At 54.3% G+C, this 135,114-nt stretch overlaps 12 protein-coding genes and 2 non-coding genes across 22 annotated transcripts in view; 8 read left to right on the top strand and 6 right to left on the bottom strand.

The window, feature by feature from the left end:
• PHF12 (PHD finger protein 12) overlaps positions 1-11,614 on the top strand; it is a 32,880-nt gene extending 21,266 nt beyond the window's left edge. Inside the window, exons 9-15 of one of the 2 annotated variants that reach the window (XM_050908835.1) lie at positions 643-1,459; positions 3,549-3,671; positions 5,033-5,176; positions 7,220-7,318; positions 7,872-7,954; positions 9,637-9,775; positions 10,455-11,614. In XM_050908835.1, coding sequence (XP_050764792.1) covers positions 643-1,459; positions 3,549-3,671; positions 5,033-5,176; positions 7,220-7,318; positions 7,872-7,954; positions 9,637-9,775; positions 10,455-10,789 — 1,740 coding nt within the window. In that variant the 3' untranslated portion in view covers positions 10,790-11,614. The remainder of the gene's footprint in view (positions 1-642; positions 1,460-3,548; positions 3,672-5,032; positions 5,177-7,219; positions 7,319-7,871; positions 7,955-9,636; positions 9,776-10,454) is intronic. The other variant, XM_050908836.1, reaches the window with a different exon arrangement.
• A 696-nt stretch (positions 11,615-12,310) lies between these two features.
• Positions 12,311-14,633, top strand: DHRS13 (dehydrogenase/reductase 13). Its single transcript, XM_050909203.1, is given in 6 exon segments — positions 12,311-12,437; positions 12,530-12,648; positions 13,168-13,291; positions 13,370-13,489; positions 13,492-13,680; positions 14,329-14,633. Coding segments are annotated over 6 exon segments (984 nt in total).
• A 766-nt stretch (positions 14,634-15,399) lies between these two features.
• Positions 15,400-36,909, top strand: FLOT2 (flotillin 2). 5 transcript variants are annotated; one of them, XM_050908907.1, is made up of 11 exons: positions 15,400-15,448; positions 24,280-24,361; positions 29,135-29,225; positions 33,720-33,843; positions 34,280-34,398; positions 34,844-34,957; positions 35,050-35,169; positions 35,601-35,815; positions 36,022-36,205; positions 36,380-36,529; positions 36,709-36,909. In XM_050908907.1, exons 1-11 carry the CDS (start codon positions 15,400-15,402, stop codon positions 36,745-36,747), a joined length of 1,287 nt encoding a protein of 428 aa, XP_050764864.1. In that variant the 3' UTR covers positions 36,748-36,909. The 5 variants fall into 5 exon arrangements, with proteins under 5 accessions (XP_050764864.1, XP_050764865.1, XP_050764870.1 ...); XM_050908908.1 differs by lacking the exon at positions 29,135-29,225 and adding an exon at positions 27,180-27,270; XM_050908913.1 differs by lacking the exon at positions 15,400-15,448 and adding an exon at positions 19,048-19,064.
• Positions 36,910-42,665: 5,756 nt separating this feature from the next.
• ERAL1 (Era like 12S mitochondrial rRNA chaperone 1) lies at positions 42,666-47,419 on the top strand. The gene is made up of 11 exons (XM_050909020.1): positions 42,666-42,753; positions 43,068-43,220; positions 43,323-43,450; positions 43,538-43,615; positions 43,784-43,830; positions 44,198-44,259; positions 44,715-44,827; positions 45,336-45,731; positions 46,255-46,404; positions 46,694-46,774; positions 47,101-47,419. Exons 1-11 carry the CDS (start codon positions 42,666-42,668, stop codon positions 47,221-47,223), a joined length of 1,419 nt encoding a protein of 472 aa, XP_050764977.1. The 3' UTR covers positions 47,224-47,419.
• Positions 47,420-50,161: 2,742 nt separating this feature from the next.
• Positions 50,162-88,132, top strand: FAM222B (family with sequence similarity 222 member B). Of its 2 annotated transcripts, XM_050909048.1 has the most exons (3): positions 50,177-50,219; positions 77,164-77,291; positions 84,070-88,132. In XM_050909048.1, the coding sequence occupies exons 2-3, from the start codon at positions 77,210-77,212 to the stop codon at positions 85,653-85,655; spliced, it is 1,668 nt and encodes a 555-aa protein (XP_050765005.1). In that variant the 5' UTR covers positions 50,177-50,219; positions 77,164-77,209; the 3' UTR covers positions 85,656-88,132. The 2 variants fall into 2 exon arrangements, with proteins under 2 accessions (XP_050765007.1, XP_050765005.1); XM_050909050.1 differs by lacking the exon at positions 77,164-77,291 and having other exon boundaries at positions 50,162-50,219.
• A 9,628-nt stretch (positions 88,133-97,760) lies between these two features.
• Positions 97,761-103,472, bottom strand: TRAF4 (TNF receptor associated factor 4). Its single transcript, XM_050909046.1, has 7 exons — positions 103,330-103,472; positions 100,496-100,547; positions 100,059-100,163; positions 99,813-99,974; positions 99,061-99,222; positions 98,833-98,988; positions 97,761-98,393 (listed from the first exon to the last, which is right to left on the bottom strand). The coding sequence occupies exons 1-7, from the start codon at positions 103,470-103,472 to the stop codon at positions 97,761-97,763; spliced, it is 1,413 nt and encodes a 470-aa protein (XP_050765003.1).
• A 4,984-nt stretch (positions 103,473-108,456) lies between these two features.
• Positions 108,457-119,467, bottom strand: NEK8 (NIMA related kinase 8). The gene is made up of 15 exons (XM_050909029.1): positions 119,421-119,467; positions 118,804-119,009; positions 117,520-117,752; positions 116,636-116,767; positions 116,235-116,443; positions 115,730-115,809; positions 115,000-115,181; positions 114,613-114,763; positions 113,507-113,583; positions 112,216-112,333; positions 111,769-111,919; positions 111,374-111,537; positions 110,987-111,145; positions 110,654-110,812; positions 108,457-108,990 (listed from the first exon to the last, which is right to left on the bottom strand). The coding sequence occupies exons 1-15, from the start codon at positions 119,465-119,467 to the stop codon at positions 108,962-108,964; spliced, it is 2,097 nt and encodes a 698-aa protein (XP_050764986.1). The 3' UTR covers positions 108,457-108,961.
• A 1,563-nt stretch (positions 119,468-121,030) lies between these two features.
• Positions 121,031-123,167, top strand: TLCD1 (TLC domain containing 1). Its single transcript, XM_050909078.1, is given in 5 exon segments — positions 121,031-121,227; positions 121,443-121,525; positions 121,854-121,936; positions 122,413-122,697; positions 122,699-123,167. Coding segments are annotated over 5 exon segments (759 nt in total). The 3' UTR covers positions 122,810-123,167.
• A 3,628-nt stretch (positions 123,168-126,795) lies between these two features.
• RPL23A (ribosomal protein L23a) lies at positions 126,796-129,330 on the bottom strand. Its single transcript, XM_050908965.1, has 5 exons — positions 129,295-129,330; positions 128,606-128,786; positions 128,074-128,250; positions 127,630-127,699; positions 126,796-126,861 (listed from the first exon to the last, which is right to left on the bottom strand). Exons 1-5 carry the CDS (start codon positions 129,317-129,319, stop codon positions 126,847-126,849), a joined length of 468 nt encoding a protein of 155 aa, XP_050764922.1. The 5' UTR covers positions 129,320-129,330; the 3' UTR covers positions 126,796-126,846.
• On the bottom strand, positions 127,775-127,841 carry LOC127024623 (small nucleolar RNA SNORD42). Its single transcript, XR_007767572.1, has one exon. It is a non-coding gene; the product is annotated as a small nucleolar RNA SNORD42 (small nucleolar RNA).
• Positions 128,351-128,423, bottom strand: LOC127024625 (small nucleolar RNA Z17). Its single transcript, XR_007767573.1, has one exon. It is a non-coding gene; the product is annotated as a small nucleolar RNA Z17 (small nucleolar RNA).
• A 1,110-nt stretch (positions 129,331-130,440) lies between the features above and the next one.
• Positions 130,441-132,797, top strand: RAB34 (RAB34, member RAS oncogene family). 3 transcript variants are annotated; one of them, XM_050908936.1, is made up of 10 exons: positions 130,441-130,552; positions 130,647-130,738; positions 131,123-131,188; positions 131,405-131,506; positions 131,584-131,648; positions 131,729-131,780; positions 131,955-132,012; positions 132,131-132,221; positions 132,308-132,415; positions 132,494-132,797. In XM_050908936.1, exons 1-10 carry the CDS (start codon positions 130,499-130,501, stop codon positions 132,559-132,561), a joined length of 756 nt encoding a protein of 251 aa, XP_050764893.1. In that variant the 5' UTR covers positions 130,441-130,498; the 3' UTR covers positions 132,562-132,797. The 3 variants fall into 3 exon arrangements, with proteins under 3 accessions (XP_050764893.1, XP_050764892.1, XP_050764894.1); XM_050908935.1 differs by having other exon boundaries at positions 131,955-132,036; XM_050908937.1 differs by lacking the exon at positions 131,123-131,188 and having other exon boundaries at positions 131,955-132,036.
• Positions 132,798-133,059: 262 nt separating this feature from the next.
• On the bottom strand, positions 133,060-134,082 carry LOC127024613 (adenine phosphoribosyltransferase-like). The gene is made up of 5 exons (XM_050909219.1): positions 133,957-134,082; positions 133,702-133,795; positions 133,477-133,623; positions 133,296-133,391; positions 133,060-133,187 (listed from the first exon to the last, which is right to left on the bottom strand). The coding sequence occupies exons 1-5, from the start codon at positions 134,077-134,079 to the stop codon at positions 133,060-133,062; spliced, it is 588 nt and encodes a 195-aa protein (XP_050765176.1). The 5' UTR covers positions 134,080-134,082.
• A 476-nt stretch (positions 134,083-134,558) lies between these two features.
• Positions 134,559-135,114, top strand: part of PROCA1 (protein interacting with cyclin A1) — a 2,579-nt gene continuing 2,023 nt past the window's right edge. The window contains exon 1 of the mRNA XM_050909201.1: positions 134,559-134,586. Within this exon, the coding sequence (XP_050765158.1) occupies positions 134,559-134,586 (28 nt within the window). The remainder of the gene's footprint in view (positions 134,587-135,114) is intronic.

Here is a 135,114-nt window from a genome sequence, read left to right as displayed (position 1 = left end):
CATACAACGCGAAGGCATGTTGCTTTGCAATCAGTGGTGTAGTCAAGTCCTTCTGTTAGCTCAGGCGGGGTTCTTCTATGTGGCAGGTGCACGTTCACCATGGAGCTTAAAACTTTGAATACATCTTTTGGTCTTCCTCTGCCTTGTGTAAAAGGAAAGGTGCTCTCCACCCCAACTTCGGCAGGTGACTCCCTGTAGCGTGAGGTAGATCAGCATTTCTTTCCAGCATGCTACAAAGTTGGAGGATTGTGTTTGGATAGAAGCCCATATTAGCGAAAGATGTGTTTGTAACTAACTGAAGAGTTGCAACACGTACCAAGTGAAGAGAAGGAAGAGTTTGGGGGTGAGGAAGTGCATCTGCTGCCTTCTCCCTCCTTTGATCTCAGCTCCTCTGTGTACTGTCCCCGGCGTGGAGATAAACAGTATGTAATTTTGGTTGCGCTTTTGTACCTCTGGACAAAATTTTCTCCTGATTCTAGATGAGCATCAGAGCAGATGCTGTAGTTCCAGGCTGCATCTGAGCGGTCAGCAGCACAGTGAGGCAGCTGAATTTCTTCGAGCTGGGTGAACGATGGAGTAACTGTTGAGGTTGGGAGAACTGTCTGCCTGTGGAGCTAACCTGCACTTTTTTCTTCCTCCCAGTGGCTCTGTAGTGTTGTTGCGCTCCAGTGCAGCATATTGAAACATTTATCTGCTAAGCAGATGACTTCGCTTTGGGACTCTGAACAAACAGAGAAGGCTGATATTAAGCCTGTTATTGTGGCAGACGGCTCACTCGCCAACCCTTACCAGGCAGCTGACAAGGCACCCACACCTTCCCTCTATTCCATGTCATCCTGCACCTCAGGGATTACCACCCAGAATTCCTTGAGCTCCTCACAATCCCAGCAGACTTTGTCACAGGAAGATGTCAACTGCAGCTCTTGTATAGATAAATCCAAGAAGGTGTCTTCTTGCGGGACTTCAAATGGGCCGACAGCCTCTGACATTAAAGTAAACGGTCCTCATTTCTATGGCGTTTCATCCGAATCTTCAGCACAGTTGACTGACTCCCAGAGGCTAATCGGATCTGGTAACACAATACCTGTTTTGTCTCATCGGCAAACGTGGCCTCGGCCCCTCACGCCCCCAGCGACTTGTGGACTTCTGAATCACACCATTGGAACCATTGTCAAAACAGAGAACGTAGCAGGACCCGTTTCTTGTGCACAAAGGGGTTCTGTGCCGGTCACAACTATGCCTACGTCCATATCGAGCTCCTGTGCCAGCCTGGAGACCACCAGCACTTTGCAAAGAAAGAATGTGCAGACACAGATAGGACCACCGCTGACGGCAGACCTGCGATCTATGGGCTCCCCTCTGACCGCCACGAGGGCTCTCACCCCGCCGCAGGCTGCAGGAGATGGGATCTCTGCTGTTGGGTCCACAAACAGATTCTGTTCACCAGCACCACCTTCAGGTACGTGCCAAACAGCTGATCTTGGCCCCCGGGGGCTGAGAAAGCGTTCAGGCTAAATGTTATTCTGAACCTCAAGACTCTAGCAGTATGCCCTCATTTAACTGGGAATTGGGCTTTCTGTGGAGAGCCGGGAGAAGTTTCTCAAGTCTCCTCTGTCTTAGGTCCCTTCATGGGAGCCACGGGATGTGTTTTTGCTGGCTGCATATACCTGAGAGGGGAACTCTGTCCTGAGAAGCAGGATAGTAGATCAGTTTAATTCTGGAAGGCAACAGTAGTTTTAAATCAGTTGGCTGCTGTCTCCCTGTTTCAACTGGCCGCTCCGATGATGCTTTAAAACTACTGATTTGTTTTAAAGCACTAGTTTGATTGCAAGGTAGTCCTTCTCACAAGAGCAGCTGTCTGGCATCTGATCCTATGATCTCTGTACACGGTAACTGTTCTGGCGATGGTTGTGTCCCCTAGTACAGATGTGTTTGAAGTCTTCACCTGCACAGCCTTGACGTTAGATAAATGCGGACTTGGGAAGCTGTAGTCTGTTTAGTATCTGCTAGTCTGTTAATACAGGGTAGTTATGGACTTGGATATACCATCTCTGTCCTGAGTTGTACCCAAAAACCTTGCTGTTAAAGTGTATATACCCATTCTTCAGTATAAAAACATCAAGTCAAAGATGTTGATAGATGTCGAAGTCAGAGTAACTGCCCATAACTCAAATTTTGCTAGAATAAGCTTTCACTTAAAGCATTCTCCTTCTTTTCTCTTCCCCCACACCAGCTCAACACTCAAACTAGTAAACTCTTGGTGCACGTTGGGTTGAAGCAGTCGCTGAAAAGCATGCGACAAGAGCTGTCTGACACTTCTCTTGCAGTTCCTAGCTGCTCAGTGGCAGGCTTGCAGGGAGTGGCTCAGATCTGGGGATTGCAAGCAACAGAGGCAACATCTTTTTCTTATTCTTTTTAAAATTCCTTAATGAGTAACTTCTGAACTTTACATCGTGTTTGGAAGCAGTCCCCAGAGTACTTGGCCTCCTTGCTTACAGCTAAACGAACTTGGTTACTCTGAGGCTGCTAGTTTGACTGTGCCCTGCTTAGAAATGTAAGGCTGGGAGAAGTTTTGGTAGAGGAAATGAGACCATACTATAGAAAACTTCTTGCTTGGGGTTTGAAGAGCACTGCAAACCCTACATAATTTTGCAGTTACTTAAGATGTTAAATAATTGGTTTTGGTGCAAAGTTTGCGTTCTACAAAACGCACATTAAAACATCATTTTGGTGCAGTGTCTCTTGGGAAAAGTGTAAATATTTAGATTTTCCATCTGACACGATGCATATAGATATATATTTATAACAGATCTTAAATTATGGTACGCAAATTTTGTTGCTGAGTACAAAAATACAAATCATTCATGACCTTTTTTTTGCCATAAATTTCAGGCATATAGTAGTTCTACTTCGAAGCAAATCAACTCAAGAAGATCTGGTATCAAGAACGCGTTAAAGGGATTTTGTTTCCTGGCATTTGCCATTGCCTCTTTCAGCTTGCATGGTCACTGCCAAACCAGTAGGATTTTATTTTGTAAATAATAAAATCTGCTTATGACTGTCACATTCTTACTGGACAGTGAAGTACACCCCAGACTTGTGCAGAAATAAAAATGTGGCAATTGGACTTTTTATGCATGTGCAGACCTGGACAAGGTATTTGGCAAATGTCTCTAGGTTTACCAAGCTCTTCAGGCTCCTGGGGACTTGGTGCTCATCTTTCCAGTGTCTATAGGACATGACTTACAGTCTGTCACTGCTGCTGCTTCGAACAGGGAGTAGGAGCTTAAATGTATAGGTCCAGAATTCCTCCGAGAACTGGAGGTGAGAGGCAGAAGCTGGCAGTTGGCTCTGTGTTGGAGGCACACACTAGTCCTTCTGTGAGGAGAAGAAAGCTAATGGCTCTAATTCAGGCCTTTTTCAAAGCATGACTATGAGCAAAATTAGTCATTCTGAGCAGCTTGGAAGCGAAGTGCAGCCTGAGGGCTGGGTGCATGTCTCACGAACGTCACAGTGACATATCTTCTCTGCACCATCTTTCTCTGTAGATGGTAAGGTCAGTCCCAGCACCTTATCCATAGGAAGCGCTTTAACTCTACCCTCATCACTCACTTCAAGCTCTGCAGCTATGTTGGACCTCACCAGTTCCCTGAAAGCATTTATGGATGGCGGTGAGTATTTAGTTCATTATCAGTCTCTGCTAGCCGTGTGTGTTCGCTTCCCATTCTGTCTCTGCTTAAGGAAAACTTCCAGAGATAAAGGGTTGCAGTCAGGTGAGGGTGGGGCTGGGTATACATTACCTTAAATATGTCACATGCTTCCCTACTTGTAGTGTTGCCAAGGCAGCAAGGCCAATGAAGTGTTTCAGCCTGAAGCTTTTCTGGGGAACGATCACAAAGCTATTGCACAGGCTGCTTTCCAGGTGGAATTCACATGCAGAAACCTGCAGCCCTGCCATGTTGTGGTGCTAGCTGCAATCCAGAGCTGTTCCCGCCGGGCATAAAGTCCAGCAACAATAGATCTTGTAGTCGAGCAGTCACCTGAGTGGTGATGCTCTAATGGGTTAGTTAATTTTCTGATTTATTTCTGCTTCTGTCAGTCTTCTCCTAGACTGGCCCATTTTTTTATTTTCCTTTTGTTGCACTTGGCAAGAAATGCCACACCTTAGTGGAGTGACTTCAGGAGGAGGAGATTGCTGAACAGCAATCATCAGTAGCATAGCGAGGCTGTGGCCAGAGACTACTTCTGCATCTGAAGAACGGCCTTTCTGGCGTTGCCAGTGTGACCCTCTTTTTCTTGGGTGAACCCCGACTGCTCAGCCTGCCCAGACTACCTCTCTGCTATCGGGAAAGGCTGTTACAGCTCTGCTTCTTCTGCTTGCCGTTTTAACTGTCATCGATGTGGAGACAGCTCTTGGAAGAAGAGGTTAGCCAGCCTGCTTGCTGCCAGAAAGCAGACCTCTGTAGGGCTTTACAAATATAAATACTTCAAAGCTATCAGCAACAGATCTGCTTTAAAGCTTGTTAATAATATTGTCTGAATTGCCCTGTTTGGTTTAATTGACCCTGCTACAAAAGCGCATGACTCAAGAATGAGCCTGTAGCAGCTTCAAAGGTGTTCACAGCTTTCCTCTGTAATGCAGGGTTAGACTTTCTAACTAGATAATGGAGCTTCACAAGAAGGACCCAACCTGCTGCCCAGAGGGGCGCGATGTCCACCTCTGCAGACCTGTTGATTCTGAGCCAAAACAGCAGATTTTCAACTTTTATCAGTCCTTGTTCCCCTAGACTTCTGCTTGCTGCCTCAGTTGTAGCTCTCTGGCCATCACGGGCACCCTCCTCGCACGCTGCTCACAGGAGATGATATGAAGTAATAGATCAGCTATATGTAAGATTCTTGATATTGCAAAATTTGTCAAGTCTTTGCTGTTGAAGCAAATGGCAAGTTTGGAAGTGGGACAGTTAAATCCACTGCAGCTCAGATTGCACACTTTCCATGAATAACTTACTAATTGCTTTTTGTTTATTAACAGAGATTGAGATAAATATGCTGGATGAGCAGCTGATCAAGTTTCTGGCCTTGCAGAGAATACATCAGCTCTTTCCTTCCAAAGCTCAGTCTCTAGCGAGCAGTGTCAGTTCCCATCAGCAATCTCCTGTGGGAAACCACATTGAAGGTAAGAGCAGCCCTAGAATAGTTGGTTTATGTTGAGCCATAGCTTTTTGGCACTCCCTTGCCTATTCATTGAAGGAGATCACCCTCTTCTTCTGGTATCTGTCTGATGCTACCTTTCACATTTCTTTCCTCTCATCCCCCTGCTCTGGATATCCACTGGCCAGAAACTCCTTCAGGTCCCTCTACTTAATTATTTACAAATGATGGCAATGAAAACACCTTCAGTAACTTCTGATTTTCTGCTGGAAACCTTTAGTGAAGTTGTGTTTTATTCATCCTAGAATTAGCAAGAGATGGGAAGGTTCAGCTGCTTTTGTTTTTTCCCTCACCTTTGAGATGGGCAAGAGAAATATGTGAATTCCTGCTCTCTCTTTCTGGAGAAGTTGCTTGCGAGACAAGCGCACCAACAGGAGGAACTGGGGCACAGAATATACATGTGACGTTGTTGTTGCCCGTTCAGAATAATGTCACTGTCGAGCTGAAACACTGAATGCAAATAATGGAAAACAACTTGTGCTTCTGTTGGAAATCTCCGGATTTCTGAGTTCAGCATTGTCTTTGTTTATGCTCACTGGTATCGGCATGCTAACACCTAAAGCTGCAGGGGGAGCATGGCTTCCTGTTCCTCCGCGTGCAGCCAGTCCATTTAAACTGCTTTCAAGCACTAACTGGGTAGCCTTGTTGTGGGAGCAGTTGTCTGCTCCCCCTCTGCTAGGCCTGGGGGTAAATATCCAAGATAAGATCTTTAGAAGTCTGCTAGCTGTCAGTAACCTTCTTCTGAAACTCTGTGCTTGCCTGCTCGCTTTCTGCTGTAGCATCACGGCATTCTCTAAACGCTTTGTCAATCTTCTTTTGAACACTGCTGTAGGCCACAGCACCAGGCTGTGATACGAGCTGCATTCCTGTGCTGCTCATAACAGTCAAGTTCTGGAAATTCTTCAGCAGTCTGCCTTTCAAAAGGCAGATTGATGCTCTCTTAACCCATCACCCTTTTTGGGCAGGAACGATGCGTCCAGCTGACTGTTTAGCGTTGCTGATAAAATATTAGAGCCAAAGCCTTTAGTGAGCCCCACTGAGCCAGCAGAGCCAGAAGGGACTTGTGCAGGGCAGCTGGGCAGAGGTGGGAACCTGCACGTTTCAGCTGTGTTGAGTGCTGCACGTCCAGTGACGCCATTCACTGTGGCCAGTGTTCTTGATGTAGGTGACTGTGCAAGCAATCTCTCGTAATCCTCATGATCTGTTCTTTGATTTCACACTCTTGGTGTAAAACTGTCATGCAGATGTGGTATCAGGAGGGGCCTAAACTCCACATGTAACTGGCTTATCTCTGAAAGACAGCTGCAGAAATCCCGGCTAGGCCTGTGTGGTCCAGAGTTTGATATCTGTTCCACAGGAGATGATTTTCTGTCCAGTTAATGTGGGTGTGTGAGCATGTGTGATTTGGATTTGGCTGCCAGGGAGCTGCTCTGGAGGCTCAGCCCTGGAGCAGCCGTTGTCCAGCGTGCCATAGGGACCGACCTGAGGGTAAAGGAGTCCACTCGGTAAATCATCCTGTCCTGGGAGCTGGGTCTGTCCCTGGAGAAGCCCTGTTCAACCCGTGTGTTTTTCCTGCAGCTTCACTAGAAGTGACATTGCAGCTGTTAAGTTGGTGACATTCACCAGCACCAATTTTTTTTTTAAGTGGCACTTTGACAGCAAGACTCAGCTCTTTGATTACCCAAAGTGGAAGAGATTAAGAAAGAAGCTAGTGGTAGGAGGCTTGTGTTTTCCTCAGTGTGGCTCCATTGTGCACACTCAGTCTTAACGTTTCCCCAGTTGCATGGCTTGTGTGGGTTACTGGAGAGAGCAATCTCCTCTGATGACTGGCAAAAAGAAGTTTAATGCACAAACATTCCTAGAGGGTCGGGAATTGGAGTTTAGGCCAAAGCTGACTGCATCCTCCTTAGGATCTGTCCTTTCTGGAGAGTCTAGCGCTGGGGACACTGGGGTGAAGCAGCCTTCGTAGCTGATAACATTGTTCAAGTAATTTCTTTTTATCTTGCAGCGCAAAGAAAGGAAGTGCAAGCCCGGGCGGTGTTCTATCCTCTGATGGGCTTAGGGGGTGCAGTCAATATGTGCTATCGAACCCTCTACATTGGGACAGGTGAGTGGCTTTTTCCTGCCCTGACCTTTCAGAATCAGGGTGGTTCTCCCTGACCCTCCCTAAGTGTTTGCCAAGTGGGTGTGGAAGAAAACAGACCCATTGTGGCCGCTTGTACTGGGATTCTTCGCTACCAAGAAACATGGAAATTCCCCGTCCGCTTGAATCTTTCTGGGGTTGCACCTTTGTAACCTGGCTGGTGTCAAAATTAGCAGAACGGCTCTCCTGGAGATTAATGCCTGACTGATGGAGAGAAGAGTTACGGTTTCCTTGCAGGTTTCATTTCTTTCTGTTTAGATTCTTGTGGTGCTCCAGATAGACCCAGTAACTGTGAAATGCTCTTCAACCTTCATGGAGCTGCTAGGCTTCCCTTCCCCCACTGAAACTTTGTTCGGTGGCTTATCGCAGCATTATTCATGCAGTCCTGGGAGCGGGGACAAAGGCAGTTGCTCCCCTGTTGTTTTGCTAATTGAAGTTTAATTCTGTCTGTTGTTCTCCGCTGCCTGACAGTTTTTTCTGAAACGAACTGAGCCTGTTTTGTCCTCCCCATTGGCAGGAGCTGATATGGATGTGTGCCTTACAAGCTATGGTCACTGTAACTATGTGTCTGGCAAACATGCCTGCATATTCTATGATGAGGTGAGTGCCTGAGTGGTGGGGATATTTTTTTTTATTTTTTATTATTTGGCATGCATGGCAGCGGGAGCTGGAGATGCAGGCAGCAGGTTGTCTTTGTGTGGTGCTCCTTTGTGGACTACAAAGTAAGAGCCAGGGCTGTGAATGGTTTCACTCCAGTCAAGGCTGCGTCAGCGTTTTCTGTCAAACCCTTTTCTGAAGCACAGAGCTTTGCCAGCATGATTTCTCTGAGCTAACTGCTTGTGGACAAAGACTGACCACAAGTAAGCACTGTCACTGCTGGTGTCTAGGGAAAGAAAAAGTCATAGAAACGGTTCGATACTTTTTGATCCAGCTGCGTTGTTAATAAAAGCTAAACTTTACGTGTCGACATCGAACCTCAGCTGGAACAAAACAGGGAACTGCTCCGAGTCTCTCGCTTTCAGGTGTGATGGTGGTGCAAAGTGTTCATGCCATCTGCAGTACTCTGTATGAATTATTTAATTAACATTTCAGTTAAGCTCTCAGCATAAACCGAGGTCTACGGTTGCTCCTTAACTACAGTCCAGAGATTAGTTTGTTCTTGAAGTAAATAGACTGGCGGGTCTGCCAATAAAAGCGCCGCTGGAGATGTCTCTTAGCATGGAAACAGTCTTTGAAGCAAGATAGAGTCTTTTATATCGCCATTTGTCAAACAGCTACTGAGCAGGATCCAGGATTAACCCAGAGCCGGCTTTAGCCATTCCTCCAGTGCACTACAAGCTACGGAACACACTCGGTAATGGGATCCAGACCTTAAATCTGTGTTGAAGCATCTCCTCACAGTGGTCAATCCTAAATCAGGCTCTAGGCACTGAACTTCTTCCACACTCCAGCAGGCCTCCTATGGCTGTGGTTGCTCTACAAGGAGAATTCCCTCCTTGGCTCTGCCTGCTGTTTCTGCTTCTGGCCATTGGCAGCTCGTGCTTGGCCTTGGTCTCTGCAGTCTAGTAGGTTACTTGAAAACTTACTCCCCTGTGCACGGGGAGTTTTTGTAACTTGATTAAAGCTCTGTAGTTCCTGGGGGACAAGGTCTTCAGCCCTCAGATGATTCCTGTGAGCTAACCTGAAATCCTCTCCGCTCTGTCAACATCCTCTGCAAAGCTCAGTTGAGTGTGACGCTGCTTGTGTAATGCTGCGTGTCACGGTAGTGTCTCCCAGCATTTCAGCGTCTGCAAAAGGCCTGTAAGTCCCAGACTGTCTCTGTCTTGTGGCTGCTGCAGCACGCTGGCATCCTTCTTGCCATCTTGTGTCTGCTTTCCAAAGCACATCTCTTCCCTGCTAGGCGCAGGTCTTGGGCCAAGTTTGCATCTAGCGTGCCTGTTAAAACGGTGCACTCGCTTTGTGAGAATGGGCTTGAATCCCTGTTTCCAAAAGATCTGTCGGTCCAAGTGCAGTAGGTAAAACCCACTTCTCCTCAAAGCTGCTTTGGCCCTCCTTCACTGCTGGGAAGCAGCTCTTGCTGGAGAGCCGGCTGTTCTGTGAGCGTGAGCCATGCACGAGGGTCGGGTTGGTGGTCTCTGAAGCTGGAGGATATTTAACTGCTCTTGTTTAACCATCAAGAGCAGTAGGGAGAGAGGGGTTGCGTTTCAGTGCTCCAAAGGGGTATACGGGCAGAAGCCCTTCTGACTTGATGTCTCTATTCCGTCCTCTTCCCTTTTTTTCAGAATACGAAACATTACGAGCTGTTGAACTACAGTGAGCATGGGACGACGGTGGACAACGTTCTGTATTCGTGTGACTTCTCGGAGAAGATGATGCCCACTCCTCCCAGCAGTATTGTTGCCAAAGTGCAGAGTGTGATAAGTGAGTGTTGAGACAGCGCCGGCCCCACGTCACACCACAGGGAGCTATTGGGGGGGACAGGAGCGGGTGCAAATCGATTCCTTGTTGGTGCCCCTTGTCCTGCAGCGGCCGATGCACCTCTTGCAAAAGGGGAGCCTCTCCGCGGGCCTCGGCCTGGCTTACACAAGACCTTCCTCTGAGGGCCTGGGGCCTGGGGAGTGCCTCAGCCTGCGCAGCGCTCTGCCGTTAACCCCGCTCCTGCCTCCGGTGCTGGAGTTAACGAAGCTCCCAGTCCCTGCCTGACATCAGCTCTGGCTGATGAACTCCGGTTCAGAGCTGGACTGAGGGGTTTCCCCAGGCACGTCCTCCCCTCCCAGACCGTGAGTAAGCGATTTGGACTGTGCTACAGGCATCCCATCCCCGCATGGCTTACTCCTGCTCTCCACCTGATCGGCTTCCTTTTTTGTTTGGATTTTTTTTTTTTTGGCTGCCGAAATAGATGTGGAAATGCCTCTGCCTCTCCGGGGCTGTGGGGAGATTCCTGTTTCCCTTTTATCGGCCGCTCACTGCAGACGACTGAAATGCCTCCTGGCTGGAGGATCTTACCCCTGAGGCACCTCAGCAGTAGCCCCTGTTGATGAAAACAAGCTGCCGCTGGCCTGCCCGAATCTTACATGGTTTTTTTTTTTTTCTTTTCCAGAACGACATAAAAACAGAAAACAAGAAGAGGAGCCGCATGAAGAAGCCGCTGTGATGAATTCGCAGGCACAAGGGCAGCATCGGAAACCCTGTAACTGCAAAGCCAGCAGCTCCAGCTTAATAGGGGGCAGCGGGGCTGGCTGGGAGGGGACAGCCCTGCTCCACCACGGCAGTTACATCAAGCTGGGCTGCCTGCAGTTTGTTTTCAGCATTACCGAATTTGCGACCAAACAGCCCAAGGGGGACACTGCCTTAGTACAAGACATGGACTTGGAGGAGAAGCTTTCTCTGAAAACCCACCAGGTGCCCGTGCTGCGGTCCAACTCCGTTCCCTAGGAATTTTAGGAAGAGAGCTTTGGTGTAAGGAAAACGCCCTCAGACTCTTGCAATGCAAAAATGTACAAACCGAGGTGGGATTTTCTGTGTCGGCCCAGAGACTGTTCACGCCGTTTGCATGAAATGAAGAACGTTTAACTTTTTTTAATTTTTCTTTTTTGCTCAAGTTTTAGGGGCATTTGCACATATATTTGTACTATACATTTCATTTTAAAAGGAAAACTGCAGTGAGAGCAGGACGCGTCAGAGCGAGGGGCGACCGCTGTCTGACTCGAGGACTCTCTCTGACAGATAGTTCCCATGCAGTTGTAAAATAATCAGAAACTTGTTCTATTTTGTGCCAGTGACAATAGTTTTATATTAAAAGAGAAATACAGTTTTCATACAGCAAATCTATACAATATCATTGTTTTATTTAATGTAAAGAAGCGCTCTTCTTCCCACAGTTATTCTTCCCATCCCTCCCTGCTATGGTTGCACTACAAGTAGCTACTGTGTATTATGGGCAGTGAGAAATGAGTTCTTTTCCTGGTGTCCATCCTATTTTTATTTCAAATAAGGAAAAGTGTTGGATTCTGTGTAAATACATCAGTGATGGCATTTTTCAATGTTTTAAAGCTGTGTACAGTGCTACATGTGGTATGACGTTCCTCAAATTGTCTATTGTAGCAGATCGTTTGTCGTAACCTGTCTGTCTCTTTTGTTTATATGCCACCTCCCCGCAGCAGAACAGCTAGTTCCACTGTACATAGTAATTGTAACGTTTTAGACTTTACAGAAACTTTCCTGTATTCTGTATATAAAAAAAAAATACTTCACATTCTGTTTTCTGACTGTCTGTCTTAACTCTTGTCACCACAACCTGGAGCTTCCCCAGAGTGTCTGACCGCAGAAGAAGGAGCCCCAGCTGCGGGAAGGGGCTGTGCCCGGGTGGAGGCAGCCTGGTGTCCTGCGTGGGGATGTGGGAGGATGCTGGTGGTCCAGGACGGGGACTGGAAGGTGTAGAGTGGTTTGGGTTGGAAGGGACATTTGAAGGTCATCTAGTCCAACCCACCCGCCCCCCTGCAAGGAGCAGGGATGTCTTCAACTCGATCATCCCTTGAATGTTCCCAGGGATGGGGCATCTACTGCCTCTCTGGGCAAGAGAGGTGGGGTCTGGGTTTAGGGGTGATGGGGTGCACCCCTCGCCCTTAGGGCATCGTGCTACCTCCCTTGGTGCTGGGGTTTGTAGCAAAGGAGGCGGCTTGCAGGTTGGCGGGGGGCCGACCCGCGCCGCCTCCTCCTCCTCTCCTTCCTCCCTCCGCTCCCACCCGGGACCGCGAATTCATCTTCTCTGTCCGCCAAGGCCTTCGCTTTGCGCTCCCCGCCGATCACCCTCAACGCTTCGGTTGCGAAAGAAGCGGCGGGGCCCCTTTGTCCCCGTCCTTCCTCCCGCCCCGGGGAGGCGGGGGAAGACCGGCTGCCGGGGCGGGGCGGGACACGGCGCGGCGGCGGCGGCGGCGGTGCCGGTACGGCGGCGGGATGGGGTGGGCGCTGCTGGGTGCCGGGCTGCTGCTGGCTCTCTACACGTTGCTCCGCCACGGGCTGCGCCGCGTCCCGCCGCCCCGCACCCGCCCCACGCTCCGCGGCCGCACCGCCATCGTCACCGGTGAGCGCCGGGCACGGCCCCGGTAACGGCGCCGGTAACGGCCCGGCCCCGCGCTCAACCGCTGCGTTCTCTTGCTCTGCTCCTCTCCGCAGGGGGAAGCGGCGGCATCGGGGCGGCCACGGCGCTGGAGCTGGCCCGCTGCGGGGCCCGCGTCGTCCTGGCGTCCCGCAGCGTCCCGCGGGGGGAGGCCGCCGCCCGCCGCATCCGCACGGTGAGCGCCGCGGCACCGGCACCCCCCCGGGACACCCCCGTGGGACGTTCCCGGGCACCCTCGGGGGACCCCCAGGACACCCCCAGGCACTCCCATGGGACATCCCTGGGCATCACATGGGCACCCCCATGACACCCCCGTGGGTACCCTCGGGGGAACCCCAGGACACCCCCGGTCACCCCCGGGAGACCCCCATGACACATGGCACGCCCCAGGGAGAACCCTTGGCACACCCCCGTGGGACACCCCCCAAGCACCCCAAGCACCCCGAGGCACGGGCACCCTGTACCACGGGTGGGCTGCATGGGCACCCCCAGCCCTGGCACGGGGCACCCCCACTCACCCACCCACCCCCCAGCACATTGCAGCCCCAGGGCACCCTGCAGCCCCCCCCTCACCCTGAGCCAGATCCAGCCCCCAGAGCATCCCCCAGCTGGATCCAGCCCCCCCCCCCCCCCCCAGGCAGGGTGCCCACCCCCACCCCGGGCCACCCTGCTCCAGGCCACGCTGTGCCCGCAGGAGACGGGGAACGCGGAGGTGCAGTTCATGCAGCTGGACCTGGCCAGCCTGCGCTCGGTGCGAGCCTTCGCCAGCGCCTTCCTGCGCCAGGAGCCCCACCTGCACCTCCTCATCAACAACGCGGGTGAGCGCCGGCACCCCCAGTCCCCCCTTCACCCCCCCCCGGGGCACCCACCCTGGGCTGCCATTGCCTCCTTTGCAGGGGTGAGCGCCGGGGGCACGACGGAGGACGGCTTCAGCCTCCCCTTCCAGGTGAACCACCTCGGCCATTTCTTGCTCACCCAGCTGCTGCTGGAGCGGCTGCAGAGCTGCGCGCCCAGCCGGTGGTCATCGTCGCCTCCCGCGCCCACTGCGCCGGCCGCCTGCACCCCGAAACCTTGGGCCGCCCACCCCCCGGCCCGTTGTCGACCTTCCAGGACTACTGCGACAGCAAGCTGGCCAACGTGCTGCACGCCCGTGAGCTGGCCACGCGCCTGCAGGGCACCCAGGTGACGTGCTACGCCGTGCACCCAGGTAGGGACCCGGCTCTGTGGCCCGGAGCCAGGGATGGTGGGACAGGGTGGGCTCACCGTCAGCATTTCTGTGGGATGTTCTTTGCACGGGGTGTCCCTTTGGGTGGGGTGTCCTCTGCACGGTGCATGCTTTGCAGGGAGCAGCCCTGCGCACAGGGCTGCCTTTGCATGGTGCGCTTTTTGCACGGTGCAGCCTTTGCACAGAGAATTCCTTCACATGGAAGCATCCCCTTGCACGGAGCGTCTGTTTGCATGGTGCAACCTTTGCACAGCGTCCCTTTGCACGATGCAACCTTTGCACAGCGTCCCTTTGCACGGTGCACTTTTTGCACAGTGCACCCTTTGCACGAAACATCCCTTCGCACAGTACGGCCCTTTGCAGGAGCATCCCTTTGCACAGCGCACCCTTGCACAGACCGTACTTTTTGCACGGAACACCGTGCACACCATCGAGCCACGTGCCACGGCCACATCGCAAGGCCAGACGGTGCGCTGGCAGCGCTCCCGGGGAAGGCCACAGCGGAGCTGCCCGTGCAAAGGCCGCCCTGGCGCGGCCACTTCCATTTCTTGCAGCGGAGCAACCGGCTCCTGCGTGGGCCCTTCCCTGCCGGGAGCCGGGATGCGACACGGCCGCTTCCCTTCGCCCCAGGGTTCGTCAACACGGAGCTCTTCCGCCACACGCCGCTCTGGCTGAAGCCGTTCTTCCTGCCGCTGGCCTGGCTCTTCTTCCGCGACGCGGCCGAGGGCGCCCAGACCTCCCTGCACTGCGCCACGCAGGAGGGCCTCGAGCGCTTCAGCGGCCGCTACTTCGCCGACTGCTGTCTGCAGGAGCCGTGGCCGCCGGCCCGCGATGACCGGCTTGCCCGGGTGCTCTGGGAGACCAGTGAGAAGCTGGTGGGGCTGGGGGGGGCCGGGGGGAGCCCCTCGCCAGCCCCCGCTGCTGTCCCACAATAAAAGTGACGCTGGTGAAAGGGAAGGAGCCGCCTGTCAGCTCCTGCGCCGGCGCTGCCTCAGGTCGGGTGCGAAATGGAGCCATCCCGGGAGGAAGAGGACGGCCCGCGCGCCGGCAGCCCCAGCCCTGGATTTTGGGGGGCCGCGGCCGCGTTTGTGGGGCAGGCTCGGCTTCCTGCTCTTGCGCTGCAGCCGGGCCCTGCGGGCTGCAGCACCCTGAGCTGCCCCCGCGCAGCGGGCGTGCGTGCACGCTATACGGTGCGGTGCACCATCGCTTGCACGCACGCACACATGCATAAGCGACGCAGCGCACCCCACCTCGCACTTGCAGCAAAGCTGCCGCCCTGCCTTGCACAGACACGCCTCCGCTGCACTGCAGCACGCCCTGCCTTGCGCGTGCATGCACGCACACCCACACCCCCCCCCCCCACGCGCGGCAGTTCACGCGCACGCGCCCCGCCTTGCACACGCAGGCACACGCCGCAGCGCACGCACAGCCCGCCGCCTTGCACGCCCACGCGGCGCAGTGCGCAGGCGCCTGCCCCATGTTGCCGCGCGCGCAGACACGCGGCACCCAACATGGCGGCGGCGCGGGATGCTCAGCCCCACCTCCGGGGTGCGGCGCGGCGCTGACCTTCCCAACATGGCTGCGCCCGCGGGTCGCGCCGGCGACGTGAGACGCGCGGGGGCGGGGCGGGGCGGCGCGGGGGGTTGTGGGAGCGGGCGGTGAGGCGGTGGCGGGCGCGGGGCGGGCGGCGCCGTGGGCACCATGGGCAACTGCCACACGGTGGGGCCCAACGAGGCGCTGGTGGTGTCAGGTACGGCCGGAGCCTCGGAGGGGCTGGGGGGGGGTCCCTGTCGTGGGGAGACCCTGAGGGAATTAAGGGGGTGGGGGTGTCTCTGTAATGGGGTCTGCTAGGAGGGGGCCCCGGTGGGAATCGGGGGGGGTCCTGGCTGTGAGGGGACTCTCAGGGGTTCGAGGGGTCCCTATCATGGGATCTGGTGTTGGGGGGGGTGTCCCTGTCCTGAGGGGCTTTAGGGCACTGAGGGGGGACCCTGTGCCTGGGGGGCGGCCATGGGTGGTGCTCTGGAGGGGTGTCCCTGTCATGGAGGGCTCTGGGGCACTGGGGAGGGTGTGTGCCTTGGGGGGACCCTGGGAGATGGTGGGGAATGGGAAGCCCTGCCTGGGGGGGGAGTGTGGGATCTGGGGTGTGTGTTTGGGGGTGCCTGCTGCAGGGTGCTGTGTGATTTGGGTGGGGGGATCCCCTGAAGGAGCACTGGGATGTTGTGGGGAGAGGCCCTTCCTTGAGGGGTCACTGGAGGGGGGTCCCTGTCATGAGGGGACCTTGCGGCGTTTGAGGGGTGTCACGCTGTGGGTGGGCACTGGGGTGCTGGGGGTGTCCCTGCCAAGCAGGCAGCTCCCTGCCGCGTGGGCCCCGGGGCTCCGGGGTGGGGTCCCTGCAGCGCAGAGAGTGGTGGGCGAGGTCGCGGTGCCAGCGGCACACCCCGGTGCTGCTGCTGATGCTTTCGGATGATGTCAGGCAGCGGCACCGGCAAGGCTGCCGGGCTCTGGGCCAACAGCCCTTAGCTTGGATTACCAAGAAGCCGTCCTGTTCCTGGGGGCAGGTGGGGGGCAGGTTGGCTTTCCTGGGGAGGGAGAGCTGGGTGTGAGCATCTTGCTGGGGCAGAGAGGGCAGCTCGGGGCAAGGCACCACGGGCCTGTCCCTGGGGTGCCTTTCTCATCCTTCGTATCCTACTGCTGCTTCGTTACTAGCACGTCACCTGGCCTCTCGGTGGTGCTGACACTGGGTGCAGTTGATGCCCACCAGATATGTAGTTTTCTCTTCAGGTGAGCTGGTTGCTTAGGTTAGGGTTAAATAAACCAGCAGTGAAATCCCCTGTGTCTGATTCAACCTGTAGCTGCTCCAATACTCTGCCAAAGCTCCAGACTGCACTTTGGCATAAACCAGGCTGCGTGCGGACAGGACTTAATTACCGTTAGGTGATGCAACGGCTTGCTGTAAGGGCTGGATACTCCGCTCTTGTGTGACAGGCTGGGGCCGAGTGCAAGGTAATAACCAGGTTAGATACAGATGTTGGTCACTTCGTGTGTCTTCAATCATGTTACATCCTTTCTGTCAACACTGGACTAGTTTTGTGGCAAGCGCTGTGATGCTCAGACCTAAACTCACCTGGGAGAAAATGCGTGTGAACGTCAAGGATGTGCTACGATCACAGCTCTGTCGTGCATGCGAAACTATGTTGTTACGTTTTTGGAGCCAAATCCTCCAGTGGGCTGTGGCACTTGCTTCTGGCTGGTCTGTTATCGGTTCATCTCTCTTGGATAACAGACCTGTTACGGGAATTACTGAGGAGATGCCAGAAGCAGGCTGCAGTTTTGGAAACAAATATGCCCGCTGTGGCGGCTGCTTCTAAGGAGTTACAAACCGCACCCACCAGCTGCCTGGAGCAGCAGTATTTCTTGCAGTTTTCCTGGTCTTCTGCACATCTCTGCAGTTCCCAGCTGGGATCTAGAGCTGATGCTGCACTTCCCTCTAAAGAGACCCCCATCAAAATCGGCGCCGCTTGGTGAAATGCCACGTCTGGTGGGAGGAATCGGGAAGCCGTGCTCCAGGTGTGCCAGGATGCCCTTCAGTCTCAAAAGCTTGGTTTCGCTTCTGTTCAGCTCTGAAGTTTACAAAACACAGCTTGCAGGATGAGCCAGCAGGAATTTGTGGCATCTGCTTGCAGTTCCAAGCGTTACGCTTTCCCACAGCCGGGACCAGCAAGCTGAGGACACTCCTCGATGTACAGCCGCGTTCTGGGAAGGGAGCGTAAATCATGCCGGGCTCTGCGAGTCAGAATTCGGTTCGGTGCTGCTACCAGATGTGGTTTTCCTCTGCTGCTGTCCAACATGGTCTGCAAACACTTGCTGTCTCCTGAGAGCACCGGCTGTGAGCTTCAGGGGCAGCCCAAGAGGTTGTGGGAGCTTTGCAGAACCCCGCAGCTCCTCTGCGTTTACGTGCAGAGTGAATGCTAGAGCATTAGTGGGAGGCATGTAACTACAAGCAGTTCCAGGAACTTGAGCCGTGTCTCTCCGGGGAAAAGCAGAGAGGACCTTGGGGGCCAGCATTTATTTGCATGATATTAGGTTGGATTTGGGGAGAGAGGGGGAAGGGAAGAATAAACCAACAGCAAATAATATTAAAAGCAGGCTTTTGGCTTGCGGTCTTGAATTGTCATACAATTGTTATTTGAAAGGCTTCACTTTGTGGGAAGGCACCTCCAAATCATGAAGCTGATTGGAAAGTCTTCTTTATTGTAAATTTAGCCCGTGCCTCTTGAAGGAGGTTTGGTCACATGCCTCCCCTGGCATGTGGGTTTTTTCTGAGGAGTGGTGTTCTTTCTTTTCACTTTCTTGTGAGACACTTGAGTTCTTCCACTGCTCAAGGAGCAGCCGGCCGTGCCTTGGGAATGTCTGTGTGTGCAGGAGCTTCGTAGCCTTATTTGGGAAGCTGCTTCCCGGGCACGGGTCAGCACTCCTGCTGGCACTCGCGTTCTTCCCATGTTGAGCAACACCGATCTCCTTCTAAGAAATTACACTCGGTTAGCCAATCCGTCTGTGAAATGTAGAGCCTGGGCTTTGTAAGAATGCTCCACAAAGCCCTATGGAGGCAATGGTGGTCTCTGCAGAATGTGGATCTAACTTTGCTGGAGGGTCATGGTACTGGGAGCCTCCCGGTGAGGTTTGGTACAAGCTCTGAGGAGGCTTTGGCAGGCGCCTGGCCCATCACTGAGTCCTCTCCAAGTGCAGCTGGAGCCAGTCGAGTTTTCAGGGAGATACACAACGTACCTGTTCATCCTGATATCTGAATGTTCCCACCAGCTAGATAGGTTGTCTCAGGTGTGTAATGCTGGTTTTGGGTTACGGTCTGGTTGAATGCAGCTTTCGTGGCTAAGGATCGATCTGCTAATTTTGAAATACAACACTATAATATTTCTGCAGAGTCTCATCATAAGGAGATGTAATTTATAATAGCCGCATTCATCTTACAGTTACCGTAAGTAAATAGTGTTGCCTGAATCTCTGCAATTGGGGCATTTTTCTTCTGGCTGTTGAGGGCAGCAGGGTGGCACCACGCAGCAGTGGTCCAGCAGCCAGAGGAGCTTCGAGGTGAGCACCTGGAGCTAGGTGACAGGGGAGGGTTGGCACAGCCCACCGTGTTTCTGGGTCAGAACAAACTGCTGTTTCATCAAAAGTCCAGGGTGTGAAAGGAAGAAAAAAAGTCAGGGGACTTGCAGCCCAGTTAACCTAGCTTTATTTCCTAGGAGAATACTGAAACAAATACATTGCTCGTAAACGCCTAGAAGAAAGCAACTTACACGTATTTGCTGAGTATGAGCCGTGCCCAGCTAATCTGACTTCCTTCTCAGGTGAGTTAGCACTCTAGGGGATGAGGAGAAGCAGCAGATATTGTACACCTTGCCTTTACTTAGACTTGTTACATTCTTAGGATTTCTCAGAAGTCAGCTTAAAAAATATGGTCCAGCCCAGTTTCTCAAACTTTACGTTAGTGCAGCACCCTTTGGGGCCCCTTGATCTCTGTCAAAGTAAAAGAAGAGCTAGCAGTTAATTCCAGTTTTCTGTAAACATTTCCTGCTGCACCCCAGCAGTCAGGGGTAGTTAACCCTTCCGGAGCTGCTCTAAGCTCTCACATCCTGTTACTGCATCCTTCTTTTTGCTGCAGGAGGAACTGGTCATGGTTTTGAGCTAGTGTGACTGTGTGGTTTTTATGGTACTTCCCTAAGTTTTGAAAGCCTGAAATAAAGGCTTCTTGAGGCTTTGCAGGCCCTTCCTGCAAGAGGCCTACAGTCCACAGTGCAAGGAGGAACTGGTTTCCCAGATACTATAAAATTAATATGAAACTGCTGGAAAACCATTGCCTGGGAACTTGACAGTGGCTCACTGTTCAGCTGAAAGGATTTATCGAGTAAGTGCCTTGTTTTGGCTTGGATAATGGAATCGAGAATGTGCTTATTGAATTTGCAGACAGTACTGAGCTGGGAATGGATTTGAGAGCTTTGAAGAGCCGGATTAGAATCAAAGCGAACTTGACAGATTGACCAAATGGTCTGAAAGAAATACGATGCGGTTCAATAAGGAGAAATGCAGAGCGCTACACTTAGGTGAGAACAGTCGATTGCATGAAAATGGAACGGGAGGAGATGGTCCGGGCCGTGTCCTGCAGAAAGACATGGTGAGCAGCAAGAGCTGTCTGAGACCTAACGCTCGTGGTGGGGCTGATGGCATCGGAGTCATCCCTCCGCTTCCAGCTACAGGCCTATGTGAGCTGGCTAGTTGTGATCCAGTTCTTCAGCCTCAAAAGCAATATGAGTTTGTGGGAAGGAGTAGGCAGCTTCAGCTGGGTCTCACGTGAGGTTTTGCCCTTGTCTGAATTCGTGCCTTTGGAGCTGGAGTTCAGAAACGTTCCCCAGGGTTGAGATCGAGGTATTCTACCCCTCGCACTGGGCAAGCCATGCAGAAAACTTCCAGTGGCACTGATTGTCGTCTGCCAGGTTTAACTGAGTGCTCCCGCAGGGTTAGGTTCTTCATTTTGGCTAGTCAAAAATCTTTCCCCGTGGTCGGTTTCATGCTGCTTGTGATGCTCGGTGGTTGCTGTTCAGAGTGCAGCGTCGCAGCTTGTCTCAAGTCTAGCATGAGATTGCCGGTGCTCAATACAGCTGTTCACCACTTGCACAAAAGGCAACTTATGCAGCTCCTCTGTGATGTTTCCTTCTCAGGAGGTAGTTCTTCAGCTTTTTGCAGGTGGCGGGGCTCAAGGTTTCCCTTGTCAGATGCTTGTTAAATTTCCAAGACTTGCAAATTACTCTTCAGAAAGCATGGCAGGAGAAAGAGGTGGACAGAATAGCCTCAGGGCTTTCCTTTTGGTTTCCAAGAGGAATTCCAGGGTAGTGTCTCTGTAGTTTTGTTGTGTAACTTCATTGTGGTTTGTCTTTGAGTTTTTGTTTACAAGATGAGTTAAACTAAACGTGTGTTTTTCAACTCGCTCTGTAGCATTTAAGCTCATAGCTTAAAACAAGTCATTTTGATATAATTACATCCAAAACAAGCTAGCCAGCATAATCTGCTTTCATCTGCTGTAGTGACCGTCAAAGGGTTTTATGGATTCAGCTCAGAACCCTGCATCTTCTTAAATTAATTTTTGTTAACCTTGTGCCATTTCTACATGTGGACAAAGCCTAATTTATATGCACAGCAGGGCCTAAGAACCAGACACTGACTTTAGTCTAGACCCTGCTTTATTACATGAGTTTCTTTATGTATGCCTTTGCCTTTTTCTCTCCTCTCCATTATGTCTTTTGTCAGTAACTGTTTTCAATTACCAAGTTTTTCCTTGTCTTTCTGCACTCGCTTGTTAGCACCCCATGACATTTCCCAGCACAGGGCCGTTTCTCTAACAAACCCGGCTTCTGTCCGACTGGACCGAGCTGTTTATTCCCAACTTTGGCGGTGGGTCCTCCCGGAGGAGGAGACTCCAGCACCAGATTGCCCTGAACCGAGGCGTAAAGATGGCAGCTCTCTCTGTGCAGGTGAAGGCAGTGGTGTCTGCTCCGTTCTTGTCTTCAGCCTGCGACAGTCTCTGAGAAGGAATACAGTTATCAAGTTATCGTAGCAGCCTGTTTACCATGGCCTGATTTCTGAACGCTCACCGCTTCCTGCCAGAATACAAGCTCATTGCCTTGAGTTACCTTGGGAGAGCAAACAACACAGAGCTTGTTCACAACCTCAAATTGTCCCAGCTTTGATGTTTTGAGCCCTGTGTCCCCGTAACTGTTGGGGCTCCTGTTCTTTCTTGCGTGCCGTCCATCAGGGCAACAGCTTCCTGCATCTGCTGAGAGCTCCATTTATCTACAAACTCCCAAGCGATTAATCTCATTTCATTAAAAAAAAAAAACAACAAAACAAAACAACAGACAACATGCTTTCTCCTGGCTCTGGGAATTCTTGCTTGAACATGGGACCCCTTTGTTTGGGAGGAGGCCAAGCTGGATGGCCACTTCCCGGCTATGAATCCTCCGTTTGTAGTGCGCCTGGCCGCCGTACACTGCCCCGGAAGGGGCACGGTGGATGTTTGTGGAAGTGATGGCCAAGCGACTGTGAGACCCGGGCTGTTAGAACAGTGGGTGTATTATAGCTGGAAAAGGCAATTTCTCTGCCAAATCTCATTGTGCAAGAGGGTTTATTCTTTAGCCTTGCAAAGATTTTGCTTTGTTGGTTCCTTTTTCACTTGCTTTCTGAGACTTGGGAAAGAGGCTGCAGGACTGCAATGGAAAATGAGTGTTCAGCTCATCTGACTTGCGTTACCAGGACGGAGCTCTGCTGCGCTCAGACGTCCAGCTTGCATGAAAGCAACCAGCTGGCATCCCGCTCCTGTTTAATGTGTTAGTTTTCCCTGTTTTTCTTATGGTTTGAACACTTATTGACATGTAATCTAGCGTAGTAAACTGTGCTGTGCAGCAATGTTGTGTAGCACTGGGAAGCGAACATGGGGCTCGCTTTGGGTGTGATACTAAATGAGGTATTTCCTTGCATTTCCTGCAGAAGAAAAGAAACATCTGTATGGAGAGGCACATTCTTGTAACAACGGTGGGTTTAGGGTGCAGAGTTTTCTCAGAACATTGTTATGAAATGATTACCAGAGGTTCAGTGAAGACCATACAGACGCTGTGAAATAAAATACCTTTCCGTGTGGAGCTGCTTTTCCTGACTGCCAGGAACACCTCCCTTCCTGTTCTTGGAAAACAAGGGCCTGGCTAAAAGGCTGAGCTAACTGGGCTGACGTCCTCCAAGAAATGTTAAACGGCGTTGTGGTTAATATGCTGCAGGATATTGTATCATCAGCTTCTGTAACTCCTTGCCTGGCTGAAATAGCCTTCCAGCTACAGAGGCCGTCTCAGAGGTGACGGGAGAATATTCCTCTAGGCTGTGGAGCACAGGAGACCTGAAAAAGTGTGTAAATCTGTCTCCCATTTGTGTTTACTTCCTACTGAAATCGGAGGCTGAAAAATTTTAGATGGGGCCCATCTGCTGGTTTATCAACCATTACATGGAAGCCAGTGAAGCAGGCGGTATCTTTAGCTGATAGCGGAAGATGGCCAGATGCTTGAGGATGGGGAGGACAGAGTCCCCTCCTGCGGTCCAGAGAGCCCTGCCAGCATGCTGGCCTGGATGTGTGCTGCCTTTGCTTCTTCATTTTGACCTATTGCAGCAAACTTAATAATCGTCATCTCTCTTGAAAGGGCTGTCTTCTGTGGCTGCCGTCTACTGGTTTCATAGTTCTCCCTTTCTCCTCCCACAATGCGAAGCTCCCACAGCGCTGCAGCCACGCTGTTTTCCCTGCCTGCCTGCTCTTCCTCTGCGCTGGCTCTATCTTGCCTGCGTAGATACGTCCCACGGGGCTGAAACTGTCTGTTGCTCTGTTGGTACAGCGCTTGCCTTGCTGAGGCTCTCGGGTGCTGCCGTAATAAGTGTGATTATGGATAACAGACTAGGGAGGGACTGCTGGCTTGATCTGCCTGAGAGACAGCAGCTCGCAGCCCTGGTCTGAGCCAGGGAGCTGCAGAGCTCCTCCCTTGCCAGGCAGGAAACCTAGGGCTGGTTGCTGGCAGGGTGCTCTTTTGAAAGGTAGCAGGCGTCTTATTCCTTGAATCAAAGATATGAAAATCCAGACAGCATCTTCCAGCTTCGCTGGGGTCAAATCTTAACTGTGTCAGAGGAGTTCTGGAGGCTGCCCCAACTCTGGGCACAGCCAGCTCTGTGATGGACCATCAAAGCAGCAGGCACTGTCGTAGTTGCACGAGCCAGAACTAGATGTTTTGGGCGAGCTCAAGGGTTCTTCCCTCCTCCAATGCTAACCTGCTAGCTTTTTGGTGGGTTTAAGGGTGGTTTTCAGTGTGGGGTGGGGGAAAGGAGGTGGATTTCTTACATGGCTTTCCATAACAGAGCTGGTGCATCACAATTAAAGATACCGAAGCATGTACTTAGAGCGATTCTGGTTGCTAAAAGTGCTTAAACTGCTTAACAGAACTAAAATAAAATCCTTGTTTGAAATACAGTCGCTTTCTGTGTGTTCTTGTTCCTCATACTGAATTATTACAGATACTATTTTCCAATTTTATAAGACAATTCTAAAAAAAGGTTGTCTTTGGAAAATTGCCGTGTGAAGCCCATGGAGGTGAGGAAGAGCATTGGGTTCCCCAGTGGCCAGCTGTGTTATGGCTCACCGAAGGGTGTTCCAGGGCTGCTGTGGATCTTGGAAAGAGTTTTCGGTGTTCATTATTTATCAGACACTGCAGGCATGCTTGGATTCTTCTGGGTCATGCTGCAGAGCTTGGCTTGGTAGCACTGGTTGCTGTAACGTGGCTGAGCTGAGGTGCTTCCCCTGCTCCGAGGGGCTGGGGGACCGATGACCCCCCAGGATGCCCTTTTCTCAGCACCCAGAGGCTGGGCGGGCTTGTTGTGAAGTTGTTCTGCTCGTGACTCAGCCTGGGTGCAGGTTTTTCCCTGGCTGAGAGCAATGCACGTGTGTGTAATCCCTACATCTCTGTGCTTTCTGCTGTGCTGCAGGTGGCTGTTGTGGCTCTGATGTAAAGCAGTATGTATACGGAGGCTGGGCCTGGGCTTGGTGGTGCATTACTGACACCCAAAGGTAAGGAGACCCCCGTTATTTGTGGTTTTGGAGTAGGAGTTAGGCAAAGCCATCCCAGTGGGGCTGTCAGCAGTATCTTTAGGAACACGGGGCTGGGCACTGCATGTGAAACCGTGGATGAGCATCAGCCCAGCCCGCTGCCTTTGGCTGTGACCAGCTCCTGGTCCTTCGAAGGAAGGCTGCCTCGAATACAGCACTGTAAGTAGCTGGAAGGAGCAATATATGCCCTGTGTAGTGCCTCGAAGAGTGGGGAATGTAGGATTACTCACAACCGCACAGCTTCTGGCCGTCCTCTGCTTTGAGTGGTGGGGGCTGAGGTTGTCCAGGGCCCTGCAGGAGGTAATCCTCTCATTTCGGGCTTACCTGACAGTAAACGATGATGTGCAAAATAAAATTGCAGGATGGGGGAGTTCTGTGCTGACTATTTGCATGGGGACAGCTGGGTATCACAGTGCAAAAGACAAAAAAGAAAAGAAATCCCATGCTTCCAGCTGAAGTACTTTTCAAATGGCCTCTCTGTCCACACCTCTCCTCAAACCCAAGGCAATCAGATCTTTTTTTAATTTTTTTTCCTTTTTGCTTGTTTTTTATTTCCATAAAACCCACCAAGCTGAGAGGGCCGTAGCCTGGCTGGTCAGTGTGTTTCTTCCTGTGCTGGTGCAGTGAGTGCTGAGGAAGGCAGGAGCCCTGCTCTCTGCCACTGCCTTTGCAGCGCTCTGCAGCTATGAGGCTCTCGCAGAGGTGCTGGGCAGCGGGGCCGCTGGGCTGGCTCATCCATGAGTTCACAAGCGGAGCTGAGTTCTGCCCAGTATGGCCCAAACCTTCACCCAGTAACAAACACATTTGTGGCATGCAGTGGGCCAGTGCTCCCCCCTGCTACTCAAGTCTCTTTTTCTAAAGATGTGCTGACTGCTGTCACCCTAGGAGCAGACTGTGTTCCTATATAAAACCACGGGACTTCCTTTCTCTCCCTTTCCTCAGTTGTGGATTTTGCTTGCTGCTTCTTACTGCGCTGGTTTCTGAACTAAAATGCTGTGATAGTGCTGCTGTCCTGCTAACGTAGCTCTTCGTCTTTAGGATCTGTGGGAATGTTACTCTCTCCTAACACCTCCCTCATGCTCACCAATGCAGGTTTCCTCCATCTGTGTAAAAAATAATAGGGAAAAAGGATAAAGACATGACTTTGGGGTTTTTGCACTGAGTGATGGCCAGAGGTTGTAGTTAACCCTTACTGCCTGATCTTGCCACCTCTTTTCCCTGTTCATGTGTTGCCACCAGCAGACAAAGTGAGCATGTTGCTGCCCTCGCTCTGTGGATGATACGCTACCGTAGCTGCTGCTCACCTGGGGGTCAGGCAGCTTGCCTTCTTCAAAGGGGTCCTGGCTGCTGCTGGCAACTGACTCACGACAGCTCTCAGGTCCTCTCCCAGGCAGCTGGTACTCGGGATTGGTACGAGAGCCTACTGTAGTGCTCCGGCTGCATGAAGAGGTCTCAGCCAACACCTGCTGCTTTAGCCCGGGCTCTCCAGCGATGCTCGTACGAGGTCGGAGGGGAAAGAAAGGCCTGGTTTGTGGGCTCAGTGCTTAAGAACTGTGTTTGATCCAGACAAGCTTCATTCCCAAATTTTTGTGAGGCATCTCGTTGGGAGAACTGTTGATTTGAACAAACGATTTCTGCTCCTCCTCTTGTGTGAGAAGCCCAGAGAACAGCACAGGACCTTGACCTGCCACGTGCAGGAGATAACAGATATATTCGGGAGGCTGACCTATAAGTTAAGCAAAAGCTGAGTCCAGGGCCAAGAACTGCTTGCCAGGAGTGAGCTGTCATATGACAGAGGTCTGTGCGTTATTTAGCAAACAGGACTCGACAAGAATGCCAGCACCCAAACAAATCTTTTACTTTAAAATCTATACCCCCGGTTCATGCCATGGGATATGGGGCTTAATTCTCCTTTTGAAAACAGAGCCTTTCCCAAATGCCATAAGCCATGCCACAGATGGAGCCTGCTGCATTAACGTGAAGAGTGAGGCAGATTTCCTCCTCTGAAATTAGGACATCTTTTCTGGAACTGCCAGTGCTGAGAGCAAGAGAGACAGCAGCAATTGTGTTGCTGTCAGCGGCATCCCGCCAGGTAGCACTAACCCGGGAACAAAAGGAACGGTTAGAGCTGGCAGGGTGCTGGGCTCTTATTCTGGTGCAACCTTGAGGACTGAAAAAAAAAAAAAGAAAAAAAAAATCCTGTCCCTGTTTAAGGGTCAGAAATAAAAGCAGTGAGAGAGGCAGCATGGTCTTACATGCCTCTGGGGGAACCAAATGGGAACCATTTCATCTTCTCAGAACAGCACTTGGAAGCACCTTCTATCACAAATGCCTTAGCCAGGGGTGGGTAGTCAGGTCCCTGGCATTTTCATTTTTCTGGTCCCTCTTAAATGTTAGCGTAGAAGCATCTAAATTATTACAAAAAGGAATTTTCTGTGTGTGAAGATTACTCCAATAGAGAATTCCAGCTGATTCCAGGGTGGCCGTCCATGGCTCAGCTTCATCTGGGGTGACTTACAGGATGCAGGGTGGAGATGAGCCCCCAGCCGGTTTATCCCCATTAAAAGAAGCAGCTAGATGCTGTAAACTCCCCGCCATGACCAGGGAAGCTGCTCTGGCCCAGCGTTAGGCAGTCCTGGGAGCAGGCAGTGGGAGAAAGGCAAACTGAACAGGGAAAAGCTAAAACCTGAAAGTCTCGTCTGTCCTTTGCAATGAGTGTCTTACTCTCTGATAACTGCTTTGTATATTTGCTGTCCTACCCTTATTCCTCGCTGCTCAGACTGTCTTTGGAGGTTATGACCATCCTCTGTCGCTGTGAGAATATTGAGACGTCGGAGGGGGTCCCACTGTACGTAACAGGGGTTGCACAGGTAATAATCCACCAGCTTCCTAACATCGTGTCTAACTGTTTATCCCTCTGTTTTGAGCAGCAGCAACAGCAGCAGCAGCAGCAGGATAACATAAAAACTAATGGTTTTCTAATGGGACAGTTGAAATCTCAATACCCTCCTCTCCTTCCCCTTCTCAGGCACTTGCCCTGGGGTGCACTCCACAGTTTATAGGTAATGCAGACAGATGCATTCTTGGCGAATTCCAAATTCAACATTGCTGTACTGGCTCCTTCTGATAACGCTGCAGACATTTGCTCCAGCTGTAACCCTTTCCTCAACAGCACTGGTTCCATTTTGTGCTTGGTGGAGAGCAGAAGGGCATCTGCTTTTGTGTGGAGCCACAAGCAGGCCAGATTGGGTTCTGTACAGGATTTGGGGCAGGTGGGAAGGCAGGTTCTGTGCCGTTTCAAAAGGAAACCTGTACACATGTGGGGAAATTGCAACTGTACCTGGCTCTGCAGTTTTGGATATGGGTTTCCACTCAGCCCTTCTTCCTCTGCATGGAGACAGTGCCCCTTTTGGATGTTGTCACGTTTGAAAGTACAGCATAGAGACCTCGGATGAATTGCAACATACAGGACTAGCATTTGTACTGTGAGCAGTTATGAACCAGTGTAACAGTAATTACCAAACATCCCTGTGACTTGCCAGCTAAGAAGCAGCACAGTATTGAAATGAAATTCCAAGTATAGATTAGGTCTTCAGAAGGCTAAAATCCTGCACTAGCTGATTAAAGCTGTGAATGCACGTGGCAGAAAAATGCCTGTCCGCGTCCTGGACAGTGGGTTCAGTTTTATCAGCTCCCGCTTTGCTTGCCAGTTTAATTAGGACAGTGGCCAAGGCAGGCATGAGCTTGCAGAGATAGGTTTCAGCACTTCCAGCCAATCCTGCGGCGACTGGGCATGCACGCAGCAGCCCAGTGCAGCCCCTTCATGGTTCAGATGTTTGACCTAACGTTCACTGACACAAGCTCTCTGCCCTGTGGCTCCCTGTCCTGACTCCCAACGCCTTCCCGGCTTGTTATGGCTGACACAAGAGCCAGGCTTTGCTTCCTGAAGCAGAACCTGCCACAGCCAAGCATGTCTCTTGTTTTACCAAATCATGACCTGCAGATTGCCAGGTCTGGCCAAAGTACCTCAAGCCCACCTTAGGTGACTGAGAAAGCTCTGGAGCTGCAGGATCTGTTCCTGGGTGCCTGATACTCTACAGGCATGGCCCTGAAGAGCTGGAAACTCACTTCTATCTGCCTTTGGGTCACGGGACACGGGAAAAATAGAGGGAGAGGTGAACCAGATCAAGGGGTAGGTCTGTGTTAATGCTAACCCAGCGAGGGCAAAGGCAGGGCTGCTTCTTGCAGCATCAGCGCCAGGTTTTGCCAAGCACCAGGGCTCCTGAGGGGGTGGCAGCGCGGGGCAGGCGGGAGCATCCCGGGTCCATGCTGTGCTTTTAAACCAGTGACACCAGCCAGTGAGAGCACACGCTGTCCCGGCGTTGGGCAGCGTGGCACAGTGAGCCTCTGACCAAGGGCCCTTTCGGGTCCCAAAGCTGCTAGCTTCTGGCCACCTTGCTAGCCCAGCAGAAGGGAAAGGGTCACGGTATCATTTCCAGTTTGGCTCCCAGCCTTTCTCTGCTGATAAATTGCCTTTAAGCGTTATCTGAAAATGTATTTCTTGGCCAAAGTGACTTGTCTGTCTCCAGTCACAGATGTAGTCCCTCAGCTGCATTCTGCGCCTGTCTTACATTACCTGTAATGAGCGTGGCAGGTAGCCCCGGGCAGGAGGTGCAAAGGGAAGAGCTGAGTGTGTTACCTGGAAACGTGCAAATATTTTACGTTTTTTGGCAGGATTTCCCTAGAGATAATGACGTTACAGCCCAGGTGTGAGGACGTAGAGACGGCGGAGGGGGTAGCTTTAACTGTCACAGGTGTGGCACAGGTACAGTAACTCCAAAACATCATTTCAGGAATGCATGTCTCTAACTTACGTCTGGTTTTCCCCCTTAAGAGGTTACTGTTGTCCAGGAGCAGAAGCCAACTGCTCTGAAACAAGTTCTTGTACAAACCCACGCTGTCCTTGTTGGTTCAAACACACTACAGCATGTCCCATGTTGTGAAGGGGGTTGTGACCTCTCCTCCCCTCCCCGAAATCATTCCTCTCTTTCTGGTGTCTCATTTGTCCATGTGGCAAATGAGGTGTGTGTGGGTGACTTGATCTGTTTGTGAAACGCTGATGTACCGCGGTGCCCTTGGAGCTGTGTGTGACCCTGCAGGACTGCGCCATTCACTCCTGAGACGGTATCGAGCATTATGGTCCTTTGGATTGTTATTATTAGCGCGTGGACCTTGTAATTCTTCATGGTGAGTTAAAGCTTAAAGAAAGAACTTAGTCCCTCCAGGCACTAAAATTTGTGTGTAAAATTTCTGGCTTGAATTGAATTTTGATTCTCTCAAGCCTTCTTCATAGGTGAAAACCAGCTCTTGCTGCTTGTGATAGTACACTTAAACACCTGCATTTCTTAGACTCCGAGGTCTCCTGCCCTGATACAGAGTTTGTTCTTGTGACCAGGTCCTGCCTTGGGGAGGATGCTGGGAGGAAAACGTTGTTAGCTTTCGACAGAATTTGATTCCCCGAATAGGCAGCTGGATGCTTTGGTCGAAAATTGCTCCTGACAGCTCATTCTGGGTGTATAAAACCAAGATAGTGGTTCTCAGTGCACACAAGGCTGTGGTCACCGTGTGTCCAAGGCACGTCCAGGTCTGTTGTTGCAGGAGAGGTGACTGCCACATTCCCTGCAGTGAGCGGTGGAGCTGAGGGGAGCTGCTGAGTGACACAGTGGTGTGACCAAAATCCAACGTGCATCAAAAGGCTCCCCCCAGGGAAGAGCACTGTGGCTGCTGCAGCCCTTTTAAGACCAAGCGCTTGACAGATTTCACCCAGTGCTTTCCAGAGCAGCAGATTCCTCCCTGGGTTCACCGGTTTGCTCTGAACTGACGTTGCAGAGGAGCTGCATGCTGTGTCTGCACGTAAGTGAGGATATAAATTCAGCCAGGAGCGGTTTCTGGATTGTCACACATGGCAGAAGGGCCGGGCATGACTGTGACTCAACAGCAGATAATCCATCGCCCTGCTACTGTTGGGGAACGTGGCTACGTGCAAGAGCACCAGCACGGGAGCCAGCGTCTTGGGCTCGTCCTGGCTCTAATGATGCGAACCAGCATCCTTGTTTTCAATTTTTCAGTTCTTTATATCCATTTAGCTGCTAATGTGTCACATAACCACAGCAGTCTTTGCATGGCTGGCAAAATGCGTGCACCCATGTCTTCCCTCACGCCCATTTCATAAATCTGTAGGCTTTTCCTTCTGTATTTGGCAAAGGTATTTGTGTGAAGCCAGCATTCCTTTTTGACCTAGTTTTGGGACATCCTTCCGTTGCCTGCAGAATGGTCTAGGCTGGGCAGCGCGTGCTAGCGGAAGGCTGGATCACCAAGTGCCTTGATTTAAAAATGTAGCTCCCAATTAATCTCATTCATGTTATTCTCTCTTCTCACTGTTCGTTTTTTTCACTTTCAATTAATTTTAAAGGTTTAGGCTTGTGAGATGCAAGGAATTGCCATGCAGAAAGCAGGCTTGAGGCAGCTGTGGACGTGCGTGGCAGAGGTTACCTTAATTTTGCAGAAGTACTTTTGAGGCAATCATTTTTCTTCTAAGGGGTTGTGCAAAAAAGGAAAAAAGCAAACAAATTATTACTAGAGAAACACCATTTAAAATGTTTGCTGTAGTAATAGAAGTGCTTAATGTGCATAAGGATGCTGTTCTTTTTTTGAAGAGGGATGCAATGAGTACTCACCGGTAGCCTCCTTCCTGTGTTGGCTGGGTGCTTGGGGTGCACTGGGATGCTGCTGCCTTAGGCCACGCTGGGCTTCGTATCCTTCCGTACCATTTTTCTGAGCCTCAAGCTAATTGGATTGTCTCTGCTCACCCCTCGCTGTGATTGCGGCTGGCTGGAGCTGGGTGCGGCGGTATCGATCCTCCAGATGGGATTGTTTTGTGGAGGCGCTCTGATTTCCTGCCAGCTAAACTCTCTCTCTGATGTAAATGACATTTGAAGAAGCACCAAGTGTCGCAGTGCCCTGTCTGAAATACTGGAAACAAGCTGAGGGCAAATTGCTCAACTATGTTTGGTTTTGTGCAACCTTTGCTTTGTAGGTTGGCATCTGTATTCAGTGGATAGCCAGGCTCGTTCGGGCTGTCCAGGGTTTACTGGCGCAGGCGGGCTGCTGGCTGGCTTTATTCACAGATGCTGAATCGTTCCTTGCTCCTGTTAAGTATTGCAGGGACTCTCTTAACAAACATCCCGCTCCGTGCTCTGACTATCCTCTCTATAGCTCCCGAAGGGTGGGGATTGTTTAAAGAGGTGGAATTGCTGGCAGATGCACACCATAAATGCTGCTGCTGAGTCTAACTGGTTTTGGTATTTGCAAAAAACTCCTGTCTGAGAAGCAGGTGAAGTTGGCTGCGAGACGAGCCTTGTGCAGGGCCCACGATCCGGGGTGCAGCTCCGTAAGCAGCTCTCCCAACTCCCCCTTGTGTAGAAAGCGCACACTGCTGGCTGGCCCGGGGTGCAGGGACAAGAAACCGCTGTGGCCTGGCCCCGTAAGGAGCCCGGAGGTCTTGGGGAGAAAGCAGAAGAGGGTTGCCACGCTTGCCCGAGATTCAGTTTGGCATTTTGACTGGGAGACCCAGCCTCAGAAGCCAAGGTAGGAAATAGGCCCAGCCCAGGTCGGTGTTTCTTCACGTTACTAGGGGTAGGGTTGTGGCAGCTGAGTCTTGGTCAGCTCGCCGCGTCTGACATGGTCCACCTCTGGTCCCCTTAGAAGGTGGTGGCCAGTCCCAGTTGTCCTGCTCTCTGGCAGTGCCAGGGCCGGGTGCTGCTGTTCGGCTCCGGAGGTCAGGCCGTGGGATCGTTTCAGGCTCACGGGCTATCAGGCCAGGCTTTCTCAAGAAATAGTTGTGTTGCTTTTGCCAGCAGTTAGACCCTGAAAAGCGGTTTTGTAGGTGTCAGGATGAGGTCTATAGGCTGTGAACCCATCAAGAGCATGCGTTGGGACCCTCGGAGGGCCCATGTGCAGCGCCTGAAGCTTCGGAGGTCTCTGAGCCAGGACCATGCTGGCATCGGAGGTAGCAGCAGGTCCAGCCAGGGACCTTGGGGCAGGATGCTGGGTACCACCAGCATCTCATGGGACAGGAGGCACTGCCCAGCCCAGATGTCTCCATGAGAGGGTGCTGTGGGACCCGCTCAGCGCCCAGAGATCCCAGCAGAGCTGTGTGGCTGGTATGGCCCTGCTTCCTTCTCTGGTGCTGCCAGACACAGAGACGTCCCTGTGTCCAGGCTTTGCCTGAGCCCTCACACTGGACCTGGCCACCAGGAGCTGTCACCTTGGTGGGCTGTAGCTCCTTGTAGCTGGGTCCTATAGAGCTCCATGAGCACACATCTCCACTGCCTAACATACCCCATAGGGATTTTTAACCCACTTTACCATTAAAAAGCAGCCCTGTGACCAGCAGGACCATCTTAAGACCCTGGCTTGTCTGGACCTGGGAATGCTTTTACATCTGGCCCTGACTGTGGGAGGTAAAGGCAGCGCTGGGGTGGCTGTGTCCCACTGCTGGGGATCGTTACCAGACTGACCGTGCGGAGCGGGGCAACTGGGTCCTGGCAGCGGCACATTGGGGTCACCGCAAAGGGTGGCTGGGAGCTTCCAGCCACGAGCAGGACAAACCAGTGTGCTACGGCCATCTTGTTTCGTCTCTCCTTGCAGGGAACGCCGAATGGAGCCCCTGTTCCCAAGCTGCTCCTTGGGCATGTCAGACTCTTCCTTGTTCTCTGCCTTTCCTGTGTCAGAAAAAATTAATTCTAGTGAAGGAGGAGGAAGAGAAAGGTAACAAAATGGCTTTTGGCCAGGGGTAGTAATAGAAGGCCCTCTCCTCCTAGGTCTGGTTTTGGTGCAGTGGCTGAACTGGTAGTTCAGGGCTCTTTGGTAGCGTTTTCATCAGGTGGGACTGGCAGGGCCAGGCTCTGTCCCCACATCACTCAGTGGCCGCTGCTGCGGGATAGATGGCTGCAGGGAGCACCTCTCCACGCTGAGCTGCGGTCGGGGTTTGGAGAGGCGTCTGCCCCGGACGCTGGCGCCGCTGCGTGTGCCTGCAGCAGGGCTTTCCCCAGCAGCAGTGAGCAGGGGCTCGCTGGCTGGTCCGGTGGCCTGGCTCAGCATGGTGACAGTTCAGCATGGTCCCTTGGAGCATCGGTAGCACGGGGGCCTGGCAGCCTGGTGGTGGTACTGCTGCTTCTGCTGCTGCTGCTGCTGTTGGGTGCCTGTCCCTCTTCGGATGGGCGCCTTCAGTCCCTTTGGTTTTATCTCCTGTCTCTAGGTGAAGATAATGACCGAGAAGGAGCTCCTGGCTGTGGCCTGTGAGCAGTTCTTGGGGAAGAACGTGCAGGATGTGAAGAACGTGGTCCTTCAGACGCTGGAGGGGCATCTGCGCTCCATCCTAGGTGCGGAGGGAGGGGCTCATGCTCTTGAAGGCATCTTGAGTAGCTTTCTCCCTTCTCTGCTGGCTGGTCCCAGCAGTATTGCTGCCACTGCAGCAGCTACAACGGGTGCTTCCTCTGCTGACTGCAAAGGTGGCATCTTAGGTTGTTCCTCCCCTACAGCAGCTCCTGCTGTGTGGCTGGGTGTTGTGATAAACGAGTTTTCAGTGCCTGCAGTAAGAGATGTCTGAGTCCCCATGGGTAACAGGTAGCACGTGTGCATGGTGGTTGCGCTGGTGAGACAGATGTTGGTGCACACTGCAGGGCCTGGGCAGAGGATTACGCCCTTGTGCCCAGACCTGAAGAGATTAGGGGCAATGAGGATGTTGCTGAGCTTCGACCCACGCCGTTGTGTGCTACCTGTTCCAGATAAAGTGCTTCACCTTCCTTCCCTCTGCAGGTACCCTGACAGTGGAACAGATCTACCAGGACAGGGATCAGTTTGCCAAGCTGGTGCGGGAGGTGGCAGCTCCCGACGTGGGTCGCATGGGTATCGAGATCCTGAGCTTCACCATCAAGGTACGCCCAGACGTAGGTTGCTGTGCTGTGGGGCACCCGGCAGTGCTGTAGGAGCAGCAAAACAGAGCCTGGCCCTGGCTTCTCTGCTGCAGCTGGCTGAAAGGCTCGGGCTGACAGCCTGCCCCAGCCCTCCGGGAGTTTCCATGACAGCCGCCGCAGCATGTCCTGTGTCCAGGCAGCTGGGCAAAGAGCACCCGCTTAGCTGCCTCTGTAAACACAGCTCGTGGAGAGAGCTCGCTGATAACCGAGCCTCCGGGGAGTCGGAGGGAAGATGTCAGGAGAGCCCGCCTCTCCCTGTAACGCCTGTTTCAGTTTGGCAGCAGGCTGACATGGCTCGTTCTGACCCTGGCCTAACCGCACAAGTGGTTGCTCTGAGCTTGAACGGGAAGGGAACAAGATGGAGTTGCTCGTTTGAAGTGGTTGTGACTTATCTTCCCCTCTCCAGGATGTCTATGATAAAGTGGATTACCTGAGCTCCCTGGGAAAGACTCAGACTGCGGCTGTCCGAAGGGATGCGGACATCGGTGTGGCAGAAGCCGAGCGAGATGCTGGCATTCGGGTGAGTCCAGAGACGTGCTGGGCTTCCCCAGAGCAGCCTGGTTTGCTCCAGCTGCACACCCTGGAGCTCGGCTCTCTGTTTCCTCTCTGCAGGAGGCAGAGTGCAAGAAAGAAATGCTGGATGTCAAGTTCATGGCAGATACCAAAATAGCAGATTCCAGACGGGCTTTTGAATTGCAGAAAGCTGCCTTCAGTGAGGAGGTCAACATTAAGGTGAGAGGTATCCGACAGCCCACCGCTGTTCGCTGGCTGGTTCGTGATGGTATCGGTAGCTCTGGGCCTTGCCAGCTTCCTCCTCCTGCATGCGTTAGGAGAGCTGGAGGTGGAGAACCCAGGTTTCTATGTCACAGTGTGAGCTCCTTGCAGCAGATTCCTCTCCTGTTTGCAACAGTTAGGTGGGACTAGGAGGAGAGGAAGGGTGGGGAGGGTCATCCAAGCTGAACCTGGAGCTGGTTGGGCTCAAGTGCTGTGGGAAGAGAGTACAGGGAAGGACAGCAAGTGCAGCTCTAAGGATTGGGATGTCACCCCCGGGTAGAGGTTTGGGAGCAGGAGCCACGCCTGGTTTCAGGGCCTGCCAAGGGTCTTTGTGTCTGCGCACAGGAGATCGTGGCCAAGACACCTCTTCTCATCTCTCCTGTGTGCAGACTGCGGAGGCCCAGCTGGCCTACGAGCTCCAGAGCGCCCGGGAGCAGCAGAAGATCCGCCAGGAGGAAATTGAAATCGAGGTGGTGCAGCGCAAGAAGCAGATCGATGTCGAAGAGAAAGAGATCATCCGGATGGAGAAGGAGCTGATAGCCACTGTGAAGCGGCCGGCCGAGGCCGAAGCCTACCGCATCCAGCAGATTGCCGAGGGCGAGAAGTGAGTGAGCCCGTGACCTGGTCCAGCCCTGAGCCTGGCTGCGCGCTGGGCTGGGGTGAGGTGGGAGCAAAGTGGAGTGGGTGCTGTGCTGACACCCAGCTCGTGGGCTCTCTGCAGGGCAGGCACGTGGCTGATGGAGGGAGGGAAGCGGTGCTGGGTACGCTGTGGGGATCTGGGCTGCTGAAGGGCTGGGTTTCCCTTTCCAGGGTGAAGCAAGTCCTCATTGCTCAGGCAGAGGCAGATAAGATCCGCAAGATTGGAGAAGCAGAGGCTTTTGTGATTGAGGCCATCGGGATGGCGGAGGCCGAGAGGATGAAGCTGAAAGCTGAAGCGCTCCAGCAGTATGGAGAAGCTGCCCAGCTGGCTCTAGTGCTGGATGCGCTGCCTGAGGTGAGGAGGGAGCAGCTTTCCCCTGCTCCGGGCAAGTGGTGGGGAGTTCCCAGGCTGGGCCAGGTCTTCTGGGGGCACAGCGAGGCCCCACGTGGTATGTAGGGACCTTGCCCAGCAGGCTGGTGAGCAGCTCCGTGACTCTGCTCATCCCACCCTCCTTCTCTGCTTCCCCAGATCGCTGCCAAAGTGGCTGCTCCCCTCTCCAAAGTGGATGAGATCGTTATTCTCAGCGGAGAGAGCAGCAACACAACATCCGAGGTGAACCGTCTGCTGGCTGAGATCCCCGCCTCCGTGCGCGCCATCACTGGCGTGGATCTCACAAAGGTGAGCTGGGCACCGGCAGCTGCCAATTCCTGCGGCTCTTAGGACACAGGGACTTGCCCGAAAACTTTCAGACTCCTAGGGAGCCTCTCCTTCCCCAGCCCTGCCCAGCCACAGAGTGCAGGCAGCTCCCTGCCTCCCTCTCCTCCAGCCCTAACAGCTTCTCTCTTCCACTCCTACAGATTCCCCTGATCCAGAAAGCCACCGGGGCCCAGGCATGAGGCTGGCCAACCCAAAGCTAGTGAAGATCACTCCCTGTTATGCACTCAGACATCAACTGCCTTCAACACGTGGGAATTCCTTTTATATCAAAGACAATTGGAGTTTCATTTTTAAGCTCTGGTGCCTTATTTTGTAGGGCCAGAAAGATGCATGTCCAATCAGCTGCTCTTTTTATTACAAAGGGTGGGAGGGGATTTATTTTGTAATTAACTGTATATTGTGTCAGGCCGGGGTTTGGATCCGATCCCCAGTTATGACTGGCAGTTTGTGTGGTGTTGCAATCCCGGTGCCTTGCTGTTCTCTGTCCTCGGGTGGTCGCCCAGAGCTCGGAGCAGAGGCTCGGTGGGACGCGGAGCATGGAGCGTGGAGCTGTAGGAAGAGAACAGCCAGGACCCACCTCCCCTGGGCTCCCTACCCTCCCGCCCCGACCCTCCTGGGCACTGCCCGACCCCTGCCTCTGCCCACAAGCTGTTTTTGTGGCTGGCTTTCCCCCTCTTGAGTGTCTCGCCCACGGGGCCCCCGCAGTGCTAGCAGTCCTGCCCAGGCTGGGCTTCCCGGCGGTGGCAGTCACCCCCCCTGCGAGGGTGACAGTCGGGCACTGCCAGTGGGTGCTGCCTGCTCCCATGCTGCCTTCCCTCAGAGAAGTTTCCTCCTGGGATCTGGAGGGGGGAGAGCTTGCGGGGGCTGATGGAGCCTTAGTGGAGGGAGCCCCAAGCCAGGTCGCGCTGGCGAGGTCCCACCACCAGGAATGCCAAAAAGTAGCGCTGTGCCAAAGCCACCCTGTCCTCCGAGAGGGAGGTGAAACCACCGAGGCTGCTGTCCCCGCGTGCCATGGTACATCTCGACACCCACAACTACTGAAGCTGGGGGTCAGGGGGAGGCAGGGGACCGGGCAGGGCGCTGCGGTGGGGACCGGCTCCGCCAGCACCATGGCCTGTACAGCTGGCCGGGGACCGGCGCTCCTGGGGCTGGTGCCGGGGCCCCGAGTGCTGGCCGGGGGATGCCCCGGCAGGCGGTGCAGAAGCCCCTACCTCGCTCGGTCCCCCTGCCTCTTATGGCCAGTGGCTTTGCTGCCCTGAGTGACAGTGTGAAAGGGGTTGTCCCCTGTGTGCGTCCCATACTCCCTGCAGTGCCACCGGGGCCCTGCGCTGGCCCGTGCCCCTTCCCTGCCTGTCTCGATGCCTGCGCTCAGTGTGGCTGGAGCAGCCAAACCCATGTGTGAAGTCAGCCTGGCGCTGCTGTGGGGTGCTGGCCTGTGCAGGCACCGCGGGGTGCTGGGGATCCCTCCGCCGGCTCCTTCACCCACAGCTTGATGCCACCCTTGCCATAGGGTGGGTGCAGGGACCCGGGTCCCCCTCCGCCCTCCTGGCAGTGCCCCCAGTACTGGCCAGTCCCTTTGCCAGGAGTGACCTGCTGCGGGGTGGATGGGTGCTGTGGAGCTGACGGCACCCTGTCCCCCTCCCTGCTGCCGGGGTGGGGAGGACCGGCGTTATCGGCCCCCGGCTTGTGCTCGTGCCACGGGGCCGCCGGCGCAGATCTGGCGCTTGCTGGCGGGCGTGCCGGGCGAGGCGCCCTATCTGCATGTGCGTGTGCATGCCTGCGTCCCTGCGACCGTCACTACTGTACGATAATAAAGCCTTGCCACCACGTGCCTTGGCTCTCGTCTTGTGCCTCCTGCGCCCATCTCCCCTGCTGCGGCACCCCCGGGGCAGTGCCAGAGCCGGTACTTGACCGGCCGTGGCATGGGGTGGCCAGGGACTGCTGGCCCCGGCGCGGGCACGTGTTCCCACTGGGATTAGGGGATCAGGGGGTGCATGGAAGTGAGGTCCCGGCTCACACTGCTCCTGCAAAGCTCCTGGGAGCTTGTGGCCTCCCTGTGGTCACCGTTTCCCTGTGGGCTCCTTCCCCCATCCCCAGGGCTGCTCCCGGCCAGCCCTCGGTGGGCGCTGAGCCTTGTCCTGCTCCCACACGGGTGAGTATGGAGCCGGGAGCCACCCCGGGTGGCTGGTGAGCTCCAGCTGCATCGCCCTCATTAACCTGGAGAGCTGATCACTGGGGGGGCACCCAACGAGTGGCACCCCAGGGTTCAGAGCAGGGCTGGCGTGGGCCGAAGGCTCTGTCTGTCCCAGCAGCCAGGCTGGTGGCAGCAGCTCATGCTACCGCCATCTCCCCCTGCTCTGCTGCCGTGCCCTTGCCCTGCCACCGGAGCCCCGTCCCAGCCCCGCGCACCCTTCCCTGCACGGGGGGGACAGCAGGGTGGCTCTGGGGGTACCTGTCCTTCTCGGGGTCAGCCTGCGAGCGGGAGCAGTGACAGCCAGCAACGGGGCTCACATGGCGGGGCTTTGCTGCGCTGCCCTCCCCGGGGCAAAGGCAGTTCCCTCGTGCCCTCAAGACCCTCCGTGTCCCCCCACCCCGGGCTGGGCAGGGGCACGGGCAGGACAAAGAGCCCTGTCCCACGCACCCTGCAGCAGGGTGGCCCTGCAGATACGCCGGGTGGGGACGGCTCGGCAGCCCCCAGCAGCTCCTTATCTGCAGCCAGACACGCTGCCCCGGAGCAGCATGGCTGACAGGAGGGCTGTAGCACCCAAGGGTCTGCTGCAGCACCCAAGGGTCCCCACACCAGCTCCATGGTGCTGGCCTGGGGGACACTCGGGCCCCATCTGCCCCATGGGGTGCAGGGCCACAGGGCAGGGCTGCCCTCAGGTGCCGTGGGTGCTGAGCAGGCAGCGGGGCTGGCAGGCACCAGCTGGGATGGGGATAATCCCATGGGCTTCACCCCGGGGCTGGCAGGACTTGGGCGACTTTTGGGGACACTTTGCCTATGTCCCTGCTCTAGCTGCTGGGCTGCCTGTGCCACAGTTTGGGGTGCACTACAGGCCCCCCCCAGGACACTTCTGGGTCACAGCAGGGCCAAAGACAGGAGGGGACGGTTCCTTGCAGCCCCCAAGTCCCAGGCATCTTCGTGCATGGGGACAGGCTGGTGCCGGGGCTTGACCCTGTGCCACCTCCTGCCAGGATCTGGCCAGGCTGGGGGGAGTGTGGGTGATGCTGCCCCTGTTCCTGTCACCCAGAGGTGACAGCGGGCCTGAGGACACCTCACGTGGCAGGGCAGGGTCCCCGATAGCTGGACACTGCCGCTTATCGGGGCCCCCACGCAGACGAGTCCCGGCGGGGGATTATCACCTCCCTGCAGGCGGCTTCCAGGAACGCTGGCGTGTCCTGGCGCAAACAACCGGGTGCGATGGCATGGCTCGTTGCAGGATGTGGCCCTGTGGGGACAGACAGGGCTGGGGACATGCATGGTTGGGAGACACGTATGACCAAGGGTCATGCACAGGCAGGTGACACTCATGGCCAGGGGCTGCAGCCATTTGGGGACACACGTGGCCAGGGGACAAGTATGAGCAGGGTCATGTGTAATGAGTTGACACAGCCTTCTTGGGGACACACAGAGCCAGAGGGGCATGTCCTTTGGGGACACACAGCTGGGGGATACATCCCTCCAGGGGACACATCCCCCTGGGGGGGGGGCACACGCAGGCAGGGGACAGGTACTCCCAGGGGACATGTCCTTGCAGGCCTTTTTTGGGGGGGACATACTGCTAGGGGACATGTCCCTCAGGGGAGCATATATGGCCAGGGGACACAGTGTTTGGAGGCCACCCACCCCAGGGGGACACAGGCTCCCTACACCCACATGCATGTACCTCATTTGGGGGTGCCTGTGCAAGGTGACCCCCTGCACCCCCATGTCCCACCACCACCCTGGGCCCCATCCCCATGGGGCTGCCACCCTGCCATGTCCAAAGCCCCTGTCCAGCAACTGGGAACCAGTTTGCAATGGGTAGCTCCCACTTTGGGGTCCCCCCACCTATGGGGAGGGATCATCCTGGTGACCACAAGGGTCAAGGCAGGAGGATGGGGGGCTTGGCATGGGGGTGGCCCCCCGCAAACCCCCCCATCCCCAAGCCCCCCATTTGGGCTATGCCAGGCTGGGGGGAGCTGCTTGGGGCTGTGCCCCCCCCGGGCATGAAGGGGTTAAGGGGCCCCGTCCAGCTGTGCAGTGCAGATGTGAGATATGCAGATGAGGCAGAGCAGGTTTTATAAGGCGGGTGCAGACCCAGCACCCCGCAAAGCCCCAGTGCCACCCCCATAGGTAGGTGCCACCTCCTGGGGAGCTGCTGTCCTGCTCCGGGGTGGTGGGACTGGGGGGGGGACAAAGATGGAGTCGGGGGGATTTTGGGGTCAGGGAGCTATTGGGAGCCTCCGTCCTGCTCCGGGGTGGTGGGATTATGGGGGGATAAGGAGAGGTTAGGGGGGTGCTGGGGTGGGGAGGCCTTCGGGAGCCTCCGTCCTGCTCCGGGGCAGTGGGACCAGGGGGACCGGGATGGGGTAGGGGTGATGCCGGGGTGGGGAGGCGGTGGCCCCGGTGCTGTGCTCCCTAACGGTGCTCTCCCCCCGTGCAGGCGCTGCTCTCCGTTCGCCCCGCGGCACGCTGCCCGCCGCCCTGGGCAGGATATCATCGTATACTGTAAGTTCGCTATGAGACACTACAGTATAGATGATGTACTCCCCCGGGCTGCACCGGCCGACGGGCCCAGAGTGGAGGCTGCGACGTGGGACCACAGCGCGGGGCACGGAGGGATGGGGGGACATGGGGTTGGGACGTGGAACACGGGACCAGGGGACAGGCTCGGGGGGCGTATGGGGTGGGGAGGTTGGGGGGACAGGGACACCCCGAGGTGCGGGCAGCTCCGGGCGCAGCCAGGGACCCGCGGCCGGCGGGGAAACCGTTACCATTACTGAGTTTAGTAATGGTAACGGTTCTGCTGACGGTTGGGCACGCGGCGTGGCACGGCACAGCACGGCACGGCACGGCACGGCACGGACACAGCGATGGAGCCCGGGGATCAGGCACAGGGCAATAAAGGGGGCTACGGCACCACGGCTCCGGCTCTCCTTCCTCACCGCGTCCCCTGGGGGCTCCGGGCCCAGCTGCGGGGCTGGGTCACTGGGTGTACTGGGGTGCTGGGGGGCTCAGGGGGTGCACTGGGGTGCAGAGCGGGACAGGGAACCTTGGGGTACATTTGAGTGTAGGGGGGTAGGGGTACTTTGGGGTGCAGGGAGGCACAGGGGTGTGGGCAGGGCACTGGGGTGCAGGGGGCACTGGAGTGCAGTGGGGTGTATTGCAGGCACTGGGGAGAACTGGGAAGCACTGGGGTGTGTTGTGGGGGGGACTGGGGAGACTTGGGGAGCATTGGGGTATATTGCAGGGGGTGCACTGGGATGCCCAGGGTTGCATTGGAGAGGAGAACTGGGAGCACTGGGGCTCACTGGGGAGCACGGAGGAGTAGTCGGATGCATGGGGTGTGTTGCGGGGGGCACTGGGACACACTGGGCGCACTGGGGTGTGTTGCGAAGGGCACTGGGACACACTGGGCGCACTGGGGTGTGTTGTGGGGGGCACTGGGCATCCTGGGGTGCACTGGGATGGACTGGGGAGTGTTGTAGGGAGCACTAGGACACGCTGGGGTGTGTTGTGGGAGGCACCGGAACACACTGGGCGCACTGAGGTGTGTTGCAGAGGGCACCGGGGCTGACTGGGCTGTGTGGTGGGGGCGGTGGGGGCACTGGGAGCACTGGGAGCACTGGGCTGTGTGGCAGGGTGTCGCCGCCTTGCACCGCGCGCTGGGGCCCGCAGGGGGCGCTCCCGCGTCCCCGCCCATCGCCCCGCCCACTCCCAGCCCCTGCCCCGCCCACGCCAGCCCGCCCCGCCCACCGCCCTCTTCCTCCCCACAGCCCCCTGCGGCGGAGAGCGGCGCGCTGGGCCCGCCCGCCTCCTCTCTATGCTCCCCCGCTTTGCGCCAATGAGGGCGGGCGCCACTCGTGCTCCCACCCTGCCCCGCGGCGGGGCAACATGGCGGCACACGTCGCCGTGGCGGCGGCCCGGGCCGTGCGCTGGGCCTTGAGGGCCGCCGCGGCGGGGCCGCTCCTGCCGGGCCCAGGTGAGGCGGGCGCGGCCGGGGCCGAGGCCTTGCTCCGGGGGCGGCCGGGGCCGTGAGGCGGCGGGCGTGAGGCCGGGGCCGCCGCGGAGGCGCGTTTTTGAGGCGAGCTTGGTGGTGGGGTCGTTGGAGAGCGGGGCCGTGAGGCCGGGGCAGGCCGGGGTCGGCGGTCCGGGGCTGGCCCGGAGGCCTTGGGTGAGGGGGAAGCGCTGCCCGGGCGCTGCAGGGTGGGGAGGAAGGAGACAACACGATTTGGGGGCGTTTCGGTACGTGCCGGTTGTCGGTATATGCAGTGTTTGCTGTTGCTCTCTTTCCAGCCCGTCTCCTGGAGAGCTGCGCCCCGCGGGCCACCGCGCTCCCCGCCCGCTGGAGCGGGAGCAGCTCTGCGCTGGGCAGCATCCTGGGCATCCCCGCCGAGAAGCCGAGCGACGCCCTGGGCCAGCACCCGCCGCCCGTTGCCACCAGCAAAGGTGAGTGGTACCGGCTGCCACCCCAGTCCCAGCACTGGGATGGACGATCCCGACCCACTGTGGGTTTTTAGCAGCGTTCAAGCTCCTTCTTTCCCCTGGTAGAGGAACAAGACCGCCTGTTACAGGATCGGCCTGACCAGCCGCAGAACCCCAAGGTTTTACGAATTGCCATCATCGGCGCGCCCAACGCTGGGAAGTCCACGCTCTCTAATCAGCTCTTGGGCAGAAAGGTAAAGCTGGGATGGAGCAACAAGTTCAGGCTACTAAATTGCTTTTTTGACATATCCTGGCTGTGTAACGTGTTTAATTTCTTACAGGTTTTCCCCGTCTCTAAGAAAGTGCACACAACCCGCTGCAAAGCCCGGGGTGTCGTCACGTACGAGGACACACAACTGGTAAGCTTTCAGATCTGCTCCTGCCTGGGGCAGCAGGGACTGTTAGCCGGAAAGTGCAGGGTTTTCTCATTTGTATCCCATGGGGTCGCTTCTAGTCGCACAAATAGAATTTTTAGCTTGGCCACTAACTGCAGGCAAACTTACAAGATCTGTCTTTCCTCTTTCTAGATCATTCTGGACACACCTGGCCTCACGAGTCCCTTGAAAGCCAAAAGGTATCACTGCTGTTGTGGGGAGAGCGGGGGGAGTCCTGTGCGTCGAGGTTTGATAAAACCAGAGAGTGATTTCCACTGTGCAAAGCTTGTAAAATAGGAGTGACAGGAATGTATATTTTTAGCCTTATTTTGGTCTCTGAGGTTTTTTTATTGTTGCAGTTTCAGTAGTACACAGAGCGTGTGGCATCCCTGGAGCCCTCTTATGTTTGATTCTGCATAGGTGCCTGTAACAAGGGATGTCACAGCCCATAAGGCAGCCTTGTGTCAGCTGGGATGATGGAAAACACTGGTTTTCCCCCCCTTTGAGGGGAAGGAAGACGATTGTGATCAAGTGTGTCTGGCTTACTCATTTGCATTTGTCTTTCAGACATAAATTAGATGAAGCCATGCTGACAGACCCATGGGACAGCATGAAACATGCGGATTTAGGTCGGTACTCAAGTCCTTTTGGATCAAGCCAAACCCTTTATCTGCCACAGAAGTTTATATCCATATGGCTGTGGTATCTGGGTGTTTACTGGGCAGCAAAGGCAGCCCTGGGAATGTGAACCAGGAGGGAGCAGGGAAGGGCGGTGAAAAGATTTGAAATATTGAGCTGAGGAGGGGATAAGAATTGCCTGGTGCTGAGGGGAGACAGGTTGGGTTAATAATTGGGCTTGGATGTTAAGTTTTAGCATGTGTGATGTCATTAGGGTGACAGGTATAAACTGCATTTTATTTGTTTTATCAATTAAAATGCTCCTTTTTGGTTCCATCCATGTGCTCTCCTGTAGAAGACAGAGAAATAGCAGCAGGAGGGAAGTGACCATAGACTGTAGGGAAGCTGAAAATGAACATTTTGGAAAATGCAGGTTCACCATATTTCCCTCACTCTTTTCTGGCAGTTCTGGTTTTGGTGGACGTGTCGGATCACTGGATGCGAAACTGTCTGAGCAAGGAGGTGCTGAAGTGTCTTTCTCAGTTTCCCCAGATCCCCAGTGTCCTGGTTCTGAACAAGGTAAACGAGGACCTTGTTCTTTCTGCCTTCTGTGGTATGTTACACTTCTTCAGACAGTACCTGGCATCAGCAGCGATGTGTTTTTCAGGTCATTGAGTCCAGGTGTGTTAAAGGACACCAGTTTCCTCCTCTTCTGCAGAATATTTAAGCGTGTATGTATGTATACATGTTGCTTGCGCAAGCATCCCTGAAGCTGTATGCTGCAGACTGGGGTTTAAATCAGCCTGGGAAGAGGAGCTGGCACCACAGTGGGATTGGCCAGTGAGAATCTAGCAGAACTGACAGAGAAGGTGTTGCTGTCAGGTTGACAATGTTTGGACAAACTGTGCTGGAACTGCTGACACCCTCTGGTTCGCCTCTGGTCGGAAAACTGTCCGGTTCTGTTGCAGACGCCTTGTCCTGCAGCAGCTGCCTCCCCTGGGTGGTTTCTTCTGGCTCCTTCGGATCAAGGGCCCAGCTGCCAACCTCATTTACGACAAATTCCTGACACCTCTCTCTCTCGCTTTAGGTGGATCTGCTAAAGAAGAAGTTTATCCTGCTGGAACTAGTAGCTGAGCTAACAGAGGGAATTGTAAACGGAAAGAAATTAGAAGTGAAATCTGCATTTAAACATAATTCCAGTTCTTCGGCAATGTCTCCTCTTCAAATCACTTGGGCTTCTCCATCTGAAAACAGGGCCCGTGAGTCTCACTGTCTGCAGGAAACAGATCAAGCCCAGGAAGGCTCTAGCTTGGGCAACAGCGGTGATGATATGAGGGCTTCCGAGTCCAGTCTTGTCACAGAAGAAGCACAAGGGCCAAAGTGCTCTGGACCCCGAGATCTGAAAAATATGAAAGGCTGGCCGTGCTTCCAGGAGATCTTCATGCTGGCAGCTCGCCGTGGGGAGGAGGTGGATACGCTCAAGGTAACTGGAGTCTGAACTTCTGTAACACTCTGAGACCGGTGTGCTCTTACCCTTGTGGGACCCTGGTATTTCATACTGAGCTTCATCTCCTGTGAGGAAGTCGCAGAGCTGCTGTTCTTGGCCTGGGGTGTGGGGGGGAGGTGTCGTCTGTCAACATGGAGTATGTTTGTACTGTATCTCCAGAGTTTTCTGTACAGAACTCTTATTTGGGGCTCTCCAAACAGCAGCTTTTTCATAATGATGAAGCCACCCAACACGTTATCTTTCAACTACCAGGGATACTGTGGGCTTTTGTAACTCGTACAAATGGCTCTAGGGAGGTGCGACCCTTTGGCAGGGTTTCAGAAGCTTCCCTTTCTCCTTGCCCTGCCAAAGATACTAAACTACTGGCCTGATGCCTGACTAGCAGCAGCGTCCTCACAGCGACTCGCCGCAAGATGAGCGCGGGGCTTGGTGGCACCGCGAGAGTGGTACGTGACAGCTGATGGGTGTGCTGGGTGTGATGTGTGTTTTGTGCTGACAGCGGTACCTCCTGATGCAAGCCAAGCCAGGCCCTTGGGAGTTTCACAGTGGGGTCTTGACCAGCCAGTCACCTCAAGAGATCTGTGATAATATCATCAGGGAGAAGATACTGGAGTACCTGCCACTGGAAGTGCCTTACGGCGTGATTCAGGTGGGAAGCATGTGCAAGCAGACTTGCCTTTGAGCTGTTTTCTTGGAAATATCAGACTAAGGGATGAGAATCCCTTTGTCTGAATCTGTGAAATCTGCCAGACTCTTTACAGGCCCCGTGGGGTGACTTGGGACTTGCACGTTGGGTGCTGTGAGATCCTTTGTGTGTTTGAACGGGGGCCACCCCTGCGTGCTCGTGTCGGGGAGCTGAGCTGGCGTCTCTGAGGGAGTGGCGTTTGCGGTTCCTGAGGCACTCCGCAGAATTGCTGAGTGCGCGCTTGCTGTTGCAGGTGACGGAGATGTGGGAGGAAGGACAGAGTGGGGAGCTCCTCATCGTGCAGAGCCTCTTGGTCCCAAGGAAGTCTCATATGGTGAGTAACAGAAGAGAGATGGGGCGCTGGGGAGCGTGAAAGGAGGTTCCCTGGGTCCAGCCATGTGCATCCTTGCTGGGATCCCCTCTCCCTCAGCTGTGGGGTCTCTGTTGGGAAGAGCCAGGTGCCCGACACAGTCACAGGCTGTTCCGTAACAGCTTACACCTTTCTGAAGTTGCCCATGGTTTGATCTTGGGATTTCTCTAACTGCTATATCCCCTTTAATTGCTTCTGTCGCTGCACTGTTGTTTTCTTGGGTGATTCCTCCCCGCATTTAAGCAGTGTAAGGATGAGTATGATGGTCTTCTCTCTGGGTTTTAATACAGACGATGTTGATTGGAAGAGGAGGTAAGGTTATCAGCAGGATTGCTCAGGAAGCTGGCCAGGACCTGATGAACGTTTTCCTGTGCGATGTCCGCTTGAAGCTCAAGGTGGAGATGAAGAGTTGAGCTCTTTGCGTATGTTTTAACAGCCCTTGAGCTCTCTGGTCATGCGGAGAAACCGGTCCCGTTTTCCCCTGCGGGTATCTTGGCACCTTTGTTCAATCCAGAAACAGAGGATGATGGAATCAATGCAGCAGGCTGAAGCAGAATATATTATTCTTTGGGGGAATGGCCCAAACTGAAATAAAATCTTCAGACCTTCCACGGCACCTTATCTTGTGGAAGCTGGGGACGGACATCGGAGAACCAGCTGCACGCACGATTGTAGTACCGCGTTTACAGAGCTGTCATCCACTTCTGGGCTATGTCCCGCGCCCTTGCTGTCAAGTGTTTGTGCCTGGAAGTTCAAGAGCATCTCCTGTCTCTCAGCAGGCAAAGCGTTGCAGTGAAGGATTATCAGCACACGTTTATCATCTCTTCTGAATGCTGAATCACTCCAGCAGTGGTCATGCAGGAGGAAGGGGCTCCCCCCGCCCACACAGGGTTCTCATGTCCGCTTTGGTCCCTGCCCTGTGGAAGTTCATGGGTGTGAGTGTAGGACTGTGTAGGGAGTCAGTTTTGCCCAGGCAGCCTGAGCGGAGGGGTTTGGTGGCTAGCAGAAACGCTCCGTAGTGACTGGGTGCGACAAAGGGGGAGCTCTTAAGTTCTCTGTAGATCCTAAAGGCCAGTGGTTTCCAACTCGTGTGTGGGAGCCCTTCCCACAGGCTTGTGTGCGCCATCCTCTTAGATGACTGCCAGCCGCTGCTTTCATTTCGACCTCTTCTGTGCGGTAGTTTGTAAAAACGCTTGTTCCTTCTCTGTCCCCTGTCATCCTTTCCTCCAACTTCCTAAGCAGTTCACTGCTCCTGGCATGTGGTACTTGCTCCAGAGGGCTGGGTCTGGTCACAGACTCATCCGAGTGGATTCCTGGCGAAGCAAGAAATGGAACCGTGATCCGTTCTTGGTGTGTATACTGCTGCCTTCCCTGACCGCCGGTGAGAGGAGCAGGGAGGTCAGAGAATGGCTCGCTGGGCTTGCGAGCGTTTGCTGGAGCATATTAATCAGAAAGGGAAACAGAGCAGGGAATCGGTGTCTTTCTGCCTCTACACATCTTGTTTCTGGTGCCCGGTGGGGTCCTGCCTGTCCACCCCTCTGGATGTTTGGCTAGTGAATGAATGTTGAGTGGTTTGGTCTGAAGATGCCGCTAGCAGCATCTCATAGATGCTTACTTCTTCAGAATGGCTTGTTTGTCTTGCAAAACCAGAGTGGACCCCCTTTCTTAGGAATTCAAATAGTTTATTGCACCAAAGTTACTTCAAAGTCATTACTCTTTGCACCAAGGTTGCGGATACAAACGTCGAGGCCGTCGCAGCTAAAGAAAAGCCCAAAGTGGGAACAGCAGCGGGTTCTGCAGCTCGGGTTTAGCGGGGTGTCGGGGACGGAGAGCAACTGGCACAGGTCAGGGTGCGAGCAAGGCTTGGAGGCTGGAGGAGCAGGGCTGTACGGAGGGCCGGGGCACCGCGTGCCGCTCTGCGGAGCCCTCGGCACGGGGCACGGTGGAGCCTGGCACCATGTGTGCGTGCCCAGGCCCCTGCCCTCCCTGCCAGTCCACACGTGGACCTGGTGTTTGGGGGCTTGAGTTTCGTCTCCCCACGTGGCTGTGCTCAGGTGTTTGGAGCACTGGGTAGCTTCCTGCCAGAAATCCAGGTAAATCCCTGTGTGCTGTTATAAATAACATCCCTGAGCGAGGACCCAGGCTGCTGCCCCAACAGTTAAGTGAAGAGATCTGGTAGGGTCTGCTGGGGAGACTCTGCTCCTGCCTGGAGCCCAAACCTTTGAGCAAATCCTGTGTCCGCCGTCCCTCTCTGGCGCAACGTCAAGGAGATGCTTTACCAGCACTGGCAAAAGCCTTCGTCTGAGCTGATGAAGGGTTCTACCATCAGGAATGCCAGATCAGCTGAAAGCCGGGTTGAGAAGCCTCCAGCGAGCGGCCTGCCTTGTTTCCCCCGAGCAGGGGACACTGTGGTTCCTTGAATGCTGCTGTCCGACTCCTGTATTTTCCTTGCAATAAAATGAGGTCCCAGCACAAGCGATTGTTCTCATCTCCTTTCTTCCTCCCCGTCAGCCAGACCCCGCAGCCGCCACCTTCCACTCGTTTTATTCCAGCTAAAACCAGGACGCTTTTATGTCTTTCCTCCTTTCTTCCCAGCCGAGCTTAGATCCTGTTTCCTGAGCCGTGGCTTCTGAAGGTTACACCTTGTGGGGGGGGGGAAAAAGCCGGGTAAGCGTGCTTTGAGGGGTCGGAGGCCTTTCACCGGGCGGGGGTACAAGGGGGAGGCCGTTCCCTTTCTGCGGCCGTGGCTCGCGGAGGTCAGGGTCGCACCGTGCCGCCCCAAGGCCTGGTCCCAGGCTTCTTCCAGGCGGGAGAAGGGATGGAGCTGAGTGCCCGGAGCGATGGCTGGTCCTTGGGGGGGGGGGGGGGGGGGGGGGGGGATGGAAATGCTGCAGGTATGGGAAGGGGTGAAGTCTCTCAACTTCCTGACCCGCGGCTCGTTAATGAGGTTTGATAATTAGGTTAATTAGCCCGTTGCAAGCCAATCGCATCGGTGGAAACGGCCACTTCCCTGCAGCCGGGAGGTGTTCAGGAAGGCGGGGGGGGGGTGGTGTGTGTGTTCGTCGAGGCCTCCTTGGTGCAGGCATCCCGGGAGCCGGGCTGGGGCCGCAGTGTGAAGGCGGGACCCGCTCCCGCCGCCCCGGTGCTCGGCGCTGTACGCGCTACCGGGCACCGCCAGGGGGCGGGGCGGCGCGGCGTTCCCCGCCCCTCCCCCACCCATTCCTCCGGAGGCAGCCGCGCATGCGCGGGTGGGCGGGGCGGCGGGGCCGTTGGCGGGCAGGGCGCGTGCGCGGGAGCGGCTGGCGCAGCCACCACCACGGCGAGAGCGGGCGGCGACGGCGGCTGAGCGGTGGGGCCGGCACGGGCACAGCGGCGGCGGCGCCATGAGGCCCGGGCAGGGGCACCGAGAGTAAGTACGGGCGGACGGGTTGAGGGAGCGGCCGCCGCCTCACAGGGCGGTGGGACCGGCGCGGCCCACCCCCCCCCCCCCCCCCCCCCCCATTGTCCTTCCCGGGTGTCCCCTCCCCCCATCCTCTGAGGCAGCGTGAGGTATCCCCGCTGTCGCGACCCTCCTTCTGTCGCGACAGCGCTGCGGGGCCGCTCCCGGGAGGCGGCTGAGGGACGGGACGCGGGGACGGCTCTGCCGTCCCCGCGTCCCGTCCCTCAGCCGCCTCCCGGGAGCGGCCCCGGCCCACCCGCCTCCCCGGGGGCCTCCTCCCCTCAGTCCGGAGCTCCCCGGCTCGTCCTTGTGAGGAGACGGAGGGGAGCTGGCAGCCCGCCTAGGCCCCTCTGCAACCCCGGCACCTGGAGCTTTAAATACCTTTTTCCCTTGATACCAGATACACAGCGGGAATCGCGATAATACGTCAGCCGTCGCGACAGAGCAATGCCTTCAGGAAAAAGGGGGGATTGCGGTTGCGATGTGTGCAAATCCTTTGTGCAATTCTTTCCCAGGAAAAGTGTCTTTTCGCAAGAGGTATCGTGAATAAATTAATCGTCGTTTTTATCTCCTACCAACCATTTTCCAAGCGTCTTAACACAAGCACGGAGAAAACTGCAGCGCTTGACTTATCTGTTTTCAGTCCACTCGTGCAAGCAAAGTACTTAAATGCTTCTGGTTATGCAGCATATGATCTTCCCAGAGCAGCACCTGCAAGGACTTACGGATGTGTCTTATCCTCCTCTTGGTATTGCCTCTAATTGCTAGGTACAAGTTTTAGGATTAATTGCAGATGCAGGTTAGCTAGTTCAGTAATAATTCATTGTACTCACTTCTTGCCATAGTCCTTAATTTTTCGTTCTTTAATCGCATCTAACATCTCAAGAAAACATACGTTTATTTGGAAAACTTTTTACAACAATACTTTTACCTCTTTATTGCACAAACCCTGTTCTTTGTTGCGCTAGTAGCTGCAGGAGAGCACGCTCTCAGTAGATGAGGTTGGGTTCCCGAGTGATGTCATTTGTGCTGGAGCAACAGTGATGACACTGTGATTGAATAAATCCTCCTGGACGTGTCGGGCTTCGTGATTTTGTGTGTGTGCGCTGTAGAAACTTCGTCTGATTCAGCAGCCGACTGAGAAAATTCTGTGATCGGTGCTACGTAGGCAGTAAGGGAAGATAGTGATGATAGTTGCTTTTTCCTTTCAGCGCTGTGTTTCTGATCAGGTCTTTTTTCACCTAAAGAATTTGAACTTGTTAGAGTCCATTCATTTAAGTAAATACATAAAGCAGTGGGGAGAGACACTGTTGAAGTGTATTACAGATGTCAGAGGTGGAGAGAGCAGGCTCACACAGCCAGCAGCCTGGGGAGTGAAGGGTGCAGCGAGAGCGTTCAGGTGGGTCTGGTGCCCTGTAAAGCCAGTCCAGAGGGTCCAAAAACTCTGGAGGAAAAAAAAGCAGCGACAGCAGAAAGCAAGCAGCGGTGAATTAACTGATCAATAATTTTTAGTAGAGGAAGGTCTGGATCAAAAGCAAGTGAGAGTCAGAACAAACAGAGGGTAAGATTTGCAATAAATACAGGCTCTAAGCTTTCGGGGAAAAATACTTCTATAAAAGAAAGGCTATTTATTTTTTAAATGATACTTACACTGTGCAGTTGGGTGGAATTTCTGAGGTGAAGAAATCAGAGATTGACCTTTTTCTGGGGGATTCGCGGGTCGAGCTGGAGCTAGAAGATGGGTTGATGAATAGGCTGTAATTTACAAGCATCGCTTCAAGTATTTTCAATATTTCTCAACTATTTTAAGAAGCCATATTGAGTTCAAGCCCAACCAGCCTGATAGTCTAGAGAGAGGAAGGGTGCGTATTGCTGGAACAAGAATTAAGCAAAAATAGATAAATCTGACATAATGGATGACAAGGGAAAGATGATTGCTGAAAGATGCTGGCATGCTCTCTGTTCCTTCATGCTTGGCGTATATTTTGTTATGTTACATGGCTTTTGAAGTGTAAAAAAAGCAAAAAAAAAAAAATCTCATTTTGTGCTGAGATAAAAGAAAAGGCAGGTGCTTAAATTCTGTTAAGGATCAGCTTTGATACTGACATTAAGTAGTGACCTTACTTATGGTTATCCCTCTGTCATTTTGTGAATTTCTCAGTAGAATAAAAAATGCGCTTAGCACCAAATAAATACCATTTAATAAGATGGTATTTTTGATCCCCCTTTCACTTCACATTGCAAACAAATTCTCACTTTTTCTGCTTGAGCACAGCCTGGGGTGCTATTTCTGTTAATAACATTAAAAAATATGTTGGAGAATGTCCACATAGTATTGTTTTTTCTCCAAATGTAAAATTAAGGAACCCTTATGTTCTCTGTAACTTGGATATTTGCCTTCATTTAAGTCTTATTTGTATTTGTTTCAAGTTGTCCTCTGATAGATAAGCTTTTGTATCTGCGTTAGCTTCTGGGAACTGTTACCAGATCAAGAGGCAACGTAAGGGTTTTTGTCAAGGACTGAAGTATCTGTATTTCCCAGAAATGCAGACTACTGTACGATGTACAGGAGCCTTAGCTTGTATCCTCACCTGCACTCGCTGAAATGCCTGGACATGGGATAGAAACTTCTATAGGTGTTTCCTCCCCAGTGCAGTACTTTTCTTTTTCACCTTGGTTTGTCCATTCATCTTTCTTGTTCTTCATTTTTGACCTTGACTCATTACTGGCCGGCACGCAGAGATGGGGAGAGGAGGAGGTAGAGGTGGTTGCCCTGACTGTCCCCACCCCAAAGCCTCCATCACTGAAACATTTTGTATCCTGTCTGTTGCTGGCTTGCTCATCTTCAGTGAGGTAATAGTGAGGGGAGTTACTGATTTATGAAGATGGGAGATGAAGTAATGTCCATTCTGTATTTCTCTAAAGCTTGGTAACTTCCAGGATTCTGGGATTTATGGAATTGTTAAATACACCACCGAGAACATAACCACAACCTGACTTCCTTGATTTATTTAACAGATGATCAGAACTTTTAAATAGTTGCTTTAAGAACATGTAGTTCACTGAAGTACTACACCCAACAGTTGAGTAACAGGTCACTCTGTCGCGTTGTAGACTGTAACCGGGGCCTACTGACTCCTCGAAGGCTGTTTATGGGGTAAGATGCTCCTGAAGATGAGTAAAGGTTTCACAGGTTTCTGCATCTGTAATGGAGTGTATCACCCCACTGTTTTCAATTTTCAGCATTTTAAATGTTTTCAAACTGGGAAGTTCAGTGAATAATTTAAATTTTTATTCCTTGTGTGGTATGCCATATTCCCATTTTCCCATTGTATTTTGTGACTTGTATTGAAATCTTAAGCGTAACAGTCTTTGAGCAATTTTTCTTTTAATTGCAGATCGTTAGTTTGAATATGAATGCTAAAATGAGTTTGTCACACTATTCATCTTTTTTCTTTCCAAAAAAAATTGCTTTCCAAGTACTGATTCAGCTGCTGAGGAACAGAGCTCCTGAAAAGGCATTCTGCTGACTGGCATCCAGAAAAGTTGTTTTTAACTTTGCCCAAAGATATTTTTCCAATGGGTTGTATTCCTCAAAAGCTAAGCTCACTATCTGAAATAGGCATAGCTTGGCCTCGGTCTTGCTTATACCTGGAGCTGACAGAGACTGGTCTGTTCATCAGCTGCTGGTTTCCATGTTTTTGGTAATTTGATTTAAATGGGCACTTAAAAAAACGACGACGACTGTGGCCCTTGGCTGATCTGGCTTCATAGACCCTATAGACCCCTTTTTCTTAATTCGGTACTTTCTGGGTGTCTCTTCATGCCTCCCTGCTCATTTTGTATTTGGTATGTTGTTGCTATAGTTATTCTCCCATTGTGCTCAGGAATTATGCATAGTTTACATATTCCCATTGCTTAACTTGTTTATACTGTGTTTGAAGATTAGTCTAAGTTTCCAGGGTTTGTGAAGAAGAATGTGATATTTTGTTATTGGAATAATTTCACAAGAATGTAGTTTGGCTGCAGTCTGGCTTTGGTATGGAATAGCGGGTGTAGTACTTGGGGTGTGCTGGGATGAAGTCCCAGCGGCGATTCTGGTCTGCTGGACGGTCTTGTGCTGGGAATGCGTGGAGCAGTTGAGTTCAACGTCTGGGTTATTGATGTGTTTAGAGAGAGCACAACTGCTCCAGGCTTTTAAATAGATGCATTGATGGGTGTACTATAGGGAAATGTGTTAGAAAACAGGTTTTCTATAAATGCAACGCATCTGAGACAAACCTTTAAGTGAAATTGTGTTGAATTAGGTGACAGATCCTGCCTCCAGTGGAAGTGGGCTCTGTAGTATCTTCGGTGTGCAATGAGTGAGAAGGTTTTTTAATTTCTTACGATGTCTGTTGTGATGTGATGCAGAAAAGGTGAACCATGAAAGTGAAGCTATTTTTAGTATTAAAAAAAAAAATTAAAAAATGATCTACCAAGTGATACGTTGCTGACGTCTGTAGTGCAGCCAACCCAATTAAGGTGTCGTATATTGTTTCCAGCAGGATTCTGATTGTTTCTAATTTGGGAACCACGTGAGAGCAAGTGGAAATAGGTGAAACAGCATGCTTTGCTGTTCGGAGTGGATCTAGCATCCAGTTGTTTTCTGTAATTCCACTTCTCGTACTTGGGCAATCTCCCTGTCCTGTGCTTTGCAGCTAAAATGGTAGCCATGCGCAGCCTTCCCAGGTGATTTCTTCCTATACGGTGGGCGTGGGGTTCCTGGCAGAGAAAAATGATTTGCTGCTATAGGGAGAGCACAGGGCAGTGGAAGAGAAAAAAAATTTGTGCGTGTTTTTACTTGGTAAAATATTGCATAAGTCAGTGTTCAGTGCTGTGGATTTTTTTTTTTTTTTTTTTCATTTCCTGACCCCAGCGTATCCTTTGCTGTATCCTGCTATCCCTCTTCTTGCCTTCATGTTGTTAAACTTCGAGCGTGCATTTTGTCGCAGTCCTGCCCTTTCCTGTGGCTATTGCCTTGCCACTCATTTTGTTCCTCTCTATAGGCAGTTTCTGCATGCAGAACGCTTTGAAAAATGTTGTACGATTACTGTCTTAAGCCGATACCATGTATATATATATTTTAAATTCTGTTGTTTGGAAATAACATTGTATGAGCCTTTTTAAAAAAAAATTACACAGATGCTCCCACTCTCCAAAGTAAACTGCCTCCTCTGCTAATTTTTTTTAAATTTGGAATGGAAAAAGCATACATTTTTAACATCTGGAAAGGGGAGCCCTTCATGCCTACTTTATTATTCTTCTATCCAGCCTTGCTCTTCATTCATCCTTCTATTCTGTCACTGTTCTTCGTAATTTTTTGTCTTCTAAGCTAGAGGAGTGTCACGTGCTTTGGCTTCATTGTGGACAGGGAAAGTTAGGTATTTGCTTGCCCTTCTCTTCCAGCTTATCAGTCTATTCTGATTCTGGGTTGTTTTTTTTTTCTTCAGCTACAGAAAAGCCCTCAGCTTTTGCCTAGAATGGGTAACGTGTTCCTAGAGGTGGTAATTCATGCATCCTTTGACTTTAAATTGTTCACAGCTATGCTGAGCATTTGTGAATGAGCGTGGAGGAAAATCAATATGTGAAGAGGCCAGAGCAGGCAAGGGAAAACAGCTCTTCCAGCGCCTTTCTCCTGGTCACACCACTGCCTGATTTTTAGTTTTCCTGTCTGTGAACTCTTCAGTGTTTAAATTTAGAAATGGCTTGTTTTGGAACAAGTCACTTTTAAGATTGTTTCCAGAAGATTTGTGTGTAATTTAATCCCATTCAGGTTTGCTGCTCCGCTGCTCTGATCTGTGTTTAGCTTGTTCTGCGAGACTTCAGGTTGCTCTTTCTCCCCATACCTCTCCCAGTATTGTCTAGAAATTTGGGGGGTTTAACAGTTAAAACTGCAACAGCATTTATGAAGCGTTTTATACCTTTTCTATTCCTTGTTTCTATTCATTGACAAGGTGGTATTTTTAGAATTGTTATTTTGTTAAAATAGGCTGAATGTTTAAAAAAATGTAACTTCAATTTCTCTGAAGGATCTCGTTAGTGATTATTATTTAAATACTCTAGAAATGGAATGCATGTACTTTAGAAATTAGCTGGAATAATACATTTAATATTTCTGATGTATATTCTCTTGTATTTACTCCATTTTCAACACAGCTTAGTTTAATATTTCAGGGCGTCTTCTTACTTACAGATTATCAATGAGTGAAGCTGCCGATGAAGAACCAAAAAAAGGCTTCTCAAAATGTGACAGTACGACATAACATTTCAACCACTTAAATTTAAGTCGAGGCAGGAAGGAATTAAGATTTTTACATGCTTCCATCTAGTGTGCATGAGGGAAATTGCATCCACAGTTAAAATCCCAACCATTCTCCTGGCAGTTCCAGTTGGGCAAGGATCATCTCATCTGTTGGTCTTTGTTAAGCAGTTACAGCTGATAAACTGTGTAGCATTCCAGGCCTGACAGATTTTAGCTCTAAGTATTTATGTGGCGGTAGCTTTGCAATGTCCATAAAATGGCGACGCACGAAGTTTAAGAAAAATCACCTTTCACCGTGTGGCGTTCATACTCTCCTTTAGTGTGTTCTGCTCTATTTACTTGTCATTCTGTGCTAGAATTTCAGCTGCTTGATTTATGAATTATTGCTATTGAAATAAAATTAAAGTGGCTGTTCAGTTATTTAAGAGCCAATTAAATCTGATTTTATTCTGATGTAACATTTCCAATGAAAGTGCATAAAAAGCAGTCTGGAGGAAAGTTAGATCTAAAAATGTTTAGTGTTTATTTTTTATAATCTGTGCTTTAGATGGCTTGACTTGCCAAATAAGATCCATTGCAGTCTCACAGCAGTGAGTTCAGATGTTAGAAGTTACTCTATATAAGAAAATAAAAGAGTTTTGGTGTTTTCAGTGATCCTATATGAACCTTTAGCCATGGCTGCTGGTTGGAGAATGTATTCAGCGAGAAGTGAATTTCTCTTGTTTGCAACACTTTTGGAGAATATAATTTATTTACTAGCCTTTGGTGACTTTCTAAGGTAGAAACAGTGGGTCTTTCAGGACGAACGTTTCTCAAATCATGGGCTGTACTGTCTTGAGGGATCAGCGTTTATATTAGTTGAGTTTCCAGTATCAGAATGTGCTAATTACTATGAGGTCCCCTGCTCACAGGGGATGCTCAGGACGAGATGCTTTGAGAAATGCAGCCCAAGAACCTCGAGCGGTTTGTGCAGGACAGACAGAGGTGCGTCATTTGTTGCGTGGTGTTGGGGAGCCGAGTTCACTCTTAACGAGCTAGTGGGGTGTGGACACGCCGAAAAGCTAACGGTACCAGAAAATACCCTACCGAGCCTTACAGTCCTGTATTTTGTTAGCAATAAATACAGCAAGTGGAGAATGAGCAGGTACTTTTCATTATGTGTGGCGATTAAAATGTATCTCCTGATTGTGGCATTTCTTATTAGGGGAAATGACAATGCCAATCCCAGGTTTATTTTGACAATTTAACACCATATGTTATGTCTTATATGGGCTGGGAGGGTGCTGGCTGAGACTGTTCTGTTATTAAGGGTCTGGTTTGCCTTATTTTTTATTAAAAATAAATCATATTGATGCAGATATAATTTTATGTCTAACTAGACAAGCCTGCACTAGCCAGCTCTCAGGTTTGTGGCGTCTGTCTCCGACAAGATCACAGATAGGGAGAAAATGATTTATTTTCGTTTCCAATGCTTAGATAAAACTCTGTTTTTGTGCAGATGGCACTGAAAGGATAACACATAGCTCAGACAAATTTGTATAAAGCACCGTATATTTGTACCAGAATCCAAATCTTCAGTACATCAGTAATATTGAGATTTATACTACTATCGTATTAGCCTGGGGTTTTTCACCAGATAGAATTAATTGGTACGTGTAGAGGTCGGTGGGGTTGGTGTGCTCCGATCTGGCTGCTCCGTGCAGCTTGGTGGGGTGCTTCCAGCTGCCCAGCCTGGTACCCCGAAGAGCTGTTGGGAATCGTCTGGTTGATATTGGAGAATGCTTTGGGGTTTTTGGATGGAAAACGTTCAGAGCTATGCAGAGCCAGGAGTGTGAGGGTGCCTGGCTTTTTGGAGAGGGTTGGAGATGGTACAAGTGTTTGTCGGGGTACCTGCTCCTCCGTCAAAGGCTTTTCTAAAACGTTTTAGTAGAATGTGATAAAGAATATTCTGATAGTTATACTAATTCTAAATAAATGTTTACTAAACAACATTAATGGATTTAAAATGTTTTTAGGAATATTTATTAGTCCTTCAGTCTTGTATAGTGAAGAGAGTTTTGTCTCGATGGGGGGCTGCCATTTTAATGCTTCCTGGCAGGAGGCCTATTTTGATCATGCAAATTAGGTTGGAAAAAGTAGGCTAAGCCATTAAAAAGTAGGAGACATCATGAAATTTTAAATTTTTAAGGTGACTGTTTTTCTAATTATTAACATTTTTGTTATCATCATTTACGTATGTCACTTCATTTTCCTTAATTCTCACGTCCTCATCCGTTAATGCTGATAACCTTAATGCTGGTTGCTCTTGCATCCACTGCTCAAAATGGAAGCCATAGTCCATTGGCTGTTTTATTCCCAGCAAGGTGCTTGGAAATATTGCCACGTGGTGCGTTTTGTTGTGTAATTAGAAATGCAGATACAGACTTTTTTGTTGCACCATGGTTAATTTTTTCTATTCTGTTAACATTAATAGGGACTGAAGGTTAAACTTGGCTTATGTAAACTCTGGGTATTTGCAGGATGCTTATTGGCAAGGGGATTAATTTTGGCAGTGAGAAAGGGGCACGTGTGCAAATGGGCGAGGATCAGAGCTAGTGCCCAGAAGACTGGATCTTCAGTGAGAAGACGCTGGGGTTTTCACCAGGATGATCTCTATGGGCTCCACTTTCCCCATCGGTTTCTGGCTGGGGGGACGAGCCGCTCGCTAGCAGAGTGGCACAGCACTGCTGGAGCACGGGGCCCCGCTGGGGATGTGGGGAAGAGCCCCCCGCTACCCCTCCTGGCCGGCACGTGGACCCCGTGGTCACCATCCTGCAGAAACACTGCAGCCCGTCCTTCGCATCCCACTCCTCCGGGCAACGCGTGCGTCAGCAAAATACCTGTCTTGGTGCCTGCTGGCTTGCGAGCTTCATTTAATCCTATTAATTTTTTAATAGAAAATTAATATTAAGCTAGCATACTTCTAACATGGCTTTGCCTGTGCGCAGAAAGACCCCTGGTTTGTGTTTGCTTTGGAGGAGAAGAGTGTTGGATCCTGCAGGAGCAAGACCCTCGTGGCAGAGCCGGCAGCTGGAGCAGCGTGGGGCTTTTTGCTGGGGGACGCGTCTTTGTAGGGCTGTCACCTTCAGGAAATACAGTAGTAGTGCCCTGTTCCGCTTCAGCGATCACAAATGTTGGTTGGATTTCAAATGCATATCTCTAAAAGTAGCGCTCTGCGGCGGGGTGCTGTTTGTATGCCGTGCTGCTTGGATAAACTGAGGGGAATTGGGGATTTCCAGCTAAATGTGTGCAACAAGTGTATTGTGTGTCAATTAGCACGGAGCTGACCTGACTGGTATCTAGTGGAAAATGCCAAGAGTTGAATACCAATTTTATGAGGACTTCAGTAAATATTAATTTAAGCGATTTAAGGTTTCTACTGGTGGAAAAAAAAAAAGCATATTTTTAATTGCTGTTTTCACTAGGAGCTAATAAAGGAGAGTTGTGCTGGAGATGGAGAGTTTGTACGCAGCCACCCAACTGTGGCTTTGCTGCAGTTGATGTTCTGCAGCCTCCAGAACAGTAAACTTGAAACAGGAAGGTCTGCTCTGTGAGTTGATGGTATCTTTCTCGTTAAGATAGATTCTGGGAAAGTAAGCTGCATTCCTTAGCTCTTGCAAACCTTTTTAATTGTTTTTTCTCACAACCTTAGCCCGATCTTATCATGTTAGTAATTGTTGCATCGTATTTGCTTTATTCTCTCTACTGGGAAGTCAGGTAATTGCTTTATACTTTTTAATGGGAAGTGTTTGGGAAGCCTGTTACCTCTGAGATGTAGATGAGCAGTGCAGTGACTATTACAACACTTGCATTTCTCCCAGCTTTTCTGGAGCTCGACGGGCAGCGAGCAGGAGAAGGGAGGCATGGATGGCTGGCACCTTCTCTTGGATTGAGTAGGAGCCATAAAGTTACTCAGTGTTTTAGACTCCATCATAAAAGTAAAGCTACCAGCTCTGATGTGCCTTGTATTTAGGTATATCTCATCTGCGGGAATATTCAGCCAGACTTCCCTTATGAAATAGTATTATAGGGTATTAATTATTCATAGTCAGTTTAATTCTTCTTTCTTGCATATTTAATTGTAATAGCATGCTGTATGTCACAGTGATTTCCCAGAAGAACTGTACACCAAAGGAAAACCATTCAGGTATATAGTCTTAAATATGTCCGTGCTAATCTTTGTTGTTTAATTTTGGAGCAGAACGGGATATTACCAGATGTTTCTCGCAGGGAAACAATTACGCAAAATCATGATTTCACTTAATCTATTCAGCTAAATTCTTCAAGCTGAAATAGCTGGTTTGATTTTTCACTGATGACGTTTACGTTGTCTTGCTTATTTTATGAGGAAAAAATGCTTAGTGGGAGGGAGGACGTGACTTTTGTTTTCTTCTCTGAGGGGGGAACCTCTGTCAAAGACTTGGAAGTGCCAATCGATTCCTTCCAGAAGATGAAGGAAGGGAATAAGATTTTTATTGAGTTTTTTTCAGTGATCAGAATAGCAATGCCAAATGCTTGTGTGATTTAAGGTTGGGGGTTTTTTAACGACTAGGATGGGCTCTTAGTGCTTGATGTGAGAAAATATTGGAGGCACAGGAACTGCAAATGCATTCGCAATTTGATTTGCATTATTCTCGTTCTAGAGCTGTTTCACGCTTGTAAGGCACTTGGTGAAACCGAATCCCTCGTGTTTGGAGAGCAGGATTGTTCTCTGAGATTTACCGTAGGAGTTTAAACTTCTGAAAAATCTGTTTACAATGTGTCTGAACTGGAGGATAGAGGACACAGTAGAGACTGTTATCTGTTTACTGCTCAGATAAGGAGGTGGAATAGATTGCTGGCCTGTTTCTGAACTCTGCTTAATGAATGGTTGCTAGGCAAATTGCATCTCAATCAGCTTAATCCTCAAGATGTCATTTACAGGTCTGCTCTTTGTGAGGGCCAGAACCGTGTGCTTTCGAACTGTACAGGCCAGAAATTGCTAGCAAAGCAGCTTAGAATAGCTTGTTCAAAAATTCAGCGTAGATGTGTTGCTGAGCTGCCCAATTTAAAGTGCCTGTTGTCGCAGGGCCATCATTGCATGGCCATGCACTAGATTAGATGTTTGGTGATAGACAGGAGGCAGCAGCATCATTAGCACCATTTCTGGATCAGCACAGCATACATCATAACGTTTTGGCACTGGATTAATGTGAAAGAAAACGTTTCTAAATGGGGACTGCACTGCTGGTGTGATGAAAGGTATTTCTGTTTTGACTGAGTTTGCTCAGAGCCGGGTGTGATTTTGGGGTGTATAGGTGGGACATGACTAACTTTGGCAAACAGTTGAAAGTGGGAGGTGATGTTACCTGGCACGGGGCAGGGAGCTGGGGCTGGCCTTGGTGAGAGATGTCTAATCGGGAGAGGGCATGGGCTGGTCATATAAAGGCTTCAACCTGCCTCTGAAACAGTGGACTTTCTCCCGCAGCATCAGGAGAGAGCCAATTAATTGCATATGCTGGTATGTGTGTTGCCCACATACGTTAGGCTCATGATTTAGTCCAAAGGAAAAAGTTTCCTAACATAGTTAAGCTTTAACAGTCTCTTTGTAAAGAAAGATAACAAGATACTTATTTTTATTGGTTTCCCATGACAGTGATTAATCTTATTGCAGGCAGAGCATTGTTCTTTGCATGGCTACACCTTCCTTTCCTTTGAAATATGTCCTCTGTGAGTGCTGTATGTCATGACACCAAACACTGTAAATGCAAACTGGAAAAGACTGGACTTGTTGAATGCTAAAGACATTTTAGAACTGTTTATGGTCACCGTGTGCTGATATAAAATGTCCTTCGCATGGCACGATTATTAAAAGTGCAGGTGAAAGCATAGTATGTGAAATTTGCAGTGCTTACGTAGTTTGGATGTGTGCAGCTTTTGTGTTATTCAAAAATACTGTTAGAATTTTAGGAAAAGATTATATTAAAATGTTGAGAGGCTCTCCAAATAAAGCATAAATAAAATATTCCACCTTAGTCACCAGCAAAATGACGGTGGTACTTGCATGTTTACACTGTAGATGGGAAGAGGACTGTTGAACAGAAGACTTTGTGATCAGAGAGTGCTTTTCATGCAAATGAAGATTTTATTACACGCTGCTGAATCAGGGGCTTGTGTAGCGAGAACAGCACAGAAGTGATAAGATCACTTTGTCATAGCTTGAAATTTTGCCCAGCGTGTCTTTCAGATCGCTGAAACGGGCAAGAAACACTCTTGTTAAGGGCACAGCAGTAACTGATATAATGTTTTGGGGGCAGGGCTTTTTCTTCATGGTACAGTCTGTCTGCAGTGATCTGCCATGTGTCCACAGCCCTGATTTCAAAGCAATGAGGAACTGCAACGTGTAGGTGACCCTGCATAGCAGCAAAGTCGTAAAAGCTCCCGGTCCTGATGGGATCCTGGTTCTGCTCTTGCCCAAATGGGTACAGAGTCTCCTCTCTGCTGCAACCTAGGAGCCGTTAGCATTGGGTAGAGCAGAGTTGTCCATCCTTTTGGCTGGGATAGCCTGTGTTGCCTGTTCCCGAGTTGTGCAGGGGCTCTGCACACGCTGTGGGGCTGTGTTTTGCTGCAGAGGGCACCCATCCAGGACTGGCTCTGTTGGTATTCCTTTTGTATTTGTTAGCTAATATCATCTTCCCGATGTCCTTCTTTCGTGGTTAGAACCAGTTTGGTTTAATGAGGACTGTTGTTGCCAACAAGCGAATGGATATCTGTAGTGGAATAGGCATCTAAATCTTCCCCTGCAGATGGGTAGTGTTCAGCATCCTGGTGTGACCTTGGTAAAAGTTCTCCGGCGTGTTACTTTCCCTCTTTATTTATCTCTCTTGCTGTGTAGCAGCTTTCCTTACAGAGGAGCATCTGAGCTATTGGAAATCTGTCCTCTCTTCTCTTCCTCTCTCCAGAGACATTGTCAGCATAACACCCAAGCTACTTAGATTGACGCCTGAATATTCTGCTTTTGCACAATCAGGAGGCATTCAATGAAGTAGCAAGATGAGAAGAAGTTCAAGATTTAGGACTGACATTTTTAGACGCTTTTCAATCCATAATTTTGAATAGTCTTGGTGAGGAAGGTCAAAAGCTTCCTTCACATGGGATGCTCCCGTATGTGTGTGTTGATCATCCATCAAAGCGTATGGCAGAGGGGAGAAACATGCCTAACAGCCTTCAGACTGCAGCGTGGGGCTGTTCATATTTCACATTCTCATCTGAAGAGTCTAGGAACAAAATCTAACCCTGCACGTTCCTGAAGAGTTTCAGAGCGGCAGGAGGAAACCTCTTTTCCCATTTTTCTCATGCAAATTATGGTAAGGATTATTTAGTGTTTAAAATCTGGTTTATACTGGCTTCTGAATTTCATTTAAAATAAACATCTGGAGAGCTTTTTGATCTCCTGTGCAAGACTGTTGTCTGCCGCACTCGTTAAAATGACTTCTGCTTAATTTTTAGTGAAAGGCAAAGACCTGGATCATTTCGGCCCAGAGGCGGTCTAAATGGTTCGCCTACTGCAGTTAGAAATTTCCGCGAGCACACAGCCTATCTGGCAGATATTTAAAATCCTTTCTCTTAGGGAGCGTGGCAGCAATAGCTATCTGTTTCTTTGTTGCAGCTCTTTGGGATCTGCAAGGCTGCTACTGTAGTGCGATTTGTACTTCTGCAAAGCCTCATTCTCCTGGTGCTGAGCGCGTATCGGAGCGGATGCTCCGTTCAAGGAGAATTACAGTCTTGTCCCTTTGCAGCTTGCAGTACAAAGCCCTCCTCCGGAAGATTGCCATGGTTTGCTGGTATCCCGCAGTCAGATCGGTGCAACAGTGTCGCACAGGGAGTAATCAGTTATTTATTCAAATAGCCATTACATTTGGAGTATGTTTTCTCTGATTTGACAGGAGCTTGCTCCTCTGCTCTTCACTGGAGACTGAAAATGTGTGCCCCTGGTGAGAGTGCTGGGTACGTGCTTCCTCTGTCTTCTGGCTTTGAAATGGGTTCCTGTTGCTCTTTGGCAGACCCTGAAGCAGCGATCTGTGGAAGCAGCGTATTCAGAGCAAGAGTGACTTTACTTCTTTGTTTTCTCTCTTTATTTATGTCTGTATGGGATCAGCTGGTCCCACATTATGTATGAAGTAGTTAAATTTTAGCCTGCATCTGTAGGATGTGATTTCTCCCCCTCCCCTCCAGTCGCTTTGATCAAATCAAATAACGCAACGCTTTCATTTCTAGTTTTGTAGTTTCAAAGACAATCTCTTGACATGCTCTAGCAGTCTGGACCTGAGTCCTTTTTTTTTTCCTTAGTCCAAAGGCGCACTGTGTCTTGCGCCTTTCTCTCTATCAGCAGTTGCAATCTGCATTGGCTTTTATCTGCATCAGCAGACAAATGGAAGAGAGCAAGACACTGCAGGAATGGGAAACAGACTTACGTGGAATGGGAAGCAGACCTACGTGTGCAATGGAAGTATGTAATCCTTATGTTCAGTCTGTCACATGGAGTACAGACCAGTTTCTGTATTGGAAATATGTAGCCTATACTCTCAGAAATGGGAGTTTAGATTTTAGGCTTTGAAGGTTGATTAATCCCCCCAGCAGTTAATACCAACATAAAATTTTCTGTGATATCAAGCCTTTCCTTCTAAATGCTTTTTTTTTTTGCATATGTCAGCTATACAAAGCAACACCCAATTTGAGAAATTAGCATTCAAACACTCTGTAAGCACTTTATTTTTGTCCGCTTTGTGAGCAGCTGAACACATGTCCAGGCTGAAATACGCTGAGCTGCCGGTTCCCGGCGAGTGTGCCAGTGCCGCTCGGCATGAGGAGTGGTGAGAAGGCTCCTGACCCCGCAGGTGCGGGAGAATTTGGAACTTTGTGCGGTGTCCTGAAAAGGCACTCCTGACCTCCCTCCTGGCAAAGCACATCTGGAAATCTCCTACTCGACTGCATCCCGGGGGAGTGGATCCCAGCTAAGCCATACTAAATTATACCCAGTTTCTCAGGGAGATGAGCACTCTGGTTGCTGTCATCCTGATCAAAATCCGAACCGTGTCTGATGGCATTCGTAATGTTGTGGTACGCATTACTTTTTCAGAGTAGTAGTGCTTAAAGCAAAGTGTGTTTCTCTCTGCGTTAAGAAGTCAGATTCAGCTATTCAAAGCAAGTTGATAAATTGCTTTTCATTAAGTGTCTGAGCGCCAAGGGGTTCAGTATGTGTTCCAAGGAAAAAATACATTAATTACAGCTGCTGTAGAGCGTTTATCAATCACATAGTTACAAACAGTACTAATGCAGTTAATTGAAGGTAGAAAAATTTACCTTTTGAATTTGTTGACTGTAGCAATTCCGTGGTTGGAAAGACAAATTGTCTGGAAATTAAAATCAAGCAATACTTTCAGGATTGCCTGAGTAACTGTCTCGAGTATACGCTTGACCAGACTGTTGCACAGTGTTCAGAGGGGGTGTGCTGCCGTTTAGCACGAGATGCACCATGGAGGTCAGGGCTGCCTGTGGCTGTTAAAGCCCAGGTTATCGGGAGCTCAGCGTTTGTGCAGGCCGGTTTGTGCTGTGTTTGCTGTTGAGGTACGGTCGTACAGGCTGCGGTAGCAGTATTTGTTCTCTTCTCGCCCATGCAGCCAGGTTGTGTTTACCATGCAAAGGGATGTCTCACTGACTGTAGTACAGTTACAACTGCCTCTGTGTCCTGTCTGTACAATTTATTTATTGCTCTGTGTGTGTTGGGTTTTTTTAAAAGAAAAAGGCAAGTGCAGAGGAGGAAGGATGCACAAAAGCAAACAAAAATTTCCTGCTCACTTGTAGTCAGTAAAACTTATCATGAAAAAGATCTTTTGTGAAAGTAAACTTTGAATAAAGACGATGTGTTGGTTGCTGCTGCTGAAGGAATCGGGTGAGGTTGCGCTGACGTGTTTTATCAGGGCTGCAGACAAAAATCTCTGGTGCTCTGGGTGTGCAAATGTTTTGAAAATATCTTGCACGCTCGTGTTGCTTTCCCTGTGGCTGTTTTGAACTGCCAGCCATGCAACTGGCCGGTTTTCATGCTTCTCAGGAAAGCACTGAGAATAGCAGAGAGTTTTTACAGTAGCTCACAGTTAATGTATTTCTTGTCCTTTCTTCTGTCAAGTTGTTATGAGATGGCCTTTGAGTTTCTTGGAAGATTGGTAAGGACACTAGGTCTGTGTCAGGACAAGCCAGCAGGGCACCAGCACCTCATTCTGAAGGCTGACGGGAAAACGCCGTCCCAGTGTCTGGTCCAGCTCTTTGGTATTCACCTGAAGGCTTGTATTTTCTGCTGGTGAGTGTTTTGTACTTGTGTTGCAGCTTCTGTTTGAGGTTCTTAGAATGCTTTTCATCTTTACAGTAGGCTGCACAATATTTCCAGCTACAGAAGAAGGTCTTATCTTGCCCTTACAAATGGTAAAATGTGTATCTAAGAGCCGATGTGTTCATGGTCCGCCAGGAAGCTCTGGCACTGTGCGCAGTTAGACAGAGATCTCCAATTTTGTATCTTGAATAAAAATCTGCCATATATTTCTCCACTTGCTTTGTAAATGGGCTGTTAAAATTTTGCCATAGGTGGGACCTTAATTAAGTATCCAAAGAGCTAAATACTAAACCGAACAACTGTCAGTGCAATTGTACAGGTCAAAATGGTACACATGCATAACCAGTGCAAACTGAAAGCCATCCCCCCTGTGAGCCTGCCTGCCTCTGTTCACACACCACCGGCACACCTGGTCCGCAAGTGAGTCACTTTTTACTTTTTTTCTTGATATGCGAGTTCAGTTTTTTGTTTTGTATGAAGTTTAATTCATTCTACCTCATATTATTTGCAAATATTTTTCATTTTCAAGTGAATCTATTTTTAAAACAGGACTCAAAGCATATTTTTCAATATCTAACAAATGTCTGGTTTGTTGTTTGTGTGTTGCATAGAGGTAAAATTTGTTCAAAGTTAGCTCTGAAAAAATGGGGTTTTTTGAAATAATCAGCTTGTAATAAACAGAGGAAGATAGCTACTTTTGTATTCGGGGAACTGTCATAATCTGTAACTTCTAACGGTATTTTAGAAGGAAAAACTGTCATCTTTCTGTCATGTGCAGCCACAAGGATTTCTGTAAGTCATGATTAAGACTTTAATTCTGGGCTTTTATAGAGTAAGTGTGGAATGAGAGAAGATAATGATAATGGTGATCTGTGCGAAGCAGCCCCTAGAGAAGGAACTATTTCATGTTTCCTTTCCCCTTTGCCTAGGCAGCTGTTTGCTGTACTTAAGAAAAGCTTCCTTTTCAGATCTGGGAAGGCAAGAAAGTTGAGAGGGAGGAATTCTGGCCGAGAGTGCATGAGGAAGCTCACAGCTCTTGCATGTCCTTTGTGGTAAAATAAACCCCAGAATTACAACCTCCTGCTTCTCCCAGACATTGAACACGTAGGAAAGCTGCACATAACACCGATGCAGTGCACGTTCTTGCTGATGATGTTGAGGTTATAACTGCAGACTCTCTGCTATGGGAAAGAGGTCAATGTGTATTTTGGTTTCTTATCACTTGAAGGCAGAAGGAAGTTGCGTACGAGGATGCAGAATGTCTGTTGGTGGGAATGCGTGGTGCCTCCATTGGGGTATGTGTTAGCAGCATCCTGTAGTTTGGTAGTCACTGGGCTGATCTGGGTTTGCTTTGGATGGAAGTCATCTCAGCTAACCTTAATACCATCTTGTTCACATGAAAACATGCACACTCGTACCTGTAAGTGTGTTCCGTATTTTATAGTAGCTGCTCTGATATTATAGATGCTGCTCTAGCCTGTAGGAGAAAGGTGGGTTTAGTTTGCCCTGAGGATAATGGATGCTTTGGAGGAAGGCATGTTTGTTTCTGCCTCTCAGTATCTTGTTGAAGAAAATGGTATCTTCTGTGAATGTTACAGTAACGGGTAGGGAGTCTGTTTTGCATTTTGAAAATACAAATGTAAACCTAATATCCTGGGCAAGTTATGATTTTGACGGCAACACTGTATTTACCTAGCCTCTGCTCTTAACTGCTGCAGTTCAACTGTAGCATGCTTTGCTCCCTCTCCTAAATGACCGTGCAGATTATGCACTATGAAACATAACTAAGATCCATCCCAGACTGTTTCTTCATCCCTGTTTCCCACCAGCACAGCATTAAAAAGTTGGAGTTGGAAGTTAGCATATAAAAGGAGAAAGAAAATTAATTAAAGGTCAGAGTGCTTTAGTGTAGTGAAAACTCAGAGGAGGCAGATACAAAGTTATTCAAATCACTTTTCACTTCAGGCAGGTCGATCTTCCTATTTCTTGCCTATGTTCCCATGGTAAAAGTAGTATCTCATCTGTCTCATAACTGACCACTAGCATATGTGTTTCAAGCACAGCCAGAAATACTCCTTTGAAGCTTTGGCCAGGCCCTACAATCGTCCCGACTTGTCTTTTCTGCATCTTTCCTTTGCCTTAGAAGCAGCCTGGAACACCTGGCAAGACCTACTTACGCCTGTGTTGTCTGTCAGCTCCTGCCACGTTGCTGAATACGGAGTTAAATCTAAAAATAGGCTTAAAAAGAGGTGAGGGCTTTGAGCAAAGTAAAATAAGCCACTGATTTGGGTCATGAAAGGGAATTGATGTCACTGGTTCTCCGTTGCAGCTTTCTTGAGCTAACAAGTTCTGTTCTGAGCCGTGAAAATGCAGAGGATTGGTGGTGAGCAAATGGTGCTCAGGAGAGGGAAGGGTCGTCTGCTTCCAGTTCTCCCCAGGAGACTGCCTGGACCACAACCTTGTAAGCCTAACGTGAGAAGTCAAGGTGGTATTGAATGCTCCGCAGTTTCATTTATCTTAACGGTCTTCTTCAGTGGTAGAAAACTGTCACCCACTGCTGCCCTTTTGACAAGGAGCAACCACGGCATCAGGCGATTAAATGCTTCATCCAAAATTACGTCAGGAGCCCATGGTGAGCCGGATACTTCCCTTGATCTCTTCTGTCATAGGCTAGCCCGTAAGCAAGAGACCAGTCTTCTAACATAAATCTGGTCAAAAAACCTTAAGCCACTGTAAAAGGACTTCTGTGCAGTTTTTGCCTGTTTCAGAGTGGTTATGTGGCTTCAGTAATGTTTGTTAAGTGCTTTGATATGCTTTGGTGAAGGGCAGAGTGTTAATAATTAAAACTGGAAGGAAGTTCTAAAGTAGTATGGGGGATGACGACCGCTTTCTGGTCTGTTAGTTAACAAAAATGCAAAATATAAATGGACGAATCAGCAGGAATTTAGTTTAACGCTCCCTTCCCCCAGCCACCTGCATGGGCTGAGCACAAAAAGCAGCTAATTGTCTGCTCCGCTGCAGAGATGAAAGAAGCTGGTCCTACAACACGAAAGGCTATTGAACTGCATGAAGGTGGTAAATTATCAGCACTGAAAACCTTTTCAGTTGGTATCTTTACGTGCTCAAAAAGTACATTATTTGTACTGGTATTTACAGCGTTCGAGGGCTGATGAAACCAGCATCTCGTGACATGAATCTTATGTTTCAGTGCATGTAATTAAGAGGTCAGTAAAACTGAAACTTGTTTTTGAAACTCTACGCCTTTGCCGTGTTTGGGTATTGTCGAAGGGTGTGTTTGGTGAGGACGGGCCCTCTTAATGGCTTTATCTTGGCCCAGCTAACGAGCTGTTTGCAGAATTGCACTGTGATTTGCAGTGGGCAGACTGTAAAAGCAGCCTCGTGTTTGTCCATTTTACTGCTCGCAGTTTCATTTGCAAAGTGCAGGCAGGAGCAGGCTTCTTGCCAGCAACAGCTTCATTCAGATTAGGGCTTTAGTTCAATTATGTCCAATTAACTTTTATTGCAGATAGCAGTGATAATTACTTGCAAGTCAATTTTTTGGCTGTGGTTATCCCAAGGCTAAAGTCTGAGCTTGATGGATTTTAATAACTGAAGTGACGTATAGCTTTTCCTCTTTTTTTCTTCTTTAGGCCTCAATTAGATGAAAGGTCAGAAGCTATGTAAAAATCCATCTTACAATTAAAGCCAACTGTTCTACTCTTCAGCAGATGCGTAGTACTGTGTTTTAAAATAATCTCTTGGGACCGACCTAAAAAAAGGCTTTTTAAACTCTAAGATCATAACCTTGAGCTTGCTGCTGCTTTATCCGAAGAGTGAATTTGATGGAGCTGATGTCACATGTGGCAGTACCTGCCTGCCTGGAGCCGAGGGCTGGCGCCTTGGCTTTTTTTAGTGCACTACATGCTGTTCAAAATTGCTCACCTAGAAGCCTTTAGTGGTAGCCCTTGGGCATGAGGAGTGCGATACGAACAATATTCCATTTAAGTGCTGTTACCCCAAAGCTTCTTCATTTTCTTCCTTGTTGAGTGTTGCCATCCCAGCTCGGGGAGAGGAGCAGAGCTGTGCTGCAGCAGGTGCCTCCCCTCTCCCGAAGCACCCCACATACATTTAAATTCTCTCTGCCTTTCCCTCCAAACTATTTAATTTTGTTGCCTGAGTAGCATTATAAATGGAGGTCAGCCTAAAAGGTGAAATGGTTTACAAGCAAAATCATAGTTAATTAAACTGCAAGAAGCAAAAATTGATTTTGATCGAAGCTGTTGCAGGGCTCTACAAAAGGTCCACCTGAATGCAGAAAGCCAAAAGGTCCTGTGCTGGCAGATGCTGACGGTGCACTCCGCTTGTTACAAAAGGCGACTTTCTATTGTTCAGTCTTCCTATTTATTTATCCCCAAGTACGCTCGATGCTATTGTGATTTATTGCCATTTCAAAAGACTACCTCTCTGCGCGTTATTTTGCAGTTTTCCATTTATAAAACATTAAGAGGATGTGATACCGGCTGGCAATGAATACAGTGCTAGTTTGGTAATTTTGTTCCAGGAAACGGTAAGATTTATCTCTGGCTCTTCAGCAGTCCTGGGAAAGGGCCATTCTGGTAAGTGCCCAAGAATAAAGGGGAGTTTTAGGGCTGGAGAAAGGCAGGAAGCCTGCAGGATCAGTCTAGACACTGTCAAGTGAGGCATGGCTGGCTGGAAGGAATCGTATTGAACACTGAGGTTGGCGGGGAGGTTCAGCATCTGTAGTTGACATGAACAAATTTTTGAAACCCCTAGATTTTAGGTTACTTTGGGAGAGGGAAAAGGAATGAGTCTCATTTGGTCTGGAGCAGCCTGTGGGGGGGTAAATGAGACACTGAGTTTCCCTTGGAGCATGAAAATTGGCCTGGATTCAATTATGTTTCCTGGCAAGCTCTTACAGACATTTGTACCAAAGAAACTTCACAACCCAAGTTAGTTTTTGTTTTTGTTTGCAGCAATTGTATATGCTCAACTTGGAATGTGCCGCGTGCGCTTGGGGGTTGCCGTAAATCCCGCCAGCGGTTATGGAACTTCAGGGGGCTGCCTTGTGAATAACGAGGAGAAGCGAAGCGTATCAGCCAGCCACAAGTGCTTAACAACCCTCGCACGGCTTACGGGACCCCAGGGTGCTGGAAAATTGGAATAGTTTGGAGCTTTTCTTTTGTGTGGGGGTGGATGCTCCTGCTTCCTCCTGGCCCCAGGCTTTGTGAACAAGCCCGCAGTTAATCGTGGAATTTCAAACATGCGTGTTTACTTTCAGGAACCTAACTTTAAGACCTCACCAGCTTGCTTTCGTCTAAACCAGCTCAGTTTCCCATATTTCACTAGCTGGGGATGGTTTGTGGGGAGTGTTTCCTTTGTGTGCTTACCCTGTAAGGCCTCTTGGGAGCTTCAGAGACTGGCGTATTTAAAAACTTGGCAATAACTCTGCATATGTGGTCTGTTTATATAATGATAAAGCTGTGTTAGAGTATTAGAAATTTCCTAGTAGTACCAAGTTGCTTTACACCTAGGTTTTACTCTAGCTTGTAGAAGTACCCCCTGGTCTGAGGAGCACTGGGTCTGGCAGAGGCAATACTAAACTTTGAGTATCAGCCAGAAAATAATATACCTTTTTAGTCTAGAAAGGCAACATCATGGTAAGTTTTACTGGGTCTGATTCTTAGCTCTACAGGGAGGGTGTCCCTGGGCAATGGGTAGAGGTGAGTTCTTCCGTCCTACCTGGTGAGCCTTGGTGGTGGCAGGACTTACTCTGAAAATCAGTGCAGGGGACACTGTGCTGCCTGGACCAAAACACACCCTGATGTGCAGGTAAGGCTGAACGTAACAGTCGTTGTGGGGATGTGACAATTACCCCCAAATCCCAAGCACTGCAAATCCCTCTTAAGCTTAACATGCTTTGATTTAATTATTAATAAATCTTAGGAGAAAAAAAACTGTTCATGTGTCTAAATCTGCTATTTCATAGAGCGTCCTGCAGTATGTGTGCTGTTAAGATTATATCCTGCAGCCAGATTAGATTAAAATCACTTCAAAGAGGGGTATTTATTTACTTATTCCAATCTAAAGATTGTTTTCCTCTAGGAATGTACTTTATCTTTTTATATATATTTTCAAGACAAAGCTCGTTATGCTGTGTTTGGCAGTATACAGAATCAGTTTAAAATACAATTTGAAAACTTTAAAGGTAAGGGTTTTACAGCTGCCCTCCATTGCTGGGTGCCAAAGCCTACTGGCCAACTTGCTCTCCAATTTGCCGCTGACTGGTTTAGATGACAATGTTACTGAACCTGGTACAGTGCAAAAACCCCTTGGTTCCTGATTCACTGTGTCCGTTCCAGTTCCCCCCAGTAACACACTGCCCATCCTCACAGGGGCTGGGGCAGCAGCCCCACGGGGAGCTTTGCAGGTGCTGGTGCCCACACAAGTTGCTGCCGTGGAGCCAAGTCTGCTGGTGAGAAGTCTTGACATGCCAAGTTCAGTTTATCTCCCGCTCTGGACTAATTAGAAGCAATAAAGCCAAGTGCAGGAGGGGATGATGGGCCCAGCTGCCTTTGTGTCAGGACCCTGCACTGCCGACCTGAGACCGTGCGTAACAACAGTTTGAGACGGCCATTAATGGTCACCCCAATCCCGAATACAGCCCACGCGGGGGGATTTCGGTTCATTTTAGCTGGGTGCTATGTTGGAGTTGTCTGTGCTAGCTCATGCTGAAGAAGAGTCAGGTCAGAAAGTAGTAGTCAGGTGCTGAGTATCTCAAAGGGAATAAGTGTTAATTAATTTCTAACAAAAAAATGAAAGGGCTTGTTTGTAAAAATATTTCAAATGCATTTGTTTTCAAATACTGAGATCTTGATTTTGAAAAACTATATTAATTTCACAGAGAACAAAAATTGGAGCAGGATTTTAATTACAATATGAAATTTGGCAATGGAGTTATGGTCAGCACTTCTATATAAGTCTGAATTTCTTTTTTTAATGCTCAGCAGTGACCTAGAGGGCATCAATTTGGTTATTGCAAATCAAGCTAAAAGAATGACTTTATGCTTCTACTTAAAATGATTTTTGTAACTCCAGTATTTCCTTTAAAATGATTATTACCACCCCAGTCTTTTATGAACCTTTGGCATTGCCTAAAATGATTATCCGCCTGCGGGAACAACTTGCCTTTATAGTCCTCTCTAAAACATTACTCTCTGTATTGGAGCTAAAGCTTCTGTAAATACATGTTTTGACCTTCAAGGAAATACTGCTGTCTTACTGCAGTAGCCTAGCTATTCTGAGTTGAATGCTGTGACCGCTCTTAATCACTTGTTCTCTCTCCTAATGTGCCATTATCCTGTTTATTGCTATGTGCGTGGCGCTGAGCCTCTCTGTGGCACTTCAGCAAGACGCTTAGTCAAAGAGTCACAGTGTTCGGGCTGTAATGAGCGATAATGACGGAGCAGGTGAGCAAACCCTCCGCATATCTTGCTGTCAGAAATGCTACTTGTTCAGTCAAAGAGCACGTTGAGTGCAGCGCAGTGCTGTGCTGCAGCGCGCTTTTCTCTCTTTTGGGGCTGCACACAAACTTGCCATCGGTTAAGTAATGTTTTAGACACGGAGCTCCTTTGGTTGTGTAGGGATGGGAAGTAATCCTGGGCTGGCGTCAGACGTTACTGGAGTAAAAGGTAGATGGTTAGGTGAATATGGGAATGATGTGATCTGATGGTTTTCTGACTACGGTGAAGGCTCTGAATTTTGTTTGTCTGCTTTTCACTGAGAAATAGGTCTTGTATCTGAGAGTCTTCTGAAGTTGATGAAATGAGGAAAAAAGGAAAATACAATTATTATTTTTTCTTGCTGACTGTGAGTGTTTCTGTTGCTTACTCAGGTAAAGCTCTGGCAACTCAGTGGTTTTGTCTTCTGATTAAAAGGAGCTGGATTCTTGTTTTGTCTTTTTGATCTTGCTGGGCATGATTTGGGACAAGAAACTGCTGCCCACAGGCTGCTTGCAAAGTTTCACTGAACATTGCATACTTATAGTCGTGAATGAATCTCATCTATAAAGGTCGAGGAACTTTTCAGTTCCTAAAGCAATTCCTTTAAGTTGTGGATGTGACAGGTCTTCAGTCATTGTTTCTGAATACCTTCTGAAAGACTCCAAGAACTCCACCTCCTACAGAGGGGGAAGAAAATCTGCGTTTAGATTTATTTTACGAGGTTTTACAACCCGTATCTTGGAGTTCTGGTAGTGCAGATCGTTACTGTCTCCTAGGGATGAAGTGGAGAATGATGTAAACTTGTTCTGTTGGTGGTTGCACTGTTGGCCCTGCAGCTTGGTGAGGTTGTGTGTTTGTTTCTCACGGCACTAAGTCGCTGTTACTCTGAGTGGGTAAGGTGAATGGGCAATAGCATAGAGTTGTCAAGCTGATGACATTCAGTGCCCAAAACTATTTTTAATTATTAGTCACAGTGGCACCCAGCAGGCTCGCTCAGCAACACTTGGTCAGCTTTTGAGAGCACTTGCATAGTGAAGATGCAGAAGTTTTCGTAAATTAATATTTGTATGAGATTTATTGGCCAATTGGTTTAATCAGCCTTTGTGTGTTGAACCATGGATATGCATATAAACATGGAGCTAATGAATTCTACACAGGGAGTAATTGCTGTGCTACGGGAAAGCTTTAAGTCCACGCTGTTCGCTGTGCAAGTATTCCTTGGGCAGTCTGACTTGTGATGGTGGTCTGAGGTTAGGTTTCAAATTAAAGTCTTTAAAACGTTCCTGCAGAGAAATCGGCTTTTGGAGCTTTCTGGAGCATGAAGGCGGTGGTGCTATCCAGGACGCAGCACTGACGTTGCCACATCGGGTGTCATCCAAAGGTTTCATTCACATCGCTTATGGAGTCCTCGGCAGTACGACTCTTTCAGAAGTGGCCTCTGCGGGGTTTCTGCAGCCGTGGCTTCTCGTGTCGGTCTCGAGCTTTCTGCTTCACTTCTTTTGATCTTTGAATGCCTCCCCAGTTGTTTTAATTGGGGTTTGTGAAACAATGACTGAAATTAAATCAGCCTATAACTGTTGAAGCCTTCAACTCTTTCCATGTTTTGGGGGTCATATAACAAGCCCCAAGGGCTTTCTAGCTTCTCCTTAGGTGTTTTGACAAAAGCACTCCCTGTATAGCAGCACTGATGCTTGCGGAGATCTGGGCAAGGAGGAGAAGTCAACTGATGTCTCCAGCTTGGCTCAGCCACCCTGTTTCCCAGAGCTTTCTAAAGTGCTCGTGGCTGGCTGTGGCTTGCCCCAGTAGCTGCGGCAGGGGGGATTTGAGCAGGGGCTTGGACCAGGTGGCTTCTAGAGACCTTGTTCCAAGTTAAATTTCTCTCCAGAATTCTAGTAACGTTGGGAGACTTTGAGCCTGAGTTAGCTTTGTTGCTGGGAACCCCCACTTCGTACACCGATGATGGGATTTGAGGGTGCAGTGTTTATATATAAAGAGCTTTAGTGCTCCATGCATTTATTTCAAGGTTTGATTTCCTAAATGCTGAACCTCTGCAGTAGAGGATGGTGGCACCTCTGCAGCTCCTTAGTGCAGAAGGCACGTCTTGCCGTTTGTCTAACCCAGAGCCGCGCAGGTTAGTGAGTCTCCTATGAAATGAAGGAAGTTGTAGCCATTCATCTTTCAGCCTAATGGACCACAGAAATTACGAGCTGTAGCATGCAGCTTAATCTTGCCACGAGGCAGAGTGCTGCATACTTTGCCTTCAATTTATGCATGCCGTGCCTTTTTATTAAATGTAAAAGAGCAGTTGACAGGATTTCTCCAGAGGACTTGCCTTGGCTATACTTGGCTGGTAGATAGCCAGCGCATTTCAATATATAGTAAAATGAATGATGGTGGTTTCTTTACCATTCATAACAACCACCTTTGAAATTTGAGGACAGAGTTATGGATTATTCTCTGTGTGTCAAGCAGCAGAGGAGAGCGAGACGGCTATTTTAGTTTTAACTCTGCAGATGACCCACTTCTTGAAGTATTTCCATTGCCGTTCCAAGATGCAGTAAGGGTCGGAGCAGCGGTTGTGCATCTGTGCTTGGTCAGGCCTTCACCCAGGGATGGCTCTTTGCCGCTTTCTTTTCTCTGTTCCTCCTTGTATTATAACTTTGAATTGTCTCTCTGTTGTTGCAGTGTGCAGAGGAGTGAATGCCCCATGTTGTGTTAGTGCCTGTCTGCCATGCTGGCCTGTCTGCCAGGACCAGGTGACCTCTCCTTTCAGCTTCTTTCTTACACGCAGATGAACACTGGACTTCAGAAATGTGAGTGACGTTTTGTCTGCAGGATGTGGTTAACTGTTAAATCTGGCTCTGGTACAGCTGTGACATAAACATTTAGGATACAGTGGAAAAACTATTTAATGTTAGAGTCTTTCTTTTGTTATGCCTTCAAGGCATCCATCAATAATGGCTCTGAGAAATCGCTGTGGAGGTTCACGTGTGTGCAGCAAGCTCTCCCCCCTTCCTGGCTTTATAAAGGTTAATTTTAACCACAGCAAGATGAAATGCAAGTGAGGTTTCTGTGAGGTTCGTGCCTCTTTGCTGAAAACATTTTGTGCTAAAAGTGTGCCAGCTGACTTGCTTCTTAACACAACTTTTTCCTGACTCTTTTTCACTTCCATTCATTTAATTACTCGTAGACACCAATAAAAGTTGGATCAGGCTAATGCAGATCTTTTGAGGTCAGCAGCTCTGTTGTTCTACATACCTGGGGCATATACTGCAAATATTAGTGATCTAGTCCAAATTATTAAAGTTCAAAGTTTCCATCTTCTTTCTGTGGTCTCTTTGGTGCCTCTGAAAATACGTCTGCAGAGTACTCTGGTAATTCTTTTTTGATAACTTCAGACATTTTTTTGATAGTTGGACTAGTATTTTTAAGAACAACTTAGGCTTGGGAATGCAAGTTTACTGGCTAGAGATTTTTTAAAAAATCTTACTCTGTCTCTCCTCTTTATCGCTGAAGTTACACATTGATTGTTCAGCTGAAATTTCAGAAATACCAAGGTTTCTACATAAGATCTGTGTACTTGGTTCTTCAGGCTGTGACCTGTCTCTTGTATTTGAAGTGTGCATTGGGAGATCTCTGTACCCTCAGTTTGCTGATGGACTCGTTGCTCTTTAACGCCAAGTAATTTACAGTCCAGTTGTAGCTAAATTGTTAATATATTAAGGCTTGTGATGCTACTGAAAATAGGTAAGATAATTTTGTAATTAAGGGTGACGTGCTCAAAGTCCTGGTCCTGCCAGAAGTGAATGACACTGTTCACGTACACACGTATGCTCCCCCACAGCACTTGCATAGCATTTATGCCAACTCCGTGGGCTTGGTAATTGTAATGACACTTCGGGCAATAGTAAAAATCTTTACTCACAAAAGGACTTCCTTAGATGGCATGAAACTGGGCATTCCCCTCCTTTCTCTTTTCCATTTCCAGTTCGAGCTTCGCTGACCGAAACATGCTTATTCAAAAGGTAGGCTGTTGTGGTGAGAACGTGCCTAGGTCCTTGCATTACGTGAAGTTTCTTTGGTGGATCGGAAAGCTTAGCTGTGAAAGCAAATTGTTGAGGTTCATGTGAGGGTAGCTGTGCGTAAATCAGGTATTTGCTAATTACACATTTACGAGGCAACACGCTGGTATGCGGGCAGTTTCTTAACCTGATGGTACCTGATGCTGTTTCTGAGAACTGCTTATCCCCATGCTGAAAGCATTGCTGTATCCTGCTTAGTGAAGAGCTTCGGGTACTGCATTTAAAAGAATTTAGGACATAAAGTAGCTGGCAGGCACTGGCTGGCAGTGGTAATGCTCAGCTGTTCCAATTTGTTCTGATTTATATGGAAAATGAAACTGCTCATACAGACCTCACTCACCCCTGCTGCAGATGTGTGTAAGATTAATTGGTGCATTTTTCTCCATACTGTATATGCACAAGTAGTCTAGCCCCTGGCCAAAGGAAAGCTGAGTTAATGAGCATTTTTAATGAACGGTGACTTGTGACTTTTGATGGGGGGTTGGAAGCGTGCTATTGCTTTTATAAAAGGCACAGAACTCCACATAATGGCCTTTATTCAGACTTACAGTGTTTGTATTAATAATTTTTTAAGTATAGTTTTCTGGATCAGACTTTTTATTAACGCTTAAAAATCCACATTAGCTCAATTATCTTTTTTTTTTAATTCACTTTCACATAAGAGGCTTTTTTCTTAAAGGTGGTCTGTGCAGTAGTTTTGTAGATTAATATGCACATATTTTTTCCTTTAGAAACTGGTCACTACAGGACTTCCAATTTCAGTATTTTTCTTTAAATTCCAGCCTGCATCACAGGAAAGGCTAACCCTCATCCACGCAGGGGATTTCTCACTGACTCTGTATTGATATTCTCTCCTTCCTCCCAGTGACTCGAGTATAAACTGACCAGTCAATCGGGATACTTGAGGCAAGACTGTTCAGGCAGTGTCCGCCGCCGCTGTTGGACGTAGCGGCAGTGCCGCAAAGCCTGGAGAAAAAGGATGATTTTTCTTGACACTGGTGCAAAGTCAAGGTGAAAGGTGCTTCTTGGAGAGCTTGGGGGAGACACACAAAAGAGAAGAGCAGATTGGGACTGAATATGGGGTCATCAGCTAAATCGAGTCCTTTCTAGGGGTGAGGCCTCTTTCTGTAAAGCCTGTAGAGAAACTGCTGTAATTGAGATTTTTATGCAGAAGATGGGCACAGCTGTTTTACGCTTGTCCCGATGCGGATGCTCTCATTAGGGTAGGAATCCTGAAGGCCTGTTTGTGTTTTGTTTAATGTTAATGAAATTTAACCGTAGGCAGTTTTAAAAGCAGTGGGTTTTAAAGCCTTAATGTGAAATGCACTTAAAAGATGTTACATTAGTGCTGAGGTGAGGCAGAGAAATATATCTAATTTCATGATAAAAATAGCTCCAGCGGTGAGACGCGCACAGGAATGTGACCAGATGAATTAGTTGCCACGGGATTAGCGGGAGTGTGAACTTGCAGCTCACCAATTTATTGGGGTAATTGCTCATATGCACAGCTTTACCTTACAGTAAACATGAAGTAATTACTTTTCGACAAAAGTATTCTGCCTTGCATTTACCATTAGGTAGCTTTGTGGAGCTCATCCCATTGTTTTCTTAATGTAGCTTGTTCATCTGCCATCCGCCTCATCATTTTATGGCCTGATCCAGAATTCTTGCACTTGCACACGAATGATGAGCGTATTCTAATACCAGCATTTTCTTTTGGTCTATTCTAGCTGGTTTTCCATTCATTTTGTCACCAGACCTAATTGTTCTTTACTGGTTTGTAGGATATTTGTATGGGATGTTCAGACTGTTGCTTGCCCCGTAATGCCTTTCTCCTTTCTCCTAATTTTTTGCTGCCTTAATTATTACAGTCATCGAATCTTGCCTATGGAACTACTAGCAAAGCGCATTTTGAGCAGCACATTGGGGCACTCAGAAATACATCACCTTCAGGCCTGAGTAGAATGGCTGAGTTAGTCCACAGTAAAAGGAGCATCATCTTAGCTGTATGCAAAACAGGCGCTGTTTGAAGTGGTGGTTGGTTTCAGAAGATCCTGTCCAAGGGATTTAAAAGATGGTTTGCCATTTGGTAGGATGGCAAACTTGATGTTGGTGCGTCATTTAAGTTAACTGAGGGGTTATTTTCTCTCGTCAGAGGAAGGAGTTCTTCCAGATTCGGGATTACAGATGTGTTGTAACTGATAGCTGCAGCCTGTTCAAACATTGATGTTTTAGCTGCTTTCTAAAAGCTTCCATCACAGTTCCTGTATAACAGAAAAATAGATGCTTGGGTAAAAGAATATTTAGTGTATCTGTTCAGTGTTTATATTTACCACCTAATTTGCTGATATGTCTATAGAAATGTAAACTAGGCTGGGAAATTTTGATGATAGAGGTGTCTTAAAGTATCTACTTAATTTTTCATCTGAAAATAAAAGCTGTATGTCACAATGGCTGTAAGCATAACATAAACATAAATACAGACAGGCGTGGGTTCCTTTGTCCATTGTTGATGGTTCTTCTCTGATTCATGGTGAGTTGCAAGGGTCATCTTTTGGGGAAGAAACAGAACTTAATGAGCGTGCAATGCTAAAAATAAAGGTTGGGAGTTCATGAAGGCCTTGGCTGTTGAGGCAAGGTAGTGCTGGCAAATGCCATTCGGAGGCTCTTCTCTCCATTAGGAGCCTAGCAGCTCGCTCAAAAGGACAGATATAAACCACCTGCCTGCAGCGGCAGGTACAGGATATGAACAGAGAGGATGTTCGGGTTAATATCAAATGAGCGTTTCCTTTGATTAAGAGAAAGGGTGGTATGTGCCAGTGGTTGGACCGCACAGGGAGTAAGAGTATAACTGGCACTGTGGTACGTGCTGTGCTAGAGATGCAAGACAACCTGCTTGCAAAGCTTCTTATTTCACAAAAGATATTTTTAATATTTCTATAATTATCCTTTCTTTTGGTATCCATCCTATTTTTCATTTTCTGACCCTTACTTTCTGAAAGTGAGTGCTCTTAGAGCAGTGCTGCTCTCCCTCACCTGTGAAGACTGGAAGCTGCAGGATGCAAAGAGAGAGAGATGGCTGGTACTCACATATTCAGGCATCTTTCAGAGGCAATTTGCTTAAAAGAATCAGAGGTGGATTTTCAAGAGGAAGGGCTGTTTGCCTGGGAGCATCAAGCTCTTTGCTGGAGCATTAGATTTCCTTGGGTCAGAGGGCCAGATGTGGGGCTGGGGTGCTCTTGGGCTCTAGAGGAGCTGGCTGCCAGGTTTCCCATTCTTTCAGTACAGCAGCAGATGGCATGGGGATGCTGAAAATTTTAGCAAAAAGGATGGGTGTTTTTTTCTAGTAAACTGGGCGGGGCGGAAATCAAGCAAAAGCAAAATCAGATTGTCAAAGCTGCGAGCCATTATGTGAAGATTATAAAATCAACTTCTAAAGAAGTAGTCCCATAGGAGTTAAGCAGCAGAGCTGTGGTAGGGGAACGGCCCAACACTCTGCTTGGAATACAATTATGGTGAGAGAGGCACAAGCATTTCCCTAGATTTCTGAAGTTCTTTCCAGAAGCAGTTCGAGCCTGTGGGCAAGGTAGATATCTGGTAAATCGGAGTAAGTGAAACCACACCCCTGTCTCCAGAAGTCTTTTGTCTGTGTCTGGGGTGTAGCATATTTTTAATCTTGTGAGGTAATCACGTAATTTTGCTGTGTGGTATGAGGATGCTGTCCTTACCAAGGTGCCACACTGAAAATTCAGCTGAAGAAATAATCGCAAGCCATAATAATGCATGTGTAGCCTCCTTCCATTTGCTGAACTTGGACTGACAAGGGCTTTCTAATGGACAAAAAGACACTCAAAGTGCTTTCAGATGTCAGCGTGTAGAAAAGAACTCAGATGTAAATGGAGGCTTGAGCTGAAGTGCTTCGTATGTGTATTGGGTTTGCGTGGCCAGGTTTTGGTAGCAGCGGGGCTACAGGGGTGGCTTCTGTGAGAAGCTGCCAGAAGCTTCCCCTGTGTCCAATAAAGCCAATGCCAGCCGGCTCCAGGACGGACCCGCCACTGGCCAAGGACGAGCCCATCAGCGATGGTGGTAGTGCCTCTGTGACAATGTACTTAAGAAGGGGCGAAAAAAGTTACTGCGCAGCAGCAATTGCAGCCAGAGAGAGGAGTGAGAATATGTGAGAGAAAGAACTTGCAGACACCCAGGTCAGTGAAGAAGGAGGGCGAGGAGGTGCTCCAGGCGCTGGAGCAGAGATTCCCCTGCAGCCCATGGTGAAGACCATGGTGAGGCAGGCTGTCCCCCTGCAGCCCATGGAGGTCCACGGTGGAGCAGATATCCACCTGCAGCCCGTGGACAACTCCACGCCGGAGCAGGGGGATGCCCGAAGGAGGCTGTGACCGCGTGGGAAGCCTGTGCTGGAGCAGGCTCCTGGCAGGACCTGTGGCCCCGTGGAGAGAGGAGCCCAGGCTGGAGCAGGTTTGCTGGCAGGGCTTGTGACCCCGCGGGGGACCCACGCTGGAGCAGTCTGTTCCTGAAGGACTGCGCCCCGTGGAAGGGACCCATGCTGGAGCAGTTTGTGGAGGACTGTCTCCCGTGGGAGGGACCCCACGCTGCAGCAGGGGAAGAGTGTGAGGAGTCCTCCCCCTGAGGAGGAAGGAGCGGCAGAAACAACGTGTGATGAACTGACCGCAACCCCCATTCCCCGTCCCCCTGCGCCGCTGACAGGGAGGAGGTGGAGAACACAGAAGTAAAGTTAAGCCTGGGAAGAAGGGAAGGGTGGGGGGAAGGTGTTTTTAAGGTTTGGTTTTATTTCTCATTATCTTACTCTGATTTGATTGGTAATAAATTAAATTAATTTTTTTCCCCACGTCGAGTCTGGTTTGCCCATGACGGTAATTGCTGAGTGATCTCCCTGTCCTCATCTCGACCCACGAGCCTTTCGTTGTTTTTTCTCTCCCCTGTCTAGCTGAGGAGGGGGAGTGATGGAGCAGCTTTGGTGGGCACCTGGCATCCAGCCAGGGTCAGCCCACCACAGTATGGTTCCCACCTCAGCATTACACGGCTTTAATGTTTAATTCATAACCTTCTGATTTTGAATTACACAGTAAAGATACTGAGAATGGCTTGAAGAGCCATGGGGAGGCAGTTTTAAATTAAGAGAATAGAAACTAGCCCACCTCTGCAAGCCATAAGAAATATTTCAAGCTGGAGACAATCCAATGTTTATAGCATGTTACCTGTTTTTGTCCAACTGTAAACATACTCTGATGAAAACACTGGTTTCGTTTTGCTCCCCTAGGCGGGTCTTGCCTTAAGCTGAACTGGGGGTTGTGTTGGTCACCAGGTAATAAAGGGAATGAGGTATCTGGTACACGATTCGCTGGTCTGGGAAGATGAAGTTCTTGCCTCTTGATTCCTTGGAGATTTTCTACCCTTGTTGTGCAACTGTCTTGCCCTGGGGTTGATCCGTTGCTTACCAGAATCGGTATTGACGAATTTCCTTTCTCCGCAGGGGACACTACACAGAAAATGAGATCTGCACAGTATCCTACCCCAGCAGAATTGGATGCTTATGCTAAGAAGGTCGCCAACAATCCACTGACTATAAAAATTTTTCCAAACAGCGTCAAGGTTCCCCAGAGGAAACACATACGCCGTACTGTGAACGGACTTGATACTTCGGGCCAGAGGTACAGTCCCTACCCGTCTCAGGCCACCACAAAAACAGGCCTCCTGGCGATAGTCAAATCTCCAGCAAAAGGAATTATCAAAGACTTTGACGGGACACGCACGCGTCTGCTGCCGGAAGCGATGATGAATCCCCCTTCCACACCATACGTTGCACCTAGCACTTTAACCCACCCCCAGGCGCTTGCTCGCCAGCAGGCTCTCCAGCATGCACAGACTTTGCCGCACCCCCAGAGTATACCGCAGCCACAGACTTTGCAGCACCCTCAGGGTATACCACAGCCACAAAGCTTACCGCACCCTCAGGGGATACCGCAGCCGCAGACGCTGCCGCACCCTCAGAATATGCAGCAGCCGCAGGGCTTGCAGCATCCTCAGACCATGGCACACCAGACTCTGCAGCACCCCCCGAATCCTTTGCTGCAGCCAGGTTTACATGGAAGCAGAAAGATGCCGGATGCAGATGCGCCGCCGAATGTGACCGTGTCTACCTCAACCATTCCCCTCTCTATGGCTGCCACCCTGCAGCAGAACCAGCCACCGGACCTGAGCAGCATTGTGCACCAGATTAACCAGTTCTGCCAGGCCAGAGCTGGCATTAGCACTACCTCAGTATGTGAGGGACAGATTGCAAACCCCAGCCCTATAAGTCGCAACCTGCTTATCAATGCAAGTACCAGGGTATCTACTCACAATGTCCCTACACCCATGCCTTCCTGTGTAGTAAACCCTGTCGATCATGCTGCTGCTGCTATTCCTCCTGCCTCTGTTAATGTGCCCATGGTGAATATTAACAGGGTGCCGCCCGCGTACCAGAACGAAATCAAATCGGTTGCGTGGAACCAGCACCAGCTTGCACATCTGCAGCAAATGTGTGGGGATGCTGCTGGGCCTGCTGGACTCGCAGGGAAGCACCCTCAGAGAGAGATCGCAGGGCAGAGTTTTCCTGGCAAAACTTCAAACTACCCTCAAGAACTGTGCATGGGCCAGTCGTTCAGCTTGAAGCCCCCCATCGAGAAGCCTACGCCTTCTCCACCTGTGAATGGGTTGCAGGGACCCTTGCCATATACCAATGGGCACTATTTCCAGCCCATCTGGAATAACATTCTGCCCACGCCCAACAGTGACAGCTCTGGGTCCCAGGACCTCGCCATGCCTTTCCACGGGGGACAGCCAGCAGGAGCGCCGCTAGATTGTGCAGGAGGAACTCATTACAGAGCTGGAGCTGGCCCATCCAGCCAGAATAATGTGATGCAGACCATGGATTACCTAAGCGGGGACTTCCAGCAGTCCTGCTTCAGAGATCAGAGCATGGCCGTGCTGGGAAAAGTCCATCGGCCTCCCATGAACCGAGCACCTGAACCAACCGATAGTCGAAATCTTCATATTCAACACCCAGGGTATAGATAGGCTGCAGTCACTTTCACAGACAAAAATTATAGGTTTAGTCTTAATTTTAATTAATAAGCAAGGCATTTTTAACTTGCAAACTTGTGTGATCATTATAGTAACCATTGGAAGAAGACATACTGTATATTTAAAAGCTTTGCTTACATGTTATCTATCTCCTTTATGCATCAAATATTTAACATGCCTTTTGTGTCAAAGAATTTCATTACACTACTTCACGCCACAGCTGTTTCCTCACCGCAGAATCCCCTTTGTGCAGCTTCTGCCTTCTGCTTAGTAGCTCCTTGCTGGACTGATGTTGAGTTGCTGCAGGGTTTCACAGTTGCATCTGTTCGCCAGCTCCATCAAGAGCGAGGTAGCGTAGCTGCTTAAATTTCCATCTCAATTTCCTCTGAAGATTAAGAGCAACAGAATTTGTCAGGAAGCAGGGCTTATTTTCAACTCGAAAGCCCATTTCATTAATGCATTAAACATTGACCATTTGCACTGTCTAGAGGCCTGTTTAATTGAAAAAGAAGCCTACATTTGAAAAGAGCTAGCTAGGGGTATGTATTTAGGCATTAATATAGGAAGAAGCTTTTCAGCTGTTTCTTGCCGAGACACCCACATTTATCGTTTAGACTTTGTCCAAAGTCAAAAGTCTCTTGCAGATTTTTCTGACACTTTTTTTTTTTGCAGACAGGGTATGGAGGAGGGGGGAATGGCGGTTTTAGGACGTAGGCAGCATAGCTGCCATAGGTAGCTGCTTGTTTCTGCATCGTATTTCCCTTCCCTGCTCCCCTTTTGCCAGCGTAAGAGCTAACTTTGTCTGAACCCCTCGCTGCTAGGAGTCTGGCCGTCCTGATGTGAAGGGAAACCAGACCCACTGACGACTCCAAAAAGGGTTCAGCCGCTTCTCCAGTAGCTAGAATGAATTTCGGGGCGAGGAGACGTAACTCGAGCTCGTCTCCGGTGCAATGAGCGGGCGCGCGGGGCGGTGTGGCACGGTCCCGTTGCGGCAGCAGTACCGATGGGACGGGAGGCGGTTGATCTGAAGCGAAGCTCCGCTCGTGAGCCACTGTGGGACCGACGGTCCCGTATTCCTCTCCATCAAAACGCCACAGCAGATTTAATGGAACAATTCTCCTCTCTGGGAATTAGCGAAGCTATTTATAACATCCCTTTTTCCCAGGGTCTCGGTGCCTAACTCCTTCTCTTCCTTTCCCACGTCACTTCCAGCAGCTAGTCGAGTCAGTGACCGTAGGACACTAACTACTGAGTAACCTCAGCATCTTGTTCTCCTCAGTGTACCGAAACATACCTTTCCTTCCTAACAGCCGAATTTGTTGTAAGTAGAAAATTTCTCTTCTCTGTTAATGAGACTGATACTTGAACATAATGATCACAATCAAGTTTGGAAATTAAAAAAAAAAAATAATAAAAAAATAAATGCATTGATTCTTTATATGTACACTGGCTAAAAATATTGCTCTACACTGTAACTTTTAAGTGTAATATTTCTGTATGAATGTCGCCTGGTAGTGTGGGTTTGAGTAGCATTGTGTATGGGTGAACCCACTGGCCTCTGCCATCCACTGGCCTCCCTCACAGCCCTTTGAAAAACAAAGCCTTAAGTATTTGCTCCTTGAACTTTCCTTAACGAGCATGGTTTAAAATCTTAAGACATCATACAAAATTTAAAAAAAAAAAAAAATAACAAGTTTTGAAGTGACGTCATAGTTGGCTAGAGATTCTTAAAAGTTTTTCGTAAATGGAAAAATTAGAAAACATTTATTTGTATTTTTTTAATTTAGACGTGTAGTCCTGGGCTGTAACAAATATTTAGGTTTCAAAGCTTAGCAGAGTACGTTTTCTGACTCCTTGCGTAAGTTAGTACACTTATATCATGTCATTATTTAAATTCTTTTAAGTGTACTATAAACCGTTCTTTAGTGGTAACTCTTTAGCAAAGTTAAGCAATTTGACTAAAGACGGATTAAATTATGTGTTGGCTTGTGTTGCCTTATATTTAAAAAGGAAAAATTGCCTGATTGTGTTATGCCAAATGATAGCAACATGAAGTCCTAATTTATTGTTTATAATCGTATTCCTGCAGTCTTTGTGAAAACTGGTAAATATACATCTATGAAAGAACTAAAATCCTGAGGCTTTTCATGCAATATTTTTCTGAATACATTATATTGGAAGCCAAGGTTCGAGTCTGAAGCTGCTTCCCTTACAGTCTCCCCGCCGTCTTCCCTGTCCTACTCCCCCAAATCGATCTAGGGCTGTGCTATGACTTCAACCTTTCCTGCCGAGTTAGTTACTGTAAGGTGTTCTGCTACCTGAATACATACCTTTTTACTAAATAAAATATTGGCATCTCCTCTGTTCAGTAGCCTGCTACAACTCTCAACCCAGACTGTTATTAAAAGCTAATTTTTTCCTCCTGCTCTTCTCCTGAGAGAGAGACTGAGTAGAGTCCCGTGTCGTGGTGTTTGTGGAAGTGGTTTCGATGCCCGGGAGGTGTTGGCGCCAGCCACGGCAGCACGCTGTGAGTCGTTGGGGATCGGTGCTGCACGGGCAGTCGCAGGCAGAGCCCCGACCTCTGAGACTTTGCCCCGGTGCAGCAGGACCGGGAAGCAAAAATACTCCCGAGACTCATCCAGGTGGGACATTGCTTGAAGCATAGGAATCATTTTACTATTAAAATATACTGAAATATTTCCTTTTGTTCTAGGAGTGAGATTTTGCTTTAAACCACCCTTTTCGCTTCTGCAGCAGCCTGTTGCTGAGGGGCTCTCTCCTTCCCCGCTACGTCTTCTGTAAAGAGAGACACAAACGCTGACCTGCCTCATTCCCAGCTACAGCTTTTGAGAGCAAACACCGAATACGCTGCGTAGGTGCCCGGCCCGGGGATCCAGACGTGGGTGGCACTGTCGCTCACCGAGGTGACGGAGGGAAGAGCAAGCCAGAGGCCGGTGCCCCGGTGTGCGGTAGGAGGTGTGCTCTCCTGGAAACGTTTGTGCAAACGTGCAATTTTATTTCACGCGCAGAAATAAGAGTATCCGAAAGGCCAGGGACGCCCCTTCGCCCTGGGGACCCCGATGCAGACGGTCGCCTGCCTTTGGGGTTCGCGCCGCTGCTCCCGTCGTAGCGCTCGGCTTGCCTTTCTGTCTGTCTGTTCGTCTGTGGGTCAGTGGCGTTCCTGACCTCTGACTCCAGCACAAGGCTTCTGTTCCCCTGATGGACCCGGGGTGCTTGCAGATGAGGGTTCTGCTCCTTGAGGAAAGAGTAAGGTACTTTCAGATGTTTTCCTGAACTATTTACGCTGCCGCATCAGGGCTGAAATCTGTCCCCTTTACAGTACCACACAATTTAGCAGAATATCGTCATTCTAACGGTTCCTGGCAACTCCCTTGCCAGCCGGAGGTGGACACTAGATTGATCCTAGGAGGGATAAACATGAAAGCGGATGTAAACCCTTCCACGAGGCAGCTTCCATCTCTGACGTGTCTTTGTCTTTCAAGCAGAAGCTTTGAAGCTGTTCAGTCGCAAGCCCAGTTTGTTACAGCCCAAAGTTAACATTTTATAAAGACGCTTGTGAATTTTCTTTAAGGTTGTGATATGAAAGATGTCTCCGTGGGACTCGGCCGCTCCCGTAGAAACCAAACAGAAATGTTTGCTGGGGCTCACTGGGGAGAGAACTGGGAGTTGCTGCTGTATTTCATTAAACCAGAGACTGATTATAAACGCCGCTGCTTATGTGCTACGGGTATGAAGTAGAATTTTTTTTTTTATTTTTATTTTGTCCACAGAAAAAATGGGGGGGGGGGAAGAGTGAAAGGGAGACCTGGTCCCTCAACCCCTCCTGCTGGTTTTATGCCGTGCAAGTGCGTGGGGCTTGCGTGGCCGTGGTCAGCAGCACGGGGAGCCACGGGCAGCAGGGCTGGGCGCTTGTCCCAGAGGGAATTTGGGGAAAGGTCTCCCTGGGCTTCTGGGGTACGAATGCATCGGGCACAGCCTGGCTGCCCTTCTCCAATAAGAGCACCGAGAAGGTCTGGGAAAACGGAAGAGAGAGAGAAAATCTCAGAGCCAGAAAGATGCTGAAATAATTATTAAAAAAAGGAGGAGGAGTTGAGGAGGTGGTTTAAGTCCAGTCAAGGTGAACTCGGAGAGGTTTTTGACAGCGTCTGCGAGGGTTAGGGCTGTCCTGCGCCCTAAAGGTCTGCTTTTCCTGGCCGGGAGGAAAACGTCTTGGGGAGACGTAGAGCTGCTCCAAAAGCTGGACCTGGAAGGTTCCCCAGAAGGCACTGACTGCCTTGCAAAGTGCTGACCTAATAGTGTGTGTAATAAGCTCAGAGTTTTACTTACTAACAAAAAATCTAAAGGGGATTCATAACGTTTGTAGACCCCTTCCGGAAGATAGGAGCCACGAGGGTTTTCTCCCCTTTCCAGTGATCGTACATCTAATTTAACCTGCGTGCTTTCATCCCTAAGAACGACACAACAACTCAAACCCCATCTCCTCTGCGCTTGCTGCAAACATCCGAGTGTCAAAATCCCTCTGATGGCAAACCAACACCTTTCCTACTCTTCCCAGCGATCCCCAGATACTAAGAAAATTATTTGGTTCCCACGTGCTTTTCCCGGAATTTGGGCTAAACTGGGCAGCTTAGCCCAGCTAAGCTTAGCTGGGAAGAGCTCTGTTTGCCCACAGGCACTGCCACGTCCCAGCTCCAGCATCCAGAAACGCCGTGCCGAGAGCAGCCGCTCCGTCCATCCGCCCTGGGGAGACGGAGCTTCAGGATCCTCCTCTCCTTTGACTCGGCATCGCTGGAGCTCCTGCGGTATCTGGTTTCTTCATCTGTCCCCCCAACAGGAGGAATCCCTGCTGCAAAGCTGCTTCAGGAGACTTTCACATCGTCTTTGCAGGCAGTCAGACCTCTTCACTGGAGCGGAGATCTGGTGCGATAATGAGCCAGCGGGGACTTCGGCGTGAGCAGCTGCTGCCACTGCCGAGGAGTTACCTGCAGCCACAGCTAACTTACGCTGAAGGCTTCTAGCAGATGGCAGAGTAAGATCCAGCCTTTGAAAACTTCTCCTTTAGGGCCAAATAGGGTTTTCTTCCAAAGATTTAATTGCTGTGTTTGGTCTTTTCCCCCCTACACTAAGCTTACTGTGCCCTGGTAGATGGTGGGAGGATGCGAACGTCGAGTTTGACCCAAGGTAGGCGACGCGCCGAGATGTTCTCTGCCGAAAACCGGCAGCGCGTCGTCTCGTGATGGAGGCCGGTTGGAGAGGAGCGGCTGCTGCGGCTGCTGCAAAAAAATCGGAGCTGAAAAAAGTCCTGCTGGATGCGGGGGTCCTGGAGGGTCCCCAGGGGTGGAGGAGCCAAAGGAAAGGGCACGATGAAGTCAGCTCCTCGGGTCTTAGCTCGGGGAGCTCGTGTCGGACATCCTCTAGCAACAGCCGCCTTTCGGATCCTCTTCCCGTGCTCAACGAGGCCAAATTGCAATAAAATTACTGGAGTATTTTATCTAATTAGTTTAAGTTAATTTCAAGGCAATTGGGTACAAACTGTTAATTCAGCTGGGATGGCTGCTAGCCGAAGAGATGCACTAAAACTGAAGCGGTGAAATCGCACCGAGATGTAAACGGTCCCACCGTAAAACCCTCTCCTTCGCCCCTCCTCAAACCCCTCGCTCCTGGGGAGGCAAAGGGCTGGGGGAGGGCGGGGAGCCCGGCCGGGTTTTTAATAAAGGATGTGCAAAGCAAATTTATCTTGCATTTTTCTCCTGATGAAATGTTAACGTCTGGTTTAGCCGTCTTGGCTAGGAAGCGTCAATACTCGGCCCAAATCAGGGCTCTACGGCGTGAGCGGTACGTGAAGTGGTTTGCCAAAAATTCTGCCTGTCTCCGTCCCGCAGGTTTTGTAAGGTGTTAAAGGATTTGGTGTGTGGTTAGAGAGGGGCATCGCCGGTGTGGTTGGGGTCTTAAACAAGCAAAGGTCCAGCCCCTGCCGTCCAGCCTGGGGGCTCCCTCGATCTATAGGGCATTTAATACACTTCCTCTCTGGCTTGAGCATCTTCTGAAATACCCGGCCGCATCTAAGCCCCGTTGGACCGATGGAACGCGGAGAAAGCTGGCAGACTCTGGGCCTTTAGAATAAATCTTCAAACCAACAAGTTTCCAGGAAGTTTATTTTTAAACTAGACATTTGAAGCTAAATTTAGTAGCACGTCGATTTTTCGCCCTCTCCCCTGTGAATATTAAGAGCATCGCCTCCTGCTTCGCAACCCAGGTCTTGCAGAGGATTTGCTTCCCCCCTTTTTATGCAAACACGTGAAGGTTAAGAGGTGCTTGAAGATCCGGCTGACATTTCCAGCCAGGCACCGCACGGAGACGTGTGCGCCGTGGCTCCGGTTGCAAAGCGCCGGGATAAATGGAGCTGTCGTGTGGCGCTAATCGGCGCAGGGTGCGTCTGTGCTGGAGTGCTGGCACTGGGAGCTACCGGAGAGCGGCACCTGATGGCAAATTTCACACTTATGATGGGAGAGGGAAAAAGAAAAAGGGGGAAAAAAAAAAACCAACCAAAACCCAAGCAGGGAAAGCAGAGGGTTGTAAATAGGTCCCTGGGTGGGGGACGAGGCAGTGTGGGGTCACTGCCCCCGGCTCCCTGGGTTTGTTTTTCCTCTCGGCTCCCAGCACGGCTTCCCAGCGCTGGGCTTTCAATGAGCGCAGCCAGGAGCTGCCGCGCGGGCTTTCGCCAGCATCACTTCACCAACAATAGCTGAAGCTTTGAGTTCATAAATAATCTATAGGGGGCTTTGGGGGGGTTTTTTGTTGGTTTTGTGTTGTTTTTTTTTTTAAGGTAAGTGGTGTGCAACAAGAGGCTACCGACGCTCTGCTGTATGGCCTGGCTACAGGAACAGGACAGTTCCTATACTGTGAGTGGGTGGGTGGGTATATACATAGAGCGAGATACATATAGATACAGACATAGAGATAGAGATAGAGATAGAGATAGAGATAGATATAGATATAGATATAGATACACACATGGGGGTGTGTATATATATACACACACACACACACAAATATATAAATAAAATACATATAATAAGCACAAAATATAAAATATATATAGATCAAATGTCTGCAGGGCAGGCGTTGGCCGAGGCCTTTCCCCGATCTAGCTGGGGCCAGGTCAGTCCAAGCCCGGCGAAAAGGCGGGCTAAGGCTCGGCAGGAGGAAAAAGAAGTAAGAGCGGGGCACAAACGTGCTGCAGAGCCGCGGGGGGGGGGGACGGGACACGGGTGGGCTGGAGCAGCCGCTGGGCTGCGGCTCCGCTCGGCCGGCCCCGGGCTGACACCGCGCGGCGGCGCCCCCGAGCCGAGCACCGGGGCGGGGGGGGGGGGGATCTGGTTCCGGGCGGCGGGGTGGGATGGCACTGGGCAGCTGTATAGGGCTGGCAGTGGGCACCAGTACGGGCTGGCACTGGGCACAGAATTGGCTGGCACCGGGCACCAGTATGGACTTGCATTTGGCTCCAGTGTAGACCTGGCAAGGGCAACCAGTACAGGCTGATACTGGGCACCAGTATGGGCTGGCACTGGGCACTAGTTCAGGCTGCACTGGCACCAGTATGGGCTGGCACTGGGCACAGAATTGGCTGGCATCAGGCACCAGTATGGACTTGTATTTGGCTCCAGTGTAGGACTGGCAACGGCTACCAGTACAGGCTGGCACTGGGCACCCGTATGGGCTGGCACTGGGCACTAGTACAGGCTGGCACGGGCACCAGTATGGGCTGGCAATGGACACCAGTGCAGGCTGGCACCGGGCACCAGAATTGGCTGGCATCAGGCACCAGTTTGGACGGGCACTGGGCACCAGTATGGACTTGCATTTCACTCCAGCGTAGGGCTGGCATCAAGCAACAGTTTGGGCTGACACTGGGCACCAGTGTGGGCTAGTATTGAGTACCAGTATGGGCAAGATATGGGCAGCAGTAGGGGCTGGCACTGGGCACCAGTATGGGCTGGCGCTGGGCATCAGAACAGGCTGGCACTGGGCACAGAATTGGCTGGCATCAGGCACCAGTATGGACTTGTATTTGGCTCCAGTGTAGGACTGGCACTGGCACCAGTACAGGCTGGCACCGGGCACCAGTATGGGCTGGCACTGGGCACTAGTACAGGCTGGCACTGGGCACCAGTTTGGACAGGCACTGGGCACTAGTACAGGCTGGCACTGGGCACCAGTTTGGACAGCACTGGCACTAGTACAGGCTGGTACTGGGCACCAGTACAGGCTGGCACGGGCACCAGTACGGGCTGGCACTGGGCACCAGAATTGGCTGGCATCAGGCACCAGTTTGGGCGGGCACTGGGCACCAGTATGGACTTGTATTTGGCTCAGTGTAGGACTGGCATTGGACACCAGTATGGGCTGGCACTGGGCACCAGTATGGGCTGGCACTGGGCACTAGTACAGGCTGGCAATGGACACCAGTATGGGCCGGCATCAGGCACCAGTTTGGGCAGGCACTGGCACCAGTATGGACTTGCATTTCACTCCAGCACAGGGCTGGCATCAAGCAACAGTTTGGGCTGACACTGGGCACCAGTGTGGGCTAGTATTGAGTACCAGTATGGGCAAGAACTGGGCACCAGTACAGGCTGGCACTGGGCATCAGAACAGGCTGGCACTGGGCACAGAATTGGCTCGCATCAGGCACCAGTATGGACTTGTATTTGGCTCCAGTGTAGGACTGGCACTGGGCACCAGTACAGGCTGGCACTGGGCACCCGTACGGGCTGGCACTGGGCACTAGTACAGGCTGGCACTGGGCACCAGTTTGGACAGGCACTGGGCACTAGTACAGGCTGGTACTGGGCACCAGTACAGGCTGGCACTGGGCACAGAATTGGCTCGCATCAGGCACCAGTATGGACTTGTATTTGTCCAGTGTAGACTGGCACTGGGCACCAGTACAGGCTGGCACTGGGCACCCGTACGGGCTGGCACTGGGCACTAGTACAGGCTGGCACTGGGCACCAGTTTGGACAGGCACTGGGCACTAGTACAGGCTGGTACTGGGCACCAGTACAGGCTGGCACGGGCACCAGTACGGGCTGGCACTGGGCACCAGAATTGGCTGGCATCAGGCACCAGTTTGGGCGGGCACTGGGCACCAGTATGGACTTGTATTTGGCTCCAGTGTAGGACTGGCACTGGACACCAGTATGGGCTGGCACTGGGCACCAGTATGGGCTAGCACTGGGCACTAGTACAGGCTGGCACTGGGCACCAGAATTGGCTGGCATCAGGCACCAGTTTAGGCAGGCACTGGGCACCAGTATGGACTTGCATTTCACTCCAGCGCAGGGCTGGCATCAAGCAACAGTTTGGGCTGGCACTGGGCACCAGCGTGTGCTAGTATTGGGTACCAGTATGGGCAAGATCTGGGCAGCAGTATGGGCTAGCACTGGGCACCAGTACGGGCTGGCACTGGGCACTAGTACAGGCTGGCAATGGGCACCAGAATTGGCTGGCATCAGGCACCAGTTTGGACGGGCACTGGGCACCAGTATGGACTTGCATTTCACTCCAGCGTAGGGCTGGCATCAAGCAACAGTTTGGGCTGGCACTGGGCACCAGTGTGGGCTAGTATTGTGTACCATAATGGGCAAGAACTGGGCACCAGTACAGGCTGGCACTGGGCATCAGAACAGGCTGGCACTGGGCACAGAATTGGCTGGCACCGGGCACCAGTATGGACTTGTATTTGGCTCCAGTGTAGGACTGGCACTGGGCACCAGTTTGGACAGGCACTGGGCACTAGTACAGGCTGGCACTCGGCACTAGTACGGGCTGGCACCGGGCACCAGTACGGGCTGGCACTGGGCACCAGAATTGGCTGTCATCAGGCACCAGTTTGGGCGGGCACTGGCACCAGTATGGACTTGTATTTGGCTCCAGTGTAGGACTGGCACTGGGCACCAGTTCAGCCTGGCACTGGGCACCAGTATGGGCTGGCACTGGGCACTAGTACAGGCTGGCAATGGACACCAGTATGGGCCGGCATCAGGCACCAGTTTGGGCAGGCACTGGCACCAGTATGGACTTGCATTTCACTCCAGCACAGGGCTGGCATCAAGCAACAGTATGAGCTGACACTGGGCACCAATGTGGGCTAGTATTGAGTACCAGTATGGGCAAGAACTGGGCACCAGTACAGGCTGGCACTGGGCATCAGAACAGGCTGGCACTGGCACAGAATTGGCTCGCATCAGGCACCAGTATGGACTTGTATTTGGCTCCAGTGTAGGACTGGCACTGGGCACCAGTACAGGCTGGCACTGGGCACCCGTATGGGCTGGCACTGGGCACTAGTACAGGCTGGCACTGGGCACCAGTTTGGACAGGCACTGGGCACTAGTACAGGCTGGTACTGGGCACCAGTACAGGCTGGCACCGGGCACCAGTACGGGCTGGCACTGGGCACCAGAATTGGCTGGCATCAGGCACCAGTTTGGGCGGGCACTGGGCACCAGTATGGACTTGTATTTGGCTCCAGTGTAGGACTGGCACTGGACACCAGTATGGGCTGGCACTGGGCGCCAGTATGGGCTAGCACTGGGCACTAGTACAGGCTGGCAATGGGCACCAGAATTGGCTGGCATCAGGCACCAGTTTAGGCAGGCACTGGGCACCAGTATGGACTTGCATTTCACTCCAGCGCAGGGCTGGCATCAAGCAACAGTTTGGGCTGGCACTGGGCACCAGTGTGGGCTAGTATTGGGTACCAGTATGGGCAAGATCTGGGCAGCAGTATGGGCTAGCACTGGGCACCAGTACGGCTGGCACTGGGCACCAGTACGGGCAGGAGGCTCGCCCCATTCCCCAGGGCCAGCTGGTGCCTGCAGGCCCAGGGGATGAGCCACGACCCCGGGCAGCGCGGGCCAGCCCCCCGCATTGGGCTGGGACCTGCCCGGGGGGACATTCCCAGGGGGGGCCGGGGTATGGGGACACCCCGGCAGCGCTGCCCCCCCCAGCCCAGCCAGGGCCGCGGGGTGCTGCTAATTAGGGGCTAATTGCGTTAAGCCAGGGGCGGCACTAATGCAATTGTGGGATTAGCCTGCAGAGATGGTGACACCCCCCTGCCATCGCTGCTGGGGTGATTTGGGGGGGGACACATGGACACGCACCTGGGGCCTGATCCAGCCGGGCCCCCCCAAAACTGCCCCAGTGTCCCTCCTGCCCAGCCATTACCCACCCACCCTTCTCTGCTCCGAATCCCTGCCCCCCCCCGGCGCTGTAATTGCCCCAGCGCTAACGAGGGGCTGGCAGGGCAGGGGGGGGGCTGCAGGACAACAGCACCCCGGGGCTGCTGACACCCCCCGCCCCCCCCGGTACATCCCCGCTGCCGGCGATTACCGAATTAACCGTCTCCATCTGAGCCCGTCTGCTGCCGGGATGTGGGTCAGGGATTACCCCCCCGCCTCCGTGCCCCCCCAGCCCAGCCCTGGCTCTCCCTGTCCCAAGCACCCACGACTGCACCGCGAGCACCCCCGTGCCAGCAGGCGCTGGGGACAGGGGGGTGTCCTCCCCCCCCATCCCGTCCCCGGCCGGGCGCAGGAAGGAGGTTCAGGCGGCCGTAATAAATACAAGAAAAGTTTATTGAAAAAAAAAGAGGTGGGGAGCGGGCAGCGGGCCCCGGCCCGGGGGTAATAAATAACAACCGTGCTCCCGGGGCGGGGGGGGGGGGGCACCAGCTTACAAAATATGGCTCTGGGTAGTGGGGTCCCGCGGGGTCCCCAGCAAGGCTGGTGGGGGCTACCGGGTGCCCCGGTGAGGGGCTTGGGGGGCCCAGCCCCCCGGCACCCCCGGGCACCTGAGAAGAGGCTGCCCTGGGGGGCAACTGGGGCTGCAGCGGGGTCCCAGCCCTGGGAGGGACGTGGGGGGAGCAGCCCCATCCCTGCCTACCTGAGAGCCGCCGGCTGCGGCGTCCTCAAGCCGGGGGTACCGGCTGCGGGCAGGGGCTCAGCACCACTTGGGGCACCCCTGGGTGGGCGCCCGGTTCACATCCTGGCCCCCCCCACCCCGGGGCACCGGGGCTCAGGCCAGGATCTTCTGAGGGATCTCCACCGAGGCTTTGATGAAGATGGCGTTGTCCCGCACGTAGTTCCGCTTCTTGATGTCCTCGTGGGAGATGAACTTGGGGTAGCCAAAGCCCAGGGTGCTCTCGTCCAGGGAGCTGCGCGAGGCTCCCGGCTTCTGGAAGTTTTTCCAGTTGGGATCGGGGTGGAAGGTCTCGGTGATGTGCTGGGGCTTGGAGAGCGAAGGGTCGCTCTGGTCCAGCAAGGAGAAGGTGACGCGGTAGGAGAAGGGCCACTCCAGCAGGTTGTCGTACTCGCCCGGCAGCACGCGGATGTAGACGGAGAGGTGGCTGCTCTCCCCGCTCCCGTTGCCGTTGAGGAAAGCCGAGACCTGGAGCTTGTAGCCGTACTTGTGGGTGTAGAAAGGGGGGCTGAAGAACTCGTAGTTGCTGCGGGCTTTGGCCTCCTGCAGCTTGCGGGCGTAGTCGGCGATCTTCCAGATGAGGGTCCCGTCGCTGCTCACCGACAGCTCCTCCACGTCCCGCCGCAGCTCCAGGATCTCCTGCCGCTGCCGGCTCACCAGGGCGCACACCATGCCCAGGTGTGCCTTGGTGCTCTCCTCCAGGTGCCGGCCCATGGCCAGCTTGGGGCACTGCAGGGACAGGGGGACCGTCAGCAGCGGGGTGCCGGGGGCATGGGACAGCGTGGGGACACGGGGTGGGACAGGACTGGAGAAGGATGCCGTGGGGATGTCACGGAGATGTCGTTGGAGCATGGGGGTACTGGAGCAGGACAGCACAGGGATGCTGTGGGGACACAGGGGTGGCACAGGGACACCCGGCTGGGATGGCATGGGGACACCTGGGTGGCAAAGTGACACCGGGGTGAGTCAGGACAAGGATGGGGACACCGTGGAGCCACATGGATGGGACAGAGCAGAACAGGGACACCACAGGGAATGGGACAGAATGTCAGGGCAGGAGAGGTGTGGGGATGCTGTGGGGCACAGGCACGCCACGGCGGGGACGGCACAAGGATGCCAGGGCGGGATGGGCACGGGGACGCTGGCACGGGGCCAGGGTCACGCTCACCCGGTGCTTGCAGCCAGCTTCCTTGAAGGGGCACAGCAGCATGGCAGTGTTGCAGCTCTCCTTGAGGTGGGTGGGCACATCCTCCCGGGCGATGCTGGGCGTCCCGCACTGGTTGGGGCATGGCACGGGGTAGCGGGGACACTGGTACTGGTGGTTCTGGGGACGGAGAGCGGCCGTCAGCTGGGGCCGGGAGCCGGTGGGCGAGGGTCCCCATGGGCCCCACCTCACCTGGATGGTGTCGAAGACAAACTCCTTGGCGCAGTAGGTGCAGGGCTGGGTGCGCTTGGGGCACTCGGCCAAGCTGTGCTGGGACAGCAGGCGCCGCATCATGCGGGCCCCGCACTTGTTCTCGCAGTACACGCTCTCCTGGGGACACGTGCCCTGGTGGCCCTGGGGACGGCGGCAGCATCGTCACCCTCCGGCTGCCCTCACCGTCCAGCCCTGCCGAAGGATGGGGCCACGCGGTGCCCCCCACGGCCAGGCTGTGCCCCCCCATAGTGTCCGCCACCCAGGCTCTGTCCCCACGCCCAGGCTGTGCTCCCCCGCATCGTGTCACGCACTGTCCCCATGGCCAGGCTGTCCCCATGGCCAGGCTGTCCCCATGGCCAGACTGTGCGCTCCCCCAGTGTCACACACTGTCCCCATGGGCAGGTTGTGTCCCCCATGGTGTCCCCCATCCAGGCTCTGTCCCCATGGCCAAGCTGTGTCCCCCATGGTGTCCCCCATCCAGGCTCTGTCCCCATGGCCAAGCTGTGTCCCCCATGGTGTCCCCCATCCAGGCTCTGTCCCCATGGCCAGGTTGTGCCCCCATGGTGCCCTGCAGCCCATCTAGGTCCCCACACTGCACCCGACGTCGCACCCCCCAACCTGGCTACACCTCCGCGATACCCCCAGCCAGGCCATGCCCCCCACGACACCCCTGCCAGCCGCGTCCCCCGCAGCGTCCCCACCACGGCCATGCCACCCGGCACGGTGCCCACCTCGAAGGCCTCCCCGGTGAAGTCACTGGCGCAGAACTCGCACTTGACCCGGCGCTTGGGGCAGCCGTGCTGGACGTGCTCGGGCAGGTCGCGGCGGCTCAGCTTGGCGCTGCACCGGTTGGGGCAGGGGATGACGTTGAAGCCGCAGGTGCCGAGATGGGCCTGGAGAGGCGGGGGGTACAGGGATGGTGAGGGGGGGCCATGAGGCACACAGCCTTGGCCCCCCCTCATTCTGCTGGACCCTACCTGGAGGTGCTTGATGAGCCCGCTCCAGCGGCAGCCCTCCTCGCTGTGGATGCAGCGGATGGCCAGGCTCAGCACCTGCGCCTCCAGCTCCGGGTCGGGGTAGATCTGGGGAGGCAGCGCCGGGCCATCAGCATCCCGCACCGGGCTGCGGGGGCACACGGACCCCCCCATCCCAGCCTGGCTGGGAGCCGCAGGCACGCTGCCCAGGGCCGGATCCCCCCCGCCGGCACGCAAACAAGCACCCTTTGTCGGGAGCGGGTTTCCGTTCCCCGGCCCCGCGGCACAAAGGGCTCTTGCTTCCGCACGGGCGCCCGTGCCAGGCCGGCGTGGCTGTGCCAGGCGGGTGTGCGGAGCCCGAGGCCGGTTCCTTGGCGGGGGGGACAGGTGACAGGGACGTCCCGTCGGAGCCGGGTACCACGTCCACATGCCAGGCTCACCTTGGCGTAGTCCAGGGGCAGCTGGTCCTCCGGGCACTTGAAGACGCCTTCGCTGCAAGACACAGAGAGGGGTGAGGCTCACTTGGGGGTGGGGAACGGCGTGCCACCGGTGACACAGCCACAATGTCCCACGGGGTCCCCGCCATCGCACCCCAGGACGTCGGCGCTGCCCCTCTGCCGCTGAGTGCTCACCCCGCGCCAAATCCAGCCGCGGCCCTTGGGGAGCCGCAGCTCTAATCCCGCTCCATCTGTCTGAGCTGGGAAATGCCCCTGCCAGACACCCCCCCCCGGGGCAGCCCCCCCCTCACCCCCCCCAAGCCAGACATGGTGGCTGCGGTCCCTGGGGGGCCTGGGCCAGCCGCTGTGAGCGTGGCACCATCTGGAGCCCCGGCAGCCCCCTTGCCCAGCCCGGCCCCCCGGGATTAAGGCAGGGTGCCGGCAGCTGGCCAGGAGTGGTGCCGGCGGCGCCCACGGGTGCCCACAGCCCCAGGTGCCGGGGCCCAGGGGGGTTGGGGGGGCAACAGCTGGGTGCCAGATGTGCAGCCCGGCCCCAGGCCTCCCACTCTGCAGGAAATGGCCCCGCCAGCCACTGGGGTGAGCTGGGACGGGGGACAGGCAGCCACCCTGGAGGGTCCCCATCCCGCTGGGCCCCCAGGATGGGGTGCTCCTCCCAAGAGCCATCCCTGAGGTGGGAATGGCCCCGCTCAGCCCCGACCTGTGGAGGGACAGTGTCGGGTGGAGGGACAGGGACGGAGCTGAACAGGCAGCCTGGCCCGTGAAATGGCTGGCCAGGAGCCACCATCACCCCTGGCCCCCACGACACCATGCCTGGGGACAGACGACGGTGGCACCCCACACGCCATCCCCGATACACATTGGGGTGGGAGGCCACGGGTGCTGCCCACAGGGACACACAGCAAGGACAGGCAGGGACCCCGGGGCTGTGGTGTCCCCGAGGTGGCTCTGGACGAGGCTGCCAGGTCACCCTGCCCGCACGCAGCCCCTGCACATCTAATCACCGCGTGCCCTTGGCAGGCGCCAGCGCGGCCTCAACCGGGGCTGCCAAGCGGATGCAAGACGGCGGCGACAGAGCCAGCAGTGCCGCCTGGCACGTGCTGGCCTGGGATGCCCAGGCACGGCGCGGTGACATCCCCTGCAGCCACCATCCCTGTGCTGGGGGACCAAGTGACCCCCAGGAAAACCAGCCCAGTGCTGCGGGGTGCGAGCCCCACGGGGCACGGCCACATCCAGCCCTGCCACGTGCCCGGTCTGTTTGCAGACGGTGTTTCCGTGGGAGTCACCAGGCACCTGCCGAGATAAGCTGCTCCTGGCTGGGGCCGGGCACCCAGCCTTTTCCGGGGAGCCCACGGCTGGCATTGCCCCATGGCTGGCATTGCCCCACGGCTGGCATCGCCCTGCCACCTTTCCAGGGGCAGCCGGTCCTGCCCGCCCTGCCTGCACCCCATGCACGGTGTTGGGGTGCCGGGGCTGGCGTGGAAGCGGGATGGCGACCCGAAGCCAGCGCCTAATCCCCGACAAAGCCTCCCAATTTCTCACGCTCGGCCAGGCAGGGAATGTGCTGAGGCAGCGCCCGGGGGGACCGTCCTTGCCTCTGACCTTCGTGGCATGCTGGGGCGCAGCGAGGTGATGGGGCAGGGGACCCCCTGGCACCCACCCCGACACCCACCCCGGCACCCACCCCGGCACCGCAGCGGGGCTGTACGGCTCAGCCCACGAGATCCTCAAACCTGATCCGGTGTGAACAGGGGGGCTCGGTGGGGGGACCCCCACGTCCTGCCACCCCGGTAGAGCCGAGGTGCCCGCGGGGCGGATGCGGGAGGGGAGCGGAGGCGCTGCCTGGCACGGGCCCCGGGGAACGCCCGGTTTCGTAGAAACCGGCCCACGGCGGCGGTGCCCGCGGGGCCCCCGGCCCGGGCAAAGGTTGCTTCGGCGGGGCGAGGCGCAGCCAGAGGCGGTGGCAGAAACCGGGGCCCGGGGTGACACTTCGCACTGCCGCACGCCTGGCCTGGGAGGCATGGGCACCCCCTCGCCATGCCACCGTGGGACCCCCCGGCCCTGCACCGGGCACGGTGGCCAACAACCGGGCAGCACTGGCCCTGGCACGTGCCCCACAGGCAGCCCCGTCGGCTGCCTGTACCTGGGGCCGGGGCTGCCAAACCGCGGGGGGGGGCGGGAAGGGGCTCCATCCCCTCGCTCCCAGCGAGTACACACGGCCGGGTCACGCTCACCCGTGGGCGCGGGGGCACGGGGGTGGCCGGACCCGTCCGTCCCCCCCCTACTCCGGTCGCTTCCTCTGGCGGGGCCGGGGCAGGAAGGGGTTAAGCACGAATCTTTGCAAGCGCTCGAAACTCGCCGCTCCGGGCTTCACCCGGCCCTCCTCTTCCTCCTCCTCACCGAGAGGGGCCACGGGCCGCTGCACCCCGCGGGGCGGCTGTCACGGGCTGGGCGCGCCCCGCACCCCCTCCCCGGCCCGGGGCATCCCGCACCCCCGGAGCACCCCCTCCCCGGCCTGGAGCACCCTGCACCCCCGGACATCCCACACCCCCTCCCCGTCCCGGGGCACCCCACACCCCGCAGCACCCCGCACCCCTCTCCGCGGCGTGCAGGGCGGCCCCGCACCCGGCTGCGACGCCCGGGGCCGGCCGGGGGGGGGGGGGGGGGCGCAAAGGGGGGAGGGGGAGAAAGCACCCGCTGCCCCCCGGGGTGCGGAACCCCGGATCGGGGGGGGGGGGTGACCGGGGCGCTCCATGAGGGAAGGGGTGCGCGGCGTGACGTCACGGCGGGGCGGGCGTGACGTCACGGCGGGGGCTCACCTGAGGAACTCCTGCAGGCAGGTGTCGCAGAAGCGGTGGCCGCAGGTGGAGACGCGGACGGGTTCCCGCATGGGCTTCCCGCAGAGCGGGCACAGCACCCGCCGCCGCGGCCGCTCCAGCAGCTTGTAGTCGTAGCCCGGCATCCCGCCGCCCCGCGCCCCGTTCGCCTCCTCCTCGCCCCGCTCGGCTCCTCCGCGCTCCGCGCCCGGCTCCGCCCGGGGGCCGGACGGGGGCGGTGGAACCGGCCTGACACCGCCCCGCGCCCCGGGGACGGGGGACGGGCACCGCCGCCGCCGCCGCCGTCGCCGTCGTCGTCTCCCGGCTGGGCTCCGCCTCCCCGCCCCGCCGCTGTCGCACCGGGAGCTGGAGCGGCCCCGACACCCCGGGGGGCTTGGGCAGCAGCGCCTCGGGCGCAGCCCCTCCGGAGGGGGGGGAGGCGGGGGGTGGGAGCCACCGGACCGGGGACAGCCACCCCGGGGGCTCGGGGAGCATCACATCGGGCAGAGCCATCCCGGGGGGTTTGGTCCCCACCGCATGGGGCACAGCCACCCCAGGAGTTTTTGGGGGGCATCGCATCACAGGCAGCCAGCCCGAAGGCTGGGGCGCAACCTGCAGAGCCCCCCCCCGCCCTCGCCTCAGCCGCAGCCTCCCCTGGCCCAGGGCTGGGCTCTGGCTTTGGGGTGGGGGCACACACCGTGCTGTCCTCACTGACCCCGCATCCCCTCCTCGGCAGCGCTGGCTCAGCCCGGGGTGCCCCGGGGGGGGGGACACCAGACTCCTGCACGCAGCCCGGAGCCACGGCTGTGCCCCCGAGCGAGGCCTGGGGCGGGGGGAACGGCTCCCATACCCGCTCCTGCCGCAGAAAGCGAGCCGTGTCCCAGCCATCGCCCGCAGAAGGGCTTGAGCTGGGCGACGACGGAGCAGGACATGGAGGGGCTGCCCTGAGCTCCCCCCCCCTCATGCTACAGGCATGGGGTGGGGGGGAACACATGCTCCTGTGGCTTCATCTTGCTCGGAGCTCGTGCCCCAGGCTGCAGGCAACAGCAGCCCTCCAGCCCGTGGTTTCTAACCTAGCAAGAGCTTGGAGGAGGAAGAATAAAAGCAAATCTGTCTGGCTCCAGCCCCCACTTCACTCTTTCAGAAACCAGAGCAGCATATGGGAGTATTTGCCCCTTTCCCTAGAGAAGGAGACGAGCAGATGACAGGCTGCGAGCATGTGTTAGTCCCACCAACGCACGCTCCAGCCAGCTTCCCATTAAGGGCGGCAGTTGCTCCAGACCCAAATGTTAGCAGTTTTCAATTAGCAAATGGCAGAGGAGAGGGATTCCTGGGGGACACGCTAAGCGAGTCAAGCTCTATCACTTGTCACTCAAGGAGCTCACGTTACTCTTCTCCCCGAGAGGCTCTGCTTAAAATGAAATCCTCCAGCAGCCCGGGGGGGGAAGGCAGGCAGCCTGCCTGCAATCGCTGCCGGAGCTGCCAAGAAGGGATGGGTGGCTGATTTCTGGGGTTACCCTGAGGGATAACAGGTTACCCTGCCACTGCCCGAGCTGCAACAGGGCTTTCGCTCCTGACACCCAAATAGCAGGGAAGCTCGTAGCGGCGTACGTCGGGCGTGAACTGCCACTGCGGGGTCTTTTTCCGAGGGACGTGACTCTAGCTGGCAGCCTGCTCGGACAGCGGAGAGCAGGGAGCTCAATTTTAACCAGCTCCCAGAGAGCCTGGAAACCCCACATGTAAAAATAAATGACACTGGGCAACCGTACAGAGAGCAGCAGGGTGCACCGGGCACCTCCGAGCTGTCACGGGGGTGGCAGCCGGGGGTTGAGATGCTCCAAGGCCGGCTTTGCTCAGAGCTGTGATCCCCCCCAGGGCAGGATCTACAAGAAGCCCCTCGGTCAGTCTGGTTCTGCCACTAAGTCACAGCACGCCCTGGAGCCAGGCTCACCTCCCGACAAGAGAAAGGCACTACCCCAGACACCCGCCCCAACACGCTGCGACCTGGCCCCGTCTGAAAACCGTCCCTGGACACCGCTACGGGACTGGGTTCGAGCCAAAAGGATGGGGCCTTGGCATCCCGCGGGGTGACGGGACTCCCTGTGCCTCCGCCGCAGAAGGCATGGGACACGCCACTCCTGCAAGCTTAGAAAGCCTGCGCCTCCGACAATAGGCATGAAACAAGAGCCGAGTTTTATCACTATTTACTGCTTCTCTTTGATGTTTTAAAAATTTTTCTTTCCTAACCTCACTGAAGAGCATCTCTGCTAATTAGCCAGGAGCTGACAAAGCCATCAGAAGGCGCTGGCTGTGCAGGCAGGACGGCTGGGAGGTGTCAGACCCTGCAAACAAAGATCCCCTCCTTTTCCCCTCTCCCTAAGGAAAGCCTTCCCCGCAGTCAACATCACAGCCAGGCGTTTGTCTCGCACAAAGGCGACACTCAACCCCCGGGCAGGGCAATTCCCTTTGTAGAGGCGATATGTTCTCTGTCCCCCGTGATGGGTCAGTCCTGGAACCCATCTGGGCTCGGGGAGGCCTCCCGCCTTCTTCCCCCGGCCTCTCCCTGCCCTGCACCCCTGCTCCATCCCTCTGCCTTGTATTTAACTTAAACTGGAGGGACAGAAAACCTACGCTCCGGCTTCTAAAGAAGTTAAGGTGGAGCGTTTGGCCCCGGGGAAAGGAGCGGGGAGAGTCCTCTCCCTGCTTCTGGGGACTCGTGCCCAGGGAAGGCACGTAAGGGGAGCGAGGCAGCCGGACAGACGGACAGCAGCCGCACCTTCTGCCAAGCCTCGTGGGAACGGGGATACGAGCAGGACAGAGGTGCCGCAATCAAATCAAATCAGCTCGGGGATCAGCAGGCGGTTTGGGCCGTGTCCTGCTGACAGCGATGGCCCCAGGTCAGCAGGATCTTATCGAGCACGGGAATGGGGACGGGCTTTCCCCGGGTGACAATGAACAGAGGGGACCCGCACCGGCCGGGATGCACCAGACGGGACCAGGCAGCCTCATCCCCGCATCACCTCCCCTACCTGCTCCCTTCCAGCCCTGCCTTCCTTAGCAGGAAGAGCCACGGGGACACGGCTGATCCACCACCAGCTCCGCAGGACGAGGGAACAAAACAAGGATAAAGGGAGAAGCCCCGAGACCTGCAGTTTTCACCGGGAGCTTCTGCAGGGAAACAAAGCAGCAGACGTGAGGAATGCAACTGGCCTCTTTGCCCGGGCTGCTCTCTGCCTCCGGCAGCGCGGACATGCCTCGGCTTGTCGTTTCAAGAGCTATTGTTGCTCGGGGCTGGGGGCCTCTTTGTTTCCTTTACCCTTTCGCCAGGCTTGGTCACAGCCTGGTATTAAATTATTCAAATCATCTCGTTGGGCTTCACAGCTGAACTCCTGCACGGAGCGCACAGGCTGCGAAATCCCAAGGGCTCCAGCCCTCATCGGTGAGTCCCCGGCCCAGCACAAAGCACACTGGTTCGCACTGGTTCCCCCTGCCCAGAGCAAAGGGTCCCGATATTCGAGCTGGTGACACCTCCAGCCCCAGCACTGCTGTGCAAAGGCATCATTAAGCCATAAAACAACCCACCTAACACCAGTACATCAGTGGGAACAGGGGGGCTGCCAGGGGGCTCACCCCTGGATTTGGCAGCCCAGCTGGAGCAGGGAGAGCCCAGCTCTCCGGGCTGCACGTCCCCTGGAGCAGTGGCATTTTGGTGCCACCCCTGACAAGACAAAGGGTGGCAGAGACCTCTGTCCTGCCTGCCTGCCGTCCCAGCCAGCCCGCAGCCCTGGCGAGGCTGTAGCAGGAACACCAGCCCCTTCTCACGGGATGTGTTTGGAAGTGGTGTGGGGCGAGGGGAGCCCCGAGAGCCGAGCACAACACAGCCAAGAGAAATCTGTTGCTGTAGGAGCTGGTGCTGCTGCCAGCTCAGCACAGGGAGGAGAAGCAGCGGCCCAGAGGGGCTTCGAGGCAATTTAACCCAGCCCTGCAATTATTCTGGTGCCCAGGTTGGTCTGGGAGCGGAGAACACCTTCCCCTCTGCCGACACCGGGCTGCCGGAGCCGTCCCTGTAACCTGCAGCACGAGGCGAGTGCCAAGGGACTGGCAGAGCCTTTGAACGCAAGGCAGCTTCCCGGGCTAGCAGGGTGTAACCACCTGAAAAAGCAGCTCCACAAGAAACAAAAACGGCAGGGAAAAACCCATTCACCCACCCTGCCAGGAGCCAAAGGAGGAGGCTGCGTCTGCAGTCAGGGCTGCACACGCCTCTCCTGGCTGGATGGGACCTGCTCCCTTCGGCAGCCGGAGCCTGGGAGGCGAGGGAGGAAAGAGCAGGAGACCTGCAGAAATTCATTACCTTTCACATGACAGAGGGATCAGTCGGCTTCTACCATGAGCCCGGCGAGGTTTCCCTCATTGAAAACAGGAAAGGATCACAAAAATAATTAGAGAGATTTCATCTCAGCCAGCTTATGAAAGCACTGACTTTATACACAACAGATTGGCAACAGCACAAAGATGGATGTGAAAGGCAAGAGCATTTGCAATGTCAGACAGATCAGAGACAGAAGCTCATCAAAAAATGGCCCAGGGCAGATGTAAGTTAAAAAAAGAAAAGAGGAGGAAAAAAAAAGGAAAGGAAAGGAAACGACCCTTCTGGAGATAAAAAATGTAACTCCTGCCTGTGACACGGTGATATGCCCCCTCCTGCCTGCAGAAAGGATCCCTGGTGAAAACTCATCATCCCCTGGAGAGATCTGGGTTAAAAAACTTCAATTACGGACAATCGCTCGCTGTGTTTTGCTGCCTTCCGCTAGCTCAGCTGGGAGCCAGTGAGCTGGTCAGCAGCAGAATTTAGGGGCCTGAGGACAAATGTCAGCTGGAGGATCCTCCAGCGAGCTCCTGGGGCCAGGGGAGGCTGTAATTGGAAAGCTCCAGGCAGCATTTTGAGAGAGCGAGCCGGGCTGTGCCGCACGGAGAGGCTGCTCGCGCCGGGTTCGGCCAGCCGTGTAGGCCAGGACCCTCGAAAGCGTGATGAACAGCTCAACAAATGGGTGAAACGTTTTAAGGGGGGGGGGGATGGGAAAGGACAGACTTCTCTAATTAGAAAAGAGGTTTGCACTTAGTCACCCAGTGTAGCGCCTGGGGCCCTAACTCCAGACACTGCTGTGCAAAGGCTGACAGCTCGCTCAGACACCAAGCTGTCAGCCCGGGCTTTGTAACCGGAGACAGTTTCCACGGGGGGGGGAAAATCACCTCTGTGCTCCTCACCCTTCTACACAGGCACTTCCAGCGGGGAAGGGCAGAGCCCCAGCGCAACCCCCTTGAAGGCAGCACCGGAGCTCTGGGGACGTCCACCCCACGGCACGTCCAGGGCAGCAGCTCTCAGGCACTGGAGGTTCACAGCGATCCTCGTTGATTCAATAAGTGAGCCCAGCTCTAGTTCCGTGGGAACCATCGTTAGGAGCTCCCTGTTTCCAGATCGCTGCCTTCGGAGCGCAGCTGAGGAGCTCCCAAGCCTGGGGACGCAGGTCGGAGCCAGGCCGTAGCGGGCAGCAGCGAGAGGACAGGCATGCTGGCGGCTGGGAGGAGCCCCAGCATCTATACGATGAGGCTGGATGCGGCCCCTCTCAACTCAAACTCACTGGGAAGGCGACTCTTCCACGGCAGCTGAAACACAAAAGGCAACGACCAAGAATAAGCCGTAAGCCGCCATCTCGATGAAGCTACAGGGCGCAGTGCCCTGCCCCGCAGAGGCCAGGTACCCAACAGATGGGCACTGCAATCCCTGTCCCGCTACCCCAGGAAGCCACTGCAAGGCCTCAGCAGTGGCACAAGCAGGAGGCAATGCCCAGCACACAGAGCCCAAGCAGGAGGAAATGCAGTCTCTTGAGGCTTGCTCCTCCTCCTCTCCAGCAGGCCTGGCTTCTCCCAGTTATTCCTGTGTTTGCAGTGGGATTGAGAGAAGGGCGCAGCAGCGGCCTCACGATAAGGTGGGCAGAAGCCCAAGCCAGTCAAAAACGGTGTTGGCCACATGGGAGGAAACCGCAGGGCGGTGCAGAACTGCCGCCCCAAAGGTGGAGCACTGCTCGTCTGTGCCAGCACCCTCTCCGGACCAGATCACAGCCAGAGCTGACAGCAGCAATGACATCACACGTGTCTCTCGTGTTCTCTCTGGAGAGGTTTCCAGGCAGACTGAGCTGCATGAAAGCCCAAAGTCACATCTCAGCTTTTTACAGAGCTCTCGATGCCTTTTGCACCCTGCTTAATGAGGGATGCTGGAGCAGGCGAGGCTGCTGCCCTGACACCGCTGCTGCTGAGTTTGTACTTCCAGTATCGGGCAGGCGGGTTGAGGTTTCGGACTGGGCAGCGCAGAGGAACAGCAGTGGGGCTGCACGCTCACTCCCTGCTCTTCTGGTGCTGCAGGTGGGAGCCCACAAACCAGCTGCTGCAGAGCGCAGGGTGACTCCGGCAGCGGAAGGGGAGAGCAGCCTGCAGCCTTCCTGCAGAGACAAAACCCTTTTGCTCCCATGACAAATGCCCTACTTGTTCCCGAGCCCGGGAACTCAGCCGTTCCCTGTCCCCTTCACGTGGCAGCGCCTATCACGTGAGAGCTCGGCACTCGCAGGGGAGGAACGGGAGCCACGGCCAATTCCGCTGCGCTGGGGCAGTCAGCTGGGCCTCCTCCCCTCCGGGGTGTAATTAGCCTCCTTGAAGTGGGCTGAGACTGGAATCCCTCAGCCCAGCGCTGAGGCCATAATCAGCCTGGCAGAGGACGAAGAAAGGCCCCTCCAGCCGTCTGGGCCAGGCTCCCATCATACAGCCAGGCAACGGAAGGGCAGGTCACGCCATGGGCACGTTTTAACCGTGCAGCGATGCTGCCTTTGGCCCGAGCAGAGAAGAACCACAAAACCATCGCTATCTTTTCCAAACCACAATGGACAGCCAGCAGCCAAAATGACGCCTCAAATCTCAGCTTCTATTTCAGCAGCATCAATTAGAGAGCTGCTCTTTTTGGATACTCGGTGGACTGCCAGCACACCAGGTCCCCACCGGCCGCAGCTTGGCCAGCCCACCTGTCTGGGAGTGCACGAGACCGCCTCTGCCATCCCTTTGCTCCTCTAGCCCAGTGGAAGCGGCAGCTTCACGGTGCTGCATAGCAGAAGGGGAATTTTTATGGGCTTCAAGTTATTTCTATTCATCTGCAGCTCTAGAGGGACTAGAATAACACAGAGCTTACGTGCCAGGGTTACTCGGTACAGGTCTGGTCACAAGGCATTGTGTCTGGCTGGGCCCTCATGGCAGAAATCACAGTAACGAAGCCTCTACTCACGCTTTACTGCCAGCAGCGTGTTCCCGTGGCAGCAGGCTACGGAGGTCACCAGGTATGGATGCGTCTCCTCCAGCTGCACTGGCCTCGGCGCTCCCGTTTCCTCGTCCTTCCTGCCCAGGCGTCCCCTGGCTCCTTTCCCCCACGTGCACACCTCGCCGTCTGCAGAGGGATATATACACCTTGCTGCACCCAGAGCTCACCAGCAAACAGGCCTCCCATCTCCTCGGTACCACCCTGGGCTATCTCCAAGGCCTGCCTTGGCCACAGCACGGACTGCAGGCAGAGGAAAGCCAGGGCCTGCTGCAGCCCAGGACACAGGGGCTTCAGCCTCACCTGCTCCAATGGCCACAGTGAAGGCATCCCCACAAGCCACCACGGTGACCTTCATTGCCTGGAGCCCCACAACCAGGTGGGGTACGCGGCTGTTACGACAGGAGTTGGTGCCCAGTTGCCCGTGCTGGTTGCTCCCAAAGGCGTAACACTGGCCGGAAGCTGACAACAGAGACGAGAGAAACAACTGAGTGTCACCCGAGGATGCACTGAAGCCCCTGAAGCTCTTTGCTCTCTACCGTGCTGAGCATCCTGCTCCACAGAGCTCCAACATCGGGAGCAGGGTGCCTCCTGAGCTTCTCTGAGGCCTCTGCCCAAGGGAAACAGAGGCAGGAGGAAGACAGCGAAAATGCAGGTTCCCCCTCAGGGATTTGGGCACGCACCCCTCACCTGTGACTGCAGCCGAGTGCGCTGTACCGATGTCAGCACACACAATCGGCTCTCGGTTCAAGGGGGCCGACTGGGCACACATGAACACGGTGGCCTCTTCCACCTGGTACTCTGGGGAAGGCTCCTCTGCTGAGCTGATCCGATCTAAGCCCAGCTTGTTACACCTGCACGGGGAAAAGCACAGTTCAGAGCCGGCTGAACGCAGCCTGGCGCAGACACCCCGGAGACAAATCCTGCCCTAGCATAACCGCACCACCAGCAGCGTGATGCTGGGGCGTAGGATCACACAGAGATGTCTTCTAGAGCCCCTTGCTTCCTCTTCCTGCTCTGTCTTCCATGGACAGGCCCAGGAGGCTGTAGGCAAGCTCTGGAGCACAGACTCTTCCCCCTCTTACCTGTTGCTCCCACAAGCAAGAATCTGGTTCTTCACTGTGAGGACCATGGAGGAATCGATGCCGCAGATGACCCTCTGAGCCTCGTGCTCTGGTGGGACCGTGACCTGCTGAGGGGAGTTGTGGCACTCCAGGGTACCCAGCCCAAGCCGACCTGGCAGGAGGAACAGAGCAGGGCACGGCTGATGGCAACACGCAACCTGAGCACAGCCCCATGAACAACGGCATCGACATAGCTGCTGCAAGAGCCCAGCCTGGGACCTATCGCCACAGAAGGCAGTGAAACCCAAAGCACGGGGGCCCTGGTATGCGGTGAAGCAGCTGCAACTCTTCCACACCCATCTAGCCTGGCACATCTGGAGAGGACTGTGGGCAAGCAGGGCCAGCGAGGGGAGTGGGAACAGGCAATGGAAAGCATAAGCCCTGTTTTGCAAAGCAGATATCTCTTACCATTATCCCCCCTGCCCCAGGCAAACACTTCCCGTTCGTTGGAAACCGCCAGGACGTGAGACGCGCCACAGGCCACCTGCACCATCTCGTAGCCCAGCAGGGCCTCCACGATCTTGGGCTGGCAGGGGAAGAGCAGCAGCCATCAGCCGAGACCTCCCTGCCTGCCCGGCTGCTCCCATCCCTCCCACCCGGGCCCCCCCCCCCCCCAGTCTTAACACAGTGCTGGCAGCATCCCAGTTTTCATCCAACACAAACACCAGAGAATTTTTTTTTTGTTCCAAACAGTCTTCAAAGGGTTTAGAGACTACGTGCACACAGCACAGAAGATAATGCCAACATCTCTGGGGCGGAAGAAAGCAGCCAGCACAACCGTTTGGAGAGGGAATAGGTTCAGCCGAAGGGTTGGGATTCGCCCCCCTGCCCATGTGGGGAGTGCCAGGGGCTGTTAACGCACGCTCTGAGCAGGCAGAGGCTTGGTGCAGGATGCGTTGGCTGAAAGGCTCTTGTGCAGAGGAGCTGCGAGCTATCGGCTACATATTCGTTAGGGTGTGGAGAGACCAGGGTCTCCACGTTTCGCCCAGCCCCTGCTGTGACCTGCTGTTAGATCTGACACCTTGCCACAGCGAGCCTCATTCTCATTATCTTCTTCAAGTGAAAAGCACCATTTGTTGGGATCTGGCTGCTGCTCCCAACTGGTCTCCCCTCCCCAGCAATAAGCACCAAGCAGCTCAGCTCCGGACGGAACAGGAACGAACGAGCCAGCTGACCACAGTGACAAACGGCACCAGTCCCCGGGCTCGGCTGGAAGCCATCGGCTGCTGCCACATCCGAGGGCAGGCGAGGAAGAAGCTGGAAGGGAGCGACGGGCCCTCAGCCCTAGTGTTCCGAGCCAATCGGAAACACACAGCTCTTCTTTAAATACTGGCTCTTTTGAAAAATAACTTTTCTCAGTGAACCCTGGCAGCTGCAGGCCAAGAGTGAAGCAGGCAGGTGTGTGATTGGAGGCAGCCTCCAGGCTGGGTGCCTGCCAACAGCAACCACAAGGCAGCTCTTGACTTCCCCCGCGCTCAAAGGGATCATTGTGTAGGGGGGGGGAGAGAGAGAAAGAGAGAGGCAGGTCGGGTCTTTTAAAACCCGCAGTGACAGGGAAAGAAGGGGGAGGGAGTCGGATGCCAGAGCATGCCTGGGATGCACGTCCCTAGAGCTAGGATGAGCCCTCTCGCGTGGCGCAGAAGGCACGATCCATCCTCCATCCTCGGGGAGCAGCGCGCCCAGCACCCTCACGACAAACCTGGCTTACGTCCGTGAAGTTTCCGTGCCCCAAACAGCCATTGCTGCCGCTGCCGAAAGTCATGATTATCCCCCTGTCTGGAAAAGCAGAAAGAAGTCATGTTACTGGCACGTGCGAGGCCCTGCAAGGCACACACAGCCCGTGGGGCTGGGCCGTGGCTCCCAGGACAGCGGCTCTGCTTGGAGCCACTCTGGTTCATAACTTGCTGCAGGGGCCAGAAGCCTTCAGCGAGCTTTCAGAGAGCAGCAGCCTCCATGTGCTGCGACAACTCGCCAAACAAACAGCAGATGATAGGAGAGCGCTGAGATAACATTATTGCAGCTGTGTACGCAGGAGCTGCTAACTTCACGGTCTGTCAAGGTGTTAAATACACAGAGGCACTCACTGAGCAGCCGCCCAGCAGAGGGGTGGCAGGAAACGCCATGGAGAGGTAGGACAAACCCATGCCTACGAAGTTTGCCAGTTGCATATCTGTCATTTGCTGCCCTGATCCCCAGCAGAAGTGCAAACAGGGCTCCCAGAGGACCATTGGGAGGGCTTTGCTCCACAAACACGGCCTCGGGCTGGTGTGCGTGCTCCCCTCCTAGCCAGAACGCCTCCTGGCCCACTCTAAGGGGGCTTCAGACCCTGCCTTCCTGCGGCTGAGGACAACCGGCCCTGCAGGAGCTCACACCGACTTCTCACTGCAACGCCAGTCACCGCTGGGCACTGCTTGTGTCTGCGTCACACTCACAGAGTATGTGACAGAGAAAGGCTGAACTTTCCAGACACTCCTCACACTGCAGTCCCCACTGTACAGGCCAGTTCTGGCTTCAGGTGACACCAGTGCAGCCAGGACAACAAATTTGTGGCCCTTCCCACACCAGACAGACCTTTGGGACCAAGTTGACCAGTGTGGCATCATAGGAGGACCATGCCTGCCATTTCTGACCCCCACCTGATGTTACAGGAGAGGCCGCAGAGGCCTTCGTGTCACCCCAGCCCAGTGCATCTCTCGGGTTCCTCTCTGAGCAGGCTCCCCAGGCAGTCACGCTGCATTTGCAAGCCCGCTGCCATGCAGAGGGGTCTGGGACTCAGCCAGGCGAAGGCAGGAGGCAGCAGCTCACCTGTGAGGCAGGCTGTGAAGAGATCACCGCAGGACACGTGTTTGATGGTCACGCCAGACTGGCCCTCCAGAAAGCGGGACACAAATTGAGGCTGGAGCTGCTCAGTGGCTCCTGGGAGAGAAGGGCCTCCCGCAGCACCCATCGGGGGAGCCTGGCGGAGAGAAGTCGTGTCGGCTGCTGCACCTCCATGCAGCAAGAGCTGGGTTGGAGAACTCAGATGAGCCCCTTCCCACAGGCTTAGCAGTCTTACCCACACCCTGGACCGGACAGCGGTCCTGGAGGACGCAGTGCCAGGGCCTATGCAGTGAGCAGAAATGTCTCCTCCTCAGAAATCGCACATCCGAGGCTTCCACAGCCACTGCCTGCCCCAGGTTCCCCGTCACTCACCTCCCACAGGATGAGCCGCCCCGATTTGGTGACCCCGGCCTTCTGCGTCCTGCCGGCAGACACCTGCACCACTTCGGTGTTAAGCATGGGCAGGCGGAGGGGGGTGGTGATCCCGCTCCCCCAGGTATAGATGGACGACAGCAGAGGAGGGATTCCTGTCCTGGCTGAACCGCCTCGAACACCTATGGGTCAAAGAGAAATCATCAACGCAGATCCCTGGCTCTCCTCTCACAGGAAAAGAAATGACACCAGGCAATCTGGGTGCCAGCAGAGCTGCCTGCCAGCTAGCAGAGCCAGACCAGCGCCAGTCCAAGGCTGGCAAGGGGCTGCTGGGGAGCTCCCAGCCAGGGCTGAGAGAAACACATGGGAACAGCTCCTTGTGTTTTACCCCAGAATTGAGGGAAGCAGCACCACGACAGCTCTAGCTAATTGTTACCAGTGCCAGCTGCATTGCCCTGCACCGGGACATCCCCCCCAGTACTCCCACCTTGTTCCCTGCCTTTGCTGGGAACTTGATTTAAGGGTTCAAAACTTAGAAGAGGCAACTGGAGAAAGAGTGGCGCTTGGTCCCCAGAGCCGAGGTGCCCGTGGGCTCCTCCAGGGCTCAGAGAAGGTGACATCTCTTAATTTCCTCTCTCCAGAAGCTCGAGTGCCTCTCTGACCCCCTGTCATCCAAAGGAAAGGGTCCTTCTGAACGGAGCTGTGTTGAACACACCATGCCAGGACTCACCCCTCGGCCTGGCACTGCTCACTCGTCCCCCCGTCCGGCTGTGGGTCACTGTCGGCACCGGAGCCAAGGGTTTTTCAGGCCTGCCAAACCAAAATCCAGTCCTTAATGTCAGCTCGGCCCCAGAGGTCCTGCAGAGCCCTGGATCACAGAAGGTCTGGGCAGAACTACAGCATAAGTCACGGCTGAATAGCTCACAGAATTGCCTCGGTAGGTGCTTTAAAGCACCTGAGAGAGGGGAGTTGGCATCAGTTCGCTTCCCCCTGAGCTCAAAACACTCTATTCACTGTTACTGCGATGACAAGCCCACGCTTGCCATGGCACCTGCCGTGGTCCTGAGCCACCGGGCCAGGCTCGGCCCGCAGCAGCTGCCCGTTGGGTAACGCAGGAGAGCTGCATGGGGACAATGCTCTCTTTGGAGCTCGTAACGGAGACAGTGAGGCGGTCAGGCACGTTGTGGGCTGTGGCAGCCCCTCCCAAGGGACGCTAAGGTGGCAGTACCACTTGCCTTCTCATTTTGACACTGCCCACATCAGTGTAGAGGTTCAGAAGGGGCCGAATGCAGATGGCCTGGGCCATGATCTCATTCAGCTGGGGCCGCTTGGAAGGATCCAGGTTCAGCATGCTGAGGATAAGCTGGCGCAGGTCGGGGCTGTATCTATCCGATATTGGGGCAAACGTCCCGCTCATGATCTTCAATACTAAGGCAGGAAGATTCTGGAGAGAAAACAAGAGAGAGACATACAGTGGCTGGGCGGTCAGAGGTGAGGCTAAGGAGCAAGAAGTTCTCAGCACTGCCCTCTGCCTTCACACCTCCAGGCTCAGTGAGAAGAGTGATCCAAGCATACATTTTCACCTCTGTAAGAGGCCACGGCTCCCTGTGCTACACGTAAACCATATCCCTCTTACCGCAGCTTCAAAAGCCCTCTTGAGGCTGGCGAGTTCATACAGCACACAGCCCAAAGCCCAGATATCACTCTTCTGGTTGTAAGGCTTCCCTTCACAGAGCTCTGGGGAGATGTAGCACGGAGTTCCCACAACCTAGAAGAGACAAAGAAATTTACCATGCTGCTCTGAATCTGGGGCAGCGAGGTGGAAAGAGAAAGGCTCAGTTTAGAGCCCAGCGCGCAGGCTGGCTAGAGCACCACCAGGCAAAGCTTAGTGGAGCTGGGCTTTTGTTCCCTGGTGTCAACATCTGCCTGACAATCTCAGTAAAAAACATGAGGATTTGCCTTTCCGGTGACCTCCCTTGCACATACAGAGATTACCTCTAATTTTCCTCCTATCCACTTGAGAGAATGAGAGCCCACAGCAATGAGCGTGATATAAACGTCTAGTCAGATTAGACCAGGTGGGGAACGATCTTCAAGTCTCAAGCAGAGAGAGGAGATTAAGACAAGGCAGGACGGCGGGGCACAGCCAGGAAGTCAGTTGCCAAGCATGTGTCAGATGAGCCTGCAAACACCACCCCCTCACTGTGACAGTAGGAGGAACCCTGTCTACCCTCACCAGTGGGCCCAGACACCCCATCCTCTCCCAGGCGTGGGCAGGCAGGTCTTTCTCACCTTTCTGCAGCCCACAGAGCTGCAGCAAACTTGGGCGTGAAGACATCAGCCTGTATAAACTCCAAAGAGCAAAGCAGCGTTGCAGCACACGGATGGGGCCTACTGCAAGTATGCTACATCCAACCCCGCTGCCTACAGCAGCTTCCAAGAGACTATCGTGCTAAGTCCAGAGTTTCCAGCCTGCTGCCACGGTGGTAAGCAGTTCCCCTGCAAAGCCAGGCCACTCACCGTGTAGGCTTTACTCTTGCTGCTCAAGATTTTGGAGATGCCAAAGTCTCCGATCTTGACAATCATGCGATGTTTGTCCAAGAGGATGTTCTGAGTCTTCAGGTCGCGGTGCAGGATCTGCTTGGTGTGAACGTGGTGGAGAGCCAGGAGGATCTGCACGAAGAAGTGCAGGATGGTATCCTCATCCAGCAAGGAGTTACAGCGCTTATGAATAAACTCTGCTAGCGTGCCCCCTGCAAAGAACAACAAAGGGCTATCGGCAAGGGTGGCTGCACAGGGCAGCGCAATCCCGGCCTAAAAGCCGGGGGATTTAGCTGCGGCATCTTAACAAGCCAAGCGCATGGGAAAAAGCACGTCCTGGTGGGACACGCAGCACGTCCTCCGATGCTCCTGAGGCCGTGCGGAGAACAATGGCAGCACAGTTGGTGGGACGAAGAAACAGCGAGAGAGAAGTCACTGTTGACATATTGTCAAAGGCAGCAGGAAAAGAAACGCTAAAATTACAGCTCTTGGAGGAAGACATAAACCTCGATGGCAGAACAAGATAAGCCTGTTCTGCAAAAGAGAATTCTTGCAGTCTGAGAGGCCACGTGGCACGGAGAGGCCCCTGTCGAGAAGGGGAGGCCCAGATTCAGGGCTCACGTACAACTTTTAATAAACCCTCATGCACACGTTGATTTCATCTCAAACTCCACAGCAAATCTCGTTAGAAATCACACCTTCCCACGCAGAGCTGTGGGACCAACAGTGTGGCCGAGAGCTGACACAGGGAAATGTATGTGAAACCTAAGCCAAGGGCAGATGGTAGCACGCTTATCGGCAACAGAGGTGTTAGAAATCTCTTTGTTTTGGATACGATTAGCAGGCGTAAGGCATAGAATCACAGAATCGCAGAATGGTTGAGGTTGAAAGGGACCTCAGGAGGTCATCTGGTCCAATTCCCTGCTCAAGCAGGGCCACCGACAGCTGGTTGCCCAGGACCATGACCTGTCTTTTGAATATCTCCAAGGATGGTGACTCCACAACCTCTCTGGGCAAGCTGTGCCAGTGCTCGGTCACTTGGCTCATGGTCAACTTGGTGTCCACCAGGACCCCAGATCCTTTTCTGCAAAAATGTCTGTTCAAGAGAGATGCGTTTGGACTCTTTGGGGGTCCGAAGCACAGGATTCTTACAAGGAGCACAACATGGGGCCACAGCAGCCTGACCAAGGAGAGCCGAGGGCTTGGTATCCCCTGGACCTGCCGAGGAACCAGCTACAGGCGCTGGGGGAGAACAGGGCCCACCTGGGGCGTACTCCATGGCGATCATGAGCGCCTTGTCCTCCAGGAAGTTCTCGTAGTACTCGATGACGTTGGGGTGGCTGAGCAGCTTGAGGACCTGGCACTCGTTCTGCGCCGCCAGCCGCTCGTCCTTGCTCATCTGCTCCACCGGGATCTGCTTCAGGATCACCAGCTTCTGGTCGGCCTTGCGCAGGCACAGGTGCACGATGCTGCGGGGACAGGGACATGGCCTCAGTGCAGGACAGGCGGGGGGACAGGCTCTGGCCACCACCCTGGGGTGACACATGGCCCCGGCCCTTCCCGTTGCCATGGTAACAGGGCCTGCAATCCCCCCCCCCCGGGTGTCACACCCCCAGTGCCGTGTCACCCCATCGCCATGGCAACAGCCAGGGCCTGGACACACACCACCCCCCCCCCGGGTGCCACACGCCGGCTGACCCCCGCGTTGCCATGGCGACAGGGCCCGTGCGCCTTGTTGTCATGGTAACGCGGCCTGCGGCCTCCCACCCCACCTCGCTGTGCCATACGCCCGGCGCTCCCCCCACACGCGTTGCCACGGTAAAAAGGCCGGGCCCCCCCCCCCCCGGTGCCCCCCCCCGGCGCCACGGGGCCGCCCTCACCCGAAGGCCCCTCTCCCCACCACCCGGATCCGCTCGTATTTCTCCATCACTGCCCCGGCCGGGCCCGGGCTCCTCCCGTCTCCATGGAGACACTTCCGGGAACCGCTACGGCGGCCGCGGGTGGACGAAACACCGCGGGCCGCGCCCGTTCCGCCCACCATGTGTGCAGGGCCTGCGAGGGGCGGGACGGGGCTCCCTGCTTCGGCCGGGAGAGAAGGTAACGACACCCCCAAGGCGGCCTGGTTGGGCCCCCGGGGTGGGTGGGCACCCCAGTGCCACGGGGAGCCAGGTCCCCTTGGGCAGCACCCTGGGAGAGGGGTTTGGGGTGCCCTGAGCCTGCCGCCCCCAGGCTGGGGGGTGCCAGCAGGACACCCCCCCCCCGCACCCCCAGAGAGCTGCAGTGCCCGCAGCAGCCTCCTGCCCCACAGCCCCGAGTCTGGGGGAGCACCCATCCCGGGGGGGGGGGGGGGGGGCTGTGCCGCTGTAGGGCGAGGCACAAGGGGCCCGGGTCCCCTCCCTGCCCCCCCAAACCCTCTTTAGACACACCCCCCCCCCCAGGACCACGAGCACCCCTGGGGCCGGCCATGGTAGCACCTATAGCACGGAACGGGGTGGCTGCCCCTGTCCTGGAGCGGGGACAGGGACAGCAGTGGCAGTGCCACCCCCCAGGCCACGCCACGCGGCCATGCTGCCATCTAGCGACACCGAGCCCGGCTCACCACGGGGGGGGGGGTGTCAGCCCCCCCTGCGCCAGCCAGCGCCCAGTGTCCTGCACCGGGGGGGGGGGGGGGCAGCGACGGGACAGGACTCCCACGCAGGAACCAGCACCCAGCCGTGTCTCGGTGCCCACAGAGCCGGCCTCGCCCTGCTGCCATGCTATTAGGGGCACCTGCCCCCCCCCCCCAGATTCCCGGGGCACCCCTATGTCTTCCTGCAGGCTGTTTGTGGGTGCTCGCTGCGCACACCCAGCCGGCGGCGGTCCCGGCCACTTTGGCGAGTGTTTTTCCAGGGCACGGTGGTTTTCCCGGTGTCCCCACCGTGCCAGGCGCTGCAGCCCCCCCCCCCCCGGGGGACAGCCACACCGTGCCCGGGACACGCATGCGGTGCCCGGGACAGATGTGCGGGGCCCACGCCAGCTGTGCACTACCGGGACAGATGTGCAGGGCCCAGCACGGATGTGCAACGCCTGCCACGCACACGCTGCGCCCACCCTCCTGTAGAGACACGCAGTGCCCCGCACGTGTGCAATACCTTACGCACTCGCGTGCAACGCCTCGCGCACGCACGCAGTGCCTTACACACGCAGTGCCTTACACACGCGTGCAATACCACCCCGCACACAAGGAGCGCTCAGCAGGAATGAGCGCAACACCCCGTGCCCACCTGCAGCCAACGCACAGGCGCAGCACCTTGTAGACAGACGTGCAGCGCCTTGCACACGTGCGTGCAACGCCCCGTGTGTACACGCACACACACATATACATATACCCCCTCTCCCCACGCCCGCTCCCGCGCAGGCGCGGGGAGGCGTGGTCAGCGGGGGAGAGGCGTGGCCAGCAGGGAAGGCGTGGCCATCCCGGCCCCGCCCGCCCGCGCCGGAGCTGGGCGCGATGGGCCCGGGCTGGCGGGCGCCCTCGGCGGCGCTGGTGGGCGGCAGCGTGGCGGTGTTCGGGGCGCTGCGGCGGGCAGCCCTGGCCCTGCCCCGGCCCGCCGCCGTGCGGAGCCGCCCCGGCCGCGCCTGGCGCTGGCGGAACCTCCTCGTCTCTTTCGCACACTCCGTGCTGGCCGGGTTGTGGGCCCTCTTCAGGTACCGGGGGCGGGGTGGTGATGATGATGATGGTGGTGGTGGTGGGTGGGCACGGTGCAGACCCTGCGAACCGGGACTGGGACTCCGGGTCCCCGCGGGAGCACGACGCCGGGCGCTGCCCCCAGGGGAGGTGGCACAGGGTGGGATGCTCGGGGTCCCCGTGTCCCCCGTCCCAGCGCCCAGGCTGACCCCCTTCCTCCTCTCCTTACCCCCAGCCTCTGGCACTCCCCGGAGCTGCTCTCCGACATCCAGGACGGCTACAGCGTCTCAGGGCACCTGCTGGTCTGCTTCTCCTCGGGTAAGGAGCCAGGCAGGGCGATGGCTGCGGTCACCCCACCGGGCTTTGCCCACTGCCTCTTCAGCCTCGCCCAGCATGCTAGCCCGGGATGAGCCCCGGCTCAATGACCGGGCGACTCTTCATGCCTCCTGCCTTAATCACAAGCACGGAGCCCGCAGGCTGCCAGCCCCCGGAGCCCGGCTGTCTCCCCACGCTCAGCCAGGGCGGAAGGCGTTTCCGACACCTGGAGCATGGCCACACCACCCTGCCCCTCCTTGCTGCTCCCCCTTACCGCAGCAGGTGACGGTGCACAAGTCAGACCCCCTCAGCGCTCTCCTTCATCCCACAGGCTACTTCATCCACGACAGCCTTGACATCATCTTCAACCATCAGTCCCGCTCGTCTTGGGAGTACCTGGTGCACCATGCCATGGTGAGTACAGCCCCGGGGAGGCAAGGGGCCAGCACGGAGGGGCTACCACACACCCCGGGGCTCAGCCCATGCTGGTTTCGTGCGCTACGGTAGGGCAAGCCGGAGCCCTTCCCTCTGCCTCACCCTGGCTGCCAGGTAGGCTTGCACATCAACAAGGCGAGGGTGCCCGGCAGGGCAGGACGCTTGCCAGCGTCGGCTCCGAGCGCCGGGAGCCAGACAGGCTGCCGCACCGGGTAAGGGAAGAGCTGAAGGCTGGTCCCAGCTCCCCAGCGCAGGGAGGTGTAACTGGTCCTGGGGAAAGTGGCTCTCCAGACTGGTTTTCCCTTGGCTCAGGTGCCTGGGGGGCTGCTGGGATCTCGGGGGGGGGGGGGGGCGGGGGAGAGCAGCACCGCATATGCCCAAACCTTGGTGGGGGAGGACTCGCCTTCCCCAGGGCGAGGAGAGCTGACCCTGCTGTGTGTCCCCCCCACTCCCAGGCCATCTCTGCCTTCGTCTCGCTCATCATCACGGGCCGTTTCCTGGTGGCGGCGATGCTGCTGCTGCTGGTGGAGGTGAGCAACATCTTCCTCACCGTCCGCATGCTGCTGAAGATGAGCAACGTGCCTTCCCCAGCGCTCTACGAGGCCAACAAGTACATCAACCTGGTGATGTACTTCGCCTTCCGCCTGGCACCCCAGGCTTACCTCACCTGGTACTTCCTCCGCTACGTGGAGGTGCAGGGCCAGGGTGCCTTCCTCACCGCCAACCTCCTGCTGCTCGATCGCCATGATCCTCATGTACTTCTCCCGCCTCCTCCGCTCCGATTTTTTCCCCTCCCTGCGCAAGGGCTCTGCGGGGAGAGACGTGGATGGCGAGAAGTTTCTGATAGACTGAGATATGCGCGCCGAGGGGGACCCAGGCTCCGGCTCCTGGAAGTCTTGGCCTCTCCAAACCTGCTCTGATGTGCCTTAGGGCTCGCTCCCTGGCCCCGGGCCCTGCCTTCACCTGCTCTGCTGCCTAAAAGCGCTTCCCTGCTGGACCAGCCCGACAGCCTCGCCCAGCCGCGGGGACGCCGCCAAGCCAGGGGCACGGCCGATGGAGAAGCAGCCCAAGCCGGCTTCCGTGCAGGCAGCTGGAGGGCCAGGGGTGGCTGCGTTTCGCAGCTGATGGCCTGAGAAGGTTGCCACGAGTTCCTCCCGTGGTGATGTTGGGTGTTACGTGCATTAAAATCGGTCTGTTTACTGCTGCCGCAGCACGCCCGGGCTGGTTTTTCTGTGGGGCAGAGCGGGGTCAGGGGGAGGATGGGGTGGGGGGGACGACAGGGCCATGGGAGAGGATGTGCCCCCATTCCCAACGGAGGGCTGGCAGTCCTCGGGGAGGGAGCATGCACATTTCTGCCGCTCGCTTTGTTCTAGGGACCCTCCATGGATGCATTTAAGCCTGCTGGGTCCTACCAGCCCAGTTGCACCGTGCTGAGCCTTAAATAGCAAGACCCCATCCCTCCCACGGATGGGTCCCTCCCCTCCTCCTCACTCATCTGCTCTTCCAGAGACCCAGGGCTGTGCAGGGAGCAGGGGAAGGGAGCCAGGAGAGGTACCGAGCCTTGCTGCAGTCCCTGACCTGCCTGACTCCGGCCTGGCGACAAGGAGCCTGACTGGGCTGCATGACTCACCTGGCAGCCACGTGAAGTGGAGCTGGCATAGGGAAAGCCCTGTGAGGCCACGGGCTCTTCCTGGAAGACTGCTGCATGCTCACATCCCCCCCGGAGCGGTCTTCATCAGCACAGCGCAGTTCCGGTCCCCTGCGAGCATGCTGGGCCCTTTCCTGCAGCGACAGGACCAGGCTGCCTCCAGCAGCCCCCCCAGAGCAGCGGGAGGAGAGAGGGGCCAGAACCAGCCTAGCCGGTCCTGTGGAGCACCAGAGCATCGGGAAGGCAAATCCTGCTGACGTGACAGCTCCAGGATCGCACCGGACTGGCATAAAGCAATGGGATTTAGAAGGACTCCTGCCCAGCCCCTGCTCCAGGACAGGACCTGTCCTACCAATCCCACCGCCAGCCCAGCTCAGGCAGACAGGCACTGTGGTTGAAATAAGCGGAGATTAAGTGGAAGCAGTGGGGGATCACCCTCCTTCCAGAGAGCCGGGAAACACCCCACAGGGCCGGAATCTGGCCGGGGCTCCCCAGCATGCACTGACGCCGTGGGGGCACAGGGGGTGCATGCCGGTAACAGCCCGGCAGCCGGAGCGGAGACGTGATACTCGGGATGCTGCAGGGGCAGGGACCTACACCAGCTTCACACCCACCGCCTTGCCCCTTCCTTGCCCAAAGCGGAGCTCAGCAGCCCCGCGCCGAGCTGCGGGGAGCCCCGGCAGGGCACAGCCTTACCCTCGGCAGCACATCCCGACAGCTACGCATCTTCCCAGCTGCAGCTTAAGCCCCATGGCCTCTGTGCACCGACTCCATCTGCAAATACCCCACGCAATCAAACCCAAATCTTAGTTTCCCCTCACCCCGATGGCTGCACCTTTCCCGTTGTCTCTCTGCACGGAGCAGACGCGGCTCTGGCCAGCAGGTCACAGGCCCAGGGGGACCAGCCCACGCTCCCACCGCCCTTCCAGCACTGTGGAAGGGTCAGGCACGACAAAGCTTCCCAAAGCAGGGAGCCGGGCTCCCCACCCCATTCCCCTCCTGGCTTCCAGCCGGAGCATCTCCCAGCAGCGCAGCAGGGCAGCTGTGGGTGAGGCCGGCTGCCAGCCCAGAGCAAGAGGCAAGCGTGGGGAAGCAAAGTGCCAGACAGCAGCAGCCACCAGGCTAAGCTGAGGCAGGGTCAGGGCAGACTGCAAGTCATGCTGCTGCGAAATCCCTCCCCAGCCTCCACGCTGCAGCACGTACCCGCTCCTCACCCCAGCAGCGATACCAGCTTTGCTACAAGAGGGGCGCTTCTCCCCCCACATCTTTCTTGGGGTGACTACAGCTAAGGAGGAGGCACAGGGCTCAGGGAAACCCCCAAAGCCCCTACTGCTGCTCGCCCCCTCCCCAGGCTGCGCCCAGGCCACGGGCAGGACGTTGGGTTGGTGCCCTCAACCTCACAGACCAGCAGAACATCAGACCCGACCCCAGGAAGGAGCAGGGCTGTCCCAGGTCCTCACCCCACCGTACACCCAGCAGCGGGGCTGTGTCACAGGCAGGGAAGGCTGCCCGTTGTTCAGCCTTATCCGACGCCGCGCAGGCTGCCAACAGCCCTTGCTCTCTGAGTTTCAAGCCCCTAACTGGGGCTTGGGGAGGGCGAGGGGTGAGAGGCCGGGTTCTGGCCTGCGCCCAAGGTGCCAGCAGAGCTCTGCACAGCACCCACAGATCAGGAGAGGGACTGGCATCCAGGGAAGCAGCAGTTTCTCCAGGCAGCTTCTCATCCCTTACAGCAGGCAGGGAGCATCTCCTGCCTCCCCTCCCAGCCCAGCTGAGCATCCCATGGGACCCAGAGAGAAGGGGGGGCGCTTCCAGGCAGCCCCCGCTTCCAACCCCAGCTTTCAGAAGCAGGCTGACAGCAGCAAAGGCTGGCCTGCACGAAGGTGAGCACGCAGGCTTTGCCATACCCAGAGCCACCCTCAGACGGGGCGAGGGTGCAATGGCAGCCGGGCTCTCCCCCACCACCGCCGCAGCCCCCAGTCCTCCCCAGCGGATGCGTACAGCTCCGCAGCCTGCCTCCGCATCGCCCTTCCATCGCAGGCAGCTTGCGGTGTGCCCAGCAGATCCAGTCGTACTCCCCCAGCACCCAGAGCTGCGAGCACCAAGTGAAGAGTCTCAAGCCAAGGGCCAGGCAACCCAGCAGAGATCTTAACCCCACCGTCCCCAGAGCAGCGGCAATCGAGACAGCTCTCCCTTTCCCTCCACCGCCATCCTTCACGCATGGGCAAACCACTGCCCCGGGGGACTCCACCACCCTCTGCAAGAGGCTCGAAGGAACTCGGTGTCCCCACCGCCCAAGAGCTCAATTACCCTGATCAATATTTGGTCACAGCTTTCACCATCTCAGTCAAGTCTAACTACATACTTAACGTCAAGTACCCCTCAAGGCTTATCCATACTTCACCTCCATTCCCTGCTCACCCAGGGCTCCACACTCTTGTGACTCTCCAAGCGCTCTGAAAAGCCCGTTTCATCTACAAATTTGAGGAAGCAAAAGACTGCCGAGGCAGCAACACCAGCTCGTCTGGAAACAGCCCTGATGAGGGCCGTGAACCCTGTGAGGTTACAGGCAACAGAACAGGAACAGCGTCAGGGAAACCAGGCTGCAATTCACACGCTGCAGCGTGGGGAGTAGGCATCATGCCAGAAAAAAACCCCATGCAAAGCCCCTGCAATGGCATTAGCTTGAGGACTTCGTCAAGTGAAGCTTGCCGTATAAGCAAATAGCCGATACACTCGGAAAACGGTGCGACACTCCGCTTGCGCCAGACCTGAACCATTAACACGTTCTTGTTGCAGTTACTACCTACCTCCTGGGCACTCATCAGCCTGTGGTACGCTCCACAAGGAAGCTATGTAGGACATGGAGAACACCAATCAACACACATGCTAATTACACGGTGCAAGAAAATGCAGGAGGATACCAGAGGTTTTGGGTAAACAGAGAGATATTTGAGATTTGGGGGAATGTCACCTCACGTTTACCCACAGCAGAGAGGTTAGTGATCCAGAAGACCCCATCAGCGGGGCAGCACTGCCCCCCCGTGTGATCCTCCCACGGAGCAGTCAGCTCTGCCTACCTAGCCCCAGGAAGGGCGGGAGGAACCCCCTTTACTGAAATGAAGCCCCAAAAGTTTGCTGGGCGCTCTCTTTCACACAGGCTATGCTGTCACAAAACACAAGAGCCCCTCAGTGGTGTCACAGGGTTTATTATCCTGTCTGTACAGTCCTCGGTAGATGCAGTTTAGATGATTCCAATCTGGAAAGAAGCAAAGCACGTTAAAACAGATGTTACGGTGGCAGAAAGGCAGAGCCTCCACCACAGCCATCGCTGCCGCGGCTGCATCTCCCCAGGATTCCTGTCCTTTGAGGACAGGCTTCTTCCTCCCAGACCTGCCCAAGTGCCTCACACAACTGCTTTATACGTTTATTCCACAGCGACCCTTGTGCTAAGCCACACTCCCCTACTCCAATTTGTACCACCACTGCCTCCTGCCTACCTCAACCACCTCGAGGACTAAACTGTCTGCCACTTCCAGCAACACAGCCAGAGCACAGTAGAAACCCCTCCTTCACCCAGGCTGGCAGCGGTGCCCCTGCCCTAGCCGTGCCTCTGCCATCATTTCCCCTGTTCGAATCAGCTGCCAACAGCGCTGGCCAACAACGCCGTTAGGACAAACGCCGTGTCAACCCAGAAGCTGCAGGGCAGTTTCTGCGTCCTCCCTGCTAGTAGTCTGGAGCTCTTGTAGTCCTGTGGAGTGGAGCCCCTCCCTGGAGGAGTTGAAGAACAGCAGCAATTCTCTCTCAGTAACTTTTCCCACCTAACCTCAAGATCTTCCAGGCAGAATTGCGTTTTGCTAGACAATGCGGTCTTGCTTCTGAACGCCTGGATCCCATCTAACTACAAGGACACTCCACAGAAGTGCCGCCGTGCTTGAAGCACAAGTACCTCACGCCAGGAAGAACAATTGGGTGGAGGAGATACAAGACAGCTAACGGGAGCTGCAAAGTTTCAAAGATCTCTCACCTTGTTGGCTACATCCAGCGCATCGTAATCCGGAGCCAGTCGGACGTAAGCTTTCTTCTCCCCATCAGGCCTAGAGTGGAACAGAAGGCATCAGAACAGAGGCACACAACTCCTCCCACCTGCTCCACCTTCCCGCTATACCAACGTGCATCAGTGGTTCCTTTGGAAACATCACTTTACTCAGTGGTAAAAAACATTCACATCATTTGCACAAGACTCCCTGGGTATTAGAAGAGCTCCCTGATGAAGCCGACCCTCCGGTCTGCCAACATTTCCCACTTCCACTAAGATGTGTTCAGTCACAAGTTCCATTTCTCAAAACTTTCACACTGAAAACGCTACGGAGCTTAATCCCACACCTCCTGAGAGTACCCCCGACAGAGCCACTCTGGGCTCTTGAAGCATCTCACACCCACCAGTGACCTACTCCCCCCCTCTTCTCACCTAATCAATGTGTTGACCTTGGCCACATCGATATCATACAGCTTCTTGACAGCCTGTTTGATCTGGTGCTTGTTTGCCTTGACATCGACGATGAAAACCAGAGTGTTGTTATCCTCTATCTTCTTCATTGCCGACTCTGTGGTCAAAGGGAACTTGATAATGGCGTAATGGTCCAGCCTGCAGGAGAGAGACCCTGCGGTTAAGAGAAGGCCGGCAGACGCCATCTCTGCACTTCACGGGCTTTCAAATACCACAGGTACCATCTAAGAAAGTTTGGGGTGCATCAGTTGCCAAAAAAGTTCTAATCACAAACTCTCAGGCTTTGGTCGCTTGAAATCATCACCTGCACCCCAAACACCGCCCCCCGCAGCGCTCTGCCCCCAAGGGGTGGCTCAGCTCCCAGGGCAGCACGCTGGCAAGGTCTCACCCTGGGACCCGCAGCGGGGCACAGGTCCCCACCCCAGCCCACGCGCGGGGCTGCTCCCACCCTGCAAGGCCTGCAGCAGGGCAGGGCCCGACACCCCACACGTACTTGTTTCTCCGTGGGGCGCTCTTCCGGGGGTACTTGGGCTGCCGCCGCAGTCGCAGGGTCTTGGGCCTGCGGAAGGTGGGCGATGTGCGGATCTTCTTCTTCTTGTGACTGTGGACCCCCTTCAGGACGGCCTTCTTGGCCTTCAGCGCCTTAGCCTTTGCCTCTGTCTTCGGAGGCACAGCTATGGCGACAGCTCAGTCAGCACAACCAGAATCTGCAGGACCAGTATATGCTCCCCTGCCTGCCCTAACGGGCCATGGCTTCCCCTGTCACGCAACTCAATGACCAGGACCTCTCCAAGCGGGCCATACTCCCTCCTCCAACCAAGGCCAACCCAAAACGCCTAACGGGGTTGAAGTTCCCCCCCCCCCAAACCAGTCTCCCACCTTACCAACGGACGGGGGCACTCATTCCCTCCCCAGCTCCCTCACCCCCCCCACAGACCCCAAGAGCCGCAGCACGGAGATCAGGGCCCACCCTCTCTCAGATAACCGGGCTGGGCCAGCCGGTGCAGGCCTCCCCCGTCCCCTCCACGTGCCCGCGGCCCAACACCGGGCTGCAGCCTTCCACCACCTTCCCCCACCCCGCTCAGCCCGGCCCCCCCTCCCGCGTACACCCGTACTCCAGTGGATGCCTCAGCACGACCCCCCCCCCCCCACTCCATAGACCCCGCCGCCCCCAGCCCTCACCCTCCTTCTTCGCCTTGGGCGCCATCTTGGCCAGGCGGAAGCCGAAAGGGGCTACCCGCTCCGCACCGCACGGGCTTATAGCCCCAAATCTCGCGAGACTTTCCCCATCCTAACTCTCGCGTCACCGCGGGGCCCGCCGGGAATGGTAGTACTCACTGTCTGCCTCATTCGCGCATGCGCAGGTGCGCCCCCCGACAGCGGGGCCTCATGGGAGTTGTAGTCCTGCGCGCCACCGGCCCCCCCCCGCCACCGCCCCGACGGCGGGGGGCCAGGACGAGCACCGGTGTGGGGGGGGATTACCGGGGTCCCGCCGCATGGGCAACAGCGCAGTGGCCCAGCCCCGGAGGAACCGGCGTCCTGGCCCCTCCCCCGCCCCGAACGGGGCGGGGGAGGGCCAGGACGCCGGTTCCTCCGGGGCTGGGCGTGCAGCGCCGAGCACCGCTACGGGAACCGGGAGTTTCGCGGTAACGGGGACATCCCTTCCCACCCCCAAATCCCCCGCAGAGGGGACAGGGACGGGGCGGTGGGGACGTGCTTGGGGACGGTGAGGGGGGGCACGGGGTGGTGGGAGGGAGACGGGGACGTAGGGACGGGTGGGACACGGGGACGTGGGGATGGGTGGGACACGGGGACAGCCACGGTCGAGGACGTGGGGACCGGTGGGACACGGGGACGGCGGTGCACTGGGATGCCACGCTTGGGATGTGGGGACGGCTGGGACACGGGGACAGCGGTACCCTGGCGTGCAGGGACGTGGGGATGGCTGGGACATGGGGACAACTGTATCCCGAGGTGTGGGGACAGCCACGCTTGGGGACATGGGGGCAGCTGGGACATGGGGACAGCCATACCCTGGGATGGCACACTCGGGATGTGGGGATGGCTGGGACATGGGGACAGCTGCACCCCGGGGCGTGGGGACAGCCACACTCAGGGATCTCGAGGTGGCTGGGACACAGGGACAGCCAGGACATGGGGACAGCCATGTCCCGGGGATGTGGAGACAATTGGGATAAGGGGACAGCCCCACTTGGGGACACGGGGACAGCCATATTCCGGGATGCTGTGCATGGGGACGCAGGGACAGCTAGGACACAGGGACATCGCCGCTCCCTGTTCCCTCTGTCCCCAGGCCTCGCGGTGGCCCTCGGCCCGTCCCCGCTCCCGCCGGCCACCCAGCCCGCCCCGGCGGCCCTGCGGGACGATGAACGTGCTGGCTCCGATCCGCAGGGACAGGGTCATCGCCGACCTCCCCCCGGTGAGCAGGAGGGGGGACACACACACGCACTGGCCCGGGGGTGGCCTCGCCAAGCCCCGGGGTCACACCAGTGTCCCCCTTTGTCCCCCCGCAGTGTTTTCGGAAGGAGGCCGCCCTGCACGCCCGCCCTGCCTTCCACCCCACGGTGGCCAGCGCCTGCCAGGAGCAGCGGACGGGCACCGTGGGGTGAGTCCGGGGCGATTTGGGGTCCCTACCCCAGGGCTGGGGGCAGGGGGGGGGGGTTGACGAGGAGCTCACGGTCCCGCCAACCCTGGGTGGGGGGTCCCCGGCGCGGGCGCCTCGTGGCTGCCGGCGCTGCCCGTGTGCCGAGCCCTGCGTCACGACGCAGGAATGCGGCGCGGGGGGGACACGGGGGTCCGGGCTGGGCTGCGGCTGGCGGCGGAGAGGGAGAGCCGGGCTGCAACCGGGCACTACCGGACACAGGGGGCTGCGGGGTGATACCCCCCCACCCCATGAACCCCTCTGCCCCCGTGGCCAGCCGGGGGGGGGGGGAGGCAGGCGGGGAGCCCCCCACCCCGCTGAGCGGCTGTGCGTCCCCCTGCCCTGCAGGTTCAAGATCTCCAAGATCATCGTGGTGGGGGACCTCTCGGTGGGGAAGACCTGCCTGATCAACCGGTAACGGGACCCCCCCAGAGAGGGTCCGCAGGGGGGGAGGGCAGGGAAAGAGACCCCCCCACACACCCAAAGGGCAGCAGCGCCTTGGGCTGAGCCCAACTGCAGCCGGACTCTGGTGCTGGGCACCCGCTGGGGTAGGGGGCACTGAGCCCCCAGAGGTGGGGCATGGGGGGGCCGGGGGCTGCTGACACCCATCTCTCCCCCCCCCCCCCCCAGCTTTTGCAAGGACACGTTCGACAAGAACTACAAGGCGACCATCGGGGTGGATTTTGAGATGGAGCGGTTTGAGGTGCTGGGGGTGCCCTTCAGCCTGCAGCTGTGAGTAGGCACCAGCCCCCTCCTCACGCACCCCTGTGGCCCCCCCTCACCTCCCGCACCCCCCCCCCCCCCCCCAGGTGGGACACGGCCGGCCAGGAGCGCTTCAAGTGCATCGCCTCCACCTACTACCGGGGAGCGCAAGGTGAGGTCCGCACCGCGTCCCACCACACCGGCTGTCCCCGTCCCCATCTCACCCCTCCTTCCGCCCCCCCTTGCCCCCAGCCATCGTCATCGTCTTCGATGTCAACGACGTGGCATCCCTGGAGCACACGCGGTAGGTGACACACGGCCAAGGGACCCAGGTGGGGCTGGGGACGAGCGCGGCGGGCGGTGGGGCTGGATGGAGAGGTGAGAGCCAGGCAGGAGGGCATGGGGCTGCTGGCAACGCTGCGGTGTGCGAGCAAGAGGGTAGTGCTTGGCTACCGGCCGGTGACAGTGGCTCCCACAGACAGTGGCTGGCTGACGCCCTGAAGGAGAATGACCCATCCAACGTGATCCTCTTCTTGGTGGGCTCCAAGAAGGACCTGAGCGTGAGTGTGTCCCCCTTCCCACGGGCTCCCTGCGCCATGGTTTTGTGGGGCCGTCCCCGTCACCCACCCACCCCCCCCCCGGCTCGGTTGGCAGACGCCGGCGCAGTACAGCCTGATGGAGAAAGATGCTCTCAAGGTGGCTCAGGAGATGCAGGCGGAGTACTGGGCTGTCTCCTCACTCACCGGTGGGTCCCCGGCTGGGTGGGGGTATGCGGACCTCAGCGTCCGGCTGGGTGAGGGGACACTCAGGGGGTCTTGTCCCGCGGGGCAGGGGAGAACGTGCGGGATTTCTTCTTCCGTGTGGCGGCGCTGACCTTCGAGAGCAGCGTGCTGGCCGAGCTGGAGCGCAGCAGTGCCCGCAAGATCGGTGACACCGTGCGTGAGTACCCCCCGGCCGGCCCTGCGTGGGTGCCCCCCTCCCCTTATCCCCCACCCCACCCTCCCTCTGCCCCTCCAGGGATCAGCAGCAACGAGAGCGACCTGTACCTGTCGGCGCCCCGCAAGAAATCCAAGTGCTGCCAGTGAGGGGGCAGCCCCCGGCCCCCACCGCGCTCACACCTCTGGACCAAAGAGGGGCAGCCCCGGCCGGCCCCAAGGAGCCGTCCCTGCCGCCCCCCGGCCCCCCCGGCCCCCCGCCTGCCCGGGCACCCGCAGCCGGGGCGGGCAGGAGCACCCGTGCAGCTCCCTTAGCTATGCAAACCCAGGTACCGCTCGCAGGGGGAGATGCCCCCGGGCTCCCATTTGTCTTAATAAAACCTTTTTTATGCTTTTTAAGAAAGGTGTGGGGCTGGGGGCTGGGGCTGGCTGTGGCTCCCCCTGCCCCCAGGCGCAGCCCCCAGCCTCGTGGGCAGGCGGGAGGATGGAGCCAGGGGAGGATGGCTGCCACCGCGGAGGGGTTATCATCTCGGGTACGGTGAAAGCCAAACCGGGTGGTGGATGCCCCGGGCATCCCTGTCCTGAAGAGCCAGCAGCCCTGTGCCCCACGGGGGGGATGCAGGGGACACGCGAGGTGCCAGCCCCCCGTCAGTCCCAGCCGAACTGGTGGCGGTCGAAGCGGGGCTGCAGGCGGGGGGGGACGCAATGGGTGCACTTGTAGCGCTCCTGGATCCACCGCCCGCCCTCGCTGTCCTCGATGCAGATGGCGGCGACGCCTGCGGGGACATGGGGGGCTCAGTGCCAGCCACCACAGGGTACGGGGACGGTGGTCCCGCTGCACCCATGGGTGCACCGCCGGGGTGGCCTGCCCCCCCACCTCCTACCTGCCACGACCCCCCCCAGCCGCTCCACCAGCTGGATGGCCGCTCGCATGGTGCCCCCGGTTTCAACCCACTGGTCCACGAGGAGGATGCGCAGACCTGGGAGGGGGCAGAGGCTGTGGCTGGGTGCCCGGTGCCCATGCCAGCAGCCCCACCGCGTGACAGGAGCACCCCGCCGGCTCACCTGGTGAGATGGCATCGGTGCGGACCTCCATCACCTTCTCTCGGCCCGAGTAGTCGGTGTAGGGCTGCGCCAGTGTCTGCACGCAGAGGTGCCCGGCTTTGCGGATGGCCAGGAAGCCTTTCCGCAGCACGGCGGCAGCGGCAGCGCCTGGGGGTGGGCACGGCACCGTCAGGCCCCGCGGGGATGAAGGATGGGGACCCTGGGCTCACCCGCGTCCCCGCTCACCCAGGATGAAGCCCATGGCGTCGATGCCGGCCACCATGTCGATGGGGTCTCCCTGGAAGGGCTGCAGCAGGTCAGCCACGCAGTCCTGCAAGCCCTGGGGAGAAAGCAGAGGTGCTGGGTGCCCGCAGCCCATCATGGGCACTGGCAGCCCATGTGCCGGTGCCTGTGGGCACAGCCGTATGCCCCGGCAGGCCCGCAGAGATGCAGCCCACCCCAGCACCCCTGCGGGTGCCATCCGCCCCAGGCACTGGGTACTTGCGGATGGCAGTAGAGCCGGGAGGGGTCCAGCCAGGCGTAGTTGGGACCCTTGACGTTGGGGGCCATCAGCGCCAGGTACCAGCCCTTTTCCCGGGTGGCGGGGACGTGGCACAGGTCCATGCGCAGGGACCGCAGGCACTGCGAGCACTGAGCACACAACGGGGGTGAGACCCCCCCACCACCCACAGTCCCCACAGGGCTCCCCGTGGCTTGGTGCCCCCCACCTCTCCCCATCCGCACCCACACGCGGGCACCCTGGGGTCCCAGCGCGCCCGAGTCGGCTCCGTACCTGGGTGCCGGCAGCGAGGCTGAGCCGAGCGGGACCGTCATGGGGAGCGTCACAGACAGCGACAGCTGAGCGGGGACAGCCCCTGTGGCGCTGGGCCCCCGCCAGCACCCTCGGCCAGCTGGACCCTGGGCCACTGCCAGGCGGGAGCCCTGCCCATGGGCCAGCAAAGTGCCCCCACCGGGCCCTGCTGTCCCAGCCAGGCGGTTGCGTGGTGGGGAGCACCGGGGCTGGGGCATTCGCACCCCGCGCGGGCGTCCCCAGCACCCAGCCGCCTGCACCAGCGGTGCCAGGGCATGGTGCGGGTGACACAATGCCCGAGGCACCCCATGGGTGCAAGGGTCAGCAAGCCAGGGGGATGCTCAGGGTGCAGCCCTGCAGCCTGTGGGGTCTCAGGCAGCACAGGGACTTTCTGAGGCTGTGCACGTCCCCGTTGGGGTGTCCAGGCACCGTCCTGCCCCGCCAAGTGCTGGCTCCCTCGGCCGCCCAGCGTGCCAGATCCGTGTCCGGATTGTCAATGGGCTCCGTGGCAAGGGAGCCAGCCAAGGGGGTGAGCCCTGGCAGCTGTGCTGGGAGCTGCCGGGCGCCTGTGGGCTGCCAGCCCTGGCTGGGCACAGGGCACCGGGGCTGCCCCTGTGAAAGGCACCGTGGGGCGTCCACGGGATGGGGATGTGGGGCCGCAGGGAGCATCCGTGGGATGGGGACGTGGGGTTGCAGGGAGCATCTGTGGGACGGGGACGTGGGGCTGCAGGGAGCATCCGTGGGACGGGGACGTGGGGCTGCAGGGAGCATCCGTGGGACGGGGACGTGGGGTTGCAGGGAGCATCTGTGGGACGGGGACGTGGGGCCGCAGGGAGCATCCGTGGGAC

This window comes from Gymnogyps californianus, chromosome 20 (genome assembly GCF_018139145.2).
Source record: "Gymnogyps californianus isolate 813 chromosome 20, ASM1813914v2, whole genome shotgun sequence".
NCBI lineage: Eukaryota > Metazoa > Chordata > Aves > Accipitriformes > Cathartidae > Gymnogyps > Gymnogyps californianus.
Note: the sequence above shows the minus strand (reverse complement) of the source record. Positions and strands in the feature narration are given on the sequence as shown.

Bases quoted from the DNA above. Each gene is read 5' to 3' on its own strand.
- FLOT2 (XM_050908907.1), top strand. From the start codon at position 15,400: ATGGGCAACTGCCACACGGTGGGGCCCAACGAGGCGCTGGTGGTGTCA. The intron at 15,449-24,279 runs GTACGGCCGGAG...GCTGTGCTGCAG, and splicing joins CGAGGCGCTGGTGGTGTCAG to GTGGCTGTTGTGGCTCTGAT. The intron at 34,958-35,049 runs GTGAGTCCAGAG...TCCTCTCTGCAG, and splicing joins AGCGAGATGCTGGCATTCGG to GAGGCAGAGTGCAAGAAAGA.
- NEK8 (XM_050909029.1), bottom strand. From the start codon at position 119,467: ATGGAGAAATACGAGCGGATCCGGGTGGTGGGGAGAGGGGCCTTCGG. The intron at 115,810-116,234 runs GCAAGTGGTACT...TTGGTTTGGCAG, and splicing joins GGCAGTGTCAAAATGAGAAG to GCCTGAAAAACCCTTGGCTC. The intron at 108,991-110,653 runs GTGAGTAGAGGC...TTTGTGTTTCAG, and splicing joins CACGCTGCTGGCAGTAAAGC to CTGCCGTGGAAGAGTCGCCT.
- FAM222B (XM_050909048.1), top strand. From the start codon at position 77,210: ATGCTGGCCTGTCTGCCAGGACCAGGTGACCTCTCCTTTCAGCTTCTT. The intron at 77,292-84,069 runs GTGAGTGACGTT...CTTTCTCCGCAG, and splicing joins GAACACTGGACTTCAGAAAT to GGGACACTACACAGAAAATG.
- ERAL1 (XM_050909020.1), top strand. From the start codon at position 42,666: ATGGCGGCACACGTCGCCGTGGCGGCGGCCCGGGCCGTGCGCTGGGCC. The intron at 42,754-43,067 runs GTGAGGCGGGCG...CTCTCTTTCCAG, and splicing joins GCCGCTCCTGCCGGGCCCAG to CCCGTCTCCTGGAGAGCTGC. The intron at 46,405-46,693 runs GTGGGAAGCATG...TTGCTGTTGCAG, and splicing joins TGCCTTACGGCGTGATTCAG to GTGACGGAGATGTGGGAGGA.
- TRAF4 (XM_050909046.1), bottom strand. From the start codon at position 103,472: ATGCCGGGCTACGACTACAAGCTGCTGGAGCGGCCGCGGCGGCGGGTG. The intron at 100,548-103,329 runs GTGAGCCCCCGC...TGTGTCTTGCAG, and splicing joins TGCCTGCAGGAGTTCCTCAG to CGAAGGCGTCTTCAAGTGCC. The intron at 99,975-100,058 runs GTAGGGTCCAGC...CCGCCTCTCCAG, and splicing joins GGCTCATCAAGCACCTCCAG to GCCCATCTCGGCACCTGCGG.
- RPL23A (XM_050908965.1), bottom strand. From the start codon at position 129,319: ATGGCGCCCAAGGCGAAGAAGGAGG. The intron at 128,787-129,294 runs GTGAGGGCTGGG...CTGTCGCCATAG, and splicing joins GCCCAAGGCGAAGAAGGAGG to CTGTGCCTCCGAAGACAGAG. The intron at 127,700-128,073 runs GTGAGAAGAGGG...GTTCCACTCTAG, and splicing joins AAGGTCAACACATTGATTAG to GCCTGATGGGGAGAAGAAAG.
- RAB34 (XM_050908935.1), top strand. From the start codon at position 130,499: ATGAACGTGCTGGCTCCGATCCGCAGGGACAGGGTCATCGCCGACCTC. The intron at 131,507-131,583 runs GTGAGTAGGCAC...CCCCCCCCCCAG, and splicing joins GTGCCCTTCAGCCTGCAGCT to GTGGGACACGGCCGGCCAGG. The intron at 132,037-132,130 runs GTGAGTGTGTCC...CTCGGTTGGCAG, and splicing joins GCTCCAAGAAGGACCTGAGC to ACGCCGGCGCAGTACAGCCT.
- LOC127024613 (XM_050909219.1), bottom strand. From the start codon at position 134,079: ATGGACCTGTGCCACGTCCCCGCCACCCGGGAAAAGGGCTGGTACCTG. The intron at 133,796-133,956 runs GTACCCAGTGCC...CTTTCTCCCCAG, and splicing joins GGCTCTACTGCCATCCGCAA to GGCTTGCAGGACTGCGTGGC. The intron at 133,188-133,295 runs GTAGGAGGTGGG...ATGTCCCCGCAG, and splicing joins GCTGGGGGGGGTCGTGGCAG to GCGTCGCCGCCATCTGCATC.